This window comes from Camelina sativa, chromosome 12, assembly GCF_030686135.1.
Source record: "Camelina sativa cultivar CO46 ecotype springtype chromosome 12, ASM3068613v1".
In the NCBI taxonomy this organism is placed as follows: Eukaryota; Viridiplantae; Streptophyta; class Magnoliopsida; order Brassicales; family Brassicaceae; genus Camelina; species Camelina sativa.
This window is the reverse complement of record NC_141891.1, coordinates 17496661-17620911: the sequence shown is the minus strand read 5'-3', so window position 1 is coordinate 17620911 and position 124251 is coordinate 17496661. Positions and strand designations below refer to the sequence as shown.

General features: G+C 34.7%; 9 protein-coding genes, 4 long non-coding RNA genes and 2 pseudogenes across 17 annotated transcripts; 11 read left to right on the top strand and 4 right to left on the bottom strand.

The window, feature by feature from the left end:
* Positions 1-15433: 15433 nt before the first annotated feature.
* Positions 15434-16139, bottom strand: LOC147930655 (uncharacterized). Its single transcript, XR_015575536.1, has 2 exons — positions 15764-16139; positions 15434-15506 (listed from the first exon to the last, which is right to left on the bottom strand). It is a non-coding gene; the product is annotated as an uncharacterized LOC147930655 (long non-coding RNA).
* Positions 16140-37598: 21459 nt separating this feature from the next.
* LOC104732080 (uncharacterized) lies at positions 37599-39091 on the top strand. The gene is made up of 4 exons (XM_019234258.2): positions 37599-37898; positions 38018-38164; positions 38284-38492; positions 38839-39091. The coding sequence occupies exons 1-3, from the start codon at positions 37683-37685 to the stop codon at positions 38473-38475; spliced, it is 555 nt and encodes a 184-aa protein (XP_019089803.2). The 5' UTR covers positions 37599-37682; the 3' UTR covers positions 38476-38492; positions 38839-39091.
* Positions 39092-41004: 1913 nt separating this feature from the next.
* LOC104725405 (uncharacterized) lies at positions 41005-47824 on the top strand. Its single transcript, XM_087476974.1, has 10 exons — positions 41005-41073; positions 44771-45220; positions 45309-45512; positions 45582-45671; positions 45754-45861; positions 45942-46193; positions 46274-46312; positions 46401-46700; positions 46797-47315; positions 47393-47824. Exons 1-10 carry the CDS (start codon positions 41005-41007, stop codon positions 47666-47668), a joined length of 2307 nt encoding a protein of 768 aa, XP_087333100.1. The 3' UTR covers positions 47669-47824.
* Positions 47825-51844: 4020 nt separating this feature from the next.
* LOC104732076 (uncharacterized) lies at positions 51845-53107 on the top strand. The gene is made up of 2 exons (XM_019233889.2): positions 51845-52041; positions 52166-53107. Exons 1-2 carry the CDS (start codon positions 51847-51849, stop codon positions 52502-52504), a joined length of 534 nt encoding a protein of 177 aa, XP_019089434.2. The 5' UTR covers positions 51845-51846; the 3' UTR covers positions 52505-53107.
* A 409-nt stretch (positions 53108-53516) lies between these two features.
* On the top strand, positions 53517-54671 carry LOC147930654 (uncharacterized). The gene is made up of 3 exons (XM_087478174.1): positions 53517-53875; positions 54019-54165; positions 54246-54671. Exons 1-3 carry the CDS (start codon positions 53660-53662, stop codon positions 54462-54464), a joined length of 582 nt encoding a protein of 193 aa, XP_087334300.1. The 5' UTR covers positions 53517-53659; the 3' UTR covers positions 54465-54671.
* Positions 54672-55538: 867 nt separating this feature from the next.
* Positions 55539-57418, top strand: LOC104732074 (pentatricopeptide repeat-containing protein At4g15720 pseudogene; annotated as a pseudogene). Its single transcript, XR_015575298.1, has one exon. The product of XR_015575298.1 is annotated as a pentatricopeptide repeat-containing protein At4g15720 pseudogene (transcript).
* Positions 57419-60731: 3313 nt separating this feature from the next.
* LOC104732073 (cysteine-tryptophan domain-containing zinc finger protein 3-like) lies at positions 60732-67457 on the bottom strand. Of its 2 annotated transcripts, XM_010451599.3 has the most exons (12): positions 66814-67451; positions 66326-66395; positions 66119-66246; positions 65602-65931; positions 64775-65511; positions 64374-64441; positions 64050-64235; positions 62923-63965; positions 62606-62763; positions 62302-62462; positions 61875-62032; positions 60732-61414 (listed from the first exon to the last, which is right to left on the bottom strand). In XM_010451599.3, exons 1-12 carry the CDS (start codon positions 66904-66906, stop codon positions 61196-61198), a joined length of 3351 nt encoding a protein of 1116 aa, XP_010449901.2. In that variant the 5' UTR covers positions 66907-67451; the 3' UTR covers positions 60732-61195. The 2 variants fall into 2 exon arrangements, with proteins under 2 accessions (XP_010449901.2, XP_010449898.2); XM_010451596.3 differs by having other exon boundaries at positions 64050-64441; positions 66814-67457.
* A 2969-nt stretch (positions 67458-70426) lies between these two features.
* On the bottom strand, positions 70427-70646 carry LOC147930653 (uncharacterized). The gene is made up of 2 exons (XR_015574065.1): positions 70554-70646; positions 70427-70457 (listed from the first exon to the last, which is right to left on the bottom strand). It is a non-coding gene; the product is annotated as an uncharacterized LOC147930653 (long non-coding RNA).
* Positions 70647-79990: 9344 nt separating this feature from the next.
* Positions 79991-80480, top strand: LOC109128166 (putative defensin-like protein 244). Its single transcript, XM_019233985.2, has 2 exons — positions 79991-80100; positions 80199-80480. The coding sequence occupies exons 1-2, from the start codon at positions 80031-80033 to the stop codon at positions 80384-80386; spliced, it is 258 nt and encodes an 85-aa protein (XP_019089530.1). The 5' UTR covers positions 79991-80030; the 3' UTR covers positions 80387-80480.
* Positions 80481-81113: 633 nt separating this feature from the next.
* On the top strand, positions 81114-83210 carry LOC104732072 (uncharacterized). The gene is made up of 6 exons (XR_015575593.1): positions 81114-81392; positions 81469-81537; positions 81670-81714; positions 81911-82154; positions 82240-82336; positions 82419-83210. It is a non-coding gene; the product is annotated as an uncharacterized LOC104732072 (long non-coding RNA).
* Positions 83211-87231: 4021 nt separating this feature from the next.
* Positions 87232-87893, bottom strand: LOC147930652 (protein SRC2 homolog). The gene is given in 3 exon segments (XM_087476973.1): positions 87232-87456; positions 87458-87717; positions 87818-87893. Coding segments are annotated over 3 exon segments (561 nt in total).
* Positions 87894-94717: 6824 nt separating this feature from the next.
* Positions 94718-95137, top strand: LOC104732071 (S-protein homolog 14 pseudogene; annotated as a pseudogene).
* Positions 95138-110928: 15791 nt separating this feature from the next.
* Positions 110929-113454, top strand: LOC104733622 (uncharacterized). Its single transcript, XM_087476972.1, has one exon. It carries the CDS (start codon positions 110929-110931, stop codon positions 113452-113454), a length of 2526 nt encoding a protein of 841 aa, XP_087333098.1.
* A 1749-nt stretch (positions 113455-115203) lies between these two features.
* Positions 115204-116508, top strand: LOC104732070 (uncharacterized). 3 transcript variants are annotated; one of them, XR_015575345.1, is made up of 3 exons: positions 115204-115406; positions 116012-116183; positions 116258-116508. It is a non-coding gene; the product is annotated as an uncharacterized LOC104732070 (long non-coding RNA). The 3 variants fall into 3 exon arrangements; XR_015575344.1 differs by having other exon boundaries at positions 115261-115419; XR_758718.3 differs by having other exon boundaries at positions 115286-115773.
* Positions 116509-119676: 3168 nt separating this feature from the next.
* LOC109128151 (S-protein homolog 14-like) lies at positions 119677-120334 on the top strand. Its single transcript, XM_019233962.2, has one exon. The coding sequence runs from the start codon at positions 119714-119716 to the stop codon at positions 120131-120133; it is 420 nt and encodes a 139-aa protein (XP_019089507.1). The 5' UTR covers positions 119677-119713; the 3' UTR covers positions 120134-120334.
* Positions 120335-124251: the final 3917 nt, after the last annotated feature.

Here is a 124251-nt window from a genome sequence, read left to right as displayed (position 1 = left end):
ATAAAACGAACGGTCAGAAAACAGAGTTAGGAGCACCAAAACGATAGGAACCCAACCCAGCAACGGCTACCGGGGGTGAAGTTCCAAGAAGCAGGACAGGTCGTGCCGGGATCTTCGACCGATGCGTCGTTTATCTCCACAAAGAAAAACCGCCTCCGCCAATCGTGGATATGACTCTTCTGCCCATTCATGATCGTGAGTCCGACTGCACAACAGGCAACGCATAGCCCCGATTTGTCACGTAGGAATCGAGTCAGCAACTCGAAGAGATCCGTGCTCATCTTGACTTTCATATGGCTACCAATTATCGCAAGCCCCACTGCATTACGGACGCTGGAAATCGACAACTGCGAGAGTGCAATCTCTCGACGCGCACAAAAGCTCGTCAGAAACGCCAGGATAGGAAACCACAGGCTGCCATCGGTAAAATAATCTTCGTAAACACAGAGGTGACCTTCAGGGCAGTCCCACGGGCGCTCGTCTTCACTCGGCAGCACGAACTTCAGACCGTCTGGCGTTTGGAAGAGATCAAGGATGCGGGCTATGGAATCCCCATCGCATAACGTACTCCCTGCATCACGGGAAGTGCGTTCCTTATTTCCCGTACGGTCTCTACGGCGCCTCGGAACTCCATCACCAATGGCTAGTCCAGCGACCAGATCTAGGAGAATCCTCCACAACAGTTCGTTCTTCATACGGAAGAACCTTCCCCCGACGCCGACCCGGAGGAAGAGGAATCAGACTGAGCGCTTGGTTACCCATCGGGAACATTACTTCGAGCTCCCGGACCTCATCTACCGAAAGATCCGCCAAATCCGTCATAACACCGTTTCCTTCAGATGGCTCCCACCAAGGAAATTCCCTTCCCGTCTCGTCGAGGTCTCCCTCCAACGCGCCATACTGGTCATCTTCGAACTCTTCCGGAATATCACCAAAGAAAACATCTCCCGAAGCCATGGTGCGACACCTAGCAAAACCAAGCAACCGGTCAGCATGGAGAAAAGACATCTTGAGAGCACCACAGAATCCGGATAGAACGATCACACCCTGACAAACCACGTACAACGTGCTGCGCCCCATCACCAGCCCGCAAATCGTACCATCTCGACACTATGTCTCCACGAAAGTCGATCTCGCCATCGTCTTCATCACCAACAGAGCGGCTCGCCACCAAGGACCTCAATCTCGGCACGTCGTTCCGCGAGCACGCCCCAGTGTCACGAGCTACTTCACCGTCAAAAATCTCGAGTTCGCTGTGAACACATCAACTCGCGAAACACCTGAGGTCGCCAACTATCGTATGAGCTCGCCAACTTGAGCTCGACAGGGTCTCACGCATGTTGGTCCCGTACACCTCTTGACCTCGCCAAAAATCGCATCACTCGAAGCTCGCCCAGACAGCAACACACCGAGCTCGCACACAACCTCGCAAACACAAACCAAACTCGCACGGCAACTCCCCATCTCGCTGATTCGTTCATCTCGCCGTTTCACCATCTCACAAACGATGCCATCATACGTATCTCGCGGGACCATCATTAGTCTCGCCAGCGCGTCATTCAGAAACCACCGTCTCACCAGAGTTTCGGACACATCTTCGCCTCGCCACCACTGAACGGACCCATCTTGGCCTCGCCACTTCGTCACACGCGACCTCGCCAAGGAACCCGAACGCAGAAGCAAACAGCTCGCCAAGATCTCGTATGACTCAACCTCACCAAGCCACGAGCTCACCCATCTCATTTCCGCACACCTGTCACCTCGCCAAGGTCTTGCAACCCCGCGCCATGACATACGCTAAGGAAGCTAGTGCATCGCGATGACAAACGGCTTCTAGGCCTCAAACCTTGAGCTCGCGTGAACTGCCATCTCGCCACTAGGAACCTTGACCTCGCCCGGAATCCGGATCTCGTCATTTTGCCATACGGAATCTCGACCTCCACCTCGCCACGATCATAAATCGCAACTCCTCTTCACGTTCATCTCGCGGGTACATAAATGATCTCGCCACCAAGGCCTCGATCTCGCGACCTCGTCTCCGAAAGCTCTGAGCTCGCCAGTGTTGATCCCATTCGCTAAGATAGGCAAACGTTTCCATCTCCCTAACTCCTCTTACGGTCTCCGTAAAATCTTAAGTCTCGCTGCCGAGAGTCACGGTCCACCTTGCAACCGGGGATCTTGACTTCGTTATTTCGCCGTCTCGCTAGTACCGGTGACACCATCCCATCTCCACCATCTCGCCAAATCTCGTATATGCGACCTCATCGACCGCGTTGAACTCACCATCTCATAGCCAGAAGATCTCGACCTCGCCGTATCATCACCGAGACCTTATCCTCGCCGATCGAACAAATATTGAACTCGGAACATCATCTCGTCAACACCCCCGAACCTCGACTCACGCACATCCGCTACGGCACGAACAAGCGGAACATTGATATCGCCACTTTGCTACGTGTGACCTCGCGGATGGTCCCGTATGCGAGCTCGCCTGTCTTGTCTCCACACTCCTATCATCCTCGCCAGCTTGAGTCCGCCGTCACGGGACTCGACCGCGCCCTCACCGCTATCTCGACCTCACTATGGCTTCGATCACACCAACTCGTCCTCGGTCTCACCTCGCCAGCGGGGCCTAGGCAACGTGTCCGCGCGAAACAGAAACCTGATCGGTCAGGCACGCATGAGCTCGCCCCATGCCGACAGTTGGACCAAGATCAAGGCATCTCGCTACAACGGAAGTGGCGGCATTGGGATAGGCCGGCGGTGGCCGAGACGCCTCACGGTCTCGCCAGATCCAGCGGAGTAACATGGATCGAGCGGCAGCAGACGACGCACGGAGGTGGCACGGCCAAGACGCCTCACGGTCTTGGCCAGATCCGGCGATACGGCGAAGAACTCCCGGCGGCGAGGAAAGGCAAGGCAGGGACGCCTCACGGTCCCGGCCAGATCCGGCAGTACGACGAGGAACTCCCGGCGGTAAGAGGGTAGCACCGGACGATTTGGTCGGCGGTGAGCAGCCATGGCCGGCGAAGAACAATCATCACAAGGACCCAAATCCACAAAAGAAAGAAAAAAAAATCTAAAACAAGGAGATAAGGGAGAGAGATAGAAGAAGAAATTACCTTGTGGAGGAGAAGAAAGTTAGGAGAGAATATTTTAGTTCAAGGGATATATTTATATGGGGGGACCAGCACGTTGACCGAAAAAACCCTAGTTTTTAAGCTGTCTCTACTTCCCACACCTCGGGAAACGTGCAGAATACACAAAACTCCCGTAAAAAGCCCAACGGACCTTGAAAAACGTGCCCGACGCACTGTTCATCCCGGAATCTCCCGGACTTTGAAAAATATGCCCGACGCACTGTTCATCCCGGAATCTCCCGGATACTTTGAAAAACGTGCCCGACACACTGTTCATCCCGGAATCTCCCGGATACCTCGAAAAACATGTGCAACACACTATTCATCCCGGAATTCTCCGGAAGGTGACAAAACTCCCGAAATCTTCTATCCTTCCCGCAAGATGGACCTGAAGACGCATAGTCGGATCCGACGGGCTCAAGCAAGCCATCGCACATCGGACTAGGGGGGGACCATTGTTGGATATGGGCTTTGCCCCCAACACTTAGGAAGGCCCAAGCAGCAGATTTCATGAAGATTTGGGCCTAAAGTCTTGGATTTAGCCCAACAGGCCGCAAGGGCAAAATCGTCATTTTACCAAGAGACAGAAGAAACCCTAGGTCAAGGTCCCACTATAAATACCTGACGTCATTTTCAGGAAAAGGGATCCGAAATTTTGGGTAATTAGAGAGAGGAAAGGCTGTTATTCTCGAATTAAGCATTTTAGCTCTGTAATTGTCATTTTCCTGAGAACCCTTCTAAGAGATTCTTACGTTAAATAAAAGGACCAGATCCGATTCATCCCATTTTACTCATATCATTTATATTGTCGATTTCATACATCAACAAGTAGAGTAAAGAAACTCAAAAAAAAAATAAGAAGACGGAGATATAGCGTTCAGAAAATGGGTTTTAGTGTGAAGAAATCTTACCTAAGAAAATGTGCTGCTCTCGAGAAAACAAAAGAGAGAGAGAGGCTAGGAGAGAAGAAAGATGAGTAAAGGATGTGAAAATAGAGCAAGTTCAGAGATGAGTCTGTGAAGAAATAGAAAAAGCAGTTTTGTTTGTATTCATAAGATTACTTCATTACCCTTTTATTATTTTTCTTTTGCAAAATACATACAAATACACATATACAATAAAACTCATGTATCTATCTATTGTGTTTGCAAAAGATATTTTTAGCTAGAAGAATTATTTCCTTCTTTCTTATTGGTCGAGTAAGTCAAGAAGATTTGACCGTTCATCAAAAACAAATCAAATAACTACATAGTACAATCATCATATATATAAAAGTAGAGTTTCAGTCTTTTCTTATTGGTCCACTTGGCAATGCAATTTTAACAAAAAAAAAATATATTAAAATACAAATTTAAAACAATAAATTTTCACATTTAACTCACATAATATAAAACTGAAATCTTTATAGCTTCTCCCTATAAATTATACATTAACTTTATTTCTCCACTAAGTTGTATTAATCAATTGTATTAAAACAAAACAATAAATTAGAATTGTAACTCTAATTTTTCTAAATGTAATTTTTTATCATTTCTCTTCCTATAAATACTCATTATCTTATTATCTTAGTCTATCACTCTTTCATTCTCTCATCTTCTTCCACTACTCTCAAATCTCTTTTTTGTTTTGTTTTGTTTTGTTTTGTATTTTTTTTTTGTTATTGTTGTTGTATGGGTTATAAAAAATCAACTCAAATATCATTGTAAAAGCTTAGTTTTAGAGTTTGTATGATATGTATATCTTATATATTTATTTTAATCTTTCAAAATGTTTATCTCCATTTTCTATTTTATATTAACATCTTATAAGTCATTATTTTCATACTTCCTTATAATATTCACCACACAATAAGATCATAAAGTTGAAATGATCCATATATAATTATCTATTATGTCTCTGGTTATCTCACATATTCATGTATCATTTTAAATAATTTATAAAGATCAATATAATATTTAAAGATCAATATAATTATCCATTTATCCATTTATAAAGACTATTTTGTTTTGTGATCCAATTGTTAAATCTGCAGAGATCAATATAATATATATATATATATTTTTATGATTTGAGGTTTTTGAAACAAAAAGAACATAATTAAACAATTGGTTTTTTGTGTCTTTAATCAAAATAAAAAATGATCCAAAAAACAAAACATATTCAACTGGAACTTAAATATAAAAATAAAATATAATTTTAAAAATATCATTTCACTAAATTCTCTAAAGATGAAACCATTAGTATGAAATCTAGCACTATAAATTAAATTGATGAGTGAAAACCAAAAAAATATAAGTTATCCTTGGGATTTTAAAAATTATTGAGATTGAAGAATTCATATAATTTTATAAGAAAACTAATTTAGTTTGTCACTTAAAAAGTAATATTTTTTATTTTGAAATATTATGTGTAAGTGTTGAGTTTATATCAACAAACAACCAAATCATGTGAATTTTGATTCAGCCACTTGGTATTCCTTTTATTTTAGGTTATAAAAAATTAAAATATTTATTTATAATTAAAGACATGTAACTCCATTTAACTCAAATGTAACTCCTATCCAATAATTGTACATTAATTCATTCCTCCTACTAACTTATTATCTTTCAAGAGAAATTATTTTTGGTTAAATTTTAATATTTTTTATTTATTTTGGTTGGCTAAACTTATATTCATATTTTGGTTGGCTAAATTAATATATTTCTCATGTAAAATTATTGTTTATAATATATTTCTCATTTCAAAGTTTAAAGCAATAGATCATATATATAAAAGTAAGGTTTTGGTCTCTCCTTATTGGTTGATTTTAATTTAATGTTTTCTAATTTTTTTTTTATTTTTTTATTTGCTTTCTAATTGCTTTAAACAATATTTAAGATCCAATAAACACAATACATTTAACACACACATTAAAATAAAATTATAACTGAAAATAAAATAAATTATGCATTAATCATATTCTACCACTCAATTCTATTCAAACACAATAAATTACTATTATAACTCCATAGTTCTAAATGTAACTTCCATCATTTCTTATCATATAAATAAGCATTCTTTCAATCTATCATTCTCTCATATTGACATTCTTTTACTATCTCATTTTCACATTCTCTCATTCTCTTCTACAATACCTCGAATCATTTTTCATTTTTTTGTTATTTTTGATTTCTTATTTTTGTTGTATGAGTTGTAAAAAAAAATGAAGTATCATTGTAAATTGTTAATGCTAAATTTTAATTTTAGAGACTACATGATATATATTTTACATTGTTCTTATTTTAAAAGATTTATCTCCTTTATCTAATTTGGATTATTATCTTATAAGTAATCATTCTCTCTTCCTCTCCCACCAATATCAAATGTTGTTATATCTCATATGTGTTTTAGAATGTATTATATATATAGATATTACATTGTTCTATTTTTTAAAGATTCATCTCCATTATCTAATTTGGATTACCATCTTATAGTAAACATTCTCTCTTCCTCTCCTACCAATATCAAATGTTGTTATATCTCATATGTGTTGTAACTTGTAATAGTTTGATTCTATATTTTAATGTAGAAAATATTATATATATTTAACATTGTTTTCAATTTTTTATTTTATTTATATAAAAAATATTTCTTTTATATTTCTTGCCTTTCTAATCTATTCATATTTATTTTTCAAATTTGCATAGTTAAATTTAAATTCACATATGTTGGTTTTAACAAAACAATCAACTTTATTTGAGAATTAGATGTTCCTATTCATTTTTAAACGATCAATTGTAACATATAAGCATTTTGTCTTGCAATCACAAGTTCCATTTCCATTGCTTAACTCCATGGTTAAACTATAATATATGTTGTCCTATTTGTAGGAATAACAACATACTTATTTAATTTATTTAAAAGAGTAGATGATTAAACGAAATAAATATTTCTCCAAATTTTATAATTCAATCAGTGAGTGTACTTATTATTTTGAAAAACTTTTACATTGAAGTTCAAAAAATCATATAAGAAAACTAAAATACTATATCACTTCAAATTTGGAAGAAAACACTTGGTATTCCTTTTTAAAAAAGTCAAGACACCTATAAAAATTTATTAATATTTAACTCACTTTAAAGACATTAAAGGTCATTTAACTCAAAAATAACTTCTATCCAATAATTTCATACATTCCTCCCACAAATAAAATATATATATATATATATATATGTTCAAGATTGTATTTAAATATTACATAATTTTTTAGTTAGCTAAATTTATAGTCACATATATACAATATATATACATAAGAATTTATATTACTTATTAACACCATAAATCGACCCATTATTTGCTTAACTCAATATTGGTTTCAAAGCCAACTAAAGAAAAACAGAAACGATCTTATTGATATTAGACCAAAACATGGGCATACAAACATAATCACTTACACGGAAGATATTTTTAAAAAATAACTTATTATTGCAACATCAACGTATGAAGGGTTTACATAAGCAGTTAATTAGAAAATCTATAATACAATAAATGTATTGGAAACGATATCAGTCAATGATAAGATTGGATCCTCAAAAGCAAGAAACAACATCTTCATAATTCATAAAAAGTAAACGCCATAATTATACACATCTGAACGAAATGGTATAAACATATAGTGTATAAATAAAAGTGACGGCAAAGCCCGTATATGCCTAATTAAAACGAAATAATACAAAAGAGAAAACGAAAAAACCAAAAAAAAATAAGAAAGTGCCAACTACACCACAACTCACGTGTTGCGTGGAGAAGCACCTAGTATATATAAAAGTAAGGTTTTGGTCTCTCCTTATTGGTTGATTTTAATTTAATGTTTTCTAATTTTTTTTTTATTTTTTTATTTGCTTTCTAATTGCTTTAAACAATATTTAAGATCCAATAAACACAATACATTTAACTCACACATTAAAATAAAATTATAACTGAAAATAAAATAAATTATGCATTAATCATATTCTACCACTCAATTCTATTCAAACACAATAAATTACTATTATAACTCCATAGTTCTAAATGTAACTTCCATCATTTCTTATCATATAAATAAGCATTCTTTCAATCTATCATTCTCTCATATTGACATTCTTTTACTATCTCATTTTCACATTCTCTCATTCTCTTCTACAATACCTCGAATCATTTTTCATTTTTTTTGTTATTTTTGATTTCTTATTTTTGTTGTATGAGTTGTAAAAAAAAATGAAGTATCATTGTAAATTGTTAATGCTAAATTTTAATTTTAGAGACTACATGATATATATTTTACATTGTTCTTATTTTAAAAGATTTATCTCCTTTATCTAATTTGGATTATTATCTTATAAGTAATCATTCTCTATTGGGGCATTCTCGAAAATGCCCCTTTTTCCATATCTCTTTTTAAAAATACCCCTTCATGTTGACCATTTTTAAAACTACCCCTCTTTATATATAAAATGACCAAATTACCCTTTTTGAGTGACAGCAAGAATGTACAGTCATCAAAATCAAAAATATTTTCCCGCCAAAAAAATTTCCCACCAAAAATTTTTTTCCCGCCAAAATCGAAAATTTTTCCCGAAAAAATTATTTTTTCCCGCCAAAAAAAAAATTTTCACGCCAAAATCGAAAAATTTTCCCGCCAAAAATATTGAAATTTATACCTTTTAAAAACCTTGTAAATGCTTTTAAAAACCTTGTAAATGCTTTTAAAAAACTTTTAAAAGCGTTTACAAGGTTTTTAGAAGGTTTTTAAACACATTGTAAATGCTTTTAAAAACCTTGTAAATGCTTTTAAAAAGCTTGTAAATGCTTTAAAAGGTTTTTAAACACCTTGTAAACGCTTTTAAAAACTTTTTAAAAGCATTTACAAGGTGTTTAAAAACCTTTTAAAAATTTTATAAAAACGTTTACAAGGTTTTTAAAAACATTGTAAAAGGGTTTAGAAGATGTTTAAAAACCTTTTAAAAATCCTTTTAAAAACCATTTGAAAACCTTTTAAAAACCTTTTAAAAACCTTTTAAAACCTTTTAAAAATCTTGTAAAAGCGTTTACAAGTTGTTTTAAAAACCTTTTAAAACTCTTTAAAAAATCTTGTAAAAGCCTTTACAAGGTGTTTATAAGGCTTTTATAAGGTAGAAACCTTATAAAACCTTTTAAAAACCTTGTAAAATTTTTTTGGCGGGAAAAATTTTGGCGGGAAATTTTTTTTTTCGAAATTTTTTATCAAAAGTTTTTTGACAAAAAAATTTTTGGCGGGAAAATTTTTTTGAAAAATTTTTGGCGGGAAAATATGTCGGAAATTTTTTGGCGGGAAAATTTTGTTTTTCTTTTTATTGAATAAAATAATTTTCATCTAAGGTTAAAATGGTCATTAAAAATTAAAAGAGGGCATAAATAAAAATGGCCAGAAAAGAGGGTATTTTTGAAAAGGGGTATATCAAAAGGGGCATTTTTAACAAATTCTCTTCTCTATTCCTCTCCCACCAATATCAAATGTTGTTATATCTCATATATGTTGTAAGAGTTTGATTCTATATTTTAATTTAGAAAGTATTATATATATAGATATTACATTGTTCTATTTTTTAAAGATTCATCTCCATTATCTAATTTGGATTACCATCTTATAGTAAACATTCTCTCTTCCTCTCCTACCAATATCAAATGTTGTTATATCTCATATGTGTTGTAACTTGTAAGAGTTTGATTCTATATTTTAATATAGAAAGTATTATATATATTTAACATTGTTTTCAATTTTTATTTTATTTATATAAAAAAATATTTCTTTTATATTTCTTGCCTTTCTAATCTATTCATATTTATTTTTTAAATTTGCATAGTTAAATTTAAATTCACATATGTTGGTTTTAACAAAACAATCAACTTTATTTGAGAATTAGATGTTCCTATTCATTTTTAAACGATCAATGTGTAACATATAAGCATTTTGTCTTGCAATCACAAGTTCCATTTCTATTGCTTAACTCCATGGTTAAACTATAATATATGTTGTCCTATTTGTAGGAATAACAACATACTTATTTAATTTATTTAAAAGAGCAGATGATTAAACGAAATAAACATTTCTCCAAATTTTATAATTCAATCAGTGAGTGTACTTATTACTTTAAAAAACTTTTACATTGAAGTTCATAAAATCATATAAGAAAACTAAAATACTATATCACTTCAAATTTGGAAGAAAACACTTGGTATTTCTTTTTAAAAAAGTCAAGACACATATAAAAATTTATTAATATTTAACTCACTTTAAAGACATTAAAGATCATTTAACTCAAAAATAACTTCTATCCAATAATTTCATACATTCCTCCCACAAATAAAAAAATATATATATATATGTTCAAGATTGTATTTAAATATTACATAATTTTTTAGTTAGCTAAATTTATAGTCACATATATACAATATATATATACATAAGAAATTATATTACTTATTAACACCATAATTCGACCCATTATTTGCTTAACTCAATATTGGTTTCAAAGCCAACTAAAGAAAAACAGAAACGATCTTATTGATATTAGACCAAAACATGGGCATACAAACATAATCACTTACACGGAAGATATTTTTAAAAAATAACTTATTATTGCAACATCAACGTATGAAGGGTTTACATAAGCAGTTAATTAGAAAATCTATAATACAATAAATGTATTGGAAACAATATCTGTCAATGATAAGATTAGATCCTCAAAAGCAAGAAACAACATCTTCATAATTCATAAAAAGTAAACGCCACAATTATACATATCTGAACGAAATGATATAAACATATAGTATATAAATAAAAGTGACGGCAAAGCCCATATATGCCTAATTAAAACGAAATAATACAAAAGAGAAAACGAAAAAAACCCAAAAAAAAACAAGAAAGTGCCAACTACACCACAACCCACGCGTTGCGTGGGGAAGCACCTAGTAATATAGAAAGTATAAAGGGTCACGTTACATTAGAACAAAGTTTCTATTTTTATACAAGTTCCTGACCGTTTTCAAAGTCCAAAAATAAAAAAGGTGGAAGCTTAACCATGGGTTAAAAGTTTACACCAACACACTACTAAATGTACACGATCGATAATCGCATCATAATGAGTCGTGTATATATATACACTTTGACTTACTAAGTGTTTTTCTATCGATAACTATCCCCTTTCTAATCCATGGGGAACAGCTGTATATATGCTAGCTAGAACCTTCTTTCTAATATATAACAATACCCCGTATCATTACCAATTCACTTACAAAAACCCAACCAAGAAAACGTAATTTTGGTAAATGGTATATTTATTTTTTACTTTTTTAAAAGAAGCAAAAGTCTCGCTCATTAGTAGTGGCAGTACGTAGAAGATAAGAAGAACCAGATCTATCACATATATACCGTTTAATATATGTAATTCAAAAGAACGAACAAAACAATTTAAAGCAAAATTGTTTACAGAAAAAGAGTATTATAACTATTTTTATTAAAGTAAATGGTTAAACTGTATATTTATTTATCTCAGAATAGTATTTTTTATATAAATATTTAAAATTATCTGTTGGCAACAAATTACCTGAAATTATTATTTATTTGTTGACATTATATATAGCTCTAAAAGAATCACATCCAGATCCAGATGACTTATTGACAAAGCTTTGAAAAAATATACGTTCATTGACGACACATTAATTCAAAGTTTGAGTGTTGTTTAGTAATCAAGGAGAACAAAAATATTGGAATTTTGTGAAATAGCGTGTTGGTGATATATACATATATCTCATGTCTGTGACGCTTCAGTATGCATGTTTCTCTCGTTACGTTAGTATTTTTTCTCTGGCTGGGTGTTGTTGTCACGTGAGATAGAGATACGGATCCTCCCTAGCTCTCCCCTCCTCCTTTTAACTGTCCTCTTGGTGGGACACAAAAGGATATCAATCAGCCAATGGTTGTTCGACACATGTTTTTCCTTATGGTAGTAGTAGTAGAATACATCAGCTTGTACATGATTACTGCTCGTTGATGTAATTACAGAGTACTACGACAATTTATTACCTTGTCTCCAGACCTATTGACCCCAAAGAGTGCCTACACCAGAAAAGTAGAGATTATCAGTATATTTGAACTTAATTGATTTTATAATAGCTAGCTAAAATATTATTCATACTTTTTTTCTCTCTCTTAGGGCATCCTTAATGGGAGAACTTTTTTTTATGTTCTTAGATTAAATATATAGTGTAAATAATCTAAGATCAGTTGTTAAGATCATAGGTAAAAAAAATGGGAGAACTAATTATAGTGTTTTTAAAATAAATATAAAGTGAAATAATGTAAGATCAGTAGTTTAGATCTTTTGTTAAAAAGCTAGTTATTGGGAGAACATGTTTAAGGTCATAAGATTTAATAATATAATATTTATAAACATTTTACAAATTATAAAAACTTATAAAATAACATTTAAATTGCTTACTTATAAACTTGAAAATAAAATGAAAGAAAAAACAAACATATTACTTAGTTAATTATAGGAGATAAACATCTTATTTAATGAATACATAGTTTAATTTCCAAATTTATTCCAGATATGCTCTATCAAATCCTCCTTTAATTTCTGATGTGCTTGTCTATCACGAATTATTATATGGCCATCACCTAAACCCTGAAGATTTGTAGACATATTTACTGAAAACGAAAGATCCAGAGTATTTCTGGTTCCATCTTGTTGTTGGAATTCTTGTTCGTCATAGAGTGTGTATGAATCTCGTTCATCCTCGACAATCATATTATGGAGTATGACACATGCTCTCATAATATAGGCAATTTTACCCTTTGACCATAAAAGAGATGGATTTTTAATCATGGCGAATCTAGATTGCAGGACTCCAAATGCACGCTCAACATCTTTTCGCGCACCTTCTTGTTTTTCTGCAAACAAACGATGTTTCGGATGCTGTGGTTGTGGGATGGATTTAACAAATGTCGCCCATTCCGGGTAAATACCATCCGTCAGATAGTAAGCCAAATTATACTCATTTCCGTTGACATAGTACGTAACTTCGGGAGCTCGGCCGTAAATAATGTCATTAAATACTGGTGATTGATCAAGAACATTTAAATCGTTACAAGTACCTGGAGCTCCAAAAAATGCGTGCCATATCCAAAGATCTTGTGAAGCTACCGCCTCCAAAACAATTGTTGGTTTACCGGTGCCTCGTGAATACATTCCTTTCCAGGCTGTTGGGCAATTTTTCCACTTCCAATGCATACAGTCAATGCTTCCAACCATCCCGGGAAAACCCCGCAGTTCTCCGTAAAATAGTAGCCTTTGAAGATCTGCTTGTGTGGGTCGGCGTAGGTATTCAGTGCCAAACAAGTCAACTATTCCGACGACAAAATGTTCCAAACATTTACGAGAAGTCGATTCAGAGATACGTAAATATTCATCAACCGAGTCCGCCCCAATCCCATATGCTAGTAGTTGCTGCAATACATTGTTGTAGCGGTGAGAAACCATTCCGGAAGGTTGCATCCTTTTTGAGTTTAAAATAAGGAACTTCTTCACTAAGACGATTCACAATACGCAAGAACAATGACTTGTTCATGCGAAACCGTCGGCGAAATTGCCTCGTTGTGTAAGTCGGATTATCACTAAAATAATCGTTCCACAAACGTTCGTGGCCTTCTTCCCGTTGTCTATCGATATAAATACGTGTATTCTTTTCCTCCGGAATTTCCTCTTCAGCAGCTTCAAATTGATTATTAAATTGTTCTTGAAAAAATTGGTTCATACTATCATTATTTGGATCATAATGATAGTGAAAATTATTGGAAGAAGATGCCATAGAAATGAAGAAGAGTAAGGAATATTTGTTTTGTGTGAGTAGCAAATATTAGATTTTGGTTGAGAAAGAAATATTAGATTGTGGGGAGAGAAGGAAATTTATGATTTTGGTGAGAAAGAAATATTTTTATGTGAGTAGGAAATTTATGATTTTGGTGAGAGAAGGACACCGAGAATTTTGGTGGGAGTGATCAAAGATTAATGAGTTCATATATATAGAGTGATCTAAAAGCATAGAATTCAACTAAAATCCAAAGATTGCAAAGAATATAAACATCACAAACTTCACGGGTTCACAACACCGAGTACATAGCAAACATCACGGGTTTACAACACCGACAACATAGCTAACAATCACGGGTTCATAAACCGACAACATAGCTAACAATCACGGGTTCATACATACCAAGACAACAACCGAAAAAGACAACAACAAAAAAAGACAACAGCAAAAAAACATCAAGGAAAAACTTTTACTTCAGCTGCATCACTCGGTCTTTGATCAAGATCACTTGATGGTTGAGCTGCATCAATAGGTCCTTGAGATGGATGACTTGGTCGTTGAGCTGGATCACTTGGTCCTTGAGCTGGTTCAGTTGTGTCTCATTAGCAGGTAGTGGTTGAGTTGCACGGCTCGACAGACTTGTCAATCCAGTCGCAGGAGCTGGTTCCGGAGGATAGTAACATGTCTCAGCCTCCTCTTCTGACTCTGAACTATAGTCTAAAGGGCTGTTTATACCGTAGTCGTATTCACGGTCCATGACTTCTTCAACCTAAAACATATACACCAAGAAACATTAACAGATAAACATATTCGAGGATCATAAAAAACATAGACACCGAGATGCATATAAATCAAGAACATATTCGTTAAAAAACATAGACACCGAGATGCATATATAACCATAGACATTCATGAAAAACATAGACATTCATTAAAAGCATAGACATTCATTACAAAAACATAGACCAAACATAGAGTTACACATCCGAATTTAAACAAACTAGATGGGACCATACTAAAACATGACCATCAAACAAGACCATACTAAAACATGACCATCAATCATACTAAAACATGACCATATGCAAACATTACCATATGCGAACATGACCATGAAACAAGATCATGTTCAAAAATCGAACAAGAACATGACCACAACACTACTACAGAAACATCTGAGACCATTTTAAAAACCACTCAAACCACACCACTTAACAAACACAACACTAATACACAACCATCCGAGACCATCAAACACCACTCAAACCACAACACTGAAAAAAGCACAACACACAACCCACAACATAGACAAACTGCAAAGCAACTCTAATCAATGCACCAACCCTAAACACTTAACAAACCACAACACAACTACACTTAACATCCGAAACACAACTCTAATCAATGCACCAACCTTGTGACTTACCTTTTTAGTTTCGACCAAATGCAGGTTTGTTGATAGTCCTTGACTTAATTTGCTCTGCTTGATCTCGCCTAAAAGCCTCAGAAACAAAGCAACAAAACAAATAAAGTTAATCAGTGTAAGGTCGATTTCATAAACAACATATAACACTCGGAATTTTGTCATAAGAAAGAGCTCACTAAAATCCATGATTGATTAATTAAAACCGTTAATTGACAGATAATCTAAACCCTATACCATGTTACAAAACCCAAACCTAATTCAATTTTGCCCTAAATCGATGAAACATCCGACAAACAATGACTGAAAGGGGAAACGACGGGACTACCTCTATATCGCCGGAGATGATCTATGCCAGACAAAGGAGACGACTAGACAATGGGTCGGCTAGAAGATTTCGACTAAACCATCAAATCGCCGGAGATATCAGTCGACATAAGATGAGAAGTTAGCAAAGATCGGTTCCTCGGAAAACCTTAGCAAAGATTGATTTCACCATGCAATAGCTCTCGATTTGGGTGGTTTAGACGGAAGATTTTGGTGTTTCTACGGCGAGGATGAAGGAAAGGAAGCTGTCGCCGTTTTCTCTCTTTCGTCGCAAACCCTAGTCTCGATTTGGAAGAGATACAGAAATGAAATAATTTTGGGTCTTCCGCAAAAAAACGCAGCGTATCACGTGGTGACACGTTCATGAGAACTGGGCTTCAAACTGATCTACATGTAGACCCAAAAAATCGATCTAAGTCCACTATTCATTATTTTTATGTTTTAAACGGGCTTGGAACACCCCAACTGATCCCCCGTTAATGATGGCCTTAAATGCGTTATTCACTTACCATTTTAGTATTTATGATTTTCTTTATTCTTAAATTTTAGAATTGGTTGAATATAATTATTTAGTAGTAAAAAAGACATGTAATTTTTTTTTAACAAGGTAAAAAAAAGGATATATAGCTTTCACAAAAACAAAAGCTGTTCAATTAAACAAGCTGATAAAAAAATGATACATTACATTTGTCCATTTTTTCCATTAAAAAAGAAACGCAACCCTTATAACAACCAATTGAATATATATAAACTCTACAAAGCTCACAATCAAATTTTAATATCACGAGCAAACTAATATTTCATATCATCAATATTATCGTGTTTTTAAAATAAAAATAAAAAGAGAAATCAAAGTATAACAAACAACTCATAAACATAAATTTTATTTTACAAGAGATGCTTACTTAATATCTTTGATTCCTATTCGTTAAAAACCAAAAAAAAAAAAAAAAACACATACTTTCCCTACAAAGAAACAATAACTGATTTTTTTGTTTTTATCTGACTTGTTGTTATTGTTTTTTTTCCTGCGATAAGGACATATTAGAGCAATTTTTTTTATGGTACATACTACAGATATGTTTATTTTTCTGATAAAGCCATGCAATAAAAGTATATATGACTGTAACTGTTTCATTACAAAATGTCTATAAAATTACATACTACAGATATGGTCCAAACATACTAATTGCTATGGTATTTATGATCCAACTACCATGAAGAATGTGTTTGGATAAAAAAGATAGACATTGATGTTGGAAACTGAGTCGATTATTCTCAAATCTTAAGGAGGAAGTAGGAAAGGAAGAAGGAAAAGAATGAATACCAGATGAAGATTGAATTAGCCATAGCACCATAATAGACTAGACTCATGTGAAGATGAAACTAAACTCTCGGATGTTTTAACCTAAGCATTCGGTGTTGATGAAGGTTATGTACGTGACTGTAACGCCCCCGAACCGTTCTATGACCACGAAGGCCATCGGACAGTCACGGGACACCACGATGGGAATTGCACCGAGGTGATCCAGTCAAGGGACGGAAGCTGCAGACTTCCTGACCGGTCCTCCCTAGCACAACTCCACCCGTAACCGAGACTACTTAGGCTTTGCAACCCTTGTGGCCTGGTGCATAGTGTTAGCCCGGACAAGGCCGAGTATCATTTGCGACTTGCCATGTTTTCCTGAAAACCGTTTAAATCCTCTTTAGTCCAATTTCTCACACAAGTTCACTCGATTTACCCCTTTAAATCCTTTAAACTCGTTTATGCATTCACGTCAACCTCACATGAATTTATGCAATAAACTTTCAAATGAACTTAGCCAATTTTAATCACGCATGCAACCAATTTTAAGCAAGAAATATTGCTAGTAAATTCACTAAGTCTCATCATGCATGCAATCCTCTTAACCAAATTTTAAGTGAGTCCAAATTACTCATTATGCAACTTGTTCATTTTCACATGGTGATTCTAACTTGAATCCTACCATATTTGCATGCATCAACTTTTAACCAAAACTACATGCATTACCGCAGACTCACCTCTTACGCAAACGTTGATGATTACCGGACTTCACCACTTGATCAGGCAATATCCACCCCCCTTCACGTCGAACAGCTTCCCGCTTCTTCGTCTGCTTTCGTTCCGCAACCACTTCCTTTTCTCGGCTCGTTCTCGACCGTAAACCGCGTCTCGCTCTCGACCTTCTTCGATCGCAAAATACGTCTCGCTCTCAATCTTTCTTTCTCGACACTATCACCGGTTCTTCCCGACGATCTCTTCGACACGATCCTCGTCTATTCTCGACGAACTCTTCGACAGAATCTCTCGACAAAGTGATAATTCTCGACGATCACTCTCTCGTCTTTCTTCGGCGATCTCTCTCGGCACAATAACCCTCTCTTCTTGATTTTCTCTCGACACAAGCGTCGATGAACTCTCTCTCTCGATCTCTCTCTCGACTTTGAGAGATAAGCTTAAGTGTTTTAGTGTTTGAGAAATGAGAGAAATGAGAAAAAATGAAACAATGAAGTCTCACACCCTCTATTTATAGGCTCGAACTCTTCCTCTTTTCCCTTAGTGCGTTTTGACACATGGCTTCCTCCTCGCTTGCATGTGGAGCGTGATTAGCACTCTCCAATCGCTAATCGCCATTAAGCCCACTAACTCGGTTTTATTAGTGCATGATAATACATGTAATCTGATTGGTCAATTTTATGAGAGAAAAATCGATTCTTGTTTCTCTCGGCAAAATCCGTCTCTCGTCTGACATTTCTTGATGATTCCTGGCGTTTCTCGTTTTGTTTGGTCACGCCTCTCGGTCCTCTCAACATTTCTTGATCAGCTTTTCTCGGTGTCTTGGATGCTATCGGTCTCTTCGGCAGCATGTCTCGGATGCTTCGACGATACGTCTTGGACAATTTTCTCGACACTCTCGGTTAATTTTTCTCGATACCTGACCGACTATTCCAACTCCCGATCGGTCTTAAGGTCTCAATCGCGCATCTTGTTACTCTAGTCTTGGCTCGGTTATTCTCCGACTTACAAATTTTTCCTCGGACTTCCCTCGGTCGTTCTCCTTTATTTTTCTTCTTCTTCTTTCTTAGGTCTTTTCCAAGTCATTTTCTCGACCTTTTATTTTGGGATTTTTGCCCTTGGTGAGGGTCACTACATTCTCCCCCCCCCCCTTATAAGAATTTATCCCCGAATTCTCATGCCTTATCCTTCACTCTTTGTGATGTCGATACTTCTTGACATAGGTGTTGTTGCCTTGTGATTACTATCACGTTGATATCTTTATAGAAATCCTCCTTTCCTTTGTTATTTCGTCTCCATAGTCTCACTTCCTACTCGTTCGCTGATGTTTTTGGAAAACTTCTTCATCTCCAGCATTCACTTGGCTCCTCTTAATCTTTATGTTCTTCAAGTACTAAGGCTTTTGCCTTGATGCACCATGACTTGTCCACTACTTTATATTCTTTACTTCTCTTTCTTCAGCTTGTTCCTGACTCTTTTCTTTTCCTCCGAGTTATAACTTGATTCACTTCCCCTTCTTGATATGCTTATCGTACTACTTCTTATTCTCTTCGCTGTTGACCATAAAATTTTGTTTATTCGGCTTCTCTGGTTCCTTACTCTTCTTCATTTCTCTGATTCCTTTAGCTTCACGCTCCTTAGGATTTTTAATTTCCTTCAATTTTCTTTAGCTTCACATAACTCCTCTCCCTAATCAATGTGAACTTCTCCTCCAACTCCCATACTTATGAAATTTTGGTTTGATAATCCTTCGTGACTTTCGTCTTTTAGCATAATAATGCTTCTCTTTTGCCGTCTATTATTTTTTTGCACCCTCTTTGTCTATTCGTAGACTACTTTCTTCTTCTATGCATTATCTTCTTGCATCCTCTTTGTCCTGCTCCTTAGACCACACACTATTTTTCGCACTTCCTTGGTCATATTTGGTTCGACCTTCTTAGTTTGCCACTTTCGATTGATTTGCACCACTATTTTTTATTCTTTCGATTTCTTTCGAATTTCGTTCCATCCTTCTCCATCCTTTTTCTTCTTTTCTCTTCTCCTTCTTTTGTTTTTAATCTAAACTGGTCGCGCTTTCTTGGTCGAATTTCCTTGAATTTTCTTGGACTTTCTTGATCTTCTTCTCTTTTGTCTGATCGCGCTTTGTGGTGACTTACGTGAATCCTCATCGATTGCGTGCAAGCTAATTATGCAAATAATTAACTATGCAACCTATAAAACTCAAGCAACAATCAAAGCAAGTAATTCAAACAAGCAAAGATTAGCAAGCAGTTTAACCAACACAACAATACGGCTAGAGAACACAAAGTACTTTTACACAAGATACGGAGGTTCTACTCCACCTAGCCGATAATTCTAAGGGTTCGGATCCTAGACAAACACAACAAGGTTAAGTCTATAAACAACAAAAAGAATACTATCCAACCCTTATACACAAACCCCAAAAAGAACTTCCCTTACTCCCAAAAGTTCTACTGTTTCCTGAGCCTAGTACACGCTTCGCACGTGCACACACACTCCCTAGCTGGCTCATCAGGTGGCGGTTCAGCGGGAGATGCGGTTGAGGTAGAGGCAGCAGACGTTGAGGTTCCAGCTTGATCCGGCGGGTTCACTTCCACTCAATCAATTCGTCCTATCGGGTTCTCTCCCGTCTCCACACGTCGACTGAATGAGTTCATTCTCTCTCGCACGACTCGATATGGGCAGTTATAAGTGAAATGCTCAGCGTTTCCGCACTCAGTACACACAACACGTTCTGGGATCATCAAATTTTGTGGTTTCTTCCTCCAGCAATGATTGTTCAGATGCCCCGGCATCCCACACGAATCACACGGCCTCGTGTATCTCATAAGATCTAGGTTCAGGCAGCGGTAGGCAAAGTGCCCTCGCATCCCGCACCATTCACACTCCACGTTTGTTGGATCACACATGCACCTTAGCTCCGTCCTCCAACAATTCCTCGTCATATTTCCAATGCCCTCGTACAGCTCACAATAAGGTTGGTTCCGCATATGGACTTGGTTTGGGTACACCACTCTCTTCCGGGCAGTGGCTCTCACTCTCAGTCGGCCTCTAGGTTGATAGGTCACTGGCCGCGTCTGTGGTTGCTCCCTTGCCTGAAACTCTTGATACGACATCCTCGGCCTCTTCGAATTTGAACTACCCTCTCCTCTCTTGAATCTTATTTCCTCTCGGTTCAACCTCCTTAACTCAACCATTCTAGCGATCCTTTCCAAATCTGGGTCTATTGGTTCCTCCTCTTGTCCCGGTAACACCATCCGTAAAGGTATGGCTCGAATGGGACTGTCGCGCCTCAGCACAATCTGGTTTGGCTCCGCTTGGTCTGGAACAACTTGGTTTGGTCCACCTTGGTATCTCACAACTTGGCTCGAACTAGCCCTTGATCTCGCGTCCTCTCTAGGCTCCACACTAGCATCAGTTTCTTGATCTCGATCTCTCGGTATTGGGTCTTGCTCATTCCTTGGTTCCACTACAAAAGTTGGAATCCCCTCGTCGTCACTCGATAAGAGGTCGATCACCTCCACTTCTCTGGTCGTTGATTCCCCCATCTTAGGGTATCCATCAGTTGGATTATCTTCTCTCTTTATTTCTGATGTTCATATATTTTACCATGTTTTCCCTTAGTTTATTCACACCTTTTGCATCTTTTGCTATCCATTTTAACCATTATTGCATAGCTTTAGGACCAATCATGCATTAGAGTTTAGTTACATTGCATTTGCATCTTTTCATGCATAAACAGGTGATTTTGGAGCTTAAGGAGCATGGAAGCAATGGAGAAGAGATGTGAAGCAATCATGAGGAGGAAACAAGGGAGTTAAGGCTGAAGAACCAAGGTCCAGAGTCCAACTCGACCGCACACTCGACCAGACACTCGACCGTGTGCTGAGGAGGACTCGATCGAGTGGAGATTGCACGAGAGAAGCCGGCTCGACCAGCCACTCGGCCGAGCACTGGTCAAGTTGACAGAGCTGTTGACTACTTTGACTTTTTGTATTTTTAGGGCTTCCACTCCCCTCCTATATAAAGTCTTGTACCTGCAGCCACCAAAAGAGTCCAGCTTTTTAGATATTCTCTAAACCTAGTTTTTACCCTTTTGGGAATTATTCCTTTTGCACTTTTATTTTTCTTAGATTTTGTACTTGAAAAAGACTAAATTCCTCAATATTGTTGGTTTCATAACTTTCTTAATATTGAGAATTTGAGTTTGATCCTTTCATCAATATTGAAGATCTTTGTTTCATCTTTCTGATAATGCAAGTTTCAATATTTTCTGGGTTTTTGACTTTGTTCATCATGTATTGTTGTGAGTAGTTTTCTTAGGATCTTGAGGATGGGTTAGGCTAGGCTTTGTTTGAGGTTTGTTTGCTTTGGTCAAGCTTGATTGTTGTAGATCTCTTCTAGGGTAGATGTTCTTAATGCTGATCCTATATCTGAGAGGGTAGGATCTGATCTTAAGCTTCTTAGCATCACACCAATGTTTAAGAGGCATAGATAAGGCTAGATCTAGAGCTTACCATCTTGCTTGCTAAGAGATTAGAGGTTTTGCTTGGTATGAGACATATTGCTTAATGCCTGCTTGTGTAGATTCTTTACTTTGTGAGAACAAGTCTAGAGATGCATAGGTTTGATTGATTCTTGCCATGAGAGTGGAAGAAGCTTGTCTTAGATTAATGTGTCTAGAGATTAGCTCAAAGCTTTGCTTGAGATTTGTTGGCCAAAGTGTGATAGCCTCATTCATTAGTCTAGCCCATGAATCCCTCCTCAAGGCCTTCTTTGTTTATTGATATCTTAGTCTTAATCTTGTTGCTTGATTGTTGTTTGATTCGTATTTGCATTGCTCTGTTTTTCTAGCATTGCTCTGTTTTCCGGATTATTCTAGCTCGACCTACACTCGGTCGAGTGCTTGCTCGAGTTCATCCCCAGAACTCTTGTTTATGATTTGTGATTGTCCTGTTTCATTCTTGTTTTCATTTTAGTTGCATTCATTTAGTTTTCAGTTCATTACCTGTCTTGCATTAGTTCATTAGTAGTAGTTCCTATTTATGTTCTTGCTTCATTACTGTTACAATCATTCAGTTTCATTTGCATCTAGTTCTTAGTTCTTGTAGTTTATTTTCTGCATTTTTCATTTCCATCTTAGGATTGTTAGTGACAAACAATCTTCACATTTGTCTTTACTTAGATTCATATGCATATCTTAATTGTTCACAAACACTCATTTAGGATTGATACCTCTTATACTGCAACAGCATAAGGGGAATTGAAACACCCATCCATCATTCCATTCATATCTCACCATTGCATACATTCATCATTCACCACCCATAATAAAAATACTTGTTTCAATTTGGCGCCATTGCCCATTTGAGTGTGTTTTTGTGACATTTAGGATCCATATTAGTCTAAGATTAAGTTCGTATAACCACTTGTTCACTACTGCTCTTGTTTCTTCTCCTGCTTGTCTGTGATTGAGTTTCAGGTGCCAGCTCGACCATCAACTCGACCACCACTCGATCGAGTCGTGATCGAGCACCTGACCGAGTCAGACGCCGGATCTAAATAGACAACACTTCCCAGTCGACTCGACCATCAACTCGAGCCTGTGCTCGACCGAGTGTCTGTTTGAGTCAGTAACTATGTTTCAAGGCAGTGAGTTCTATTATGCACCCATGCACCAGCAACAAGGTTTCCAGACTCAATGGTGTCCCACTCCAATGTTTCAGACCTACCAAGCCCAAGAACCTGACTTAAGCACTATGATGCAACAATTGTTGCTTGGGCAAGCCAATAAGCAGATTGAGGAGGCAAGGCAGTTTGAAGAGCTGAACCAAAAATTGAATTCCTATTCTCATGACCTGAGTCACCAGCTTGAGAGTCTGACCTCTTCATTCCAGTACATGGAGAGCTCCATTGCTTCTACTTTAGCTCCTAAGCCACACCAACATCCTCAACAAGCTATTCAAAACCAAAGGGAGTTCACTGCTAAAGCTATCCATCTCCATGAGAAATATGTCACTGAGGGCAGTGAGGTTCAAGATGGGGAGGATTCATCACTAATTGAAGCCCAGAGTGAAGGTTTTACTGAGCAGACTGAAGCAGAGAAACAACTCGACCAGGTGCTCGACCACACACACGATCGAGTACCTGATCGAGTGACTGATTGAGTTGAAGACACAGAAGCTGTTAAGCCTGCTAGATACATTCCTCCTGCTTACAAACCACCTCTACCATTCCCAGGGCGTTTCAAGGCACAAAAGATAAGAGAACTCAGGGAGATAATTGAGAAAAAGGAGAAGATAGCTTTGCAACAAGAGAAAGAGAAAGCCTTGAAAGAAGAGGGTGTAATTGAGAAGAAGGAAGTGATGGCCATATAAGAGGTCATCATTGCTTACCAAGAAGAAGAGAGAGGACCTGCTTTGGAACAGTATGCTCCACACCCTCTCTATCAGGATTTTTTACTTGAGATGTCAAAGAAGAGGGCTCATGACCAAGATATGAAGGATTTGAAAGAGACTGGGAAAACTATTGTCCCAACAAAGCTTGAAGATCCAGGCTCATTTAACTTACCCTGTTCCATCAGCTACATGCACTTCAATAAGTGCCTTTGTGATTTAGGAGCTTCAGTGAGCTTGATGCCATACTCAGTGGCTGAGAAGTTGGGGTATGAGGACTTCAAAGACAGCAACTTCTATGTCAGTCTAGCAGATGGATCCAAGAGGGATATGGTTGGAATGATTGAAAACCTCCCTATCAAAATAGGAGAAGCAAGGATCCCAACTGATTTTGCAATCATGAGCATGGAACAAGAGCCTGAAGACCCTCTTATCTTGGGAAGGCCATTCTTAGCTACAGCTGGGGCTGTTATTGATGTGAAGATGGGGACTATCAAGCTCCACCTGACTGAAGACTTCACTATGAAGTTTGACATCAACAATCCCACTAATCTGCCTTCAAAATATGATCCACCTTACACTATCAAAAGAAAAGAGGATCATGAGGTCTCAAGTGAGGAAACTGCTTCAAGGGTTAAGCTAACCTTTCAAGAAGATTCAGTGGAGAAGCTTAAGAATTCTGTTCAAGAAATGACTGCTTTAGTCAAGGATCTCCAAGTCAAGCTGAACAAAAGGACTTTGAAGAGAGCAAGGCCAAAGCTCAAGGTTAAGAAGAAACATGGTTCAAGTGCTAAGGAAGCAGTGATCAAGAAGGAACACAAGGGTTATCAAGTAGAACCAGGGGGGACTTCATCACCTCCTTGGTATCCAACTCAAGTTTGAAAAGCTAGAAGAAGTCAAGCTCAGTGACTTTAAACAAGCTCACTAGGGAGGAAGTCCCTAAGGTATCCCTTTATATATTGCTTTGGAATTTTGGTATTTTGATTTTTGCTTTAGTGTTTTCATGGTCAGGGAGGCTAGGGAGTCTGAATAGAAGAGGAAGGGACAGTTAATGGAGACTCGCAGTCCAGCTCGACCCCCCACTCGGACACGCACTCGACCGAGTCACGGTCGATCGCCGTCGTCGAGCTGCCCCAAAGCCCATCTCCAAGTCACCAACAAGACCCCAACTACTCCTATGACAGCATGCAGATGGATGTGGACAACTTCTTCCACAATCCCTAAGGTACCACTATCACCTTCACTTGTAAATATTATTGCATTTCATATTGTGTTTTGTTGTTTTTGATCTTGAATCCTCAATCCAATTTCTTTCACACAGAGGACTGTGTGATTTAAGTTTGGGGGAGGGTTTGAGATAGCATTTGACATTGTGTTTTGTGTTCTTATTTCAAATTTTTATCATCATCATGTTAGCACTTGCATAAGCATCTAAGGCATAGAAAAACCATAAAAATTTGAAAATTTTTGAAAAATCTTCATAAAAAAAGAGTGTTCATGTAGTTTGCATTGCATATTAGGATCTTGTTTAGCATGTTTCATGTAGAATTGTATAATATTTGCATTAGGGATCTATGATGAGTATTTCCTTGTTAGCTAGCTTATTCACTAGACTAGGATCAATGCCCAAGTTATTAGTACTTTGATGCTAGTTGAGTAGTTAGAAGCATAAGATTGAACCAAGCCTTGAATTCTTGCATTGCATTTGGTCTAAATTGAAGCATGTTGAGATTTGAAACAATTTCCTATTTATAAGAACCTAATATTGACTTTTAATTATCAATGTGTGCATTGTTTTAAACTCATGGATACCATATACATACTTGGATCATCTTTCTCCTTTTTACCACTCTTGTTGATCCAAGTAGCTGATTAAATCATTAAGATCAGTTCCCCTACCCCTAAACCAAACCTTCTTTCAAGCCTTGTTGGTTCTTGAGTGTGTGAGGCCTATTTTTGGGATTGAGCTTGGTAGAAAGTGTTAGGTTTGAACTGACAAGAGTAAGACCTTGTGTAGTTCTAGTTTGCATTTATAAAACTAGATAGGACTAGGTGGTTCACTTGTTGTGTTTGGGACTTGGCTGTTATGAAAAGAAAAGAAAGAAAAGAGAAAGAAAAAAAGGGGTAGAGTCTTTAAGAGGAGATTGTGTTTAAGCAAAAGTCTAGTGAAAGGATGGGAAGTAAAATGTTGTTTAAGATGGTTCTAGTTAAGGAAAAGAAAAGAAAGAAAAGAAAAGTTTAGCAAAATGCTTATATGTCTTAAGAATAAGAAGAAAAGAGAACCATAGCAAATAAGTAAGAATCCCCCATCCCACTAGAAAGATCAAATAAGAAAACATCTCCTAAGACTTGAAAACCAAAAGAGAAAAGGGTTAAAGAGAAAAGAAGAAGTAAAGGGTAGCACTAGGATCATTTGGGTTTAGATTGCTAGGATAAACACTTTGGGTGCCTTTGGGTAGACAAGGTTTTATTCTTGTATGTGTCTAGGTGTTCTTACCTTTAGCATTCTTCTAAAGCTCAATCCATTTTCATGAGAGAACCTTGATATTGACAAGCCCCACTCTAAAAAGAGACCATCATTGTCTCAAAACCCTTTATTACCAAGCCAAATGAGTTTAAGCATTGCATAGAATTGATTCATGTTCTTGTTTAATGAATGTTAAAGGAAATGGTTGATTTGAATGCATGTGGATATCTAAGGCTCAAATCAATAAAGGTTGTGAAATGCTTGTCTAAAGTCTTTAATTCCAGCTCATTCAACTTGCATCATAGTATTAGTAACTTGGACATTGATTCTAGATGGTCTATTTGCAAGCTTTAGGAGCTGAGATCCCATTTTCAAACCTCACTTACCTTCTTATGTCTTGCTTATTTGCTTGAGGGCAAGCAAAGACTAAGTTTGGGGGTGTTGATGTTCATATATTTTACCATGTTTTCCCTTAGTTTATTCACACCTTGCATCTTTTGCTATCCATTTTAACCATTATTGCATAGCTTTAGGACCAATCATGCATTAGAGTTTAGTTGCATTGCATTTGCATCTTTTCATGCATAAACAAGTGATTTTGGAGCTTAAGGAGCATGGAAGCAATGGAGAAGAGATGTGAAGCAATCATGAGGAGGAAACAAGGGAGTTAAGGCTGAAGAACCAAGGTCCAGAGTCCAACTCGACCACACACTCGACCAGACACTCGACCGTGTGCTGAGGAGGACTCGACCGAGTGGAGATTGCACGAGAGAAGCCGGCTCGACCAGCCACTCGACCGAGCACTGGTCGAGTTGACCGAGCCGTTGACTACTTTGATTTTTTGTATTTTTAGGGCTTCCACTCCCCTCCTATATAAAGCCTTGTACCTGCAGCCACCAAAAGAGTCCAGCTTTTTAGATATTCTCTAAACCTAGTTTTTATCCTTTTGGGAATTATTCCTTTTGGGAATTATTCCTTTTGCACTTTTATTTTTCTTAGATTTTGTACTTGAAAAAGACTAAATTCCTCAATATTGTTGGTTTCATAACTTTCTTAATATTGAGAATTTGAGTTTGATCCTTTCATCAATATTGAAGATCTTTGTTTCATCCTTCTGATAATGCAAGTTTCAATATTTTCTGGGTTTTTGACTTTGTTCATCATGTATTGTTGTGAGTAGTTTCCTTAGGATCTTGAGGATGGGTTAGGCTAGGCTTTGTTTGAGGTTTGTTTGCTTTGGTCAAGCTTGATTGTTGTAGATCTCTTCTAGGGTAGATGTTCTTAATGCTGATCCTATATCTGAGAGGGTAGGATCTGATCTTAAGCTTCTTAGCATCACACCAATGTTTAAGAGGCATAGATAAGGCTAGATCTAGAGCTTACCATCTTGCTTGCTAAGAGATTAGAGGTTTTGCTTGGTATGAGACATATTGCTTAATGCCTGCTTGTGTAGATTCTTTACTTTGTGAGAACAAGTCTAGAGATGCATAGGTTTGATTGATTCTTGCCATGAGAGTGGAAGAAGCTTGTCTTAGATTAATGTGTCTAGAGATTAGCTCAAAGCTTTGCTTGAGATTTGTTGGCCAAAGTGTGATAGCCTCATTCATTAGTCTAGCCCATGAATCCCTCCTCAAGGCCTTCTTTGTTTTTTGATATCTTAGTCTTAATCCTGTTGCTTGCTTGTTGTTTGATTCGTATTTGCATTGCTCTGTTTTTCTAGCATTGCTCTGTTTTCCGGATTATTCTAGCTCGACCATGTACTCGACCTACACTCGGTCGAGTGCTTGCTAGAGTTCATCCCCAGAACTCTTGTTTATGATTTGTGATTGTCCTGTTTCATTCCTGTTTTCATTTTAGTTGCATTCATTTAGTTTTCAGTTCATTACCTGTCTTGCATTAGTTCATTAGTAGTAGTTCCTATTTCCGTTCTTGCTTCATTACTGTTACAGTCATTCAGTTTCATTTGCATCTAGTACTTAGTTCTTGTAGTTTATTTTCTGCATTTTACATTTCCATCTTAGGATTGTTAGTGACAAACAATCTTCACATTTGTCTTAACTTAGATTCATATGCATATCTTAATTGGTCACAAACACTCATTTAGGATTGATACCTCTTATACTGCAACAGCATAAGGGGAATTGAAACACCCATCCATCATTCCATACATATCTCACCATTGCATACATTCATCATTCACCACCCATAATAAAAATACTTGTTTCAATTTCCGGTACCACAACTTCTCCATCACCTTCGTCCGCTCTCTCCGGTGAACGCATCTCATTAAACATTATGAGAATCCTCGCAACCGTCTCCAGTCTCTCCTCCGCTGGTCACTCCCCACTAGTGCCTCCGGTCTCGGGTACAACTCTTGCACCACTAGTAGCACCTTCTTCTTCCAGCACATACACGTCCGTCAAGAAATCTAAAATTCTATCAATTGCCTCTGGATACTCCCTCATATAATTCTCGGGACTGATATCGTCGCCCTAATCCTCCACAAGATCCAACAGCAATTTCTGTAACTTGTCGGCGAGTTCCACCTCCGCCTCTCCATGATCTCCAACAGGAATAGTTTCAAACTTTCCTTGCGCATCCATTCGAACTTGGAGACGACTTGGCTCACCAATTTCCAACACAATCGTCTGATCATCATGATCCGCTTCCACCTCCTTCATTTCTTCTAAACACTCGGATGGGTCGGTCTCGATAGACAAGTTGGTGTCATCAGCGTCAAACACCCCGTCCTCATCCCAATCATTCGAATCATTTGGCTCATCCCTGACTCCGTCGATAAGAACCCATTGTGATGCCCACAATCCTCATGTCTCGGCCCCTCATCTCCTGAACCATCCCCGCAACCTGAATCACCAGAAGACGTCTAAAACCCACAAGAAACAAGGTAAGACACTTTGTTCATTCTAAGGTTCACTCAATCTAGACAAGCAAACAACCGGATAAAATTCTTTGCGTCTTTGCGACTCATTTACTCGATAAAACTTTAAAACGCACAAGTGCTCGCGGGTTCGAAAACACTGCTCTGATACCACCGTTGTAACGCATCCGAACCGTTCTATGACCACGAAGGCCATCGGACAGCCACGGGACGCCACGATGAGAATTGCACCGAGGTGATCCGGTCTAGGGACGAAAGCTGCAGACTTCCTGACCGGTCCTCCCTGGCACAACTCCACCCGCAACCGAGACTACTTAGGCTTTGCCACCCTTTTGGCATGCATGCAATCCTCTTAACCAAATTTTAAGTGACTCCAAATTACTCATCATGCAACTTGTTCATTTTCACATGGTGATTTTAACTTGAATCCTACCATATTTGCATGCATCAACTTTTAACCAAAACTACATGCATCTACTCTACATGCATTACCGCAGACTCACCTCTTACGCAAACGTCGATGATTACCGGACTTCACCGCACCACTCGATCAGACAATATCCACCCCCTTCACGTCGAACAGCTTCCCACTTCTTCGTCCGCTTTCGATCCGCAACCACTTCCTTTTCTCGGCTTGTTCTCGACCGTAAACCGCGTCTCGCTCTCGACCTTCTTCGATCGCAAAATACGTCTTGTTCTCGATCTTTCTTTCTCGACACTATCACCGGTTCTTCCCGACGATCTCTTCGACACGATCCTCGTCTATTCTCAACGAACTCTTCGACAGAATCTCTTGACAAAGTTATAATTCTCGATGATCACTCTCTGGTTTTTCTTCGGCGATCTCTCTCGGCACAATAACCCTCTCTTTTGATTTTCTCTCGACACAAGCGTCGATGAACTCTCTCTCTCGATCTCTCTCTCGATCTCTCTCTCGACTTTGAGAGATAAGCTTAAGTGTTTTAGTGTTTGAGAAATGAGAGAAATGAGAGAAAATGAGACAATGAAGTCTCACACCCTCTATTTATAGGCTCGAACTCTTCCTCTTTTCCCTTAGTGCGTTTTGACACATGGCTTCTTCCTCGCTTGCATGTGGAGCGTGATTAGCACTCTCCAATCGCTAATCGCCATTAAGCCCACTAACTCGGTTTTATTAGTGCATGATAATGCATGTAATCTGATTGGTCAATTTTATGAGAGAAAAATCGATTCTTGTTTCTCTCGGCAAAATCCGTCTCTCGTCCGACATTTCTCAACGATTCCCGGTGTTTCTTGTTTTGTTCGGTTACGCCTCTCGGTCCTCTCGACATTTCTCGATCAGCTTTTCTCGGTCTCTCGGATGCTATCGGTCTCTTCGGCAGCATGTCTCGGGTGCTTCGACGACACGTCTCGGACAATTTTCTCGACACTCTCGGTTAATTTTTCTCGATACCTGACCGACTATTCCAACTCCCGATCGGTCTTAAGGTCTCGATCGCGCATCCTGTTACTCCAGTCTTGGCTCGGTTATTCTCTGACTTACAAATTTTTCCTTGGACTTCCCTCGGTCGTTCTCCTTTATTTTTCTTCTTCTTCTTTCTTAGGTCTTTTCCAAGTCATTTTCTCGACCTTTTATTTTGGGATTTTTGCCCTTGGTGAGGGTTACTACAGTGATAGTCTTGATCACTAGTCAAAGTACTCACATCAATATTCACAACAGTTGATGGAGAGAAAGATATTTAGTAGACTGTGAATAAGGAGTAGACTGCTCTGTCATCACATTAGCAACTGCATGTGTCTGAGGAAGAGAAACATTGGATGATTTTCCTCGATATTGATTCATTGGTGCATACGAACGCTGATTAGCTTGATAGTTAGAAAACCTGCTTTTAAAATCTGGAATATAACCTGAAAGGTAACAATGCAACTTAAAGCATTTTTGCACCACATGACCAGTCTGACTACAATGAGTACACAAAGGCGTAGCTCCTCTAGGTCGATAATGGTTCTGAAAAGCAGCATACGTAACACTGTCATATGAACCTGAATAGTTTGAAGACACATTGTTTTGAACATGGGCTGAAGTTTCAAAAATCATACTGTCAGGCTTAGGCTTGATATTCTTCTGCCTTTCATCAGATGTAATGTAACCATATTGAAAGCTTCTTTAATGCTTGGTATTGGTTTTAACATCAGAATATGTTTGCAAGTAGACTCATAAAATTCATTAAGCCCTATCAAGAACTTAGTTATACGACCTCGTTGTTGTAGCTTTTCGCACAAAGCAGTTGTGTTACATTCACACTTACCACAAGTATAGACTGGTAGCTCAACATTGTTTTTATACTCCTCCCATAACGTCACCAAGAGTGAATAATAAGATTAACATCTAATGACCCTTGCTGAATAGAGTATAACTTCTGTCATATTTCAAAGACTCTCACAGCATCATCTTGTTTGAAACGAGACACAAGATTTTTCAGAATACCTTTGGCAGTAGCTATGAGTAACAAACTCTGTCCAATTTTCTTGTCAAATGAGTTTATGATCCCAAGTAGATATAATATCATTGCAATGTGACCAAGAACCATAATCACGATTATTATCAGGAGGTTTGTGTATCGTTCAATTCCATCAATGAATCCAAGTTTATTTAGTACATTAAGAGCTACACGAACTAACCTTTGCCAAAAATAGAAATCTGCTTTAGACGTGGGACAATCTGAGACGATTTTCATCCCTGCATGATCTGAGGTACGTAGAAAGAACATATTCTCATACTGATCCGTTAGAGACATCGGCGCAAGATTCAAAGACTGAAAACCCATGATTCAGATCTAAAATAAGATTGTGCGATAGAAGGCAACAATCAAATGAATGAATCTCAAGAAGAACCAATACGATGAAATTAACCAAAGACGAGCATAGAACAAGCGCAATCGCAACAAGATACGCAACCAAAGACGAAAGAATCTAATGCTTTGAGGCACTCATCGAAGATAACAAAGCTCGAAAGGATGAATCGGAACTCATAATTTTTGAATCGAAGCTCAAGATAAAGTGAATCAAAGCTTATAATCAAAGAGAAACGAGCTTGAACACAAACAAAAAAAAAAAACTCAAGATCGCCATCAATGGAGTGTGAAGAAATTTGTTACGCGGAAGATGAAATGAGAAATTAAGAAAGCTCTATACCATATTAACTCTTTCATTTATGAAAGTATAATTCTCATTAATCCAAAGTAATAGAGTACATGCGGTATTATAGTTACATTAAACCTAAGTATAGTATAAGCTAAAGGAACCTTATACTATACTAATCTACACAAGTATAACATTATATATATAGTAATAAAGCCATGCTATAAATCTTTTAATTCATGAACGTAATAACTCAAATAAGGTGAAATATGAAATTAAGAAAACTCAACAAATAATTTTTTCAACGTTTTATATAACTTTTAGATTAATTTTATATTTTATTATTATTTATTTTATACTAATTAATTAAAATATATATTTTTTATTATGCGCGTTTTTTACTAAAATATCTTATATTTTAAAATGGAAAAGGTATATCTCCACACTCCAACATGTCTAATTTTCTTTGGCCAAGCGTTAGTTTGGAGAAAAGCTTATCCAATAACTATTTCATTTCCTAACTCTAAAATTAATGGATTATAATAGTATTACTGAAGTTAAAATTATTTATCGTTAATTTAGTTTTATAGTTAAGAAAATGTATCAGATATTTAATTTACTTGGCTCATGTTATGCCCTTGTTTACTAACGTATCTATTTAAGTTGGGTTATCCGACAAAGCTGAACGAAAAAGACATAAAAATTGCAATATTGATAGAAATGTGACTGATGAATGGTTACATATATAATGTTCTTGGGATGTTGATGGACAGAATCTTGTGTCCTAAAAATACAGCTCGAGGTTTCAAAGCATGCAGGATTAGTTATAAGCATAAACAAAAACATTTATAAATTGGGATACAATCAAGTTCTATTCGAGGAAAATTGTACAGCGATTAATTTTGGGTAAGATTTCAAGGCCCAGCCCATTAATTTTGGGTAGGCCTGTTTGTGAATATAAAGCGTTTTTAAAAAAAAAAAAAAAAAAAATTGTAATCAACGTTCCTGAGAAAAGTGCCCTTGTGTTTGAGAAATTATACAGCGATTAATGAAGGAAAGCGATGTAATTTTCCATAAGATTCCTAAAGCAAAATAAAATACATTACAACAACAAATGTGACAATATATATATATACAGAGTACCATTACAGAAACATTACGTACAAACCCTTGTGCCCATATACGTTGTAATAGTCGAAGTTGAGCCAAAATTTAAGCCTCTTATCAAGGTGTTTTTTTTTTAACACCATACATGAAGCCAAGGTGTTCAAAAAAAACGATGAGAGAATAAAGAACTCTCTCGTCTTTTTCAAAATTACTTGACAACCACTGGTTTATATGATTTGCTAAAAGAGACGAAGCTATTATTAGCTCTCAAGACATTCTCACAAAAGCATATTCCAGTCTATATATATTCTCACATGCTTTTATATGTTCCAATAGGTTTCTTTCCTAATGATAATTGAGTTTATTAAACAAAACCAAAACTTGTTCAATAATGAAATGAATATATATATATATATATATATAACATAAACTCTGGAAGATTTGGATTGTCACTCCTATAAGACATTCCACGATAAATTATTTGATGTCATCAAAGACATGAAGAAAGCTTATAGACTTTATAGTTATTGGGATGTACATCGATAGTTAAATCCATTATCTGCTGATCGAGAAAACATGATGACATGCGAATTAGACTCGAGTAAACGGTATCTATGTTGTCGCCTATTTCGCACCCATGATTTTTAAAGTACGCGGAGGCTGGTCGATACGAGCGTCTTTTAAGGTCACAATCTTGGAGGTGGACTATATGCAATCATAGCGCCAGGAGTGGGACGATCCTGAATATGCAAAACAGCGGAGGCTCTTTCAGAAGCAATTTAAAGAGAGTGAGGTACGGTCAATAATCGTTTTCTATATATTATTTATTGTTAATTAGCATCAGATGTTCAATTTTTGTTTTGTGGTGCTTCAGCCTTGGTAGTAGTTTATATGCGTTACGTTCTTTTTGTTTTATTTTAGGGTTACGATGTTGATTGGGATAGTATGGACTACAACTTCCCGGGCAGCATAGTCGATTCGAGAGGAGATTATGATGATCAACTTAGCAATAAGGAGTTAATGAAACTGCTCATAAATACAGCCATTGACGAAGCTAACGAAGAAAATGGAACAAAACTTAAGCTTGTCAAGTATGTGACTGCAAATGTAGTGGCCGCCAAAGGTTTTCTGTTTTTTATAACATTTTGGGCAAAGGATCTGTCCGCACCAAATCCAGAGCCACAATGTTACCAAGCGAAGGCGCTCTGGTTTATGGGTGATGTCGATGTTTGTGAATTCAGGCTCAGGCCAACGAAATAATTTGAGCCTCTGATCACAGTATACTGGTTGATCTAACAACCTCGTAAGATCTTGTAGACAACAACACATATAGGAACTAGGAAGTGATTTCATTCTGTACGCATCTCTTTCTGAAAACCTAAAAATAAAGTGAAACATTACGAAGGCACAAATATGCAAGTGGAGTGGCATCACGTACGAATAGAAATTCTGAAGAACCAATGTACCCTTTTGTACCTATTTTTCCATTCTGCAAAACAGGTGGCTTCAGTTATTTTCATTAATCACCACTGTCATGTTTTCTGTTTCAGTTATTTTTATGATCTCCCAAAAGAGATGGATTTATAGCTCTCAGGACATTTTATTAGATACAAAAGCTTGATCAGTAATGAAACTAATATAAATTATTGGCCCTGCATAGTTTAGACAGATAAGGAAAACTAAGGATTACAGATAGAGAGCCACGATTGTCACTTTATTATAACCTTCAACTCAAGTTAATGCAAGAGCAGGTTTGGAAGATGACTTCTCATTAACTAGGAGAGTTACCCATGCTCCTGTGTGGACAAATACTGATTATAAACAATAATTTTAAAAGTTGATTTTTATTTTGTTAAAATTAAATATTTTTTTCTTTTAGATTTATTAGTAAATTTATATTTTTCTAAAAACATGTATGATAGTCATCTAAAAATTTTAGTTTTGTTAAAAAAACAAACTATAGTAAAAAGTGCCAACCCCATTAACGAAGTCTCAAAATATTTTGTTATTTTTTTTTGAGGCCAATTAACAATTTTTTTTTAAAAAACCTTAAATATACTAGTTGAACATCTTAAATTTCACTTGATCTTTTGATATTTTAAAAAGTATACGCTTCCTTTTTTATTAAAAAAAAACATATATAATTTGGTTTCCAAAATAATTCAGTTACAAATTCAAAATAAAAAAAAACACAAATATGAATTGTTTGTGTTTTTTTTACCTTACTCAAATCTCAGCCCAAAAGTAATTGTGTTAGTCTTTCCATCTCTGATTGATGGTTTTCGATTCATCTCTCATATCTGCTCTGATCACTCTAATTTGTATATTCACTACATGAAGAACATAGATCAAACTAAGATTTGGGATCCGGGATTGACTTTTGGTGATTCCATTGTTTGGGTGATGAGTTTAGGACTTCATCATTTAGACTATTGTTGTGTTGTCGTATTGAAATTGAATGAGGGTTTGATCACTTATAGGCGACAATATATCATTGGCAATGGTCAGGTATGGAGTTTGAAGAATGTTTTCACAAAACTTAGATGGAATTTATTGTCATGATAGGGTCACAAGAAATTAGTGTTGGTTTTGATGATGCTCATGTTACATTGTTGAATGAGTTTGATCAAGAGATGGGGGCGATTGTGTTTATTCCCGCGGCAATGGTTTTACATTTGCAGAGTCAAAAATGTCTGATTGGACTAATTCAAATTCATCTCTTTTTGAGGGTTGTTGTTGGTCGAAGTATGAGACTACACAAAGTATTGGAGCCTTCCCTAGTGAGTTTTATAGTTTTGTTGAATTTTATCCAGAAGATTGTCTCAAAGGTTGTTATGGTGGAAATACTATTTGTCAATATGTCGAAGAATCTTACAAAGTCGAGATATGTCACAAAGATTTTGGTACAGAAGCATTGGTACTATTATGTCTATATTCTAGAGCTACGTTTGGACACATCAAGTTTAAAGTTATGGTTTTGTAAAAAGTTCAGCCACAAGATGCTGCATGTAAATTATAACAAAGAAAAATCAAATATGAAGTTGGACAATAACCGATCATGTGAATGGTTAGCGAGTAAGACTACTCTTCGGAAAGCGTTGTCAATCTCCCTTCTGCTATATTTTTCTTTGTGTATAGCGCATACATCTGCGTATGTAATAATTGTGTTACAGTAGTTCTGTAAAACGTCTTTGTAATGATCTTTGAGTTTATTGAAAGTATGATTTGTGGAAAAAAAAAATTAAGAGAGTAACCAAAGGGGGTGTCGAAATTACCATAATACTCTCAGGTGGCTGGAGGTGGCTGGCCGGCGGGAACTAGCTGGCCGGAGGTGGCTGGTCGGAGGCGGTTGGCCGGCGATGGCTGATCGGAGGTGACTGGCCGGAGTTAGCTGGTCGGAGGTGACTGGCCGGCAGTGGCTGGCTGGAGTTACCTGGTCGGAGGTGACTGGCCGGAGGTGGCTAGCCGGAAGTTGCTGGCTGGAGCGGTGGTAGGAGTGGTAGGCGGTGGGTGGTGGTGGTAGAGTTAAATTGGACATTAATATATATAATATAGAGAAAATAAGGCATTGATAATGGTCATAGAGTTAATTATAGATTTTTTTTTGGTTATTGGTGCCAAATTTCCTTGTTTTTATTTGTTTCGGGTAGAATGTAATGATGGTTTGCGTTATCTAGGAACCGAACCGATAACTACCCAAAAATAATTCGGTTGTTTGATTAATTATCCGAACCAAAAACGATCCAATTAGATTCTTATGAATAGTATCGAAACCGAACCGAATACCCGAATGGGAAGCCAAACCCATTATTATTTTGTTCTCTTCTTCTCAAAAACATACACAACTGGGGAGAAAATAAAAAAAGAGAGGATATGTCGAACGTGGCTGGAGACCAGAGAGAGTTGGTTTCTCCGCCGCTGAAGAAGGCGAAGACAGATCCGGATGCGACGGAGTTGGTTTGTCCATCAGATCCGGAAGAAGAAGAGATCGAAATCCCCGCAATGCGAAATCTCCGGACAGGAAACTGGGACGATCCTGAATATGCAAAACAGCGGAGGCTCTTTCAGAAGCAATTTAAAGAGAGTGAGGTACGGTCAATAACCGTTTTCTATATATAATTGTTAATTAGCATCAGATGTTTAGTTTTTGTTTTGTGGTGCTTCAGCCTTAGTAGTTTATAATATGCCTTCTTCTTGTTTTTATTTAGGGTTATGATGTTGATTGGGATAGTATGGACTACAACTTCCCGGGCAGCATAGTCGATTCGAGAAGAGATTATGATGATCAACTTAGCAATAAGGAGTTAATGAAACTGCTCATAAATACAGCCATTGACGAAGAAAACGAAGAAGCTGTCAGAGCTGCTAACTCTCTTGCCTATTACATATATTTTTTTCTCTCAGCTTTCTAATGTGGTTCCTCTTTTTCAAACTTACAGTCTCTTTTTGTGTGTGTGTATTTTTTCCCTAGCAGGGAACTGAACTCAAGCTTGTCAAGTATGTGACTGCAAATGTAGTGGCCGCCAAAGGTTTTCTGTTTTTTATAACATTTTGGGCAAAGGATCTGTCTGCACCAAATCCAGAGCCAAAATGTTACCAAGCGGAGGTGCTCTGGTTTATGGGTGATGCCGATGTTTATGAATTCAGGCTCAGGCCAACGAAATAATTTGATCAATGGGTGAGGTAGGTACACTTCTTATATATATGGCTTCTTCTTCTTCTTCTTCTAATTATTAACCAGTAAATTTTTCTTTTTTGCATTACAAAATGAGAAATTACGAAAGAGGAACACATTTCAACCCTATGAAACTAATAATAGAACTAATTGTTGCTTGTGCTTTCACGGTGACGGAACTGGAATCTAATTTTAGTAAATCGGTCATCACCTTCTTGTTGTATAGATGTAGTTTTGGAGTATTATCTTTGCTTTGAATGTTTCTTTGAGATTGCATTCCTTAGAGAAATCCTTCCTTGTGAGTTGTCAGCTGGGTCGCGCCTTGTTGACTATTTGAATCTTGGATGCATACAGGTGATGGTGATGGTGATGGATGAATCTTGGGTCACTTCCAACTCTGTGGTCTTCCCTTCCACTGAGAAGACTCTTTGTCTGGAACATTTTACTTAAAACTTAATTATGTATCTTGACTTGTATGTAGTTGGTCTATAAAACTTAAACTTATCTAGATGTGTGAAAAATTGCAATCCTGATACACTTGTGACTGATGAAAATGGTTTGTTACATTATGTTACATAATTGGGATGATGATGGACAGATTCTTATCTTTTTGTGTGTTTTGGTTTTGCTCTGCCAGAGAACACAGCTTAAATATGTCAAATACGTCAGTGCAAATCTAACACCCTGCAGGGGTTATAATTTTTATATTACATTTTTGGCCACTGATCTTAAATCGTCAATTCAAGAGCCAAAATCTTACCAAGTTAAGGTGTACAACTTTCGTGAAGAGATCTCTGTTGATATGGTCAGGGTTAAGCCTACATAATCATCAAGTTTACGAGGTCCGTATACTGCTCACTTTAGCCTTCTGGTTTTCTTGTTGTAACATCATCACCAAATGATTCATTCTGGCTTCTTATTAAATTGGACTTGGTTTCCTACAAGATTAGCTGAATTTTAATTGTAACCTTTGGTTCATACAGGTCATTCCGAGGCGCCTCAAGTTGCAATATGATTACTAGAATTAGATTGGCCTTTAAAAACAATATATCTTGCTAAATAAGTAAGTGGCTTTCGTTCTCTACTCTAGGAAATTGTCGGAATCATCAAAGTAAGAATAAAGCAAAAAATAAGGATCAGAACTACATATATCCATGAATGTATTCTTATTTTTTGTAACACCAAAGGTATTCAAAAATATGATGAGAGCATAAAGAACTCTCTCATCTTCGTCAAAATTACTTGATAACAACTGTCTTGGTTTCTGTTTATGTTCTTTATATGATTTGCCAAAAGAGACGAATCTATTATTAGTTTTCTACATAAAGTGAAACATTACAAAGGACACAAATGCAAGTAAAACGTATTAAGAACAACAGTACATAGAAATTTCCAATGTTTTTAAACCCGACCCAGAAAATAAACGGGACAACCTTTTGGGTCAGCGGATCACCGGATCGATCCAGTCCGATCGTGGGTCATTAATTTACTGAATTTCAATATATATATATATATATGTTTCTATTTTGGTTTTATGAATATCCAAACAAAAATTTTCCATATCTATCAGTTATTAATTAATATATATTTTTGAGTAATAATAATTATAAAATTTTAGTTCTTATCATTTTAAATCCAAAGTAGAATAGCAAGATATAATAGGAGAATATCAAAGTATTAATCAAAAAAAATTATTTCTATCTTCGACTGAAAAAAAGAAGGAAAACAGTTACACTCAAATTTGATCCCACATCGGAAGATAACAGAGAAAGCAGTACATGATTTCTTCTTTATATATGCTCGTTAAGTTACATAATTTTGTGTCGAACTTGACCCGGACCGTCGGTTAAACACCGGTTAGCGGGGTTTTGCCGTTTTTTTCCGGTTTTATCCGGTTTTCTTAGTATCCAGTTTTTAAGTAATATCCGAACCGAGGTACTATCCGGTTCGCGGTTAAACTGGTTCGACCGGCCGGTCCGGTCCGGGTTTCAAAACATTGAACTGGATATACTATTTCAAATTTCTGAAGAACCAACGTACCATTTGTACCTATTTCTCCATACTGCAAAACAGGTGGCTTCAGCTCTCTAGGAGATGGTAAGATAATATTATTAAAGGAAGAGCAAACAACGCTAGGAAAAAAAAGTAACTGGAGGCATTCTAATATAATGTTCTCTGAGGTACTAACGCTTTGACTCCCGCTTATAGCCAAATAGAGGATCAACCTCAGATCGAGAACCTTTGGGATGACACCTACCGGGGAGAGTGAGCCCAAAGATTAGCCTTTCATCTGGTGGACATAATCCATCAATTAATAGGTTATTAGAAGAGTTTGAAATACTCTGTTACAAAACAGAGTCTCCATTCTTTTGTCCAAGCCACAAAGCTCTACAACCTCCTCCTGTTCTCAAATTCAACCGATATATTCCAACATCAAAACTTGCGAAAGATCAATGAATCTCATGAAACATTCTGATCTAACTAGTTGCAACGGAACTATATGGGATTATAAATGCCTAAATGGATCTTTTACTAGTTGCAACGGAACAGGAAGAGGTAGAGTTCAAAACTAGCATGGAGTATCAGAAAGTAAAAACAAAATTTATTGTAAAATATCACGTTAATAGATGATAGAAGCAATTAAAAGGCTTAATAATATTTACTTTCAACTTAACCAAGATTTTTTATGAGAGTTAACCGGAGTTGGTTTAGTTTATTTCTTTGGCTTTTGTCTATATATTATGTCGAAGAGAGTTAGACAAAGTTCATGAGTATTTTGTGAGGAATTAGGGGGGAGTCCCATCTCAATATTTTCTTACACGGTACACCCTAGGTGAACTGAATTCTTTGGACCCCGGTCCCTTGGCATTCGCTAATAGAATTCTCAAGCTCTTTATAATCCTTTTCTATTCTATTTTGTGAGATACACGTAACATTAGATTTGGTTAGGTACAACTTTAAATCTAACAAGGTTCAATAATATGTATATAGATAACTGCATTTGCTCAAATCTATAAAATAATAGCAACAGCAGTTGTGATTGTATTTTTTCATTAAGAATTATGTTGTAACTATTTAAAATATATTATAGAGTTACGTCTGTTTATTGTAAAGTTGTGTCTTCTCATCATATTTTATTGCATTTTTTAATCACTACTTTCATTTTAAATAGTTGTGTCTATTAAATATTCATATCTGTTGAACTCTATATATATTTGTTTCTTCTTCAATGATATCATTTTTGGGTTATGTTGAATCAAATTAATTTGAAAATTAATATCTAATATTCAATGTTATTCTATAATCTAACTAAAGATTTTAAAAATAATTATAGCAATATAGAAATATTTAATAAATTTTAAATATATGATTTACAGTTGCGTCTATTTATCTCAATTCTTTGTAAAATATGTATTTTATTTTACAAGATGAGCATTTTTACTATAATTTTCTTTGATACAGTTTCATTAAAGATTAAATATATTTTATATTTATAATTATTTTTATTAAAAATATTACATTTACTAATTACAACCATTTGTTTAATATACTCACCAAGATCACTTTGTCATAACAATTTTGTTACTAATAATATAAATATTAATATCTGTTATGATGATTGTAACTTTTTTATCATAATTATTTATAAAATATCTTATATTTATAATATATTAAAAAAAATTTTGGCAAGATTGCCTCGATTCAGTATGACTTCTCATTCTATAGTTTTTTGAGAGTTATGTCTCTTTACCATAATATTTTATATCATAAATAATATATTTGGTTTTCATTTTGATGGTTGTGTTTTTACAAATATTTTATGATTAATATTTGTGTAGTTTTAGTACTATTTATTATTTTCTCTTTTTTTAATAATTTTTATTTTCTAGAATCACATACTCTTAAACTATTCTATTACTTCTTATAAATAATTTTAAATTTAATTTAATTTAATTTTTTCTTTTGAAATACTTTGCCCGCGATATCGCGAGGGTCTGATTCGTAGTAAAAAATAATAATTCAGTCTCCTTTTCCTCCTTTTTGTTTTGTGGATATCCATTCTTTTCTCCATAGTAGACTTAGACAAAAGTGACAGCTCAAAACATGGCATCCTTGAGGGAGGTGAATGTTCTTACAAACGTTCAAAACAAGAGTACACTCATGTCAATATAAGTTTATCTTATGAATCGCATTATCGTATGAACCAAAATTAAGGACAATGTTATTATTGTTACATATATAATATAAGCTTCCTCTTCTTCTCTGTTTATGGGTTTCATTTATTTTTTATGATGAGTGTCTTGCAGATATTATTAGAAAATACTCCCTTTATATCATAAAAAGATGAAGTTTTAGAATATTTTTGTATCACAATAGATTATTTTCTTTAGTATATTTAATGCATTTTTATTCTCAAAATCAAATAACTAATTAATGTTTTTACTTATACAATACATAATTAAATGTATGCATGCAATTGAATGACAAATATTAAAAAAACATAACTAAATAATTACCAAAAGGAGTAGAAAAACAAAAGTAATTAATAATAATAGATATATTATTTTCTTAATTTTTGTTGAAAATTCTAAAACATCATATTATCTAATACAAAGGAAGTACATAGTTATATAATAATACAAACTATTGTCCTTTTGTTTCTTTTTTTATGTCTCCTAGCACACGACTGAGATGATTAACCGTTTCGTCGTTATCGACCATGTTGATAATGTGGATCTTGTGAGATAAGTGATGAGACATCCAGTTGTTGGAGTGTAGCCACAGTGAAATGACTTTAGTCGACATAGTTACGTAAATATAGTTGACTATCAATGTGTTAAAGAAATATATATATATAATGATGATAAAATATTAACAACATATGATTGTTTGACAACCAGGGAATCTATCATCCCAAGTCATTAAACTTTAATGTACTCGAATTCCATGCCGTTCTCATCTTGGGTTTTGGAGTGGATGAGCATGGATTTTATTGGATAGTCCAAAACAGTTGGGGTGAAAGAGGATTTGGTCGCATTCACCGAGAATCTAGGGAGACGTTCACTTTTTGTTCAAGTCAATTATGGAGTGAACGTCTTCCTCTAGATTTGCGGTGGATGCATGCGATCAAATCTCCTTCTAAAAAAATCACATTCAGATTCAGATGACTTATTGAAAAAACTTTGAAAAATATACGCTCTAACTAACACCACGTTAATTCCAAATTTGAATGTTGTTTACTAACATAGCAGAGATTAACACTACAACAAATATGTACATTGATAGCAGACGGATATAGCTCATTTTCCGTCACTGCTATGAAAGATGAGATTTTTTTTCGCTTACTTTTTAATAGCATCTTATTAACGCTATGATAGGAAAATTATGTAGCGGGAAACAAAAGTGACTTTTGTCCGCCAATACTTAGTGAAATTATTCACTTAATCGCCAAATAAAAAAAAAACCCAAAAACTCGACACACTCTCTCTCTCTCTCTCGTTACAACCTAAGCTCAACCTAAGAAGATTTCTTCTTCTAAATTCTCTGTGTGTGCTCAAATTCTTCTAAATTTCTTATCAATTCTTCAGTTTTATCGCCGTTTGTGAAAAGCCCCAATTTCGCCGTTTGTGAAAAGCCCCAATTTCGCCCTAAATCTCCATATCCATCGCAATTGATAGCTCGAATCCATTTTTGAGGCATGTCTTTCTTCTTCCTCCTAATTTCGTTATTTGTTTCGATTATTTGTGATTTCAAACAGCTTTTGATTTCGATAAGGGTCAGATTTAGTTATCTGTTTTGTTAGGGTTCGATTTATCTAGATTTATTTCGTTATCTGTTTTTTAGGGTTCGATTATTTACAGATTTTGAGAATGTGGAGTTTCGAATCCATCTGTTTTGTTAGGGTTCGATTATTTACAGATTTGACTCAAAAATAGCTTTTGGATTTGAGTATTTGCGCCTTCATAAACTGAACGATTTTTTTTTTTTCCCAAGTGTTGGTGATTGAAATGTTGGGGAACTGAAGCTTCTCATTTCTCTGTACTCACACAACAGGTTAGTATCACTCAACCAATAGTTAAACATTATTATTACACACGAATATTGGTGATTGCTATGTTTTGTCCTTTGAGTCTGATTCGTATAAATAGTGATTAGATTAGTGAGATTTTACACAGTTAGATATTGGTTTAAGAGCATCTGTATGTGTCTGAAGTAGTGCAGTATTGTCTGAATTGTTGCTTAATGTGAGCTTTGTATAATATGTATCTCTATTTTATCTATAAAGGTTAAAATTTATATTATAACATATAATGATGATGACGAACCTGAGTTTATTTGTACTGTGGAGGCCCAACCTGTAGCAACAGAACAGCATGTGGAGGCCCAACCTGTAGCAACAGAACAGCATGTGGAGGAAGAGGAGCATCATTCCGAAGAACCACAAACTCAACAGCAACCAGAAGAACCAGTAGGAGAGTTTGTGTTGTCTGAAGAACATGAGCAGCCTGCTACGCGTAAAAGAAAACGAGGACCAACAAAGATGAAAAACCTAGCCAAGGATCCATCTGTTAGAGTGAAAGTTGATTACAATGTACTTGGAGTAGCGGTTGGTCTAGGGTCAGTCAAGTTGGCATCATATGTAGGGACATTGATGCGAGAACACATCCCTATCAACATACCTAACTGGAAGAAAGTGAGTCCAGATCTTAAAACACTTCTCTGGAGATCTGTTCAGGTAACAAGAATTTTTTTTTGTTTTTAAAAAGTCTCTCAATTGAACATGTTTACTTTTATAGTTATGGTGTGAGTGTAAGTGAATGCAGGCAAGGTTTGAGCTTGATGAAGATTGGCAAAGGATATCTGTGATTCACCAGATGGGACATTTGTGGCGATCACACAAGTCTGTCACGGTGAAGGCTATAAATTTGGCTGCAAATAACCAAGAGAGGATGAATTTGAGACCACCAAATATTGGTCCTGTTGATTGGCAAAAATTTGTCAAACTCAAAACTAGTGCTGCATTTAAGGTAATTACTTGTGATTATAATTGTTTAGTAGTTGATTGGTGATTAGTAATTAACATGTTTCATTATTAGGCCGTGAGTGAGAAATATAAAGCAAAAAGAAAGAATCAGATACCTCACACCACTAGTCGTAAAGGGATCAGCAGACTAACAGAAGAAATGGCAAGCATATATACTACAACTATGTTGTTTATTATTATACATAGTGCTTGTACTGTTACTGAAATTTTGTTTTCTGGAACAGAAAGCTGAAAGTGAAGATCCTTCCAGCGTGACAAGACTAGATGTTTGGATCAAGTCTCGCACCAAAAAGGATGGTACACCAGTAGATACGAATGCAGCTGATTTGATTGTAAGTCTGAATAGAGTTGTACACCAGTAAATAGTGTGTTATCGACTAGTAAAACCTGAAACTGTCTTTATGTTTTTCAGCAAAAAGCAGCTGAAATTGGTGGAAGTGATGCTCCAGCATTTTTAACAAATCCAGATGAAGATCACCTCGCCAAGCTTTTAGGACCTGACAATTCTGGTAGGCTGAGGGCAATGGGTAGAGGCATGAGTAAGACCAAATTAGCTTGTTTACAAATGCAGAGCAAGTGTATGGCTGAAATGGAAGAGCGGCAAGTAAAATTAGTAAAACAGGTCAATGCCTTGGAAAGTGAACTTGGCAGAATCAAGAATCAGGTTAGATACTTAAGAGTTCTCTACTATTCATCAGCCAGTTAGAGTAATATAAATTGATGTTATTTTTGTTTATGTTACAGAGACCAGAAGCTGAAATGGATGAAAACTCAGCTGCAAGAGTAACATATTCTTACTTCTTTTCATATCAGCTAAGTGATTCTTCTTAGTGTCGTTTATGATTCTTAGTTGCTCATGAAATTGTTGCAGAGTGTAAACAAAAGAGCACATCCTAAGTGTGTGTTTGTTGATTGGTCTGACATTGATGAAAATGTTGGTGAGGGTCGGATTCTTTCTTCTGATCCGGATGACATAGTGAATGACTGTCGTCTTGGCCCTTATGATCTCAAAGTGTTAGTTGAAGCTGCATATAAACCAGATGCATTTCTATGGAGACCTGCACAAAAGATCTTTCATATGAAAGAAGCTGTTGGACATATAATCGCATGGCCAACTGATAAGTGTAGACTGGTAGACAACAACATCCAAATGGAAGACATTGCCCCTATGGTATTTATAATTTCTAGCAATGTGTTAGCAATGTATTACCCCTGTCTATAATGCTAATTAATTATATTGGATTTGTTTACTGATTGTGTTTAACAGGGTATACAAGGAAACAAATGTAAACTATTGGATTTGTCTAAGGGTGACGTCATTGTTGCTGAGGGGCGTTGGGAGACACAAGAACCAAGTGCGTTGGTTAACGGAATTCCTCTTGGACCAAAAGCAGTTAAAGTATTTGTGGATTCAGTAAAGCAGCCTGATACATCACTATGGAGACCTACAGCTGAAATGTCATTTCTTGAGGACTGTTTGATGGCTTACGTATCTTGGCCCCTGAGTAAGGTTGATTTTGAAAATCCCTCAACTCCAACTGGTCAGAATGCTACATCACATGCTTCTTTGTCTGCATCAAAGGCCAAGTCTGCAGCCACAGCTTCTAAGTCTGCTACAGAGTCCAAAACTTCAGCAACAGCTTCAAAGGCTGCATCGCAGGCCAAATCTGCATCTATGTCTTCTAAGTCTGCATCTGGTTCTGAGTCTCCTGTTGATGATGCAACGGGTCCAATATCACCAATAAAGAATACTTTACCATCACAGTCTCCTCTCAGGAAGTCTCCAGTAAGTGTTTTCATATGTTATGAAGTTGTTTTTGTTAATTATATGATGACTGATGGTTTATATTGTAAACATGGCAGCGCATTAATAAAGTTATTTCCAAGGAGAATAAGAAGTGCAAGTTGATGGATTTAACTGAAAAGAATAGGGTTGTGGCTGAAGGACGATGGGGAACAAATGATCCAGAACATAAGGTTCACTTTACTCGCTTGGGTTCTAATGCAGTTAAAGTGTGGATAGATGTTGTGAAGGTGAAAAATGTAAAAGTTTGGAGGCCATCCGATGAAATAGAGATTATTGAAGATGCACTTAGCTCCTGCATTGCTTGGCCAGAGAACAAGGTCATTATGTCTTAAACTGATGGTTTTATTGTGTAATGTTAAGTACTTGAGATTGCTTGTTTATTTTGGATGTTCTTGAGACTTTGATGGTAAACTGATGTTCTTGAGACTTTTGTTATGTATTTTGGATCTGAGACGTTTATTAATCAGATTTTATGAGATTTTATAAAACAGGTTATGTGTGCTATAATCACATATCAGAAAATGCTATAAAAGTACAGGTAAACGTTATGATAAAAGAATATACCATAGCACAGTAAACAAGATAAAACAGCATTTCGCAACAGCTATATTAGATATGTATAACATAGCACGAAAAATTAAATATTGTATAAATTTTTGCAAAATTATAATCTTGATAATACAGCAGTTTATTAGAGCTATGCTATAAAACTATAACATAGCACGAAAAAACAAATGTTGTATAAATTTTTTCAAAATTATGATCTTGATAATATAGCAATTTCTTAAAGCTATGTTATATTTTTATAACATAGCATACGTAATAAGTGCTATTGTATATGGGGTACATATAATAACAGTGCCCTAAAACAGCGCTCATGAAAACGCTATCAAAGACCTATGATAGCGTTTTTCTCTGGTTAACAATGTGCATATTTGTTGTAGTGTAAAAGATAATGCAAATTTTATTTTGTCTGAGAATATCTAAGATCAATGCCTTCTTAGATTCATTCAGATCTGTCTAGATCTACCGAAAACTTCTCTCAAAAGCACAAATTTTTTTTATTTTATAAATTAAATCAACTGAATACAAAAGAAGGTCTAAACGGCTTATCTTATTATATAAACATTAGTTTTCAAAGTTTATAATTCATATAATCGCGACATGTGTCAAGTATATCGATAATATTTTGACATGTGTGAAAAGAAAATTTATTTAATAATTATAGGAAAATTAAAAAATTTAAAAATAAAAGGATTACAATTAATTTTTTTGAAAGTATATAAAACCAAAAATAATCTAATATATCACTAATTCTAATAGGAAAGTTATCTATTAAATTACTAATTTCAATAGGAAAATATGTGCAATTAATAAGGAAAATATTTGCAATTTAATTGCAATTATTGTTTATTGTAATCATATATTAAAAAGAAATTTATACATAAAAGTAATTAACATAAGTGATTAACATAACAGTGATTAACATAAAGATTAATGTGTTAAAATTAATGATTAACATAATGTAAGAAAAATAAGATAATCAAGATAAGAAATTAATGTAATTTTTTTAATTTTTTCAATCGGCGAATGATTTGACAGCGTATTCAATATTATGTTATTATATAAACATTGGTTTTCAAGTTAGTAACTCATGTGATTGCGGCACATGACAATTTAACAATTAAATATTTTTCATGTGTTATACAAAACTTTGTTTTAACATATTTGTAAATTATAAGAAATTAAAATTTAAACAATTTAATAAATATGAAAAGATAGTTCATATATGTATATAAAAATAATATTAATTCTAATTTTAAATTACTAATTCTTTAAGAAAAAGAATTAAGAAAATTATATAATTACTTACTATAATACTATAGTTAAATAAATTATACTGTCAATTATTAATCCTAAAAGAAAAAGGATTGTAGATACTCACCTTTACATAAAAAATAATTTTCTCATAATAACATCTTTGAATTTTTGATTAATTTATGATAATGTTGGACAAGTAGTAAAACTATTACTTATGAGATTACAAAATATCAAACAAATATATTTAAGATAATCTTACTTTTTAAAATATGAGATAAAATTAATTTTCAGTTTTTTTTGAAAATTATGTTTGATTAATTTTTAGTCTCAACCTAACCAAAATCTGGATTAAATAACATTCCTAATCTTCAACCATAAAATGAAGTTCTATAATATATATATATATATATATTTAATATTTTAAAAATGGTATTACTACCTGTATTACGCCTTCATAATGGTTGGTCCACTCGAAATGGTAAGAGTCGTATAATAAAAGATAAAAACTATAAAAAATCTTTCAAATAATTTTAAAACTCTAAAATATATATATATTACAATAAATAATAATAATTAAATTTAAATAAATAATAATTATCCTAATTATGCGCTGCATGGTTTACTAATTTTGTGTTGATGCTTCAGTATGCATGTTTTTTTACTTCACGTTAGCATTTTTTCTCTTTGGCTGTGTTTGTTGTCACGTGAGATTAGAGATACGGATCATCGCTCCCCTCCTATGACTGTACTCTCGGTGGAAAGAAAAAAAATCAGAAAACAGTTTTTCCGTTCAACATGTGTTGTTCGTTTTGTAGTGCGTAGTCGAAAAATACATCAGCTTGTAAATGATTACGGATTTATTTTGTTACTATGATAGAGTACAACATTTATTGCTTAGTAATTTATTTTTGTGAAACAAATAAATCATCAAATCATCCATGTAATAATAAAAAGTATTTTTTTTTTTGCATGTGCTATGATTTGAATTTTAAAAAATAAATAAAAATTGTTCAATTTATGGAAAAATTGTAATGAGTCAAAAAAAATCCGACTAAGTAATTTATACATTCAACAAAAAATTTTACTAGGTAGCGGGCCAGTTTTTGAATATTTATGTTCAGTTTCATACATTTATTTTGTTAAAATACATAATTTTAACTAATAAGATACACTAATATTTCATAGTGTATTTTAGTTTAAATAGTTTAATTTGATATTTTTAAATAATATGATAAATATTTACATATCAAAAAACAATAATTAGAAAAATACTCAATATTTTTTTAGAAAATTTAAAGTAGATGACATGTTAAATATTATAAGTCACATGATGTAAATTATTAAGATTATATAATGAGATGGTATAAAAACTAAAAGTAATTTATAAAAAATATTTTAACACACAAAAAGTATATTATATTTATTTATAAAATAATGTTCAATCAGTGTTATAATACAGGTACTGATCTTGTTATATAGTAGTAAAAAAGACATGTAATTTTTTTTACCTTTTTCGGTTAGGTAAAAAAAGATATATAGGTTTTACAAAAACTAAAGCTGTTCGTTTAAACAAGCTGATTGAATGAGATAGATATTGAATATAAAATAAAATTTAATAATCTAATTATTATATTTGATCCGATTTAGTAATATATAGTTGTCCACAAAAGAAAAAGAACAAAAAAACTTCTCATTTTCTCTCAATACAAGAAAATTATTGAAAAAAAAAAAAAAAGGCCTATTCGATGGAGTTGGTTTCTCCGAAGGAGGCTGATGGTTCCGATATAACCTATTCGATGGAGTTGGTTTCTCCGACAGATCCAGAGGAAGAGGAGATACAAGTCTCCGCAAAGCGAATTTTCCGGAAAGGAAACTGGGACGATTCTGAATATGCAAAACAGCGAATGATCCTAAATTGTCACACAGAAAGAAAAAAAAAAAACAGGAAAACATAACACTACAAACAGCAAACTCCGCAGAAATTATTAAATTACTAAGTCAGGTGAATGTTCCCACTCGGAACGAACTAACATAAACTCTGTCAGATTTGGATTGTCACTCCTATAAGACAGTCCAGGAGAAATTATCTGATCTCATCAAAGACATGAAGAAAGCTTATAGTTATAGGGATGTACATCGATAGTTAACTCCATTATCTGCTGAGGAAACATAATAACATGCGAATTAGATGGGACACGAGTAAAAGATATCTATGATGTCGCTTATTTCTACGCAGACATACATGCAATAATAGAGCCTTTCAGATCTTATTTTCAATCGGTGATCCTTCTTTGGACTCATTCTCGCATCACTGATGACAACCGCTCTTTAATGTTTTGTTAAATTTTTATTTTACTCATTTTTATTTTTTCTCATTAAGCTTTGTGTTATTCCTTTGTTTGGAATTGGAACTTTGGTTTTTTTTAATTCAGTTGACGGGTAAAAAGCATATTTAATAGTATCGAATAAAGCTGCACAAAAGAAGGAAGGTAAATGCTGATAAAATAAAAGAAATATGTTGAATGCTAGATATTGAATATAAACGGAAATTTAAAAATATACTTATTATAAAAAAAATATTATATTTTACCCGATTTAATAATATATATGTCCAGAAAAAAAAAAAAAAAACTTCTCATCTTCTCTTGATACATCTGGAAGAAAATTATTAAAAAAAAAAAAAAAGGATATGTCTAGGCCTAGGGTTTCGGATGAAGCTGATGATTCCGATATCACCTATTCGATGGAGTTGGTTTGTCCGACTGATGCGGAGGAAGAGGAGATCGAAATCCCCGCAAAGCGAAATCTCCGGAAAGGAAACTGGGACGATCCTGAATATGCAAAACAGCGAATGATCTTTGAGAAGCAATTTAAAGAGAGTGAGGTAATTAATTATCGTTTATTATAATTATTAATTAGAACCAGATGTTCAATTTTTGTTTTGTGGTGCATCAGCCTTATCTATAGTTTATATGTGTTCTTGTTTTATTATGATTGTTTTTATTTAGGGTTACGATGTTGATTGGGATAGTATGGACTACAACTTCCCGGGCAGCATAGTCGATTCGAGAGGAGATTATGATGATCAACTTAGCAATAAGGAGTTAATGAAACTGCTAATAAATACAGCCATTGACGAAGCTAACGAAGAAAATGGAACAAAACTTAAGTTTGTCAAGTATGTGACTGCAAATGTAGTGGGCGCCAAAGGGTTTCTGTTTTTTATAACATTTTGGGCAAAGGATCTGTCCGCACCAAATCCAGAGCCACAATGTTACCAAGCAAAGGTGCTCTGGTTTATGGATGATGTCGATGTTCGTGAATTCAGGCTGAGGCCAACGCAATAATTTGATCAATGGTGAGGTACACTTCTTATATATCCTTAACACGAATGGCGTCATTTTCTTTTTCTTTTTAACGTCATCGCATTATAATCAGTAGCTGTTTTACATTATCTTGCATTCAAAGGGAAATTAAGAAAGAGGTATACGTTTCGACATATGAAAGCGTTAGTATCATTGTTCAGTGCTTCCTTTGCAAGTCTATCTAGGCACAGCTGTTTGCTTTAACGGTGACGGAAGTGGAATCTAATTTCAGTGGCATCTATCATCTATCCTCCCACCACCTTGTTATTGAGATAATATTTCTTTGCTTTGAGTGTTTCATTAAGTTTACATGACTTGTGGGTTGTCAGCGGATCCATACAGGTGATGATCACTTCCAAGAGTATGTGGGCTTTCCAGTGAGCAAATTAATTTCATGTTATGTTCTAATTAAATAACGTATCTTCTTGACTTTGTAGTTGGTCTTTAAAACTAAACGTATCTAGATGCTTGGAAATTGTAATTCTATCTAGAAATGTGACTGATGAGTGTTTTAGTTACATTATTTCTTGGGATGGTGATGGACAGCATCCTGTGTCCTAAAAGTTTTACAAAAAATGCAGCTTATGACTTAGGAGTTTGCTTAAATTTTAGAGTAAACTATATAATTTTTATCTTGAAGCAAACCATGCTAAACAATTTGGATAACAAATGGAGAATATATCCAAATTGTTTTTTTTTGTTGCTTCTTAGTCCTCATAAACTTTATGGAATCACCAAGTTATTTGAGGACTGAGAGAGAAATAATAAAGTCTCCCAAATAAGCTATATATTAATAATACTCTCCAAGCTTTATTTTGGAAAAAAAAGTATATATAAACTAAAGTCATAAACTAAAAATATAATAATTGAATTCATTAAATATCCTAGATTCTTTTGTTTTAATTGAATAACACCAAATTTATTAAGATTTTAAATGACTTTTTATAAATCACAAACTAATAACAAACAAGTTTAACAAAATCTTGATTGAATAACAACAGATTAGAAATAATATTTAAAATAATTACAACTCTATTTAAATCACAAACCAATAGCACCCCTAATATTCTGATTTACAACAACAACAACAACGAAGAAAAAAAAGGTGAATTGTAGCTACGGTTTCGACATTGTACAATGGCTGGTGTTGACAATTCGAAGCTGCAGTTGAGAGATTCAGTGGAGTGTGAATCTCCACCACAAAAGGATCGGAAGATAGAGACAACTTCGGAGCAAGATATTCCTCCAGGTTCCTTCTTCCACGGCGGGAAACTACTCCGCGTTGGTGAAATCGACGATCAGGAATGTAGAAGACAGTGCCAGCTCTTTTTCAAACAGTTTGATGAGAGCGAGGTACGTATTTCGATGCTCCAATTTGTTGGTCATAGAGATAGATAGAGAGAGAGAGAGAGAGAGAGCCATGTAGCATTTTATAATTTGGATGCTGTTTAGTTTAGGGTTTATCCTCCTTTGTTTTCATTGTTGTTTTTTTTTAGGGTTTCGATGTGGACTGGGACAGTTTTGACTACATATTCTCTGTCGTCAACTTCCACTGGAAACCATATCTTGATGAGAAGCTGACCAATGACGAGCTGCTCAAACTACTCATACGGACAGCCATTAAAGAACACGATGCTGAAGATGTAAGATGGTTCTTGCTTTTTATTTCTTTCTAATGGTTTTCCTCTATTATTCTACTTAACTTTTGTGTTGCTCTTTACAGGAAAGAAAGCTTGAGCTTATCGATTATGTAGGTGCCAATATAGTACCGTGCAAGGGTCTTATGTATTATATTACATTTTGGGCCAAAGATCTTTCTTCAACAAATCCAGAGCCACGACTTTACCAAGCCAAGGTGCGCAAGTTTTGCGATGATATCTCCGTCAAAATGGTCAGGGAAAAGCCTAAGCAAAGTGCCAGCATCAACAAGGAAAGGTGGTAGTGTTCGGTTCAGATATATGGTATCATATGATCTAGGGACAACCGCCAGAGTCGAGAGTTGGAAGGCACAAACATTAACTAGTTTTTAAGCAAACGAACTCTTACTAGAATTTTGAAACATCACATGTCCAAATTAACTGTTTCAAATATCACAATGTGATATTTAATTTTCTTGAATAATTCATGTCCTTTCATTTTCTCCTTAAAATCTACTTTGCATTCATCTTCTTTGTCCATTTCTACAACGATACCATTTTGAGTTTACAAAATGAATATATAATGGGAATGAAAAGGAGAGCACAACGTGTTAGAGTTGATAGAGAGAGAAGTTGAGAGATTTGGTTCCCAGAGCTGTTACACATTAGGGGCATTCCAAAGACACATTAAGGCCCCAATAAATAAAAGCATGCTTTGGGATGCCTTGACTGAACCACAGAGATTTGTGTCATGTAACTTGCGGCCAAAGGATCTTGTAGGGAAGACCAAGTGAGAGACGAAGAGAACAATACATGAGATCCATTTAAAGTATTTCTCCACCATAAGACATGGTCGGTTTGTGAAGACATCACATTTGGTGAAGCACGCAGTAGAATAGAAATAGGATGACGACCCAGAGGTAACACCCATTCTATTGGCTGAGCATACCCCGAAACTCTTGGTCCATTAGGACCCGTCACGTCTTTTTCTAATTTTCTCTGAAATTTTATCATCCATATATGGTTACTTTTTGATCTAAACCAATCATATATGGTTACTTGTAGCTTAAAGCAACACATTGGAAACAACTTTTAACAAACAAAATTTCTTTTAAAATGCATTTTCATAACAGTTACAACATATGCAATACAATGTCCACTTTCTATTTTTTTTCAGGGAAATATTCTTGGGACAAAATAAGAAGGATCAAAGTTACTTACAAATTGCTAACTAAAAACAAAAGAAAACCAAATTTGTGAGAAAATTATGTTTTTAATTCGAGTAATGCGAGTAAGGTGAAAACACTAAACGACACCGCATTGTATAGATAGAGAACATAAAGTATGAAAGTCATAAATAATCCCACAAAATTGACACAATGAAAAGACGGTTAATCCAAAATGTCCGTTTAGCCCCTACAAGTGCAACAACTTATCCGTTTCTTCTTCTTGATCACCTAAAAACGAAAGCTTTCTTGGTACATAAGCTTTCAGAATCTACCAACCCTATTCTTACAAATTTATTACATACCCTGACTCTGAAACTTGGGCTTGCGAGTGACACTTTCACTGTGAATCTCCTCATAAATAGTTATGTCAAGGTCAGAGAAGTCAACACTGCACGCAAGGTGTTTGGTGAAATGTGTCAACCGAACGTCGTTTCCTGGACTTCGGTTATTTCTGGGTTTAACAACATGGGTCAACCTCAAACTGCTCTGTCTATGTTTCAGGAGATGCATGAAGATGGATCTGTGCCTCCCAATGAGTACACGTTTGCTAGTGTCTTTAAAGCATGTTCGTCTTTGGCTGAATCAAGAATCGGGAAATGCATACACGCCCGTTTTGAGATTTCCGGGCTTAACAGCAATACCGTGGTGAGTTCCTCTCTTGTTGATATGTATGGGAAATGCAACGATGTGGAAACGGCTAGAAGGGTTTTTGACTCCATGATTGGTTATGGTAGAAATGTTGTTTCTTGGACTTCTATGATCACTGCTTATGCGCAGAGCGGTCGTGGCCATGAAGCTATTGAGTTGTTTAGATCATTCAATGCTTCTTCGACGTTCGATAGGCCGAATCAGTTCATGCTGGCTAGTGTTATTAGCGCTTGCTCTAGTTTAGGTAGGCTGAAATGGGGAGAAGTTGCTCACGGGTTAGTCACTCGAGGTGGTTATGAATCGAACAATGTGGTTGCTTCCTCGCTTCTTGATATGTACGCGAAGTGCGGGTCTCTAAGCTGTGCTGAGAAAGTCTTCTTGAGCATTCGTTGTCATTCTGTTATAACGTACACGTCTATGATCATGGCAAAGGCAAAGCATGGACTTGGAGAAGCAGCGATCAAACTATTCGATGAAATGGTTGGAAAGAGAATAAAGCCTAACTATGTAACGTTACTCGGCGTGTTACACGCTTGTAGCCATTCGGGTCTTGTTAACGAAGGCTTAGAATTCTTGAATTCAATGGCTGAGAAGCATGGTGTGATCCCTGACCCGAGGCATTACACTTGTGTTGTTGATATGCTTGGAAGATGTGGCCGTGTTGACGAAGCTTATGACTTGGCGAAAACAATAGATGTTGGAGCAGAGCAAGGGGCGCTTTTGTGGGGAGCTCTTCTTTCAGCTGGTAGGTTACATGGAAGAGTAGAGATTGTTTGTGAAGCAAGCAAGCGGTTAATTCAGTCGGATCAGCAAGTGACAAGTGCGTATATCGCATTATCCAATGCTTATGCTGTGGCTGGAGGATGGGAAGATTCAGAGTCTCTTCGATTAGAGATGAAGCTTAGTGGAAACGTGAAAGAACGAGCTTGTAGCTGGATTGAGAGTAAGGGGTCAGTTTATGTCTTTCATGCTGGGGATTTGTCTTGTGATGAAAGCGGTGAGATTGAGAGGTTTTTGAAAGATCTGGAGAAGCGAATGAAGGAAAGAGGACACAGGGGAAGTAGTATGATCACAAGTTCATCGGTTTTTGTTGATGTTGACGAAGAAGCTAAAGAGGCAATGGTGAATTTGCATTGTGAGAGATTGGCTTTAGCCTATGGATTGCTTCATTTGCCTGCGGGATCAACTATTCGGATTATGAACAATTTGAGGATGTGTAGAGATTGCCATGAGGCTTTCAAGCTGATCAGTGAGATTGTGCAGAGAGAAATTGTTGTTAGGGATGTAAATAGGTTTCACTGTTTTAAGGATGGATCTTGCACTTGTCGTGATTTTTGGTGACTTTTTGTTTTTACTAATTTAGTGAGATATATTCCGAATCATTCATAGTAAAAAGTAAAAACATTGTTGTCCATAGAAGCGGTTCATAGGAGATCGTTTATAAATTAATCCTAGCTTTTAAGTAATTATTCAAAGAAAAATGAAACCGAATACGATTTAAATTAAAGGAATTGTGGTAGACTGGTAGTTGTGGACAAAGTGATCGATTGATTTATTTGCTGAGTTCTTTTTTGTTTTTTTAGAGCAAAAAATTGTTGAGTTTTCTTAATGTTCATAGTTCTCATTTTAACATTAAACCAAAAAATGGAAAAAATGTTCATAAGAGTCTTTGTTCCTAAAACATTTACAGTGTGTCCATTAAAAAAGAGTTATTTTGGGTGAATAATGGAAATAATTGTATGTCCATATTAACCATAAAATTAAATTATAGATGAAATGTAAAAAATGTAACCATAAATCAGGTGAAGAAAATAACCAATTATTCATTTTATCTAAGAAAAATAGATTTTTATTTATTTTTTTGATTTACGGTTGTAGATGCATAGGAACACTAATTGAAATCAAATAGATCTAAAAATAGCGTACACACGAATATAAAAGAAAGGAGTGGTGACGAGAAACACTTATATTGCCAATTTTCATAAAAGTAAGTTCATAAACATTTTGTATAAAATATTTAATTGGCGATGACTTTTGATATACAAAAAAAATTATCATTTACTTATATTATATAAATATTTATTTGATTGTGGGTTTTTCATTTGTGTAAGTAAATTTGGTGATTAATTGTGACAATTTGATTTTCATAAATTATAAAAATAAAAGATACCATGGTGGTACATAGAGGAGATTTTAGATACATGCAGAGAAGCATAGAAAAAAACACTATCTTTTTTATTAACTCTAAATCAAAATACATATAAAAATATAGAATCATGTAACGTGTCAATGTGATATTCATGTATATATATATATATATTACTTATGTGTACCAATTATGTTCAGCTATACCAAATGTTAACATAATTGGCACACATAACTATCACATTGACACATTACATGAATATCACATTCATGTATATTCATGTATATAACATATATATATACATGAATATCACATTAACACATTACATGATTCTATATTTGACGAATTTATATATATTGTTTTTATTAACATAATATTAATATTATTGGAGGGATTTGCTGGGCAATCGCATTTATACGAGCGATTGAAGCACTATTCAACATTGGAAAAGACTCCGAACAACAATGTTCCTTACAAGCACCAAACCACCACCTTGTGAAAGTGGCATTGAACTTTATGTTCCTTCAGGATCAAATAAGAGCTAATCTTACTTTCACAATTGAATGTTTTTGTTTGTGACTTACTGACTTGTATTATAATATTATTTTATCGCGATTGCAAATTTAACCGAAAAGAAAATATATGCACATTAAGGCCTTGTATGTTTATAGTTTTGTAATGGTTTTTGGTTTTTGTTTTTGAGAAACTCCTTTTTTATTTATTCAAGATTTTGTAAAAATGGTTCTCTAATTTAGAGGGAATCTGGTTTTTGGAAGATTTTAACAATTTTCATTAATAATCTAAAAACCTTATTTAAGTTTTTCACTTTTCCTATAAAAAAAATTTAGGTTACATTTTTCTATAATTTGTTATTATTATTTTTTTTTTTTTGTAAAATCCAAAAATTAAAAACTAAAATTTAAAATACAAAAACCAAAAACTATTTTAAAACTACGATGAAGAAGCGTCTTGGGCACACCGGAATTGGGGTCGTTATCACCTGCATGTATGCATCCAAGTTACTACGAATAATGAGAGACACAACTCACAAGTCTTGGCCGTAATTATACAATTCAAGAAGCAAAATCAAAATTAAATCATATTGAAAAGTACGTAAATTAACATGCTCAAGCCCATTGTTCTTGAGTTGGCCTTAGCCTGAAGTCACTGACAATGAAGTCATCCATAAACTTTCTCACCTTTGCTTGGTAAAGTTTTGGCTCAGGATTCGGTGATGAAACATCTTGTGCCCAGAATGTTATGCAAAACAAGAATCCTTGAACTCCCACTATATTTGCACTCACATACGTGACCAACTCGAGATTTGTTCCCTGCAAAATGAAATAAGATTAAAGAAAAAAAGAGTAGAAGAAACGAACGATTTAGAGAGAAAGCTGAGATTCGATCGAGTACTAACAGATTCTTCGTTTTCTTCGTCAATGGCCGTCTTAATACCATTCGGGTCTGGTTACACAAGGCCTATAATTCTTGAACTCAAAGCATGGTGTGTGATTCCTGATCCTAGGCAATTAACTTGTGTTGTTGTTATCCTTGGAAGACCTGGCCATGTTGATTATGTTTATGACTTGGCAGAAACAATACAAGTTTGAGCAGAGCTAGGTAGGTTACATGGAAGAGTTGAGACTGTTGGTGAAGCGAGCAAGCGGTTGGTTAATTCAGTCGGATCAGCAAGTGACAAGTGCTATCCAATGCTTTTACGTCAATTATTTGGTCTGACATATTCCGAATCATTCATAGTGAAAACATTGTCGTAGAAGCGGTTCCAAGGAGATCACTTATAATGAAATTAGCTTTAATTAGTCAAATGAAATGAAACAAATACGATTTGACTAAAGAATTGAGTTAGTTATGGTTTAGAAACAACTTTTATGGTATGTGAACAGTATAAACAAAATTTGTAACCGTAACTGTATAACCAAAAAAAACAAATTACTTGGGAAAAGACTTGACTGTGGTTATTTACAATGCAAAAAGCTTTATGCAGCAATACAAGCTAGCCACTGTGACTTGGCATGAACTAAGCCAGGAGAGTACAAAAAAACCACACTGCCAAAACTGAAGCTAAGCCTGTTTACACACAAGGCCAGAAGAAGTGTTTCTACAGTCTACCGAACTGGGGCGTTTACGAATGGCGAAGTAAGAGCATCCAAACATCCCCAAATGGAATATCAAAACAGAAGAGCATCTTGTATGGGTCCATATGAAACCGAATACAGATACAAACAGAAATCGCAGAAGTAGCTTGAGGTTGCTACTTACTACTAACATGGTGAAATTCGCAACAACTAGCATGTTGGTATGAAACTTAAACGCGGTGCACCAAAAAACCAAAATCAGCTAAACTTTGAAAGTTTCCGTTGTTAAATTCAGAAACCAAAGACGTTGTGTAACATAATAATCTATTATAAGTGTTCAAAAAGAACCACTATCCTGGTCATTTGCTTGGTGAAAGCTACTCAGCAGAATAAGATGACAAAATAGAGGAATACATACCTGACAGAAGCTGATAAGCACATGATCTTGTTATATCACCGCAAAAAATTTATGTTTCATTTCCAATTATACTTTGAACAGAACTGAAACATGATTAGAGGGATATAGAGCAGTGTCTTGTCACAACTCTTATCACTACCCAATCTTTGAAATGACTATATCTAAGAATCCTGCTACTCTTCTATAAATATTCTTTAGTTAGTCTTGGATACCCGGACACCGCAAAAAGAAGAAAGACATGAAACAGGACCCTGAGAATTACTGCCAAGTGCATACGTAGACCTTATATATCCATCCTTATCAAGTGTCCTCTTTCCAAGTCTTCCTTTCCTAATCTATTCAAGGGTAATCAGCCTTGAACACTATCCTAATTATAAGACTTTTCTATGGAAGTTCATGAAAACCAGAGGTAATCTCTAGATCCATGCTTCTGGGTTGCTCTTCTTGCTAAAACACTATTCTATTCTTTATAGGACCAGAGCCTATGTACAAAATAGATTCAACACTTTGGGCCACCGAATCTTGATGAATTTAGAGCATCCAGTGCAACCTCAATCATCTTTATAAGCGCTTCCACATCATGGAAACTGAAATCGACAACTTTCTTGATAGCAGCGATACAATCTCCATGCTTTGTTTCTTCTAAAGTGACAGTGACTGCTTTAAAAGCATTTTGAGTTTTTGCTGAGGCTTCCATTGCCAGATTCATGCTCTCTGTCTGCATTAGATAATTATAAGATATCAGCTTTGTTTGTCACAGGAAGATAGATGAGAAAGACATGCACAGCTCAGGCAACAGAAGAATCTTAGTTGTCCAGAATCGACACAACTCCATGTTTCAATTCAGCAAACATACATTTAAACAGGGATGTAATGAAATGAGACTGATATGTTCCAACTGCGCACACATCAATCCCACTCTTTCAGTGATTCATATATGGAACTCTATAAATTTGTTCAATTGAAGTACTGCAAAATGCTTGTATCACGTGTTGCATCAAAGATGTATAGGGAATGCATATATAAAGAAATTGATCTCTGACAATCCTATCTCTCTTAACCAACTTAAAGGCCTGGAAAGTTGAGGTATCAAAACTCAAACAGCAGAGGTAAGAGACAACCCAGCTTGCTTTTTGAAATGTATCATGCCAATAATTGATGAACGTGGGATAACTTACAAAGTCCAATAACGGAAGAAAATTTAGCTGGCTTCTAGCAACAGTGAGAAGGTTTCCAGCAACATGGGAGAGACCTCTTTTAGTTTTAGCAGACTTGTCAATCACCCCTTGATGATTAAAACTATCAACATCAGATGCAGATGACGACGGTGATTCACCTGTAGAAACGATTATATGAACTTCCAGATATTAAAGCCATAAAATTTTTGTAAACTATGAAAGGTGGACATACTAAGCCAAATAGTATGAATACATTTAGTACTGCTGAGATAAAATATCTTTACTACGTGACCGAAACAAAAAAAAACCACCGAGGACTATTTTAGACAATGAAAACCATTATTATTCTGACTTGACCACATTGACAAGATATCTCCAGAAAAAGTTCACTCACTGATATGATCATAGATGCAAAATCCAATATTACCTTGAGGAGTCATCTGTACCATCTTCTGCAATTCATTCCATTCTCCACTCAGACCTAAACTTCTGCCGTACACTAGCCTCATGCAAGCCACTTCTGAGCATTTATAGGCCAAAACAGCTGCAGCCATTTCTTGTCTCGTTTCATATTGATGGGCACAGCTTCTGTGACAAACAAGCAGAGTGTTCAATGACCACAAAAACATAATAGAATCAGCAACATTCTGTTTCGTAATACACTGATTCCTGACAAATTTCCTCAGTTATAAGGAAATAGAAAAAAAGAGCAAGCAAAATCATTCACTTACTCTGAAAGTTTTGCAGCAGTATGGTAAGCTTCAACATGGCTCATCGTCACCCCTTCCACATTATCAGTACTGCACATTTCCAAAAGTGAAGCTCCAAAGAGAAACTTCAGGGACGCTTTAAATTTAGTCTCCTTGTATTCATATTCAAATCCAGAGCTCTGAATTCATTGAGATAGAAAAACAACCAAATTAAAAACTAACAGAAGAAAGACAGCACTGTGATTCATTCTACTGTTCCATCATTTCTATCATTTGTTCAATTATAGCAGATGAAACTTGAAGCTTCATACTACATTAGACATAGCATAAATACTGACCTCCAAACAGTTAGCAAGCTTTTTCAGCTTTTCAGCCTCTTGAAGTATATCATTCGCAGCATGGCAGGATCTATTATCCATAGTCTCATGAGCAATGTCACCGATTTTGTTTATCCCAGCTCTATTTTTAAGGACCGATTTCATACTTGTGCACGGTAAATCACCAAACTTTGGGTTTCGTTTACATACTTCTGGTTTTGGCTGTTTCCTGTTTTTAGGATGAGTTGTCGACAAAATTTCACAATTAGCTTCTTGGGATAGGGGTTTTCTATCATGAAAAAATCTACTCCCAGCATCACCATATTTCATGTTTTGTTTTTTCCGAGGTAAGCTCTCTGCAGCTGATGCACGATTCGTCGGGCATGATGACCTTTCTGGGGAAGAAGAAACTGATCCCAGAGGAGATGCTTTTACTTCTTCCACATACATTCTTCCACTTTTATGTGATCCTACAACCTTCGAAGAGCTTGATGTTTCTACCCCAGAAATCTGCCCACTTCCACCAGAGAAATATTTACATGAGGCATCAGCATTCCGGTGTTCTTGAGAGCCATCAGCCTGAAACAATTCATTTCTTTGGCATGCTTTAGATTCCTGGACTGAAATCCTATTTATTGTCGCCTTGACCATTGATGGCTCTTTTTCATCACTATCTGCAAACAATTTTAAATTGTTGCCATCGCTACCCTGCTTGGAACCCACCAACCTTACTTTCCTCACTGGAGTATTGATTCTGCCATGAGCTTTTGTACACAAGGAACCACTAGCAGTTGGTAGTTGACGTTTGTGATCAGGTTTGCTTTTAGATGCGAGTAATCTTTTCTTTGTGACTCGCTCTACATCCAAAGTGTGAAAATCATTGTCAGGACGCTTTGTTTTTCTCTCTGCTGGAGTCCATTCCGGATCTTGATTCCAATGTATTTCTTCTACTTTCATATCTCTGGCGAGTTTGTTTCCAACACCAGTCGTGATATGCTTGGAACCATCACTTTCTTGTTTGTCACCCTCCTTTTTCTTCTTTGTCTTTATCTGACAATCAGTACCTACAATAAGAACAAGTTATTTTGAAGAAAAAAGAGAAGCCCAAGTGAAGTGAAAATGTACTCTTAGCTGTTAGCAAAACCGACCTGCTGATCGCCACTTTGCTTTCTGGTCAACCTTATCCTGAACAAAATCGCGCGACACACCAAAGTCAGTGGATATCTGAGTAGCATTAGGCGTTTCTCCTGACAGCTTCAAGTTTTTTATTTTAAGAACATGTGCGCTACTTTTCATAGGCGTTGCAGCATCAACCAAGATATTTCTTGGAAGTCCTGAAGAAAAGTCTTTCATGTTAAACTTCTTTTCAACTGGATTTGGCAATGAACCAGAAGTTAATGGTTGGTAGCTTTTATCAGCATTACTAGAACCAGAGAGGAGTTTGACACCAGTTTCAGGACCATGAGCCTCACCAGCATGAAAGTGTAGGATAGCCTTTGTTGTCTCTTCCTCGCTGACACCACAGTGGTTCATTCTAGGCCTACAAGCGAAGTTTAGGAAGGATGGTAAGAAGATGTGATAATATGAGAACCTGAAGGTTCTGCACAAGGTTGAATGACCAAATCCAGAAAGTAAGTAGAAGCGTTGTCAAAACAATTTTACATCTTTACTGCTTGACCCAGCTGTTCTAGGGAACAAGACCTAACACGATTAAAAAAACTTCAACTATAAACAACTATGAAACTTATTTCAAACTAACCATGATAGCGACTAAAAAGGATTAGTGCTTGAATCAAGAAAAGAGCACAGGATACAAACCTTGAATAGGAGATACATTAAAAAGCGAGGTTAAATGAAATAACTAGATACTTACAGCCACGTTTGCATGCTACACAGCCACTTATCAGGCAGCTTCTCAGTATTCAGGCCAAGGGGAAGTAGTCGCCATGTCTTACAACTATCACATTGTGCCCAATTATCAAGGTGAAGACTAGTGGAAGCAGGTGCAACCGCGAAATCAAACCCAACGTCCATACTATTGTGACCTATATATGCAGCATCTTTGAAAGGCATCTTTGATATAAATTTATCACCAGAACTATTTTTAGTATTTTTCTGTCGCAACTTTGTCAAACATGTCTTTTTCTCCTTCACAGCATGCACCCCAACAACCTTTACTTTGTTTGATCTAGCAAATGCAAGTTTGGGATCACTTTCACCATCTTTTTTAATATCTTCCTGCAAGTTACTTTTTATTGTAGGCCCATCAATATTAGAACTTGCCGCACCTAAACCAGAAGTTGACTTCTCCCAGGCCAGCTGACCAGTGGAAAAAACTTTTTGCTTTTTCATCTCACCAGTTGATGAAGTCTCATTCCAAGTGGTAGCAGTAACGCAGTCAGCTTTCCTTCTCCTTCCACTTGGAGTTTCCTCACAAAGTAAAACATCCGAAAACTTGTTCTTTGTCTGAATAGAAGGTTCCTTTCCTGTCTTAAGCACAGGTTGGTTGTCTGATAAAGTATATTGCTTCCCCTTCTCTTTCACAAGAAGCAGACTATCAGGAAGAGGCGACATCAGTAGATCCTCTGGGAAAGGAATGGCAGTCATTTCCTGTTTCAATGAAATTAAAAGTAAGTTGGTATCAATCCCGAACCATTTAATCCACACAAAAAACCCAACAGAATGTGATATCTGATCTACCTGTAGAATGCGGGAAGGAGATTCACTTGTCTTCTCCATAGATGTATGTGGTAGCAGTCTGCTACTATCATCATGGCTGTTTCGTGGTGGTGAATTTGGAGAACCATTGAGACGAAGATCCTTGGAAACTATAACCTTTTGGGACAAGATTTCAGAGCCCATTTTGATCCGAATCTTAACTGGCTTATGATCAGGCAAACCATTGCCCAGTATTCCTGCATTTCCTTTTTTACCAGGAGCTTGGGCCATAAGAGATCCTGAAGTTTGATAGTTCTGAGGATCCTGATTACTTACTAGTTTACAAGATGTAGGAGGCAGTGACGTAAACTTCTGAACCACATTCCGAGCAAACAATAATTCATTAGTACTCATAATTAAACTAATACCAAGAAAGCAATCACTGAAAAGTCCAGATTCCTTCAAACCTTAAAAGAATCCATAATGAAGAATACTGAAACAACAAAGTTTTTTCAATATTTTTATCTTCAAAACGAAGTGAGAATTGTTGTTGTCATACCTTTCCGTTAAAATTATCAGAAAATCTTTGGACGGCATGATTCTCTGGGGAATTCCTTTGACATGATGGTACAGCAAGCGAACGTTTGTAAGTGGGCAAAAATGATCCATAGTCACAGATATTTGGACCTGACCAACCACATCATTCTTTCAATGACATTTCATCTCAATATACTTTCGCACTTAAACCATAGTTAATATTACTTACCAGACAGGTTAAGGGCTCCAACTTCAAAATCTTTTTGGAAGTGGCCAAGTACATTCTGTAGCTTCTTGTCCTTCAATACACCACCCATAGAAGAAGACTTTAGCAAAAAAAAAAAAAAAAGATACAAAAAAAGAGAAGAAATGCATAAAAAAAAATACTATGTTCCCCATACAGAATGCATACAAGCAAGAATGTTACAAAAGACGACACATAGTTCTTCAAGCTGGAACTCAAAACTCTAGAACAAACAAGATACATAGCATTTGCGATATCTCACAAAAGCTATATCTAACTGAACTAAGATAAACTAAACTTAATCAGCATTAGCCTTATGAACAAAAAATCATTACCAAAAGACCTTCAACTTTTCAAGTAAACAAAAACACCCAACATTGTAATTAAGCTTTTCAATTCTATACACATAACACCACACAAAGAAGCAATTGTAACTGAAAAAAAAAAAAAAAAATCACAAAAAAGATGCTCACAATGTAGGAGAGATCAACGTCAAGATCAACAACGGCTTCTGATTCAGAAGAACAATTCATCTCTCCTTCTTCAAGTTCATAATCCTCTCCCATCTTCTACAACTACAAAACCCCTATACATAACCCAATTCCCAAACCCTAATTACTACTACTTCCTAAACCCCCCACACACACAACACACACTAACTCAGCCGCCACCAAAACCGTCTCGAAAATCCAACATTGCCCAGAAATTCAAAACACACACACACCCAAAACAAAGAACGCGAAAACACACAAACGGAATCAGTCAGAGTATCCCGCAAAATCCCCCAAATTTGTTCAATCTCCAAACCCAGAAGAACCAAGTTTAGTTGTTTCAAAACGCGAAATTAATAAGTCACTTCATCCAGTTTATTAAAAAGACTCGAAACAAAGATCAAGCTCGTTCGATCAAAGAGCGTGAAGTTGTAAAGTACGATTCGATCACTGAGACGAGGTCGTGATCAAGTCAAAAGGCGACGAAGTGCGGCTACGAGGTTTACGGAAGGTTCGGCGGCAAGTAGCTTTGTGCGTCTCCGAGTTTTTTTTTTTTTTTTTTTGGGAGACAAACAAAAGACGCGATGGTTTAGAAAGAGTGTTTAGTTTTTTTTCGATTCTTCTTTGGTTTAATCATTAATTAATTATTAATTAAAAAAAATTTAATTTTGTAATTTTTCTATGATTTCGTCTATTTTCATTTAAAGCTTGAGAGATATTTTTACACTTTGCCCCTTCTTTTTCTGCGCTTTTATCGGATTTTGCTTAGCATTCAGAATTGAGATCGGATCCCCCTATTTAGAAAGAATTTGGATCGGAGTTCTTTATTTAGTGGTTCGTAATTGGATTCAAATGTATATGGTTGAATGTTTCTGTTAGTAGGATAGATATGGATTTGGACCATATAATCATTAATTTTGAAGTAACGGTTTAAAGTTACGTTAATTCATTAGATGAATAACTAAAACATAAACGAAACGGTTATCCTTTATCCTATAAAGCACAAGTCATTTGTCCTATAAAATAAGGGAAAGTTACTAGACTAACCCAAATTAAGGGATTAATTACTAAACTAACTCCTAAAATATAAAGGTTAGATGAGTTATTTTTATACCTAAAATACCCTTTATTGCTTTGTTAGGAAAAAAATAAAATACCAAAATATCCTTAATGATTTTTTTCGGCGATAGGGACAAAAAAATAAAAAAATCTGCTGTAAGTTATGACAGATTTATAAGTTTATAACAGATTTTATTGTTAATGGCAGATTTTCTTCGGCAGACTTATTTTAGTTGGCAGACTTATTCAAAATGGTTGCGACAGTTTTTCTTTTTTTCAACAGTTTTTTTTCATGACAGATTTATCATTGACGACACAACAGACTTCCTAATACATGACAATTTTTTTATAATTTGTGGCTGATTTTTTTTTTGTAGTGGTTGCAGATTTTGTTAAAACGGTGAAAATCTGTCATAACATGGCAGATTTGTTGATTTAAAAATAATTACTAGATTGACGTCTAGTGATAACAGATTTTTTTTTAGTTACAACAGATTTTAATTATTTTACATAAAATCTGTCGAGTGATAGCAGATTTTCTGTTGGGAAATAAAAATTGCTAGTTTGACCTACAGTAATAACATTGGTGTAGCATGTTATGGCAGATTTATTTTATGTTATGACAGATTTTTTTTGTTTCCAAAAATCTGTCTTGTGATAACAGACTATTACAGAGAAAAGTAATTGCTATAATGAGTTTACAGATTTATTTTATGTTGTAACAGATTTATTTTATGTTATACATTTGAAAATAATTTTATTGTAATTTATTTTGTTAATTGACAAAGACGGAACATAAGTTTGAAGAGATTGAATCCTAAACCCTATACTCCAATACCCTAAAGGCCTAAACTACTTGAATTAAAATTTAAATGATAGCTGGTACATTTGTACTTTAATTTTATTTTGATGATTGTTATATATATTGATTATTCTATGAAACAATATTTCATATCTATTTTTTATTTTGTATTTGTAATTGTTTGTTGTCTAATATCAATTTCTATTATAATTTATGTGTATATATAACAATAAAATATTATTTTTTGACATCAACAACAAAATATATAAAGAAAAGGAAATGCTTTTTTAAATTAAAAACCATTAAATTCACCTATTTGTCATCGAATTCATCTCCACCTGCAGCCTAAAGAGTTATGTATTCACAATATTAATGAAGCAATGACTACTGATTTTCAAAAAGTTATAACAATTAACCCAGTTAATAAAAAATACCCTGGATCCATTAGTCTTTTGCGAATCAACATTAGTGTTAAAAATAATTTTATCACTTGGCCATGTAATTTTTGACTCCAACAGTCCAACAACTTCCCGAAGATAGTAAATATCAGAGCTAGACCTAAATACAGTTGATTCTGAGTTAAATGCAGACTTCACAAAAAATGTTGGATTGATTTGTTTGCCCATGCCGGAGAAGGAAGAGGTGGATGTGGAAAAAAAATGTTTGATTGATTTTGTTTTTTTGCCCTATTTCTTTTTCTATTTTTTATGATTAATAAAAAAAAAATCAAAACTAGGGTTTTTGGTCATTAAACAAAAATGTTGGGTTAATCTAGTTATCCAATCCGATTGAGAGTTATTCTAGTTATTTTCCCCTAAATTTGTGTCAAACTGGTTTATTTTCACATAAAATAAAGCCAAATCAGATTTTTTTTATGAAAATAACAAAAACTTTTACACAATCGTGTAGAACGAGAAAAAAAACTGAACCAATTTAAAGTTTTACAAAAAAAACTGAACCCTTGGCTTTTATTGATAATTTTTCTTTTAAACAAAAAACACTACGACCTAGAGTTCTTTGTTTTTCACATTCCTCAAATAGACTTCCCACTTTCATCACTTTTCTCAACTGATCTTTTTCAAATCACATATATATATCACAATTCTCCTCTCAGTTTCACCAAATCACCACCACTAAATCTGCAAAAACTAAAGCTATTTTTTCAATCACATCTCGGAACCGTCCTTTTTGTTTGACCGCTAAGCCCAAACATTAAAAAAATTCCATTGCATCCTCACCGCCCTTAAAGCTTCCCACCGTTTCCATTGTCTTCTTTCTTTATTCAGAAGGTGATTCTTTTGTTCACCTACACTTTCTTAAGATAACTATAGAATATGGAATTACTGTTGATTTGTAATTTTGAAAGTCGTTTTGTCAATTTAATTGCAGGTACGATTGTGGTTGTTTGCTACATGAAGCTTGATGTCACGTGGTGCATAACTGCATATGCTAACAAAAATATATATTACTTTGTAATATAGTAAATCGGTAATATATAAATATATCCTTAAGTACTTTAGAATATAATTTGTTGGTTGACTCATTAAAAATGTTAGTAAAAACATATATTTTAAGTGTTTATTTTTGGTGTAAGTATATGAATAAAAAAAATATAAATGTTACTTACACTATGATGTTTTGTGATCAAATAATATATATTATTCATCTTCACATTTCTCTCCATTTCCTTCGGTGCTTCCTCTCTTTCCTTCAAAGTTGTGGTGCTACTGCTAACTATACATAAAACTGTTTACTCTCGAATCATCTACCGCAGAAAAACATAAATAATTAGGATTATGTTTTCCAACTTATCATCCACAATATATATGATGACTTCTTTTACGATTCATTGTTATCTCACCAATAACACCAAAACAAAGAACTTCAAATGTATTTTTGTTAGCATATGCAGTTATGCACCATGTGACATCAAGCTTCATGTAGCAAACAACCACAATCGTACCTGCAATTAAATTGACAAAACGACTTTCAAAATTACAAATCAACAGTAATTCCATATTCTATAGTTATCTTAAGAAAGTGTAGGTGAACAAAAGAATCACCTTCTGAATAAAGAAAGAAGACAATGGAAACGGTGGGAAGCTTTAAGGGCGGTGAGGATGCAATGGGATTTTTTTAATGTTTGGGCTTGGCGGTCAAACAAAAAGGACGGTTCCGAGATGTGATTGAAAAAGTAGCTTCAGTTTTTGCAGATTTAGTGGTGGTGGTTTGGTGAAACTGAGAGGAGAATTGTGATATATATATATGTGATTTGAAAAAGATCAGTTGAGAAAAGTGATGAAAGTGGGAAGTTTAGTTGAGGAACGTGGAAAACAAAGAACTCTAGATCGTGGTGTTTTTTGTTTAAAGAAAAAATTATCAGTAAAAGCCAAGGGTTCAGTTTTTTTTTGTAAAACTTTAAATTGGTTCAGTTTTTTTTTCCTCGTTCTACACGATTGTGTAAAAGTTTTTGTTATTTTCATAAAAAAAATCTGATGTAGCTTGATTTTATTGGACAAGTGACTTGTGCTTTATAGGATAAAGGATTTGATCACAAAACATCATAGTGTAAGTAACATTTATATTTTTGTTATTCATATACTTACACCAAAAATAAACACTTAAAATATATGTTTTTACTAACATTTTTAATGAGTCAACCAACAAATTATATTCTAAAGTACTTAAGGATATATTTATATATTACAGATTTACTATATTACAAAGTAATAATTAGTTATATATTATTTGTAATCAAATAATAATTCTGTGCGTATGCACATGACAAATACTAGTAAGTTATAACTTATAATGAGTATTATTTGTGAGAAGGAAAGGAACTGTCAAAATAGTGACTTGAGAGTTAAAAAGAAAAGAAGTATAACATCAAACTGCAACTAATCTTTTTAAATTGTGAATATATATATATATATATATACATTTAAAAAAAATTATGATGATTTAATTAATGAACCTAATTAACATAGTTAATGAAATTATTTTTGGGATTTATAAACAGATGCATCAATAATATTTTTTTAAAAAAATACATGACTATAATTGTAAAACTAGACGAATCATGCGGTATTGTCACTTACTGCTTCGGCTATAAATGTATTTTTGTATCGTAAAACTTATCAACTCTAAACTTTTTATTTTACTTTTTTTTTTATAAAAGATCAACTCTGGATTTAATTACTTCAAATTTTAAAATGTACTAAAATTAACTCTAAATTTTGATAACATATTAAAATTTGAAGTAATACAAAATTTAGAAACTAAATAGTACATGAAGCTCATCGTATATAATAAAGTAGAGTCTCCAAAAACTTTCTAACTAGAGATTGACACATGTCACATGAGAACTTGACACATGTCCAACATTAATTAAAACCATGTAGTAATAAACTAATACATCTGTTTTTTCTCAAATTTAAATACACTAATATGTAATTTAACCAAACAAATACATATTAAAATAAGAGGTTCAAATGATTCAATTAAGGCATAGCACATGATACTTGAAAATTTGTATTAAAATTAGTTTGTAGATATTTCATATTTTATATTTAAAGAGGTTCAAATGATTCAAATAAGGCATAGCACATGAAACTTGAGAATTTGTATTAAAATTTTATACAAAAATATATCTTTAATAAACTAACAAAATGCTAACGTGACAATATATAAAAAAGAGATGGTATGGCATTTGAGAGTCTATTTTATTTGTTGTAAAAACACATATGTAAAAGTATTTTACTTATGTTTTGTTTATATTTCTCATATGTTTTGCTTAATTTCTTGTTAGTTTTTTTTTTATTTCTTTCTTTAAAAAAAAAATATATGTAAGATGTTACATAAATGCACATCAAACAATCAAATCTGATCATGTATATATATATATATATATAATTATATTATAATCACAAATCAATAAAAGTTTATAAACAACTAAAAATACATCATCCACGCATCGCATTGGCAACCATATAGTTTTCTTAAGGAATTTAGCTTTCTCACGTGTGATCTACGCCTACGAATCTTGTTTAGGCGTAGTCTTGTTATTGATCTAAAGCAATTGCGGATAAAGAAAAAGAATTATAGCCCCCATTGTGGCCACATCTAATACAATTAGATAAACCGTCTCAATAATGAAGTTTGAACAGCTTTATGGATGATCAAGAAAACATTAAAATGATCGTGTTGTAGTTAAGTGCATTAACTTCGCTAGCTTGAACTTTTTCAAAAGGCTAGTCGTAAAGTTGTTACCCATTCCATTTTCGGATTGCAGATTCTGCAGATCGGTCCCAAGCCTGAAGATATTTATTTGGTATATTTATCACCTTTTAAATAAATATTATACATATGTGGGATATTCCATATTCTGTATTTCCACGAAATTAATTCTAAGATATTTATTTATCTTTCATCTATTGTTGGTAATGCTTGCTAGCTATCCTTATCGGTCTTCCTCTCTTTTCTCTCCCAAAGCGACGGTACAGTAACCGCCTTCAATCTCCATAGATTACGGCCGGCGCTGGCTTCTCCGGCGTCGGTCAGCCCCTTCTCTTTATTTCCAGTCCTTTGATTTCTTATTCTGTATAGTTTTTAGATAATTGTTTCGGCAAATCCACTTCTCCAATTCCCCATCCTTTACTCCTTTGACAAGATGGTGTGGACAGATCTGAGTCAATCACCTTTACTGGTACCATTCTGGACTTGTATGGTATTTCATCACACCCAAAATTCACCGAGTGTCTTGCATTTGAGGCGTAAAAGTGTTTTGTCGTCTCGTCGTCTCTGTCGCGGTTGGAATTGTTTCCAGATTCGCGTTTATATTCTCTTCTTCTGGAAGAGTGTTTTTCTGACCTTACTCAAATCTAAGCCCAAAAGTAATTGTGTCAGTCTCTTTCCATCTCTGATTGATGGTTTTCGATTCATCCCTCATATCTCCTCTGTTCACTCTAATTTGTATATTCACTACATGAAGAACAGAGATCAAACTAAGGTTTGGGATCCGGGATTGACTTTTGGTGATTCCATTGTTTGGGTGATGAGTTTAGGACTTCATCGTTTAGACTATTGTTGTGCTGTCGTCTTGAAATTGAATGAGGGTTTGATCACATATAGGCGACATTATATCATTGGCAATGGTCAGATATGGAGGTTGAAGAATGTTTTAACAAAACTTAGATGGAACTTTATTGTCATGATAGGGCTACCAGAAATTAGTGTTGGATTTGATGATGCTCATGTTAAATTCTTGAATGAGTTTGGTCAAGAGATGGGGACGATTGTGTTTATTCCCACGGCAATGGTTTTACATTTGCAGAGTCAAAAATGTCCTACTAGACTAATTCAAATCCATCACTTTGTGAGGGTTGTTGCTGGTCGAAGTATGAGACTACACAAAGTATTGGGGCCTTTTCTGGTGAATTTTAGAGTTTTGTTGAATTTTATCCAGAAGATTTTCTCAAAGGCTGTTATGGTGGAGATACTATATGTCAATATGTCGAAGAATCTTACAAAGTCGAGATATGTCACAAAGACTTTGGTACGGAAGCATTGGTACCATTATGTCTATATTCCAGAGCTACGTTTGGACACATCAGGTTTAAAGTTATGGTTTAGTAAAAAGTTCAGCCACAAGATGCTGCATGCAAATCGTAACAAAGAGAAATCAAATATGAAGTTGGACAATAACCGATCATGTGAATGGTTAGCGAGTAAAACTACTCTTCGGAAAGCATCGTCAATCTCCCTTCTGCTGTATTTTTTTTAGTGTATGGCGCATACATCTACGTATGTAATAATTATGTTACAGTAATTCTGTATGATTTGTGGAAAAAAAAAAAAGCTATCCTTATCAGCCTCACAATATATGAATAGGGACTAATATATTTTGTTACTTTCCCATATCATTAATATCATTAATAAAATGAAAATCATGGAATACATAAACTTTGGAAAACTAAAGAGTTAAATCTTGCATTTTTTTGTTTATACTTTAAGATTTGCTTCCAAACTTCACTACCTAAACAATCATTACGTCTCTCGTGATAGGCAAGGCTGCATGTGAGAAGTTTAGCTAGAAGCATAAAGTTGGTTAATTTCTATACAGTTGAGTTGTTTAATTAGTTCAATTTAGTAACTACTAGATTTTCACCCGCGGTATACCGCGAGACTAAATTATAAATTAATTTATTTTAAATAATAATTTTTTATTTATTTAGTTTTTAAATTCTCAATTTATTAAATTTTATCTAATTAATTTATAATTTTGTTTAGAATATTTTTTCTTCTTCTAACATTTTATACAGTTTCTAAAATAATTACATTAAATTTGTTATTAGATAGAATATAAAATTTTAAAACACTTAGTTTTGTTTTCTATAATTAAATAGAGGTATATGGTATGTTAGTATATATTTTTATGTGTATACATTTTTTTTTTTTTTTGGAATGTTAAGAATGTGTCGTAGTATGTGTAGTTCATATACTAAATAATTTATAAGTTAATTTTCCAAACTATAACTACAAATCTATAGTATATGAAATAAACTAATAGTTTTAATGTTTGTTCTATATTCCAAACCCGCAAAATGTTCAAAGATTTTTAATCCGCAAAATCTCATCATACAAAACCCGTGAAAGTAAAATAAAAAATGTGAGGCTAAAAATCACTTTTTATCAAATCAGTTTTTCAAATTTTTAAAGAACAATACATCTTCACTCACCTCCTTATAAAATAAGAAATAAAATCTGTATACATTTACAATTTTTTTTTTGTCAACCTCACATTAAATAATTAAAATAAAACTCTTTACAAAAGACGACTCTGAAACTAAATCTCTAGAAGAGCGAGATAAGCAATCAGCCTTCACATTGGACGTCCTTGGGATCTTGATAAGGGTGAAAAAAGGCATTGAAGAACTAAGCACCTGAAACTCCTCCAGAAGCGTTGAGAAGGCCGGCCACTCCTCCGGAACTTGCACCATTGCTAGCAACTCTACAGAATCCGTCTCGAATCGCCGGCAATCAATCCCTCTGGAACGGATACACTCCATCGCCCATAATAATGCTTCTAACTCTGAATGAAGTGGGGATGTACTGCGACGCTGACATTTGGCACCCATTACCAAAGTCTGATTCTCACCATCACCACACCACCAGCCTAACCCTGAATGAGGCTCTGTGGCTTTCCACGAGCCATCCACCTGACAGTGAATTGACGACTCCAGCATAATCAGCGAATCCGTCGGAACGGAGTTGATCCTTGTGGTTAATTGTGATTCCTTCCACCACAATTGCTCACGTAAAGCCTGATTAATAATATCCATTGGCTCTGATTGTAGTCCTTGAAAAACTTTGTTATTCCTATCCTTCCATAAAAACCAGACCAACCATGGGATCGAGCTATGAGTAGTGCCCAAAGCCATATGAGCTAAACCTTTGCCATATATAAAATCTAAATTCGAATAGATTGAACCAACCGGAAATTTATCCATGTCAGGTCCATCAAAAATCCTCTCCCAAACCTGACGTGAATGAGGACACTCAAATAAGGTATGATTAATAGACTCTTCCTCCAATTCACATCTCTTGCATATTGTGTCACAATTAACTCCCCAGGAGGCTAATCGCATTGTCACCAGAAGGGAACCCGAGGCGATCTGCCAGAAAAAGTGTTTGATTTTAGGTGGTACCGGGAGGTCCCATGCCTTAGCCTTTAGGGCATTAACATTGGGACCAACCTCAATTTCTGCCTTCATAGCTTGAGCTACCTTATAACCTGACTTAACCGAATACCGACCCGATTGTGTGTAATGCCATACCAATCTATCTGGCCTAAAAGATTTGCTAATTGGCAAACTAAGAATAATTTGGATATCCTCCGGATCCATATATTCCTGAAGTATAGGTAAATGCCATTCTTTAGTCCGAGGATTAATCAGATGGTTTACCATTAAATTTGGGTGCAGATGCTGTCCCCTACCCTGTGCAGGTCGAGGGTGTTGGTCAGGGATCCACGGATCACGCCAAACCGATACATTGAACCCTGAGCCAATCGTCCATCGGGCTCCTTTTTCCACTATACTTTTAGTTGAGAAAATGCTTCTCCATCCAGAGGAGGGAGAATATGGTTTTTTTGCCATTAACGGATGCTGGTTCCTGAAATATCGACTCCTAAAAACTTGAGCAAACAAAGAATTCAGAAATTGTATTAAATGCCAATACTGTTTGGCCAATAAAGCATCATTAAAAATCTCCAAATCCCGAAATCCCAATCCTCCCTCAGCTTTGTCTTTACACATTTTATCCCAAGCCACCCAGTGGAGCCCCCGATCATTCCCATCAGAGCTCCACCAAAAATTGGAAATAGCACTCGTCAATTTGGATGTTAATCCTTGAGGAAGTTTGAAACAGGACATAACATGCGTAGGAAGGGCCAAGGCCACCGACTTTAATAAAACTTCCTTTCCTCCCTTAGATAAAAATTTTGCCGTCCAACCATTAACCCGGTCGTTCAACCTATCTCGAACGTAACCGAAAACTTGTACTCTTGAACCACTTAGGCTCTCTGGGATTCCCAAATAGGAGCCCATTCCCCCTTCATTAGAAATTCCAATGACAGATTTAAACTTGTCCTTGACCTCTGCAGGCACCTTTTTACCAAACATGATCGATGATTTATCTAAATTTACCTCCTGGCCGGATGCTTTACCATAATTGCCTATGACATCCATAACCGTTGAACATTGTTCTTGATCCGCTTTGCAGAAAAATAGACTATCATCCGCAAACAACAAATGAGAAATAGGGGGGGGGGAATCTCGGCCAATCTTAATGCCTGATATTTTTCCTTCCCTCTCTGCCTTTTTTATATTAGCAATCAGCACCTCTGTACACAAAATAAACAGATAATGAGATAAAGGATCCCCCTGTCGCAGGTCTCATTTTGGCAAAATGGAGCCACGTGGTTGACCATTAAGCAACACCTGATAGGAAACCGAGCTCACACACCACATTATCCAAGAAATCCATTTGGAATCAAATCCTAGCCTTATTAAGACTACCTTCAGAAAATCCCATTCTACTCGGTCATATGCCTTACTCATATCCGTTTTGAAAGCCAGAAAATCCGAATTGCACATCCGATTAGTCTGTAAGCCATGAAACATCTCTTGTGCCACCAGAATATTATCTGTAATTAACCGTCCAGACACAAAGGCCGATTGTGTTTCCGAAATAATCGAGGGCAAAATCTTTTTTAAACGGAAGCACAGAATCTTCAATATAATTTTGTAACCCACATTACACAAACTAATAGGCCTGAATTCTGCCATCCTCTTAGGCACATCAACCTTTGGGATCAGACAAATATTAGTTACATTAATTCTGGGGTCAAATTTTCCAGTCCGAAAAAAATCCCTAACGAGACCAACCAAATCCCCTTTAAGATGCGGCCAAAACCTCTGTAAGAAAAGTGCGGTCATCCCATCCGGACCCGGGGTTTTCTCCGGATGCATTGCAAATAAGGCCTTACGAACTTCTAACTCTGATATATCCTTAGTTAACTCCCGATTCATACGCTCGGTGATAAAAGGATTGACCGCTTGAACCATTTCTGAAATACCACTCACCTCCGATTGAGCAAATAGTTTCTTAAAGTAGTCGGATGCAATCCTCTCCATACCTTCATTCGATTCATCCCAAACATCCTCTGAATCAAACAGTCCCACAATCTTATTCCTAGTCCTCCTTTGTTTAGTAGACGCATGAAAGAAACTAGTATTCTTATCCCCCACCCGTAACCAAAATTTTCGACTTTTCTGTTGCCAATACAGTTCCTCATCATGATATGCATCCTTTAACTTCTTCTCAATAATGTGAATCTCCGCTTGTGTAATAGAATCATCGTTTTTAGCATCCTCTAAAGTCGTCTTTAGGGAAGAGATAAGAGTGTTACTATTCGGAACATTCTGCTTCCTCCACCATGAAATAGAATTCCTACAATTTTTTATTTTATCCACAAACATTGGTATCCTGAAATTTTTAGTACGATCCCACCCCGATTCCACAGCTGCGGAGAACCCGTCTTTCCCCATCCACCTCTTGTCGAAACGAAATTGGCGAAAACGTCGTCCCTCAGCTTTCGCACAAGAGGCTAATATAGGACGATGATCCGATCCTATCATCTCCAGATAATCCACCCGCGAACACGGAAAGAGTGTATGCCAATCTTCGTTCCCTAAAGCACGATCCAACCTACAACGGACCACCTTGTTATTGCAGCGATTACCTCGCCATGAAAGAGAATCTCCATAACACGAAAACTCTAACATCCCACATTCTCTAATCATTAAAATAAACGGAAGGAAGAATGAAGCCGGTCTTATGGCACCTCCCGATTTTTCATGATTACCAATTAGTTCATTAAAATCACCAATCATAAACCAATCAAACATTTACAATTATGTTTGTTACAATTTAAAACACTTAGTTTCTATAAAAAAAATTAAATATAAATAAAGTTAATTTGTTTATTAAATTAATTATTTAATGTCAATGACATGTCTGTAAATAAATGTCAACTTTAGGATTTATTTTACAAATGTCTCAAAAAATGTATATATAGATTTACAATATTCTAATCAAGTTCGTTTAATCATATATTCATATTCGACAAACCTTATTAACCTTTCTAATAAAATTAATATTGCCAAGTACAAACATAGGTGAGATCATTTGATCATGAATTCATGATGACTCAAGTTTTAGAGAAATCAAAGAATGATGATAAATGATTTACAGAAAATATATGCCTTCCAACACGATTAGTGAGTCATTTGAATATTTAATCATTTATTGTACCTTAAATATAGTAGATAAAAAACGATATTTACAGAAACTGTATATTGTCTTAACTATAAGGTTAGAATATTTTATATCTCCACTACTGAATAAATTTATGTTAGAAAATACTCGAATGGAAAAGAATATCTATAATATTTGATCCGAAAAGAAAAAAGAGTATCTACATTATTTGATTGAATACCAATTTGTTTTTACCATAAAAGAAAACAAAACACACCAGATTTCCAGGAAATTACAAATTAACAAGATATACCAAAATTTAATTTATGCATTAAATATACCTTCGTATAAATCAAAATCAAGCCTACGAAACATGCATTGGTTAATTTATATATATATATATATATATATATATATATATATATATATATATATATATATATATATTAATCACAACATACACACACACGCACAAAAAAAAGAAGGAGAACGAGAAAAAGAAGAAGAAGAGAGAGCAAAGATGAAATGCGTTGCGATTTTATTGGTTTCATGTCTCCTTTTCTCCCTTCTCTCAGCCAACCTTGCCGAAGGTATGCTAATGCTCAGCTCATATATTTTTTTCAAATGTTAAAAACACACTCAATGCAATTTAATTAAGCTGTGTTATTTCAAAAATGTACTGTATTAGGGTTAGAATGGTGCCCATCAAAGGACGTGTTCAAAGGCTCTTGCACAGACAGGGGAAGTCCAAGCTACACATGTTTTCTAGATCTTTTGGGATCGAAGAGTGCAAGTGCTATGCCTAAGAATTGCAAATGCACTCCTCTTCCACACAACCATCGTCAATGCGACTGTTTTGTCGTTTGCAACAATTAAGTTATTCGATTTTCTTGATTTATAATTAGGGTTTGGATTTTTTTCCGTATGCAATAATGTTATTTTAAATGAGCTAGGTTCCTCTTTGTAATCCACGTCTAGTAAGTGATAAGAGCCTCAGTTGAGAAACCAAAATTACTTTTGAGTATTATTATATCAATAAAAATGGTTTTTTTTAGCAGTGATAGTCCAATCCATGTTCTATTTAATTTACATGTACATATATAAAGTGTTTTGGTTGAATCTTGTAGTTTTATAAACTAATAATATATTTCTAACGTAGATTTATTTTATAAAACTGGAGAAAGAGAAGAAAAAGATGTATGGTTTTATAAATATGTGAACGAAACAAAGAGGAGTTGTCTTGGTATTTATAAAATGCCTTCCTAATTTTAAGCAATACACTTCTTAGGAATCTTTTATCAGATAAAGCACAAGATAAAGCACAAGTCACTTGTCCACTAAGATTATGCCACATCAGATATTTTGAAATAAAATTAATTAAAAAAAAAAGTTTATCAAATTCGAAATCAAAAAAAGTTGAAAGATCGTGGGATAAATAATTTTGTTAAAAAAAAAGAAGTAACACTGATTTTGGCTTATTGGATTGTTGGCTAACATAAAAGATATATGAAGCCCAAATAAGAAGTCCATCAAACAAAATTGGAATAACCCTAAGTCCATCAAACATAGCATCAAACACGTCCACTTCGATTTCCTGTCGTTCACCTTTTTCTCTTCGTCTGCTCTGTTTCACGACAAGTACAACTGACAAACACAACTGAAAAACAATCCTAATTTCACTCCCACTAACAGATCCACGTTCAAGGTGGTTACAACAATTCTCATCTTCTATATAAATGTTCTTCAACATCCTCTAAATAAATAAAAAACGCACCATGTTTTAATGATAAACCAATGCCCCACCAGATCCATATCTTCTTTTCGAAAACCTCTTTCAATTTCACAAAGCTAAATTCGTTTGAAAACAACAATTCTGACGGAGGTAAGTTCTTTATCTTTTGTTCATACCCATTACTTTTTCCTTCTATGCATATTAATTCTGATTTCTATTGTTTCAGCTGCAGCATGCCTCTCGATTTTACTCATCTCTCTAATCTTAATTCTTTAAAAAGAGAATGGAAGATCATGTACTTTCTTCATCCCAAAGGACCAATGTATTTCTGTTTTTTTTTTCTATAATTATAGTCTAATACAAAGGTGATTAATTATCGTTATTAAATTATTCTTTTAACGAGAACCATGTTATTATCGATGTTCAGGAAACCATAGAAGTCTGATTTTCAAGGTAGAATGCCGCTGGACATGTCTTACAACTTACTTAATTCTGACCTCCCGGCATGCATAGGTAAGGTTCGGATTGCCCGTCTCTAGATAGACCAAAAGAAATTACGGGATTAGAACTTCTTCTGGTGGATGAAAATGTTCTTGGAGATACTTTATATAAACATACTTGCATTACTATATAATATTTTTGTTTATAACTATCCCATTTTTTTTCAGGGATATATGATACAGACATCCATCAGATCGCAGTTAGTCTCAAAATTCCAGAATACTATATGATTATGAACTTTGAGATTTTAGATAATGGAGGGAGTTATAGAGCCAGTTCTCATCCCTACAAGATCAACTTCATTAACCAAGTTTGTGAGCACTGAGCAGATATCAAACTTGGAATTCCGTTTCAACTTTGTCACTTTCCCTGATATACAAGCTCGATCTGACAATGACAAAGTTTTCATCGGTATAGATTCTTCCTCCTAATATGTTTTAAAATTTTTAAGCTTACAACTTTACCTTTGAATATAATATTTTCCTTAATTTTCCAGACGTTATTGGTGAGATCATTGGAATGAACGAACTCAAAGTGGTTATTGTTTCGGGACGACATACAAAATTATGAAATTTACAGCTCAGAGATATTGGGTTAGTTTTCTAAAATTCTTTTATTTTCATTATTTGTCTAATGAACATTTTTATTGAAACAAAAATTCAATTATTGTTTCAGAGAATCAGTCATCGATGTTACTTTATGGGATAAATGGGCAGAAGATTTGCACTCTTATGTTAAATGCAATAAAGTTGTTCCAATAGTCATATATAACGGTATAGTCATATATGCCTTCACAATTATTATTATTATCTAATTTCACCTTAGAAGATCAGTTGACTTATTTCTTTTTAACTATTGAGTTCTCATATATTCTTTTTCTATAGTTAAACCTCGCGCGATTGATTTTTTTCAATCTTCCCCTTATTGTCCCTTTTTCCATTTTGAAAAACAAGAAGAATTGTTCTCGAGTAGTAATAATCACAAGTTTGTTCTTCTCTTGCCAATCTAAGTATTGATTACCTTGATGGCCTTTTTTTTTTTTTGTCTATAGCCTTTTCTTTATAAAGCAGGTTTGACCATGAGATACAGTACAAAGGTTTTTCTTTTTCTGAACAACCAATACAGTACAAAAGTTAAGCATTAGAAAGAAGGCAAATTAGGAAAACAAGAAAGCTAAATGAAGAAGCATTAAAGAAAGCTGCAAGAAGAGCACATAAATAAACAAAAATTTCATGGTCGTGTTGTGAGTCAGGTGATACGACATGGATCTTACGCCAAAGGAAAAGCCTCTCAAGAATGTTAACATTACATGCTCAAGTCTTCTCAACATAACAAAAAGCTCAACATAAGTTATGTGTGGTCAACCGTTCATGTCTTGAAGACTTATATATTCGGACTTTTGTGATTTTCTTTCCTATTTTAAACTATAGTCATATTCCTTACATCTTTAATGAACTCTCTTTCGTTTATTTAGTTTAATATATTGCATAAACAATAAAAGAGATGTTGCACCGTATATGTAATAACAAATAGTGAGTCCCCGTACGTAGTACGGGTAGAATAATAGTAAATATTATATACCATAAAACGGAGTAACTCCCATGACTTTTAAATATTCAGTAAAATGACAAAAATAGATATATATAATTTTGGTCAAACAGTTTTCATTCTATTTCCAAAAAACAAAAGATGCAAAGAAGTTGCAAAATAGCTATATATCAATGTACAACTGCTGAAACCATTACACACAATTTTTAACGAAAAAAACATAGTCAAAAGAGAAACAAAAGATGAAGGTTGCTGCAATATTTTTGGTTTCTTGTGTCCTTTTCTCTCTTCTCCCCATCCACTCGTCACAAGGTAACATTAATATATTGTATCATAATTAGATGCAAATTTCTTCCTCACTAAAAAAAAAAGAAAGACAAGAGAAAACAGTCTGAATTAAAAAGATTGACTCATATTACTAATGTCTATGTATTTTTGTAACATGTAAATAAAAAAAAGAACAGATGTATCAGTTTTTCCGCCAACGAAGGAATCAGTGTATCGACATTCTAAACAAGTCTTCAATGGATCATGCACAGACAGAGGCAGTCCACGAATCACTTGTTTCCTTGATTTCTTGGGTTCACGAAGTGCAAGTGAGCAGCCTAAAAACTGCACTTGCACTCCTCTGCCTAAAAATAAGCGTCTTTGTGAATGTGAAGTTATTCAACTGTGGTAGTAATTACAAAAAAAAAAAAGAAAAAAAAAATCTAATATACATCTGATGAATTATTTTTTGTGGTCATATTTCTATTTTTTCTAAAATCGCTCCTTCGATTATTCTATTTTACATACCTCAGAGAATTTTCACATCTTTCTTCTGAAGTAATTTCTTACAAACATTCCATTTTACATTAGAGATTCAATATCTGAGATTTGGCTATACACTACAAGAAAGCACGTCAATTTCAGACGAATTTTCTGACGGGAAAAATCCGTAGGAAATTTCTGACAGTTTTCCAAGAGGTTTCCTACATATTTTCGAGAAAATTCTGAAGAAGACATGTCTTTCAGAAAACTCTCGGAAATTTGTTAATCCGTCGGTAATTTTTTTGGATAACGTATATTTATTTTATAAATATGTGAACTAAACAAAGAGGAATTATATTGATATTTTTAAAATGCCTTCCTAATTTTAATCATTACATTTCTTAGAAATAAATGTTATATACTGAAACAACCCTTTCCGTTTTTTTTTTAATACCTTAATTTACTAGTGGTCCCATACCCACTAACAACTTAACAACAAAACAATAACCGCGGATAACCAAATAAAACAATTCCATTAATCCGAGAAAATTCCAACATAAATATTCCAACAAAAGAACAACCAGAAGCTAACATCCTACAATGTTCCAATGACCTAATCTAGCAACCTAACACCAGCTAGATCACAATCAATCAAGCCTCTAGAACATCCTCCTCCTCATCGCCTTTGATTCCACGATCACACTTTGCCTTTACCTGCACACCACAAACAACAATTGAGATGCGTAAGTATTATCATAAATACTTAGTGAGGCCGTCCTCCCATCTACTGGGTTATACACACAAGCATATGAGACCCTCAAGTTTAAGCAAAACAAACAACACACAACAATACATCAAACCAGGAAATCAAGTCTCGGATAAGACTAGTGTCGACCGATGCCAAACGATGTCGATCGATGCTACAACAAAGGTGTCGACCAATGCCAAACAGTGTCGACCGATGCCCCTCAAAATGGTGTCGACCGATGCCCTTGAGTGTCGATCGATGCCTCCTCTGCAATCACGATCTGCGCGAATCCGAAAGTCGAACTCTCCTTCCAAATCATCTCGAATCCATCTCAAACTCAACCAAACGACTCGGAAATCACTGGGAATCACAAAAGCAACGAACCCAAGCAACAAAACAACACAAACAGCAAAGAAACACACAAAACAAGAGAGATCTCATGCTTAGATCAACCATGGTCAAGCACTCACCTCAAGAACAGGAAGATTGGATTGAGAAACGTGGAAAACAACACCTCCAGAAGCTTCCCCTTCGATTCCAGCAACAGCTAACCCTCCTACAGCCTCAGATCTCTCCAAAATCACCAAGAACAAGCCCAGAAATCTCAGAAAACGTTTTTCTCTCTTTTCTCTCTTTCTTTTCACTCAACGGCGACAAAATGAGACTCTGAAACCCTAAAATTCGTCCTAAGACACTTATAACTCGATTTAGGGATTTTAATTGAACCAAACCGAACCAATTCGACAATTAAATCAAACCGGTCGAACCCAGAAATTAGTGGTGTCGATCGATGCCACTAGGGTGTCGGTCGACACTCCTTCCAAAATCCCAAATTCTGGTTCGCGGATGTTACATATACCACAGAGTAACTCCCATGACTTTTTCAATATTCAGTAAAATGGAAAAATATATATAATTTTGGTCAAACAGTTTTCATTCTATTTCCAAAAAAAACATAAGATGTAAAGAAGTTGCTTTTTTTTTTGAACAACAGATGCAAAAAAGTTGCAAAATAGATATATATCAATGTACAACTGCTGAAACCATAACATAAAATTTTTAAAGAAAAAGCATAGTCAAAAGAGAAAAAAAAAGATGAAGGTTGCTGCAATATTTTTGGTTTCTTGTGTCTTTTTCTCTCTTCTACCCATCCACTGGTCACAAGGTAACATTAATATATTGTATTATAATTAGATGCATATTTCTTCCTCACTAAAAAAAAAGAAAGACAAGAGAAAACAGTCTGGATTTAAAAAACTGACTCATATGTATTTGCTAATGTCTATGTGTTTTTGTGACATGTAAAAAAAAACAGATGTATCAGTTTTTCCACCAACGAAGGAACCAGTGTATCGACGTTCTAAACAAGTCTTCAATGGATCATGCACAGACAGAGGCAGTCCACGAATCACTTGTTTCCTAGACTTCTTGGGTGCACGAAGTGCAAGTGAGATGCCTAAAAACTGCACTTGCACTCCTTTGCCTAAAAATAAACGTCTTTGTGAATGTGAAGTTGTTCAACCGTGGTCGTAATTACCAAAAAAAGAAAAAAAAATCTAATATACATCTGTTAAATTATTTTCGTGGCCATATTTCTATTTTTTCTAAAATCACTCATTCGATTATTCTATTTTACGTATCTTAGAGAATTTTCACATCTTTCTTCTGAAGTAATTTCTCACAAACATTCCATTTTACATCAGAGATTCAATATCTGAGATTTGGCTATACAAACTTAACAAGGTCTATAGAGATAAAACATAAACTGGCTAGAATGTGTTAAACCTAGTAGCAAGCATAAAAATACTTTTCTCTCGATCAATAATTTTTAAAAATTTAGTTTCGCAAAGTTACAGTTTTTGCAAGTTTGTTAGGTCAAATGGTTTATAAATTATATTGTATGGTATTGGGATTTGCAAGATAGATGTAGTGCGTCCACGAGACTGATATCTAGAGATAAGAAATGTTAGATGACTTGAAATCAATGAACTACATTCACATATACGCTCATGGAGCATTTTATATATGTAAATTTTCCAATGAAATTAACAAATAAAGGGAAAAGTAATAAAAAAATCCATGAGCAAAACTAAAATACTAAACAAATCATGAATTAGAAGTAGTAAAATTCAATGTAATTAAATTTATGCTGATCATGCGTCAACCTCATACATGATTACTTCATTGTGGTTGTTGTTGTAGTTGCGGTTGTGACTGTGTATGCTGTAATGGCGGGTGGAGCGGTTGGAGTTGAGATGGCCATTTTCGTGGTTGTGATTGTAACTGCGGTGGTGAATAATCTTGGTGTCCATGTGACTGGTACTGCTGCGGCTGCATATAAATTGGTTGAGTGTTGCTCGACCCAATATTTACTCCTGGTTGAACAATCGGGTAACCTAAGATTGCATGTAACGGATTCATAATAAATGGTTGAGGAGCTTGCTACGCAAGTAACCTATAAGTGAAGCTCAATTTTCCTTTTTCTTTGTTTGAACCCGTCACACTCACACCCCGCGTCACCAAACTCATACCGTTACTATCATCACCGTTGCTAGTTGACAGAAGAGATGGCGGATGTAATCCAAAGAGCTCCTTAATCGGGACTTTGACTTCACCAACGTCCTTATCTCCAAGAATGGTCCGAACTCGAATCACTTTCACAATATATAAGAGTCAAACGACCCTCTTCAACTAACTTCTCATCAAGAGAAAACTCAACTTAGTGGTCCCATCTCGGGATTCTATAGACACAATAGGCGATAGGAGTATTGGTTGTAGTCGTTTTCTTACCTTCGCGGATCATAACCGATACGCTCATCGCGTTGCCGATGTTGACCTTATTTGTGTCTTTAGCGGATTTGATCATGAGCTCTAGGGTCAGTTTCATCACTGCGGTTTGAAGTTGAGGGGAACACATGACGGGGTGACCTGAACATCATTGGATCCGGGTTTGGATTAATGAGTTGACCATACGATAACGAGTAATCTGGTGCCGAACTGCCGAAGGATAATAATCGTCAACGGAAACTGTCGGATTTAAGCTGATATGAGAAAGTTAGCATTCCGTTGGTTCTCTCCATGATTTTCACAGTGTAAGTCACCATCTTGAGTTTGTATTTATTACGGTTCTTTAATAGTAGTTGGTAGAAGCAAGAAACCAAGACGTTGACGTCTCCCAAACAAAGGTCATTCTCTCCTTCAAGCCAATAGCTAAAATGCTATATAACTTGACCTTGAGGTTCAATAGGGCTGCTTCTTCATTGACGTAAAACTTCATGGTGTGGTTCCAAGTCGGATTGGACACACCGTAGAAGTCAATGGGGGTTTTGGCCGCTTATGTCTTTTGAATGATGTCGTCGGTGATTGAAACAACGGTGTATACGTCAATCTTATCCGAGTCATTGATAAGCTGACGTCTATGATTATGAGCTCGAGGGTTGGATTATTCTCTCTGGATCTTTGTAACTCTGTGGGAGACATTTCGGATTGAAGAGGCGGGTCCCTTTTTTTTTGGGTTCAAAGTCTTGTCTTGGCAAATTATTTGGATAATGTTGAATGATTGGTAAAGATATTTTTGTAGAAATGCATGGACATGTTTTGATGTGTTACAAAAATATACAAAACTGGCACAATAGTTTACACAAATTATTTTATTTTATTAGTATTAAACTGAATTTGGATTAGGCTCTAATACACCGTTGTTTCAATCACCGATGACATCATTCAAAAGACATAAGCGGCTGTTATCGTTTTTTCATTCGATTCTTCTTTTTCTCTTCTGTATACTTGAGACTGCGATTTTGAAATTAAAATATCAGAGCCGCTAGAAATACAAGCGACTCAATCCTTTATCCATATCCATTTTTTAAAGCTGCGACTGTAGATAGTATAGAAGCCATTGACGGACCTTTGAGAAGAATTGACAATGGAGAAAATAATTAATCTCATCTAAAAATCCATTTTTATTTCAAAATTTAAGGTCATACCCTTTGAATAAGTCATAAGTATACAATACACAGTTACTTTTATATGAATCGCGCGTGAGAGTCGCACGGCGACAGAAAGAACATGGCTAGTATCAATGAACACCGTACGTACCATGTTGTACGACTAGATATCCTATTCTTATCGCACGGCGATTTTTTCTCCCAAAAAGCTTTTTCTTCTGACCACAATCCTGTGCGCCGTCGGTCGGGTCCTCCGTTGATTCCGGCGACGAAGAGGACCCTGTGGCTCATGGTGCTTCATCCGTGAACCGGCGCATCAACTTGGCAACTTTCTCAGATCAGAATCAAGAGAGAAGTGGAGAGGAGAAGCTTCTGCGCGACACTGTTGGTGAGAGCTCCACCGCCGGTGTAGCGACGCGGTGCAGAAGAAGGAGATCCACGGCGAGGTACGATTGAGAACGGCGGTTAGATCTGCATGCCGGAGATTCTGGAGGTTTCGCTGCGCCGTTGTTCGATGGGGGAGGTCGTCTGCGGCAAGGCGGAGCTAAGCCACCATCGAAGGTTTGCGGATCTACTCCCTACCGCTATTTCTCTCTCACGGCTAAGCATCGATCTCCTCGACAAAGGTAAGCTCGGTCATCTTCATCCTCCTCGCCCACGGCTCTACGGTGGCGGAATGGCAACAGATCCTGAATCACCATCTCCGTTCGACTCACGACGTTCAGGCACACCGGAGGTCCTGATCCGGTGTGAATCCGCAAATCTTGAACGGCGGCTACAATGAGTTCTTCATTTGCAGATTAGGGTTTCCTGAACCGGTTCAGGAAACCGAGTCGGTTCTGTTTTCTGTAAATTTTGTTTGGTTTGATGTACCCGGTTTAGGCCATAAGGGGATTTTGATGAGCCTAAATCCGGAAATAGCTCATTGGGCAACTATTAATATTAATTGAAAGCCTTTTAACAAAAAAAAAAATGGGCATTCTCAAAAATGCCCCTTTTTCCATATCTCTTTTTAAAAATACCCCTTTATGTTGACCATTTTTAAAACTACCCCTCTTTATATACAAAATGACCAAATTACCCTTTTTGAGTGACAGCAAGAATGTACAGTCATCAAAATCGAAAATATTTTCCCGCCAAAAAAATTTCCCGCCAAAATTTTTTTTCCCGCCAAAATCGAAAATTTTTCCCAAAAAAATTATTTTTTCCCGCCAAAAAAAAAAATTTTCCCGCCAAAAATATTGAAATTTATACCTTTTAAAAACCTTGTAAATGCTTTTAAAAAACTTTTAAAAGCGTTTACAAGGTTTTCAAAAGGTTTTTAAACACATTGTAAACGCTTTTAAAAACATTGTAAATGCTTTTAAAAAGTTTGTAAATGCTTTAAAAGGTTTTTAAACACCTTGTAAACGCTTTTAAAAACTTTTTAAAAGCATTTAAAAGGTGTTTAAAAACCTTTTAAAAATTTTATAAAAACTTTTACAAGGTTTTTAAAAACATTGTAAAAGGGTTTAGAAGGTGTTTAAAAACCTTTTAAAAATTCTTTTAAAAACCATTTGAAAACCTTTTAAAAACCTTTTAAAAATCTTGTAAAAGCGTTTACAAGTTGTTTATAAGGCTTTTATAAGGTAGAAACCTTATAAAACCTTTTAAAAACCTTGTAAATTTTTTTTGGCGGGAAAATTTTTTTTTTCGAAATTTTTTATCAAAAGTTTTTTGACAAAAAAATTTTTGGCGGGAAAATTTTTTTGAAAAATTTTTGGCGGGAAAATATGTCGGAAATTTTTTGGCGGGAAAATTTTGTTTTTCTTTTTATTGAATATAATAATTTTCATCTAAGGGTAAAATGGTCATTAAAAATTAAAAGATGGCATAAATAAAAATGGCCAGAAAAGAGGGTATTTTTGAAAAGGGGTATATCAAAAGGGTCATTTTTAACAAATTCTCAAAAAAAAATCAGGGTATTTTATCCAATCTAATGAATTTTGGAAAGTTTAAAAACCAAAAAAAAAAATATTACCGTAATCATAGGAATTTTCCATATTTTATATTGTATGAATAAATAAAATATATCAATATTAAACAAATTGTTTGGGAATGGTATTAATTTGTTATTTATTATTCTAATTAAATTTGAAATGTTGTTATTTAAATCATTTTACTTTGGGTAATAGAGTATATTTGTACACAATACAGATATTAGTCAAATGTGATATTAAAAAACGTGTGTAATCTTTAGTGAATATTTTCAAAACCCTAAATTTAAAGTCAACTATCTCTAAACTATAAATACAAGCATCACGTTGAGGTATTCTCATATCATTCTCATTTTCCCTCTAAACTTTATTTGCAAAAATATGCCTGGTAATGATGGTTTCACAAGCGTTCAAAACAACCTATAGTAGAGATGATTTTGACCGACACATCTGTATTCCCACTTTCTAATATGTTAATAATATAGAGATTAATTTTCTTACTCATTTTGTTTTAAGCTAATATAGTCCTTTTATATGTATTTACTCGGTTTTGGAAAATATCATCTTTTAAAGGTACAAACAAAACTCAACCCGTAATGTCAATTTTATATGCTTAACCGTATCTATAATTATTGTTATATAATTTTAGGTGCACCATGTCTTATTAATTGTTTAGACTTGAACTTTTGTTTTCTATTATTGCAGATGTGAATTGGTTGCAAAATGTATATGAATCTGTTGGTCAGAATTTTTAAAATCAGTAGTCTGACTTTGTTTATGTTGTGTTGTTGTTGGATTGTGGTAAGTATGGGTCGCTTAATCATTAATGAATGATCAGACTTTTATGTTTCACATTCTTAAGATACTATAATTTGAAAACTATAATTTGAAAAATAGTAGAAGAAAAGACTAAATCATACTTATTATAATTAACCTTTTAGATTTAAATTTTATTAAAACTAATCTTTTAGATTTGAAGTTAGGAGAGCTCCACACTGTAATCATTTTCATCTCATAGTATCCATTTTTGTCAATATTGACCTGCCATTTGAAAAGCGAACACAATTTAGATATTACAGTATTCATATGATTGTTTTAAAAACATTAATAAAAACTTATCATTTTATTTCGTTCTTTCTTGGGTATTCTTCAACATAACTAACTTTGAAGTTGAATATTCTGTAAAATTCAAACAAGTTCATCAAGTAATCGAAATTAAAAAGAAAACAGTAGAGATGAGTTAATCATAAATTTAAATCCATGGAGATATAATTCGATCATGTTGGTTTGAAAATTCATCGCAAATACAGAATGAGGGATTCTATAGAATTTCAAATAAATTTACTCAAAGAGAGGTGTCATTTTGGTTAAAAAAATAAATAATACATGTCATTAATGGGTTGGCTTGCAAAACTTCCAAATACGGTAGAACGAATTAGGAATTTAGGATTGATAATTTTACGAATGTAATTTTTTTGCGGATTGGTTCGTCATAACATGCATTATAAGTATGTAATTTTTACAAATGTAATATTTTACAATATTTTATATACCTATTTTCTATATAAAAAAATGAATTACATATATATTCATAGATATTCCCTCGCACTGCTAATTTTCTCCATTTTTTTTATCAAACTCATTTTTTTTTCATTGTATTAAATTCATTATATTACCATTTACTTACTTATTTCTTTCTATAATTTAATCCAATTTCATTAAAAATTATATAATTCATTGTAATCGATTATATTATAATTAAACAAAAATAGATTTGTATTATTTATATCGTAAATATTCCCCCGCGCTGTAGCGCGGATCTGGTCCTAGTTTCATTGTAATAATCTTTAACTCTTTGTCTATTTATTAAAATTGTTTTCCTTTTAATAGTATAGATTAATTAATGAAATGAAGTGAAACGAAACGATCTCTTAAGAAAATTCATGATATAGATATGGAATATACTCTAATAAATTACGAGTTACAAGTTATAACATTGATAAGCACAACTGGAAAGAAAGTCCACTTATGAAAAGTTCAAACACATTTATATGCCATCCACGTATCTTAATTCTTAATCTGTGTAAATGTTGTCCAAAAATATTGGACCAATTTTGCAATTGACATCTTTTTGTGGCATAGTAACTTTTTGTGTATTGTATTTGTCGCCTGCATACATGTCCATTTCGGCCATGTTATTGATGTAGCCAGCTGATATATATGATTTTGAGCTCGCGAGTTGGATTCTCTATGGTTCTTTGTAACCGTCAGGGAGACATTTGAAGAAAAGATGGTCTCGTATTGTTTTATCTTGACAGATGTATAGTAAGGCAAATATATTTATTTACACAGCTGCATGGACATTTTCTGATGTTAATTACAATATATAGGACAAAATGACGTCGATGCAAGGTTAGTTGTTTATATACATAAATCAAAGAGTAAATTGGCCAGTTAATTACAGTGCTGCGACTGCGACTGCGACTGTGATAAAGAAAAACGCTTCATCTTTTCATTCGATTCTTCCTTTTCTCTTCTGTATACAAGCGATTTTGAAATGAAAATATCAGAGCCGCTAGAAATACAAGCGACACAATAGTCAATCCTTTATCCATATCCATTTTTTAAAGCTGCGACTGTAGATAGTATAGAAGCCATTGACGGACCTTTGAGAAGAATTGACAATGGAGATGATAATTAATCTCATCTAAAAATCCATTTTTATTTCAAAATTTAAGGTCATACCCTTTGAATAAGTCATAAGTATACAATACACAGTTACTTTTATATGAATCGCGCGTGAGAGTCGCACGGCGACAGAAAGAACATGGCTAGTATCAATGAACACCGTACGTACCATGTTGTACGACTAGATATCCTATTCTTATACGCTGAAAAATTCTTCAACACAAGTTCTATTACAATAACTAAGTCATAAAAACTAGGTTGATTTTCTTTTTACTAGTTCAACCATACTTTTCTACACTATCTATTTTTAGTTCATATGTGTTTGTGTTTCAATCCTACTATATTAATTGAGAAGTACAAATATGAAACTAACCTTAAAATGTGTAAAAAATTACATTAAATTGCCATCAGAAAAAATTTATTAAGCTTAATTAACTAATTTAAATATATATAATTATATTAAAAAAACACTCACAAATCAAATATTAAAAAATCTAAAAATATCTAAAAAAATATTTTCTCTCTCTAATAAATTATGGACGAAATTACTAATTAATTTTTTTAAAAATATATAAAACAATCAAAATTTTAAAAACTAAGATTTTATATCCAAGTATACAATACAATTATTTTTAATAATTAAATTCGAAGATTTTGTTAAGATTTCAAATTATGATTCTCCTAACATCTTTATTTTATTTTATTTACAAACTGTTTGAAATTTTCATATAATATGTATAATAAATAAACTGCATTTTTTTTTGCATATGTTGTGGTTTGGATTTTTAAAAACGAAGATATATTACTCAATGTATAAAAATGTGTGTTTTAATTTCCACATTGACGGGTTGGTAAAACTAAATTTATATAGATGATAAATTAATAATTTTTATTTGCTCACAATTATAATATTAAAATTACTATTTTATATTTTATAAAATAATGATGCAAATACAATAAATAAAAAATATAAAACTGTAATAATACGTCAAAAATAAAATACTATAATATTCTAAAATAATTAGTATTCAAATAAACTAATAGATTTACATAACAATTAAAAATAAATTATCTTAAACAAAATATTAAACAAAAATAATAGTTTTATTATTATATTATAATTTTTTTAAAAATGTTAACCCGTGCTTTAAACACGGGATATATCCTAGTTCAACTAATTATTTAAGCCCACACATAAAAATAAACAGGATTATTAACAGCAGAAAATCATTATAAATACTAAACTTTGATGTCATTAGATTCATGCATCTAACTCTCCCAAATTTCTCCAAAATATCCTAAATAAAAAAGAAGAAAATGAATCGTCTTATGATTTGTATGTTTGTTCTTGCAATGTGTTTTGGGTTAAATGTATCATCATGGTTCAAATGTCCGAACAACAAAATTCTAATTGAGAACGATCTTGGTCCCGGTTTGGTTCTCCAGTACCATTGTCACTCCAGAGATGACAATCTAACTGTTGCAAATTTACAATTCAAAGAAATGAAAAGAATAGTATTCGGGGACAAGTTAGGCAGAAGGACAAGATGGACTTGTACTTTGAAACATGGATTGTACATGCGATATAGTAAAGAATTTATAGCATACAAAGCCGGTGTCATTGATGATTGTGATAAATGGCGTCATTGGATTGCCAAACGTGATGGAATTTATCTTATAAAAGATAAAAAGCTGCCAGCAGTCTTCAAACATGCATGGATTAAAAAAACTAAATAATGTTTATGGTGCATGACAATGGTACTTTTTGTTTAATCTTAATTATATAGATATGACCAGAGCGGGTCAGGACTACAACCAGAGCAAGCATGTACTTGCGGCCGTCAGATAATATGTAATCATTAATCGATCTTTTTTATGAGAAGTTTTCTTACTCTAATGGTAAAAGTATTTGGTTTTTAATGCCCAACACCAGGGTTCAAATCCCAGTACTACTATTTCTTTGTTAGTCAACAATTCCTTTTTTTAAATTAATTAATTATAAAAAATTATACAACATTTGTTCTATTTGGGCTTGCAGCCCATAAATATTCAGCGACGGCTTTGTCCATGACTATGCATCAACATTCTACTTAATTAACTAGATTTTAACCTGTGGTATACCGCAAAATCATTTTTTAATAATTATTAGAAAATATCAATGTATCTTTTATACATGTTTTAATATGTTTTTATTAATATTAATATTTTATAATATTAGATGGATTGTATTTTTTTTTGTGTTTGGTACCGGTTAGAATTGGTGTAACACCTCTCGTGAACTCATTTGATATCAAACTAAAATATTTTGTGTATTTTACTAGAATAACCCACTCCATAACAATGTCCACAAGAATTTACATTTTTAGCAAGTTAAAAGTTTCTTAATTATTTAAATTATGGATACTAATATCTTATGTTTGTTTTTGGATATTACAAATAATAAATTTAAATTTAAATATTTCTTCAAATGGCACAAATTTAATTATGTAAATCTTACAAAAAAAAAGTTACTTTGCCATAATAATGGGATATACAGCTATATACGAGTTCGTTGGATATTATTTACATTATTTACCTAGATTTCGGTACAGCGCGTGCATATAATTATTATTGTTTCTAGGTTTTGAATAAAAATTATATATGATTGATTGATGACGGTAATAAAATATTATCTTATAGAAACCTTTAAATTACTATTAAAGAAAAACATAAATTTCAGATACACATTTTTAAAAAATATAAAAATCAGTTGTGTTTTAAAATCAGATCTGATAAAAAAACTCGACGTCCATGCGAGGCGGATCAAACTGGTGACCTCACATATCCTAAACCATTTCTTTGACCACCAGAAAAACACAAAAATTATATAATCATGAATTTATCTCATTTTTCATATTTAATTGATCGTTATCACCTATCTTTTCGTGTTTTTTATTTAATGTTTTCTTATTATTCATATTCTTTCTTATCATTTTCATTGTCAAATTTTATGGTAATTTTCATCGTTACTTTTACCGTCCAGTTCTTCGTTATACTCTTCTTCTTGTTCTTCCTCGTTAATTTCTTCACATTTTTTCAATGAAAACCCTTTTTTTAGACTACCACACAACTTGTTAACCCATCAAACTCCAAGACCAAAATCATTTTTGTCTCATCATAAAAATTATGCAATTCATGAAGACCAGCATAGTCAACACATGAACCCAATTATTGATAATTTTATCCATACACTTATTCGGTTTTAGATCCACACATATTGAAACTTCTCAAACCAAAATCCTTACTTGCAGAGAAAGTAATATGAACACATGTATAGTTAAAACAATATTTGTGCTTTTCATCGATCATTCTTTTTCAAACTCAAATAACATCAAATCAAGGTCTTGCGCGTCAATCCTTCTTTCTTAGACTTAAAAATTTTCTTTTACTGCAAAAGTATCAAATCATCTGTAAAGTCATACACAAAAACATGTTTTACAACTCATAAGAGATATAAAGCACAAACGGAGATAAGTAAGATTCTTTCAAGATATTAAAAAATTTGATATATAATATTCAGTAATTCTTAAACTTTTCAATTTTTAATAGAGATTAAATATTTCAAACTTTAGATGTAGTTTAAATATTTCTATCATTTTATTTTTAGAGTTAAATATTAATGACACTTTAACTTTTTATAGATTTTAAATAGTTATAATATCTTAACATTTTTATAGAGGTATTTATAATATTCTAAATATTCTATAATAAATATTTAAACCTTTAAAAATAAATCAAACAAAATTTTTAAATTTGGAAACCTGATAAATAAGCATAAATCAAGCAAACCTGGTAAATTTATAGTTAGAAACATATTAGTTTTATTTATAATGGTTCTCAGCCATTGTCTAAAATTTTCTAGCCGATGTGGGACGTTATACATATTTCTTTTAGTTCTATAGATTTTACATTTTTTTTTTTCTAAAAAGTCATAATAATAAAGATTACTACTATATTTCCAAAAATGTTATTAGTGAAATATCTAATTTTTATTGGTTTATTTAAATCCTATATGAACACCTTTAGGAGTTTATAGCTTCAACTTTTTCTCAGTATAGATATAATATCTTAAAATTTCTATGGAGGTTAAGTAATTGTAATATTTTAAAACATTCTATGAAGTTTAAATATTTTTAATCTTTGAACCTTTAAAAAGTTTCAATATTTACATCTTATTTTAAACTTTTAAATTTTATAAATTATAATTTTTAAAAAACCTTTTGAATGTTAAGAAATTTTTAAAATATAAAATTATAATATTTTGAAACCTTTTAAAAGCTAAGACTTTTAGAAGTTTCAATATTTATAATATTTTAAACTTTTAAGAGGTTTAAAATATAATATTTGAACCTTTTAAAAAAGTTTCAATATTTCTAATATTTTAAACTATTAAAATTTTAAAATTATACTATTTAAGAACTTTTAAAAGTTTTAATATCTATAATATTTAAACTTTTAAATTTTTTAAATATTATAATTTTCTTTTTTGAAACTTTTTCAAGTTTTAATTTGATCAAATAGAAAACCGGATCAAACCGAATAAACCTTTTAAAATTGGACGCATGATAAATCAAGCTTTCCTGCTCATTCGTTGTTGGAAGCATATTAATCTTATTTATATTGGTTCTAAACCATTGTCTAAATATTTTCTAGTCGATATGGGATATTGGCATAGTTCTTTTATTTCCATAAATTTTAAAATTTTCTTTTTTAAAAAAAATTCTGGAATTTTTAAAAATGTTAATGAATGACATGTCAAATCTTGATAGGTTCTTTAAAATAATTCTTAATATAGAAAATTCTGGAAATTTAAAATAACGTTAATGAATGACATGTCGAATCCCTATTGGATGTTTAAAATCCTATGTAGACAGCTTTAGGAGTTTATAGCTCCTACTTTTATTAGTATAAATTATTTCTATTTTATATTGTTTGTTAAATATTGGATGTTTTCCAAATAGAGGAATAACTAAATTTTCCGACTGTTTGTGCGGCTAAATATATATATTATTTTTTAATCCGCAATATACTTGATGACCATTTTTTGTTATATTTAGTTTATTTTGTTTAGTGATTGAGATTCCATTTTGATTTTTAATTATTATAACAAAAAATAAGGGATCTAAACATATAGTAAGTCATTTATACGCTATGATTAAGTCACATTTTTTTCTAATGATTTAATTATTCTACCCAATCTTAGTTAAATCTACTTAATTTTTATGTCAAATATTCTAATATTAATAGTGTTGACAAATAATAAAATGGTTATTAAACCTGTGTTAGCACAAATTTAATGATATTTTATTAATTCCAACATGTCTTCTTTATAACAAATCTACTATATAACCAACCATATTATGTAGCATTTTAAAAAATTTTAATTTTACATATTCGTAATATTTTAAAATTTTACTAAGTTCTTCTTACGTTAAGAATCAAAGCTCACTGGTTTTAGAAAACATAATAGAAATCAAATTGATTCAGAGATATAATATCTTCAATAAACAATAGAATGTGTGGTTCAATATATTATAATTTATGTTTCCATATCTCTTTTAGTTGGAATGTATGTAAAATATTTAGAAAACAAAATTTGAAGTAATGCTATTTTTGGAAATTTTTTTACGGATTAACTTTTTAAATAAATTTTCAAATAAATACATATAAAAGGATAAAACCAAAATGTACTTAAAAATGTTTATATCTATATTAACATTTTTGAAGTACGTTTTGTGTTATGTCCTTTTAGTTTTATTTATTTAAATTTTTATTAACAATATTAGCCCCTCAAAAATTTCCAAAAATAGTATCACGACAGATTTTGTTTCCTAAATCTATATTAATATTTTTAAAGTACATTTGGTGTTTTACCCTTAAAGTTATATGTATTTAAAAACTTATTTACAATTTTAATCCCTAAAAACTTTCCAAAAATAACATCATTTCAGATTTTGTTTCCTAAATATTTTACATTTCATTCAAAAAAAAAAACATCAATCAATATTATATAGAGACATAAACTATGATATATTTTCCATTTTATTTTATAAACCTGTGAGTTTTGATTCTTAACGTAAGAAGAACTTCAATTCCTTATTATTTAAATATTATAATTAATATATTTATATAAATTTAATAAAATTTAAAATATTATGAATATGTAAAATTAAAAAACTAAAAATACTATATAATGTGGTTATAAAAAGGACATGTTGGAATTAATAAAATATTATTAAATATATATGTGCTAACACGGGTTAAATCCTCATTTTATTATTTGCCAACACTATAAATATTATAATATCTGACATATAAAATTAATTTGTTTTAAATAAGATTGTGGAAAATAATTCATTCATTAGGAAAAACGTGACTTAATCACATCATATAAATGACTTATTATGTATTTAGATCCCTTATTTTTGGTTATAATAATTAAAAATAGAAATAGAATCTCAAACACTAAACAAAACAAACTAAATATAATAAACAAATGGTCATGTAGTATATTATAAGTTAAAAAATTAATATAAATATTTAGTCGCACAAGCGGCCGGAAAATTAGGTTATTTCTCTTTTTATAAAACATTCAGTATTTAACAAATAAATAAAATATATAAAATTTAAATAATAATAAAATTATATGCACGCGGTATACCGCGGGTTAAAATCTAGTAGATAGTGAAAATAGACTACATTGACTCAAATTTGGAAAAAAATTGCTCGATTGACTCTCTCTCATAAGTCATAACTAGAATGACATAATATTGTATTTAAATATTGTTTAAATTACCAAAAGTCCAATCATGTTACTTAATAAAAAAATTTGAAATAGATGATAAAAATACAAATAAAAAATTGAAATAGAAAACAAAAATAAAAAAGGGAAAACAAAAGTCTCTCTCGTGCACCGACTAAACATTTTTTACAATCCAAAAAAAAAAAACTTTAGTTTTTATTTGTTTTTAAACTTTATTTCTCATGCACGACTAAGGGCACCTCACTAGGGAGTGCTCATCAGATGACTTATTAATAAAAATTCAATATAGAGATGAGACAGAAGAAAAAGAGAAAAGAACCGATACTCAAATTGCTTCAAGAAGAAACAAACGTTTCTCAAGTAGAACTAACATGTGTCATCTAATTAATGGTTACCATTAAAATAATATTTTTTTTATTTTATTTAAAGCAACCTTCTATTTGTTACTCGGGTGGCGATGGTCTAAACCTTTTTAAAACTTTATTTGTTTGTTTTTAAAATAACATATGCTTTAACTCAACACTTGACAATTAATAATTTTGGTGTCGATTTAATAATTTACTAGATTAAGACTCGTGCTAGAGCACGGGTTAAAATTTATTTTATTTATATTGTAATTTTTATATAAAATATAATTTATGTGATTGTTTTTAAAAGTTTGTTTTGGATAAGACATTATGCAGTAAAATCATATGGTAATATGAAGGTTTGAAAAAAGACACATATTTTGTAAGTTTTATATTGTTAATGATTCTAGATAAGTACCCGTGCTATAACACTGATTAAATTTTATTTTGTAATCTATTTTGTAACCCACTATTTAACTTGTAACCAATCAATCTATCAATTTCATAATCTATCTTTGGTTAACGTTTTGGTCTATCGATAAAATCTGTGGAAAATAAATTTGTAATACTGTGTTTAAAGATCTTTGGAAACAACGTGATATAGGACTAAAATCTTCCGAAAATATAGTTTGGAATATCCATGATTTTATTTGTTACCATTAATATATTAATTATCAATTTGGATTATCCCTAATATGTAGGTGTAACTGATTAATATTAATATATGGATTAATCTATAACCTATCTATAACCTATTTGTAACCATTTGTAACCATTTATTAAAAATATAAAGTCTACAAAAACTATGTTGTGTACTCTCTTTTAAAGGGGATAAAAAAACTAATCAAACCTTTATACCAGGGTTAGTATCTGCAACCGTGTTTCTAAGTGGTCATTTGTATTATACATTTTTCCAACAGCCAAATCCACAGAAGAAAAATATACATTTGCGACATTAACTGGTTTTTTATTTTCTTCAATAAAAAAGATTGAACTCATATGTACATGCAGATTAAGAAGCAGAGCATAGGTAAGACCCAAATCGGAAATCTCTCACACCAGAGACATGAGGCCTAGGACCTAAACAAAAAACATGGTGTCGCTCTAAATTTATAGGTGGTGTATTTGAGCCCAGCGTTGAGCTAAACCACCGTATTTTTAATCGGAGTCATAATTGAGGCCTTGAGGGACGTGAGGCGGCACGACCATTAATGATACGTTGAGCCAAGACTTGGGGGTGAGATGCTCCCTTGTTGGTATTTACGACCATTACGTTCTCTCCAAATATGGTAAATGACTGATTTTTTTTTTTTTTTTGATATACTGTAAATGACTGATTGGAAGCTGATTTGGAGGAGAGTGGAGTCGGTGAGATTGAGCCTGTGAGAGAACAGAGATGGGAGAGTGCGATTCCAGTCCGGTGTTATCCCACGTTGAAGCAAAGGCTTTGCAACATCAGTCCAAAGGGTGAAAGAGAACGAACAAGCGAAGAGTATGTGATCCCTAGTCTCATTCGGTTCACCACACAATAAACATGTTTGGATGTGTCCCCATATTCGCATACGAAAGCATAACGTGGTATCCCCTGTGATAACCAAACAACGTGAGGCCAACATATAATAGGCTAAAACCTCGCGAATCGTATTCCAACTTCCAAGTGCATTTAGCCGAGAATGTCGGACGAAAATCATTCTCGCCCGATCTCCACAAAGCAACGTCGGCACCGACAGCGGATGTGGGCAGAGACTCTAATAAACCTTACAGACGCCTAAGGGAGATACAAAGGAAGTATCTTCCGAACATATTACACCTGTTTAAAATAAAGTAAAAGGATGACAGTTGAGGAAATTACTTTAGATTTGGGTTACCCTCTGTTTGTAACAGTCCCACCACATGGTATGAGTGATGGGATTGCTATCTTCTAAAAAATTAAGTCTCTGCTTCAGTTATTTTTTGTTCAGCAAACCTTATAGATATGCAAATCAGTTTCAGGTTACCTTCTTTCTACTCCTTTGTGTATGGTTATCCTGAGTCAAGCCAGAGAAAATTAGTTTGGGAAGATCTTGAAAGAATTGCAAACTTTAGAAAAGAGAGATCATGGATACTTTAGGGTGATTTAATTGAGATAAAGGATAACTTTGAGAAGAAAGGTGGACCAAGACGACCAAAGAGATCATTTGAAGATTTTAGACGCATGATCAACACTTGTGATCTTCATGGTTTGAGGTTAGTGGGTAATAGGTTTTCTTGGATAAGAAAGAGATATTCTTATCCTATTTAGTGTTGTTTAAATCGTGTGATGACAAATTTCGAATGGTTAGCTATGTTCCTCTCAACTCAATTGAGTTGTTGGCTTTTGAGGGCTTGATCATAGAGGCCTCTAGTCACAAATATATATAATATATTGGAACAGATAAGAAGCTTTTTCAGATATGAAGAGAACGTATCATGAGTCAGCTTTTTCAGATGTCACAAAACAAGTCATACAACCCAATCGATTAGATAAGCTCTTGGTTACACATTCACCTTAACAAGTGATTCACGAAAATAACTACAACCAAAAAAGAGACCCTCCAAATGCCAGGAACAACCAAAATCGCTCCTACAACCAATCACAACAACAAACAAGCGTTGAAACCAAACTGCCATGAAAAACAGAAAAGAACCAACTCAAAGGTGAAACCATGAAATCAAAACGAACCATTAAGTTTCCAATCCCTCCAGTTACAAGCAAGCTCTAGACGTCCCAAAGCTTCCCCCAAATTTTCGGCACAATTAAATCTCAGATGAACCCGCAACCGAGCCTGAAACACCCGCTGGTCTCAATTCGCGGCTGAAAAAACATATCCGACAAAACTGCCCATAACTCAGAGAGTTTTAATCCAAATCCAGTTTTTGTAAAAATAAGAATGACGATGAAAGGCTTGGAAATAATTCCACCAAATTTCGTTACCTTTGACAACGATTTGATATGTCGAAACCGTTTCTTCTCAAACCCTAACGATTCTGTTCTTTTTACTTCTTCTAACACAAAGCTTTATTGATCTCTTTCTCTTTCTTTATTGATCTCTTTCTCTTTCTCACCAAAACGACCAAGATCTCTCTCTCTTACTCTTTGAGCAATCAACGTTGACACTCCACCAAAAAAAAAGGAGGCGACACTTTGAAAAATCTAGGACTTCTGGTTTAATTAAAAAAAACCATAATGATGACAAAAAAAAAATAAAACCAGAATATAATTAAACCGAAAATTAATTAAAATTCTCTCTCTTGGTTTACTCAATACATCAGAAAATTTAAATCCCGGTACATGGATGTTATAATAATGATGAGGAATTTCTAGGGAAGATGAAAAGTAGGAACACTTAGCTTCAGCTTGGTGATAGAAATACTAAGTTCTTCTATACTACAACAAAGCAAAATATTGCTATAAATAATATCATGGCAATTGCAGATGACGATGACATTATTCATATAGTGGTTTATAGTGGTTTACGTGTGTTTGGTTGTCTGTATTACAGTTCCACATCTACGAAGGGAAGGACAAAATTTCAACCAACGGCAAAAGCTTGTGTCTTCCTCGGTTATCCTGTAGAATATAAAGGAGTCCTGCAGGATATAAAGGATACAAGCTCTTGGATTTGGAGTCCAACTCAATAAATATCTCAAGAAATGTGGTTTTTCATGAGACTATCTTCCCTTTTACTAAAGGTGATCCTCACACCTTATCTGATCTTTTTGGTAGCATTGATGATTCTGTAGAGAGTGAGACTGACAATATTTAACCTGTAGTTGTGAGTGTTGAATCTCCTACAGTGCTTCATAATGTAGATCCTGTGGTTGTTAGTGATGAATGTCCTACAATGAATCCTACATGTGCTGATTTGTAGTCTTGAGTGGTGAATCTCCTACAGACATCGGCACTGCTTCAGTTCTTGCTCTTGTTGATTCGGCTCCAAATATAAAGTCAGGTACCAAGCGTTCAGTTAACGCACCATCGTATTTGCAAGATTACTAATGCAATCTGAGTGATATTGGAGTTCAATATCCTTTATCAGATTATATGAATTATGCCAAACTCTTAGAACCTTACAGAGCATATATATGTTCTGTTACCAAATATTCTAAACCTAGTTCATTCTAGCAAGCTAAAAAGTTGGATGGTTGGTTAAAGGCTATGAACGCTGAGTTACAAGCTCTAGAGGGAACTGCTACTTTGAATGTTATTTCTTTGCCTCTAGATAAACATGCTATCGGATGTAAATGGGTTTACAAGGTTAACCTTAATGATGATGATAGTTTGGAACATTACAAGGCACGATTAGTAGCAAAAGGATATACACAAAGAGAAGGTGTTGATTTTGTGGATACTTTCTCAGCTGTTGCGAAAATGATGACAGTCAAGACTGTCCTTGTTGTTGCAGCTGCAAAGAAATGGAGTCTACATCAATTAGACATCTCTAATGCCTTTTTGAATGGTGATTTTGATGAGGATATCTACATGACCTCACCTCCAGGATACACACCAAAGGAGGGGGAAACTTTACCTCCCAATGCAGTTTATAAATTGCAGAAGTCTTTTTATGGTTTAAAAAAGGCTTCGAGACAGTGGTTTCTTAATTTCAGTTCCACACTAATGTCTTTGGGGTTCAAAAAGTCTCATGTTGATCATACTCTGTTTATAAGAAATATAAATGGTAAGTATGTTGTATTTTTGGTCTATGTGGATGACATTCTTATTGCTAGTAATGATGATAATGAGGTCTTCACATTGAAAGAAGATTTAAAGAAAGCTTTTAAGCTCAGAGATCTGGGTCATAACAATATTTTCTTGGTCTTGAAATTGCAAGATCAGTTTCAAGAATATCCTTATGTCAGCGGAAGTACGCTTTGGATATTTTGGATGAAACTTGCATGTTGGCTTGTAAACCTTCTAGTATTCATATGGACCTACTAACTGGTTCAAAGTGGAGATGAACCTATCATGGCTGAGGCGGAATCCTATCGGCGACTGGTTGGTAAACTGATGTATTTGACAATCACTCGTCATGACAGCACATATGCGGTTAATAGACTTTGTCAGTTTGCATCTGCTCCAAAGGATTCACATATGCATGCTGCATATAATGTTCTGCATTATATTAAAGATACTTTTGGAGATGGCCTCTTTTATTCTGCAGAATCAGACTTTGTTCTTCAAGGATTCACTGAAGCATCTTGGGCGTCATGCAAGGATCCTCGAAGATCTACATCTGGTTATTGTATGTTTTTGGGATCCTCATTGATCTCCTGGAAATCTAAGAAACAATAGATAGCATCACACTCTTCAGTTGAGTCTGAATATCTTGCTATGCAGTTTGTTGTGAGAGAGATTACTTGGCTTGTGAATCTGCTAGCAGAATTTCAAGCTCCTCAGATTAAGCTTGTTGCTTTTTACTGTGATTCCTCTGCAGCAATTCATATTACGAACAACTCAGTTTTCTACGAGAGAACGAAACATATCGAGTTAGAATGTCATATTGTTCGAGACAGGATTCAGAGTGGTTTGATCAAGACTTTTCATGTTACCACTGATCACCAATTGGCTGATATATTCACGAAAGCTCTCTATGCAGCTCACCATATGTCTCTTATTGACAAGATGGCTCTGAAGTCAGTTGTGACAACCCGTCCCGTGGACTCCACTAGCCCCCCGCTAGCTGCCCCAACAGACCGTCCGTGGACCCTGCTAGCCCCCCCTGCTAGCCGTCCCAACGGACCCCAAGCTGGCCCTGCAGGCATCGATCCTAACCCATCACTGCAGGGTTTGAGGAATGCCTGGCGCACCAATAACCTACTGGTGGATTTGGATGAATAGTTCCTTTCCACGGTGAGGGGTTAGGATCGATGTCCTACAGAGCCAGCTTCGAGCCTATGTGACAACCCGTCCTGTTGACCCCACTAGCCCACCGCTAGCTTGCCCCTATAGGCCCTAAGCTGGCCCTGCAGATCAATTGGTGGCAACTTGTCCTGCGGGAAGGTTGTTAAAGGGTGGGGATTAGGGTTCGAGGAATGCCTGGCGCACCAATAACCTACTGGTGGATTTGGATGAATATTCCCTGTCCACGGTGAGGGGTTAGGATCGATGCCCTGCAGGGCCAGCTTGGAGTCCGTTGGGATGGCTAGCGGTGCGCTAGCAGGGTCCACAGACGGTCCGTTGGGGCAGCTAGCGGTGAGGCTAGTGGGGTCCACGGGACGGGTTGTCACAATTATTCAAAAGGTACAATTGAAAAAACACAATTTTTGGTGGTATTTATTCGGATTGCTATTATATATAGATAGATTCTTCATTCCAAAAATCGGTTGTTAAATCAAGAATTGAAGGAATTTATTTACTTTTAAAAGAATGAATGTTATAGAATAATTTAGAAAGCTGTAAAAACCGTTGAGATTGAACTTTTATATTATTTTGTATCATGCCAAATAAATGAAAACATTTCAAAGAGACTGATATATATAGATTTCAAAAAATATGAATATTCGAATAAACAAAACTCTATAATGAACAGTTGTAACTTTACAAAAAAAACCGCTACAATGAACAATTGCAACTTTTCGTAAAACGTACAATTAAAACATTCTACAGATTTTTTTGGTAAATTATCCAAAAGATACGATTAAGAAAACACAATTTTTTGTGACATTGATTCGGATTGCTATTATATATAGATAGATTAGTTTCACACATGCTGGAAACAAAGTCCAGAGATGAACTTCTTAAGAGACTCATTAATGAAAAGAAACGAAACAATCTCTTAACTAATTTATGATTTATGGGATATACCCTAATGAAATGAAATATACTCTAAACAAATGTCCACTTACAACATTGATAAGCACAGCTGGAAAGAAAGTCCATTTATGCAATCATAGATTAACTAATGATTTTGCATATATTAAAAGAGAATATTGTCATTGAGAAGCCTTTGATCTTTGATGCCACAATCGAGTTTCATAGTGGAGAGGAGACGACAATATCTCTGAGGTATGAACGTCTATTTGGGTATTGCCGGCGTTGCCACAGTCTATGTCATGACATATCCCGCTGCCCACTATTTGGTGATAAGGGGAAACAGCGGCTGGAAGATAATTTTGAACCTCGGCCAGAGGACAAGCTCCAGAGCTATAAGGGTGCGATGGTGAATGGCGTGCCTAGTGGTAATGCTTCGGGGTTGGGAGGTGATAGTTTAGGGGTGCCTCATCAAGGTTCTACTAGTGGGAATGGTCGTGGTGCTGGTTCTCAGGCGGTTAATCATCGGGCGGCTCAGGGTTTCGGCGGTAAGTGGTGGAAGATTAAAGGGGTGCGCAGGCAGATGAGAGTTTCGTGAAAAAGAAAACACATTTGGTTCCTGTTCCTGTTCCTGTTTCAACTTCACAGGTCCCTATCTCGGGGAATGGTCAAGTCCAATCTGGTACAAGTGCTGTGAGCCACAGCTTCACTGCTGAGGAGCAGAAGATGCTGGATGATTTCTTGGGTCCAAGTTTGGAGGAGACTGTGGCTACAGGGGCTTCTTCTGTGGAGTCAATGACGGCTCTTGCACAAGATGCTGACAAGAGGGTATGTAAGAATCTGTTTCCTGCTGGTGACGCAAGTGTAACAGGTTCAGGTCCCATGGAACTGTTGCAGCAAGAGGTGCTTTTTTCAGATGATCTCAGTAACTTGTTGGGTCAAGAGTTTCCTACTAAGGAAGACCATACCTTGAGTTTTATGGATACTATCATGGAGGAGCAAGGTTTGGCGTCAGGGGAAATTTCCCAGGAGGACTCTCTCCTTACAGATGAGCAGGTTGCGGAGGAGAGCACTATTGAGGGGGATCTCTTTGATCAAGCGGTTAGGGTAACGGTTAGTGATGTTGTGGAAGGTGTCTCTGAGGATAAGTCACAGGGTGAGGAATTGGGGGGAACAATGCATCCTTCACGGGCCAGAGTGGTCAAGCAAAAGGGTGCTCTTCCAGGTGCTAGCACAAAGAAGCGGAACTTGTTTTCTCTAACCTCTCCGAGAAAGAAGGCTGTAGCAAAAGGTGTTGGACTGAATGGGAAACTCGGTGCTCACCAAGGAGGAAAGCCTCCAAACCCAGCGGTTGATTAATGTGTTTAGTCAGTATAGGGCGGCAAGGGGATGAGGATGCGGGCTACGTCATTGGGTTTTTTTCTCCGGAAGCAACCTTTGGTTTGGTCTTCTTTGTTTTATTTGTTTTCTTCTCTTTTGTTGTTAAGGAATAAGTTATCTACGGATGTTCTGTATGGTTGTAGTTGTTTTATGGTCTGGTTTTTCTTTGTGATTTTGGTTTGTTCTATTTTGGGTTTTACCCAATGTATCTTATTTCTGCAAGTAATAATACATCATTGCTCGCCCTTATCTTGGTTCTCCGTTTCTCTCTTTTTCTGGTTTCATCAATGGATTTTTGATGGTTTCGTTCAAATTTTGTTTCCGGTTGTCCAAAGGGGGCCGCTTTATGGGCTCATATTGGGCCGGCTGAGATTGTTTTTGTTTTTCAAGGGTCTTCTGTTTTTCTATTCTATTGGTAAGGCCTCTTGTTGCCGGGAGGTTTTAATATTTGTTTTGTCTTGTTACCAGGAGTTTTTTTTATTGATAGTAATTGTTGGTTTTTTGGACCACGGCTGTCCCATGTTCTCTAGGTGGCTTGCTGTCTTATTCTTTAAATATAATCTTATTCTGCTTTACTATCATATTTGTAGTCCTCTGGGTTTTTTGGGATGCATTGCAATAATGGGTTTTGTGCAAACGGGTGTTGAGTTTGTTATATTTTCATCTTCTCAAGGGTGGGAGGAGGTGAACTTGGGGTTTTTATATTCCCCTAAATTTATAATTTTTATTTTATGAATATTGTGAGTTGGAATTGTCAAGGCCTGGGTAATAAGGCCACAATTGGTAATCTTCGGGATCTATGGACCAAACATCGGCCAGATTTTTTATTCTTCATGGAGACCAAACAACCTACTTCTTTTTTGGAAAAGTTTGTTGGTCATTTTGGATATAAGAATTTAAAAACAATTGATCCTATCGGTTGTAGTGGTGGTATGGCTCTATTTTATAATCAAGGTGATTTTCATGTCTCAATTTTGTTCGAATCAAACAGATTAATCGACATTGAAGCGGTTTTCAAAGGTTGGATAATAAATTTAACTTTCGTTTATGGTGATCCGGTCCCTAAGAATCGAGATTTGGTTTGGGAACGTCTCTTAAGAATTAGTTCCACCCGGTCCACCCCTTGGTTTGTGGTTGGTGACTTTAACGAGCTAACAGGTAATCATGAAAAGCGTGGTGGGAAATTACGTCATCCTTCCTCGTTTCTTTCTTTTAATGGAATGATTCAGGACTGTGGTTTTTTGGAGTTTTCCTATCTTGGGGACTTTTTGTCTTGGAGGGGTTGGCGTGATAAAAAACCTATTCGATGTCGGTTGGATAGGGCGTTAGGGAATTAGGACTGGCATGATTTGTTCCCGGACACTGTGACGGAGTATTTACCAATGATAGCCTCTGATCACAAGCCTCTTGTGGTTAGTATTGGGGCTAAAAGGCCGCGGGGGAAAAGGAGTTTTATGTTTGACCGCTGCTGGATTGGTAAGGCGGGACTAATGGATGCGATAGCATCAGGGTGGGACGGGGACTTGGTCCAGGATTCAGCTATGTTTGTCCATAAAATTGGGAATTGTCGAAAGGCAATTTCTCAGTGGCGTAAATCACAAGTCCCATACGGTAGGGAAACCATTGAGGATTTAAAGCGACAGTTGGAGGTAGCTCTGGCGGATGATTCAATTCCTCCTTCCACAATTTCGGATCTACAGAATCGCTTACGTCAGGTGTATGGGGATGAAGAGATTTATTGGTATCAAAAAAGTCGGAGTAAATGGATGAGATTGGGGGATAAAAATTCTAAATATTTCATGCCTTAACAAAACAGCGACGGGCTCGTAATCGGATTACTGGTTTGTTTACTAAAGATGACACCTGGTCAACTAAGGATGTGGATATCTGTAATACGGCGGTATCATATTTTGAGGACTTGTTTACTTCGACAAACCCGGACAATTTTGAGGAGGTCCTAAGGGAGGTCAATACAGTGATTACAGTCGAGGATAATGAGCAGTTGACAAGACCCGCTACGGAGGCTGGTCAAGTCCGCTTTGTTTATGATGCATCCGGATAAAGCCCCTGGCCCAGACGGGATGACAGCTTTGTTTTTCCAAAAAGCATGGGGCATAGTTAAGACGACCTTGTGTCTTTGGTTAATGGTTTTTTGGTGGAGGGAGTTTTCGACAAGGACCTAAATCGAACCCATATTTGCCTTATTCCAAAGGTGGCCAAGCCTACTCGAATGGCAGAATTACGCCCGATTAGTTTGTGCAACGTTGGATATAAGATCATTTCTAAGATTTTATGTCAGCGGCTTAAGAGGGTTTTACCTGGTCTTATCTCTGAGACTCAATCGGCTTTCGTTCCAGGTCGGCTGATCTCAGATAATATTCTTATTGCTCAAGAGATGTTTCATGGCTTACGTACAAATCCGTCTTGTAAGGGGAAATTTATGGCCATCAAAACAGACATGAGTAAGGCTTATGATAGGGTTGAGTGGGATTTTGTGGCAGCTTTGTTACGGAAGATGGGTTTTGCAGAGTCATGGGTTTCATGGATAATGTTTTGTGTCTCTTCGGTAGAATATAGGGTTCTTATTAATGGTCAGCCGAATGGTTTGATAGTTCCACAAAGGGGGTTGCGACAAGGTGATCCTCTGTCTCCTTATTTGTTTATCTTATGCACAGAGGCTTTGATTGCTAATATTCGGAAAGCAGAGAGGGATAAGCTTATTACAGGGATAAAAGTGGCGAATAAATGCCCGCCTATTACGCATTTGTTGTTTGCTGATGATAGTCTTTTTTTTTGTAAGGCGGATGTAGGACAATGTCGGGTTATTTTAGATATTCTAAAACAGTACGAGTCTGTTTCGGGTCAACAAATAAATTTTTCAAAATCCTCGGTACAGTTTGGGCACAAGATTGATGACCATAAAAAAACTGAGCTTCAGGATGTTCTCGGGATCACAACTCTGGGTGGTATGGGGTCATATTTAGGTCTACCCGAAAGTTTGGGTGGGGCTAAAACTAAGGTATTCTCTTTTGTTCGTGAGCGGATTCAAAGTCAGACGAATGGTTGGACTGCAAATTTGCTTTCAAAAGGGGGAAGGGAAGTGATGATTAAATCTGTTGCTACTGCTGTTCTGACGTTTGTGATGTCTTGTTTTAGATTACCAAAAACAATTACATCCAAGCTTACCAGTGCAGTGGCAAATTTTTGGTGGAGTACTAATGGTCAGACATGGGGCATGCATTGGCTGGCCTGGGAGAAAATATGTGTTAGCAAACAGTTGGGTGGTCTGGGTTTTAGGAATGTAGATGATTTTAATTCGGCATTACTGGCCAAGCAACTTTGGCGTCTGATAGACGTTCCACAGTCTTTGTTTGCCAGGGTTTTTAAGAGTAGGTATTATAGGAATACGCATCCGATGGATCCTATTAGGTCATACTCTCCCTCCTATGGATGGAGGAGTATCTGTTCTGCTCGCTCTCTGGTTAATAAAGGGCTTATTAAACGGGTTGGCTCAGGGGACACCATCTCTATATGGTCTGATCCTTGGGTACCAGCTCAATTCCCGAGACCAGCTTTAAGCAAGGGCCCGTTAAAGGACCCTTCTCTTCAAATGAATCAATTTATTGATCGACAAACTAATTCTTGGTGTGTGGATATGCTTAATGAGCATTTTGATCCACTTGATGTTGCATTGATAAGGGCTATACCTTTGGGTGGTAATCAAAAGGATAATTCTTTCGGTTGGCACTTCACGAAAACTGGGCTGTATACAGTCAAATCAGGCTACCACACTGCACGTCATGACGTGGTTCGGACTTTTGCGGCCACTGGTTATGGCCCGGAAATTACCCCTCTACTCGCTAGCGTATGGAGGGTTCGTTGTCCACCTAAGATCCAGCATTTTATGTGGCAGGTTCTATCTGGTTGTATTTTGGTTTCGGTAAATTTGGGACGACGGGGTATTGCTTGTGATTTACGGTGCGTACGATGTGGTGCGGATATGGAGACAATAAATCACGCTATCTTTGTGTGTCCTCCGGCCCGTCAGGTTTGGGCCCTAGCACATGTGCCGGTGGGTCCTAATTTCTTTCCGACAGAATCAGTATATGCAAATGTGGATCACTTTTTAGGGCAGCAGAATCCTGGGGCTCATGTTGCGGCTTTCCCTTGGCTTATGTGGTTTATTTGGAAAGCGAGGAATGCACGTGTTTTTGACAATATTGTTGAGCGGCCGGAGGATATTGTTAGGGTAGCAGAGGGAGAAGCTGCAGCGTGGCAGCAGGCTCAGCTAGAAGAAGATCAAGTGACCTATCCCATTATCCCAGGTGCTTCGGAGATACCAGTTAGGGTGGCTGCTGCTTCCCTTCCTTTGGTCTATTCGGGATACCGATGTTTTATAGATGGCTCTTGGAAAGCAGGGGATTTGTATGCAGGTGCTGGATGGTGTTGTACCTCGGTCCAGACAGCGTTGCCGTTTTTGGGAGCCAAGAATTTTCGGCGAAGTCTCTCTCCATTACATACAGAAGTTGAAGCGTTCGTTTGGGCGATGCGCTGCATGATCGGCCATGACTTCAGAGAGGTGGCTTTCTATACCGACTGCTCAGATTTGGTGAAGATGGTGTCTTCCCCTTCCGACTGGCCAGCGTTCTCGGCGTATCTTGACGACATCAAAACCGATAGGGAGGAATTCTCTACTTTCTCTTTATCTTTAATTCCTAGAAATGCTAATGTAAGGGCGGATTCTTTGGCATGCTAAGCGCGTACATCTCCGCACCAAGTATTGTTTGTAAACGATTTCTCTACCAATTGGCTCGTCTGAGCTAATCTCTTGTTGACAAAAAAAATAAAAATAAAAATAAAAATAAAAATAAAAGAGAAATGTTAATTGATCGAGTAATGGAAATCAAAACTAGTATTTGAATTTCTATGGTCTCATATTATTTTTTTCATTTCTCGAATCTGATAAGAGTATATATATATATATATATCCACATTACGTTATCTAGATATAACCATATTGATTTACAATAACGTATCTTACGCAAAAGAAACGAAAAATGGAAACATTCCATACAGGAAAATTTCCGTATAATTATAATACCAATTTGGGTTAAAAAAATATCAAAAGTCAAGCACATATATGTGCCATGCACGTGTCTTAACTGAGTCAATATACAGTAAAACCTCTATAAATTAATAAGGTCGAGACCATGAAATTTTATTAATTTATAAAAGTTTTAATTTATCGATAAATTAATAATTATTAATTTATCGATAAATTAATATTTTATTAATTATCATTCATATTTTTAAAGAATTTTCTTAATTTATAATCTTGTCTCTCGTAATTGATAAGTTTAGAGTTTAGGTAAAAATAATAGATGTTAGAAGTTTAGAGTTTAGAAGAATGCTACTAGTATCATTCATGATAACGATGAAGTCGAATAAGATATTGCGGTAATTTTAGAACCAATTACATAATGTATAAAGAAGCAATTATGGCATTTAGAATTTTTCACAATTTTTGGATGCGATTTGATAAGACGGCAATGAAAAATATTAGAGATGAACTCCAATAAAACTGCAAATTCAAGAATATGCATTTCACTAGATTTTCTTAGATATATATATATATTAATATTATTTGATTATTAATATGAGACCATATTTTTACATAGCATTTTCAAAAAAATTATTATTTTATCAATTTATTGAAATGTGTTATTTTTTACATCGGCCTAACTCGGGACCGGAAAAATTTATTAATTTATAGCGAATATTAATTTAAAGAATATTAGTTTATAGAGGTTCTACTGTACGTTGTCCCAAAAAATTGGGCCAATATGCAACAGACCTATTTTTGCGTGAGTCTTCGCCTTGTCCATGGCATTTATGTAGCCGGCTGATATGATTTTGAAGTCACGAGTTGGGTTCTCTATGGTTCTTTTTGTAATCTTCGGGAGATAGACATCTTCGAGAATTTTTTTTTTTTTTTCCTCGTGTTTTATGTTGACAAATGTAAAGTAAGACAAAGATATTAATTTACACAACTGCATGGACATTTTCTGATGTAACCATATTCTAAAGAAATTAAAATAAAGGTCGAGGCAACGTTACATAAATCAAATTGGCCAGTTAACAGTGTCATTGAACACCATGTTGTAGACTAGATAACCTATTAATAATACGTACGTACGCTGAAAGTTTCTTCAACACTGCTTCTGTTGCAATATACGGACTAACTCATATATCATGGAAGCATTCAGAATTTAGCAAATACTTCAAATTTCAGAAAATATATACTATAGGAACAAGCCTTATTATATGGGGTCAATTTAAAAAAAAAAAAGGAAAAAAGAAAAAAATTAAACACAGATTTTTACTAGAGAAATTACCTAGAATATTACATAAAAGTAGGTTTATTACTAGACTAACACGTTGAGATTTCTGTCTTACTAGAATAACACATAAAAGTTTGCAAATTACTTCTATACCTGAGTTGTATGTTTTATTACAGATAATGCCATTTACATTTAAAATTGTCTTTGATTTTCAAGAAATAGGGAACACAAAAATCTTCAAGGATTGATTCCTGATTTTCTGATTCTCTTAAATTTGGATTGGCAAAAAACATGAGATTGATTCACTTTCTAATTTGATTCATCTTCTTTGACTAAAATCATGGCAAAAGAAAGAAAATTATCAGAGGTGGACTTATTCTGTGGGTTCACTGTTCACTTTCTCTTTCAAGAACAAAGTTGTAGATCTAGTTTTTATTTTCTTTCTAGGAATATTTTTTTTTCTTGGGCTGGGAAAATTTCAGGGAGATCTTCTTCGTCTCTTTACTTTCGTTTCTCTCTCCTACTTTTTTTTTTCTTCACTCGGCATCTTGTGAACTACGCAAGTTTTTGCTAGTTTACTACTACTATTTTGATTTTGTTACCTTTTTTTTTTCTTTTGACATTTTGATCGAAAGCTCTTTTTTTCCTTCTCCAGATTAACGCTCTCCTCCATTTTTTTTTTCATTTTTGTAACAAATTTATAATGTTGCTATATCGATGCAAACTATATTCTGGTAATTTCTCTTGATGTTCTTCGTCAAGTTCTGAGAAAAATTTCTCGGTTGTTTGTGGTTTTTGTTTCAGTGTGATTTTTTTATTTCTCTGTTCAATCGATGCCCCTTTACATTTTTAATAGCTTGTTGGGATCAAAATCTCAGTTGTTTGATTTTTTGCTTCGCATCCTTAAATCGATTATTGTCAAGATCTGTAATGGAATTTGAGATCTGTTGGTGTTTGGTATTAATTTTTCAGGTAAGGTGGGATTTGTTACGAAATAGGAAGATTATTTGTGCCTCTCTCGTTTCCAACAGATCAACCTTAAGGAATCAATAACAGTGAAATGCATATATGGGTTCCGCTTGAAGACGTTAATTCTGGAGAGATAGAGCTTTTGATCGAAGCTGTGGCTCCTGAGTACAGCGAAGTAAGTGTTTGACAAACATCACTCTGCCTGTCCTCCTTTTTTTCCTCATTGTTTGTTTACGCTTTTTTTTCCAGCTTTATCGCAGGCAGATTCTAGTAAAGGCTCAATTGAACTGGTTCTTGTTGAAGCGCGATTTTTTTAAAAACATTTTCCGGCTTTATCGCAGGCAGATGATTTTCAATCGATGCCCCTTTACATTTCAGTATGATTTTTTTATTTCTCTGTTCAATCGATGCCCCTTTACATTTCAGTATGACCTTCCACTATCACTACGAAAATGATGTATTCTTTTGACCGGATTAATGAATTAACTATTTTCAGTGAACATCTCAGCCTAGTGAATATGAATGTGAATCAGGAGACAGCAAATGTGTATTAAAACTCTGTTGAAATATACCTTTATCTTTTATATTTGTAGTGTGTCAAAACAAATCCAGAAAAACTATTTTAGAAAAAGGATAAAAGAAACCTTAATCAAATTTACAAAGATGAGAAAACGAAGAGAAAAAGATACCTCCAACTTCACATTTGCTTCAAAGGAAGACCTCAGAGAAGGATGAAGCATAACGGGCATCCTTTGCTGCATAAGTTGTCCGTCCTTCGATGCATAGGGCGTCCGGAGGCAATACTGATATCTTTGAGAAAGTTTTGACGTATAATGAATTTGTAAAATATAGATTCCACAAAAGTTAGTGAACTATAAGATGCATGATCAGCTACAATTTACGGAATAATGAACCCAAAAGAGTAAGAAGTTTATCTGTATAAGATGCATGATCAGCTATATCGTTCATTAAAACGGATTTATGGACACTAAGCAAAAGAACGTTATGTATGTAAACTAATCTCAAGAACGTTATGTACGTATGCGTTCATATGTACGTACATGTTTATATGTACGTACACGTTCGATTTTAGGTTTAATGAACCCGAAATTACCAGAATATCCTCGTCTTCTACCTATAACATACGACTGAAAACCCTAATTTTCCCTGCCTCACTTTATTTTTTCACGACGTATGTCTATTTTTTTGGTTTCATTTGTGAGGTTTTTACTCAACTATTATAGATTTTCATCTCAACATCTGATTTCTAAATTAAAAACCTATAAAAAGTGAGTTATATAGATTTCCGAAACGATATCTTGCTCTTCCATAGATGAACCCAGAGGAAAGATTTCCGAAACTGAGTAGGAAAAAGACGTTTGCTCCGGCCGACAAACAGAACATGATTGATGAATCTGCTACAAACTTTATTACATGAACACCATTATTCGGAAGTACAACAAACGTGTTTAGATCTTCCTCCAATAAGTCTATCGCAACGCTAGACTATCTTTGCCAGCTCAAACAAATTCGTGTTATTCTGGTAAGACTTTACAGCTGTCAATCTTGCTTACTAAATCTACCACGGACAAGAAGCCTACCACAACACAACGAAAACTATTTCAAAAAACAAACAAAATATACCAAAAATATCTGTAACGAGAGAAGGCTGTCGCATAAATCTGTCGCAACAGACCATTAGTCTATCATAAATATCTTTTGGGTCATATTGACTGTTGAAGGTGTACGTCAGATATTTTTGGTACACTTAGTTTTTGATACACATATACGTCCACCGATAAGTGTACCAACACTACAACTAAGTGTACCATCTACGTCGACGGCAAAGTGTACTAGCACTACAACTAAGTGTACCAAAAATATCTGACGTACACCTTTAATCAGTCCACGTGTATAAATCTACCATCAAAGGATCGGTAGACTTAGTCCCAACTTCCAATGTTTTTTTTTCTAATGGCATTAGCCGTAATTACGTTTTTTCCCAACACTAGTTTCAGGGGTAGTATAGGTACAATGTGTTAGTCTAGTAATTACAAACAATTGTATGTTACTTTTGTAATAAAGAAGCTTTTATGCAATATTCTAGTAACTCACCCTTTTTACTATGATAAAGTCATCATTATATATAGTTTTTTTTTCTTGCTTACAGATGATCTCTTAATTTAAGTCTTAAGATCATATATTTTCTGTTTGTTGAACAACAAAAAAAATTGTTATCTGTTTTGTGCAAAGTATTGAGAATAATCAGACGAGAAACATCTGATACTAAAAATCATGTGAACAACAAAAACTGGAACATATATTGACTGTCGTCAATGTGTACATTGATTTACCGTGGCGTATTATAATTAATACTTGATTTTCCATATAGATGATGGCAATTTATAATAGTATTTGAAAATTTATATATAAATCAAATTGTGTATATTTAGACTATTTCGCAAAATAAATAGTATGTCTTTTTGTTACCTATACAAAAACACGATACCTATACATACACGAAAGTGAGTCAACGTTAGAAAGGAAAAATGAGAGATCAACCTATACATACCTTTTCTATGTCAACCATACTTTCACATTGTAGTAACTAGTAAGATAACCTGATTAGAACCCACAACGGGGGGAGAAGAGCCAATGATAATATACTTTTTTTTGGTCGGAAAAAGGGGCTTAACCCCCCTATTTTATTAATAAAAGAAAATAAAAATTGAATTAAATGTGGACGCGCAATCCCGATAGCATCCTCTAACACAATAGAGTTAACCACATCAACTCTAGACTCAAATAAATGAAAACCTAAAGGTAATGTGAATGTATAGTTAGCTAAACCGTCCACAAGATAATTCGCCTCTCTATATATATGAGAAACACAGACTATCCAATCACGCGACAAGAAGCCATAACACATACATAATAGGAAGGACAGGGGATGTGAATCATTAATTCCTGTTGTTAAAGATAAAAAATATTGCTTCCGGCTGGAACCTAGTAACAAGCATTATTAAATTATGCTTCCAACAAGGCTGGAACCTAGTAACAAGCACTATTAAATTAACTACTCAACCACTAGGACACTGAAGCAATTGGTTTTATCTTTATTTATACGATTAAAACCACTGTCAAATGATTTCCACGTTTTTGTATATTTAATCATAAAATCTTAAGTCCAGCCGTCCAAGTATGAAATTCAAATATTTTAAAAATTCATGTATGTTTAATCATAGTCAATAGTTCGATGTATGAATCGAACATACTGTAATTGTCTAAGTATGAAAAAGCCGTTTACCATATTGTATGACTAGATATCCTATTCTTATACACTGAAAAATTCTTCAACACAAGTTCTTTTACAATAAATAATAAATTCATATATTAGGGAACCAACAACCTTATCTCCAAGAATCGTTCAAAATCCAATAAATTTTACAACAAAATTTGTAGTTGTAAGGTTGATTTTATTTGGTTTTCTTTTTTTAAGTTCAACCATAATTTTCTACATTATCTATTTTAAGTTCATATGTGTTTGTGTTTCAATTTAACTGATTAATTAAGCCCACACACAAAAATAAACTAAATTATTAACCGCACAAAATCATTATAAATACTACACTTTGATGTCATTAGATTCATATTACGCTCCAAAAAGTTTCATATTACTCCAAAATATCCTAGATAAAAAAAGAAATGAATCGTCTGATGATTTGTATGTTTGTTATTGCAATGTGTTTTGGGTTAAATGTAGCATTTGATATGTTCCCATGTCCGAAAAACCAAATTATAATTGAGAACGATCTTGGTCCCGGCTTGGTTCTCCAGTACCATTGTCATTCCAGAGATGACAATCTAGATGTCGCAAATTTACAATTCAAAGAGGTTAAGTTTATTTATTTCGCGGACAAGTTAGGCAGAAGGACAAGATGGACTTGTAGTTTGAAACATGGATTGTACATGCGATATAGTCAAGAATTTATAGCATACAGAATGGCCAACGTTCGTCGATGTGGTCACTGGCGCCATTGGGTTGCCAAACGTGATGGAATTTACCTTATAAGAAATGGAAATCGGCCAGGAACGTTCAAACATGCATGGAATAAAACTAAATAAAACTAAACATGCATGACAATGGTACTTTTTTTTAGGGAATTTTATCAAAAATGCCATTTTTATAATTAAAGTTGTGAGAAATGCCACTTTCGTTTTTTCTATTTCAATTATGCCATTTGTTGTTTTTATGCCATATGATCAAAATACCATAATACCCTTTAAAATAATAAAGGAAATAAAATTAAAAAAAAAAATCATTAACTTTTGGGCAAGCAATTTGAGACTGACGAAAATAATAATGATGTGACTGTTTCTTTTTTAATTATCAATGTTAATGTTAGCAATAAACCTAAACACATCTAGATATAAAAGAGATTGAAGTTGGTGGAGTTCTCCAGGTCAGTAATATGGTTGTCCTCGGGGAATTCATCAATTTCAAGTCTGCGCGATAGACAACAAACATGTTAGTTTGATGGACTTAAATTTTTTTTAAAAAATTGGTCCATCTAGAAGTTAATCGACAAGATGAATTGGAAAGACAAAAGTAAGCCTACTGTGGTCTACCAACAGAGACATACCTTCTCTGTGTATCCTTGTTGTCATCCGAGAGTTCACCAATGTTAGGCTGAACGTCTTCGGACCTTTGCGATGGACAGCACACATGTGAGTTCGATGGACATGAGGTTTTAAATAAAAAATTGGTCCATCAGAAACTTAATAGACAACATAATTGGATAGACAAAAAAAGTAAGTGGTCCATAATGAAAATATAGTGGACTAACAAAGATTAAACTGGTCCGTAAAGGCATACCTTCAATGTGCAGTAACATTGTTGTCCTCCGGGAGTTCACCAATGTTAATATGAACGTCTTCAGACCTATGAGATAGACAACAAACATGATAGTGTGATGGACTTAATGTTCTAAACTAAAAAGTGGTCCACCAAGAACTTAATAGACAACATGGTTGGATAGACAAAAAGCAAACGTATTGTGGTCCATATATGAAAATGCAGTGGACTAAACCAAATATAAGACTGGTCCATAGAGACATACCTTCTTTGTACAGTAACATTGATGTCTTTCAGGAGTTCACCACTGTCATCCTGAACGTTTTAGACCTGTGTGATAGACAACAAACATATTAGTGTGATGGACTTAATGTTATATATAAAAAAATTTGGTCTATCAGGAACTTAATAGACAGCATCGTTGGATAGACAAAAAGTAAGCATACTCTGGATCAAAAAAATAAAAACTAGTCCATAGAGATACCTTCTTTGGTCAATCATATTGTTATCCTCTGTAAGTTCTCCAATGTCAAATTGCCAATTGCAATAAATTTCATCCGTCAGCAAAAGCAGATCTGGTCCACTATCAAAGGACAAGTTTCGTCCGTCAGCAAAAACGGATCTGGTCCACTAAATAGGTTGAAGGACAAGTTTGTGGTGGACAAACCTGGCTAGGCGTTGGATCTGGTCCTTCGAAGATCCAACCTAGCAGCATGTCTTCAACGCCGCATCAGATCTCGTGTGATCTCGATCTGAGTTCTAGGAGTTTGTCAACATCTCCTTTGATGGCCTTGTCATCGCAGAAACCAATCGTTAGAGGTTTCTCTTGATTTTCTCTAGCGCTTCCATCAAATCTTTAGCTCTTTCATTATAAGGTTTCAGCTTTAGCATCTCTTTTTGGTATGTTCGGCAGAATTTTGTGGAAGACAAAGAGGAGAGAGAGAAGAACTAACAAGATGAAAATAAGAGTGAAGGGAATAAAGTGAAAAGAAAAATAAAAAAAAGTGGGATAAGATTAGGTTTTTGCAATTAAGTTTGTGGGAGAGAGGAGGGCAATTTAGTCATTTTAAATTGAGGATATGGCACCCGGGAAAAGGTTTTTGCAAAAATGGCATCTCTCACAAGTTTACACACTGTTCATGGCACATCTAATAAATTTCTCTTTTTTTTAATCTTAATTATAATTTACTATATTCATCACTCGAAATAGGCCTTGGCATTTTACTAGGACCCAAATCCCGAACCCGAACCCGACCCGAAGTAGATGGTTCGGTTCAGGTTCGAGTATTGTATAAAACCCGATCGGGTTCAGTATCTCTGAGGTTCGGATACCCGATTGGGTTCGGGTAATACCCGAACCCGCATGCCCACCCGAACTAAATGTAAAAATATGCATTTTAGAGGATTTGAACCGGGAAAATTGTCATTAAAATCCTCAAGTTAGCATTTTCGTTGATTTAAAGCATGAATTCTGGATTTAGAGGTAAAAAAACACCAATCTTTTGTTGACTTCCAAATAATTCGCAAACTCTTGTTGACCTGGTCATTTGAGGCACGACGTAATGTGGCCAAACGGAAAAATTAGACGAGGTTTATTATCTGTTAACAAGATCCGTTAATAGCAAAACGACGCTGTTTATAACACTCTAAACCCCCCAATTTAGAAATCGATAATCGATAATCTCTTTTCTTCTTCGATTTCTCTCTTCTTCTTCGAGTTCAACATATGAATTCGAGCTCAGAGACATCGGTGGTAGCTTCGTTTGACCGTGGAGTGCCATCAAAGTGTATTTGTGGAGCCGGAGTCATCAGTTGAATTCGAAGAAGAAGATCTAATCGAAGAAGAAAAGAGGAATCTCAAATTAGGGTTTGTGATTTGAGAATTTTGGGAGGAATTGATAATCGGGTTTGATTTGAGGATGTAATTAAAGAAGAAAACGACGTCGTTTTACCAACTAACGGACCTCGTCAACGCCTAATTAACCCCGTTTAATATCTCCGTCTGGTCAGTTAATATTGTGCTTCAAACGGCGAAGTCAACAAGACTTCATGATTTAAATAGAAGTCAAGAAAAAAGTGAGGATTTTTTTTAACAAATGAAGACTTCGTGATTTAAATCAACAAAAATGCTAACTTGGGGATTTTAATAACATTTTTTCCGATTTGAACCCATGACCTTGAGCATTTAAGAGTGCATCTTTAACCACTTTGTCATCTTAGTTTCTCTGTCCTAAGATGAAATGTTAAATATTTATATATATCCAAGTTTTCTTAAATTTATAAAAATATAAAAATTAGTTTTTTTTTCATGGTTTGATTGAGTTCGGGTATACCCAAAAAACCCGAACCCGACCTGAAAGTATAAAAAACCCGAACGGGTTCTATATGTTTAAACACGAGAACCCAAAAACCCAAAAACATGAAAATCCATACCCGATTAGGTTCGGGAAATCGAATGCCCAGGGCTAACTTGGAATATAATTTTTTATTATTAATGCGAACTATTGAGAATAATTATAATTATTTAATATTAAAAATATAAATCTATATAGATGTTAAATTTATTTTATTAAGCGATATATAACTTATCTATTTTTTTAACATTTTCAACAATTAACTTTTTCTTTATTTTCTGGTATACACTAGTCATCTTTTCCATCTACTCTCTTTTCCCATTCTATGATCTCACTTATAATATATTGATTATGAATACATATCATAAATTTTTTTTTAATATCTTTTTCATATTCCAATACTTTTTTTTATCGGTTGAGTAATATTACTTACTAACGTAGATGTAAAAAAATCTAAAAGAATATATCCACCCTTTGTCCCAAAGTTTCTATGACAATCTTGTACTATACATAAATTTTGCTTCCTAATAATGAATCTCATAATTGATACGCATGAGTATTATTACAAATATTCAGTGAGGCAATCCTCCCATCTATTGGGCTAACCACACAAACAATTGAGAAACCAATGTTCAACAAACAACAAACAACACAATCAAACCAGGAAAAGCAAGTATCAGTCGTCTGCTGATGGTTCGTGTCGATTGACACCACCTGGTGTCGATCGACACTGACAACCTGGTGTCAATGGTGTCGATCGACACCTGCTCGACATTCCCCGAAAACCTTAGTTGTGTCGACCGACACCTCCACATGATGTCGATGGATACTTCTTAGAGCCTTTGAGCCGTCCTCGCACTAGTGTCGACAAACATTGATGCCGAGCATAGTTTTCCTGCAACCTCCAAGGCAGATCTCCGACTCCAAAACGTCTCCAATGCGGCCAAAAGGCTCACCCAAAAGCCACAAAATACTATTGGGAACACGAAACAACCACAATCAAGCAAGAAAATCAATCAACCACACTTTAATAC

Bases quoted from the DNA above. Each gene is read 5' to 3' on its own strand.
- LOC104732080 (XM_019234258.2), top strand. From the start codon at position 37,683: ATGTCGAACGTGGCTGGAGACCAGAGAGAGTTGGTTTCTCCGCCGCTG. The intron at 37,899-38,017 runs GTACGGTCAATA...GTTTTTATTTAG, and splicing joins AGCAATTTAAAGAGAGTGAG to GGTTATGATGTTGATTGGGA. The intron at 38,165-38,283 runs GTCAGAGCTGCT...TTTCCCTAGCAG, and splicing joins ACGAAGAAAACGAAGAAGCT to GGAACTGAACTCAAGCTTGT.
- LOC104725405 (XM_087476974.1), top strand. From the start codon at position 41,005: ATGGATCTTTTACTAGTTGCAACGGAACAGGAAGAGGTAGAGTTCAAA. The intron at 46,194-46,273 runs GTTAGATACTTA...TTTATGTTACAG, and splicing joins TTGGCAGAATCAAGAATCAG to AGACCAGAAGCTGAAATGGA. The intron at 46,701-46,796 runs GTATTTATAATT...TGTGTTTAACAG, and splicing joins TGGAAGACATTGCCCCTATG to GGTATACAAGGAAACAAATG.
- LOC104732076 (XM_019233889.2), top strand. From the start codon at position 51,847: ATGTCTAGGCCTAGGGTTTCGGATGAAGCTGATGATTCCGATATCACC. The intron at 52,042-52,165 runs GTAATTAATTAT...GTTTTTATTTAG, and splicing joins AGCAATTTAAAGAGAGTGAG to GGTTACGATGTTGATTGGGA.
- LOC147930654 (XM_087478174.1), top strand. From the start codon at position 53,660: ATGGCTGGTGTTGACAATTCGAAGCTGCAGTTGAGAGATTCAGTGGAG. The intron at 53,876-54,018 runs GTACGTATTTCG...GTTTTTTTTTAG, and splicing joins AACAGTTTGATGAGAGCGAG to GGTTTCGATGTGGACTGGGA. The intron at 54,166-54,245 runs GTAAGATGGTTC...TGCTCTTTACAG, and splicing joins AAGAACACGATGCTGAAGAT to GAAAGAAAGCTTGAGCTTAT.
- LOC104732073 (XM_010451596.3), bottom strand. From the start codon at position 66,906: ATGGGAGAGGATTATGAACTTGAAGAAGGAGAGATGAATTGTTCTTCT. The intron at 66,396-66,813 runs GTGAGCATCTTT...GGTGTATTGAAG, and splicing joins ACGTTGATCTCTCCTACATT to GACAAGAAGCTACAGAATGT. The intron at 65,932-66,118 runs GTATGACAACAA...AATGTGGTTCAG, and splicing joins CTGATAATTTTAACGGAAAG to AAGTTTACGTCACTGCCTCC.
- LOC109128166 (XM_019233985.2), top strand. From the start codon at position 80,031: ATGAAATGCGTTGCGATTTTATTGGTTTCATGTCTCCTTTTCTCCCTT. The intron at 80,101-80,198 runs GTATGCTAATGC...GTACTGTATTAG, and splicing joins CTCAGCCAACCTTGCCGAAG to GGTTAGAATGGTGCCCATCA.
- LOC104733622 (XM_087476972.1), top strand. From the start codon at position 110,929: ATGGCAGAATTACGCCCGATTAGTTTGTGCAACGTTGGATATAAGATC.
- LOC109128151 (XM_019233962.2), top strand. From the start codon at position 119,714: ATGAATCGTCTGATGATTTGTATGTTTGTTATTGCAATGTGTTTTGGG.